The following is a 144179-nucleotide window of genomic DNA, read 5'->3' as shown; positions in this document are numbered from 1 at the left end:
TCTCTCTCTCTCTCTCTCTGCCCCTTGTGGGATTCTCTCTCCCTCTCTCTGCCCTCACTCACTTGCACCCTCTCTCTCTCTCTCAAAAAAAAAAAATACAATTACATTTCTTCATAATATATTCAGCCAGCCTCTTATTATTGGATATTTAAATCACTTCTAATTTAGAAACAATATTATAAGGAACATATCATTAGTTAAAATTTTCCTCATATCCGTGGTTATTTCCTTAAGGTGCAATCATAAAAGGAAAGTCAGTTCAAAGGATATATAATGATATATAAAACTTCAGTTTTAAAGAAAGTTAATAAATTAAATGATAATGTAAAATATATATATAGCGCCTAATCATCCTACCAAAAAAAAACTGTTGACAGAAGGATCAATGACATAAATAGTTGATTTCTCTATTTAATATAAATATTCTATCTATCTTTAAAAGGTGAAAATGGTACCCTATGGTTTTTAATTACAATTCTATGAGTTAAATGCTTTTTCATAATTGTGTGGGTTATTTGTATTTCGTCTTTTGTGATTTGTCTTTTCATCATTTTCTGATCTCTTAAGATCCCTCCATTTGCTAAGTGTATAATTATTGACAATAGTAAAACAATCATACATTCATTAAAATTAACCTTTGTCATATGCACTGTGAATATTTTTCCAACTACTAATTTGATTGGCAATATTCCATTGCTATTTATATTTTTTAATGTACAGATGTGTTGATAGTTTTGTTTCTCAGGTTATCAAACCTATTAATATTTTCCTTTATAGTTTTTACTTCTAACACCATGTCGTAACTATCTTCATCCCACATAAAAATACATATTTTTCTAGTACTTTATGATTTTGTTTTTATACTTAAATCTCTGATCCATATGGTATATAAGTTGTATATGGCATAAAATTCAGATCTATTTTTTCCCCCAGATGGCCAGTTTTCCTAACAATGCTTACTGAATAATCCTTCCTTTCCATACAAATTTTAAATGCCGTGTGTATCCATATACCAAGTTCTCAAAAATACTTGAGGCTGGACACATATTCTGTCCTACTGACCAATCTGTCTACATCCAAATGGTACCAGGGTGTTTTTGTGTGTTTTTTTTTTTTTTTTTTTACAGAATTTTAGAGTTTGGTTTAATGTGTATTTTGTATTAGAATAGGAGTTCATAGTTTAGAGATAATTTTAGCTTTTTTTCCAGTATGCTTTAAGTATTACATCTTTATACTCTTCAATATCTCATAATGTATATTGCTGTTCTGTTTTGGCATTTTCTTAACAGTTTTTAAGTTTTTATTTTTTAAGGTGAACTTTAAAAAATTTCAATGGGATTTTCATCTTTTCCAGGAAATTTATTCGAGTTGTCTTTAATGTCTTTCCCTTCATTAATTCACTCAAATATTTATTTGGCACGTACTATGAGCCAGGAATCATTCTAGGGATTGGGGATACAACAGAGAACAAATCATTCTTTGCCCTCATGAAGCTTAGATTCTAAGGACAGATGAGAAAGACGATGAGCAAGATAAGTAAGTACAACTGAATGTGTTACATAATAAGAAATAAATAGAAAAAATAAATGAAATATCATTTTTGGTGGTTTTCAATCAAGTTCTCCTTGAAGTAGATACCAAGAGAATCCAATGGGTGAGAGATTCATCAGGAGAGAGACCTGTGAAGGATAAGAGATCAGGAAAAGACAGAAGCACCTTGGATCTAAGAAGACCGATGGAAGTCTGACACCCACAAAAGAGAAAGGAGACATGGAGGGAGGGGTGGGTGAAAGGGACCTCACAGGGGACTTCTGTGCAGCTCTGAGAAAGTCTCGCCAGTCTGATGGGGAGCCTCATGTAAGCAGTGTGTGATAGCCTATTAACACTCTGCAAAAATCGTCTTGCTGTATCACTAGCACCCTACCGGGCACATTCATTTGCTGGCAGCAGTCTGGTGCCTGGCCTTTCCCAGGTGAATTGCACTGGAGCCAAAGGTGTGGCAGATGCAGGCCTCAGCTTCTAAAGAGCTGAGAAAGAGGTGTTGGGCCACCACAATGGGGGAAAGTTATAACAATTTTAATGGGCCGGCTTTAAAGTTCAGTGCATAAATCTTGTCCATTTTTTATTGATCCATAACTATTCTGTACCTTTGGTTGACATTTTGAGCAAGGTGGTGTTCTTTTTCAAGTCATCTGAAAATTAATTATAGCCAATATGCAGGAAAACTAAATTTTGGCTATTTTATAACCTGCCACTAATTGAATTCTTTTTTCTTTTTCTTTCTTTCTTTCTTTTTTCTTTTTTGAGAAAAAGAGTATGAGTGTAGGAGGGAGGGTGAGACAGAGAGAGAAATCGAGAAAGAGAGAGAGAGAGAGAGAGAATCTCAAGCAGGCTCTGCACTCAGCTGAGATGGATGCTGGGTTCGATCTCATGAATGGTGACATCATGACCTAAACTGAAATCAAGAGTCAGATGCACCCCCAATGTTTATAGCAGCATTATCAACAATAGCCAAATTATAGAAAGAGCCCAAATGTCCATCAACTGATGAATGGATAAAGAAGCTGTGGTATATATATATACAAGGGACTATTACTCAGTGATCAAAAAGAATGACATCTTGCCATTTGCAACAAAGTGGATGGAACTAGAGTGTATTATGCTAAGCAAAATAAGTCAGTCAGAGAAAGATAAAAATCACATGATTTCATTCATGTGTGGAATTTAAGAAACAAAACATGAATATAGGGGAAGGGAAGGAAAAATAAGATAAAAACAGAGGGAGGCAAACCGTAAGACTCTTAGATACAGAGAATGAACTGAGGGCTGCTGGAGGGGAGGTGGGTAGGGGGATGAGCTAGGTGGGTGATGGGCATTAAGGAGGGCACTTGTTGGGATGAGCACTAAGTATTATATGTAAGTGATGAATCACTAAATTCTACTCCTACAATCAATACTACACTATATGTTAACTAACTTGAATTTTAAAAAAACGTCATTTAACTGTCAAAGCCATACAGGTGCCCCTTCAATTTTTATTAATTTACTTCTTAGTTTGAGATCCTACATGGTTAAGAACATCATCTCAAATAGTTTTGTCTCCTCAGAAAATTATGTCTCATTTCTTTTCCTTATCCAATTGCCAAATCAAGGTCAAAATATAGTGATGATATGGATACATTCATGTTCAGGAAAATCCCTCTTAAGTTTTACAGCTAAGAATTATGGTGGATGTTCTATGCCAAGACATGTGAAAAAAATACCTAGATCAATTTCCTAAGAATATCTAAATTACCAAAATTAACTTGGGAAATTGATCTAGGAACATTGTCTTCATTTGTCTTGCTATAGCGTTGTAGATAATGTACTCTTATCCACTTTCTGCCCCCTCTCTATCTGTGATCATATCTTTCATCATTCCTGATGTTTGTGGTTGGGCTTTTACTTACTCTTTTTCTTCAACAGACTTCAACAAATATCCTTCTTTTATGGGTCTTTTCAAAGAACCAGCTCCTGAAATATCTATCATCTCTGCATCTTTTTCTTTTCTAATTTATTAATTTCTGCTTTTATCTTCAGCATCCCTTGATTTGTTCTTTGCTTAATTTAATTTTATTTTCACAGGCGTTTAAGAGAGAAAAAAGTGAGGTCTGTTTGTGCCTTTGTGTTCACACCAATCTAGCTCCATCTCTAATCATAATATTAATAATCACATATCACAGGCAGCATGGAGTCATGACCAATGATGTAGACTCTGGTTTTGGTGCCAACTGCCTGCGTTCATAACCCGGTTCCACCTTTGCCAGCTGTGTGCATGGACAAGCAGTTTCCACATCAGTAAGACGATGATTATTATTATAATAAAACTTACCTCATAGCGTTAGTGGGAAGATTATTTGAGTTAATATTTTGGAAGGCTTTTGAAACAGAGCATGGCTCACAGTAACTGCTATGTAATACATGAATACGCTACACTTAGGCAACGTTTTATCTTTTGCAAAGCATTTTCACATTAATTTTCTCCATTAGTTATCACGACAACCCCATGAGGCAAACAATTCTCATCCCTGCTTTATATCTGACAAAACTGTAACTCCAACAAACTGACTCCCATGGCATCACCAGTTAGTGAATGGAAGAGCCAGATCTTATGATTCCATGATCAATGGGTGGCTTAAAGCCCAAATGACATCTTTTGTTTGGGGAGCTTGGGTGGACGCGAAGACGTCCAGGTTTTTGGCACTGGCAACAGCTGCAGATTTTGAGCCCTTCAACTGGGTGGCAGATTATCCAGGACTGGAGCAGTCAAGTGTTCACTGTCAAGAAGTGCCATGGGCTCTGGGCTCTGGGCTCTGGATAAGTGTGGCCAAATGAGACCTGATCCAGGAGCAGAAGATGTGTCTAGTCCTGGTCCTGCCCTGTCTTACTCCATGAGCATGAGCAAGGTACGTTGTTCTGCTTTGTGTCGATTTTCTCAAATATTAGTAAGGAAAATAAGGTCTCTCTGGCTGGCATCACATGTCACTGTAGGGCTCAAAATATGCAGATGGCAGTGAAACATTTGGAAAGCTTGTTAAGTTTTCCACATATGCAAGATTCTGTGCGTGTTAAAGGTATCTACCCTACTACTTTCTTTGCTTACATGCCTGGGAGGGAAATGCAGATGTGGAAGCAGCTTCCAGACAACATGCCTGCTCCCAAATTCTTAAGCCCAGGAAACTTCTTCCAACTCTTACTCACACCAAGAGCATCATTATCTTTGCACTGGATGAAAAGATATCTACACATATTCCAGAACAGAAATCTAATTTCCAATTGGCTTCTCTTGGACTGTGAACGGGTAGGTAACAGAACACAACAGAATTTTCCACAGGAACCGTTTTCCATGGCACACCCAAAACCAAGCAGGAAAGAGAGGGAACCAAAAAATTCCCTTGGCATTTAGTTCTTCATTACGTCGTAAGAGCGTGGGCCACCTGGGGAAAATAATTGTATTAGGACAGAAGGAGACAGATCCAATTCTGGGTTATATTACGAGAACTGTTTCTATAACTATATATTTCTCCAGATTCTAGGAATCATCCACTGAAATCTTTTGACATTTAATTCATTGTATTTAGGTTTCTTTCTTTTTTTTTTTTTTTAACAAGAACTGAATCTGTTAACTATGTAGTCTTTTCTTGATGAATAGCTACTTTTGATTTTCCTAAAGTTTACAGGATGGGAATTGGAAGGAGATGTATAAATCATGACAAGATGGGCAGGTGAGTGTGGGAGGCTGCTAGTCTTCTGTTCCAAATAGAATCCCATTAAGGCTCAACAAGGGGATGTGAGCAGCTAGATTTTAGAGTTCTTCCTCCCTTTGCAAATGAAAGAGAGAGTTGTTTTTTGAGAGCTGACAGGCTTTATCCTTCATGAGTTTCATTTCTCCCTTGGGGGGTGTGTGTGTGTGTGTGTGTGTGTGTGTGTGTGTGTGTTGGGAAAGAGCAGGGGATGAGGAAGGTGGCAGGGGAAGGAGAGGGAGAAACAAAGAAATCAATGTTCAGTGTATGTGTAGGAGAAGACTCGGGCCAGACTCACCATTTGAGGAGAGGGCAGCAATTGTCGATAGCCATCCCTGGATGCCAGTGATGCCCTACTCAAGCCAAGAAGGACTCCCACTGCAAAAGAACTATCTCCTAAAAGCTCTTGTGAACTTAGGCTGCTCTTAACCAAATTTAGTTTATGTCCCTAGTGAACAAGATTATTGTCAGGCCCAGCTGCTCTGTCCTCCTCAGACCACACAGGAGCAGTTCAGAGTTGAGAGCCAGCAAGGGGTGGAAGGGAGCTAGTAATTCTGAGTGTTGCAAGATATCTGACACCTGTTCATGGCAACAGAGTACACACACACACACACACACACACACACACACAAACACACACAATATACCCTTTAACCTACTAAAAGGTTCCAAGAGAGCCAGAGATCTGCCCCTTTTATTCACTGTTCTATCCCCAATGCCTTGTATGTAGTAAATGCACAATAAATACTTGTGACATGAATGAATGAATCTTTACAACTCAAACAGGAGTGTAATAATTATCAATCTTTTTCTAAAATGAAGAGGTTAATGTTCCAAGATGTTAAGGAGCAGACAAGCTAGGATTCAGACCCACATGTGTCCTGACTCCACAGCTGATGCCTTTCAGGATGCAATGCCATCCTTGCGTTACAAACCGGAATGTCTGCGGAGGACAGGATGCACAGGGAACCAAAAATCACATTCTATAAAGACTCACTGAGGAACCGTGGCAATTTATCTGAGAGAAGGAGCACCTCAAGCTGGCAAGCCTGGAGTGCCCCTTGCCTTTTCTGGGTTTCTGTTCTTCACCAGTGAGACGAAGGGGTTAGACTGGACTGGAGTGCAAGGAATCAACACATGTGGCACCGTTCTCCGCTGCAGCTCCTATAGCAGACATTAATCATCGATCACAGCATTCCTCCTCAATGAACTTGGATGCAACTTTATGAAGATTCTTCACAGCGGTCTAGGCAACCACTGATTAAAGTTGGCATGCCTGAGAAAGACTGTTCTACTTCTCTTGATTAGATCATCTCTGATGTCCCTCAAATTTATTTCTGTCCATCAATTCATCATTCTTTCTACCTTGTTGTGTATATTGCTTAGTACACTGAGACACCACGAACAATGAAAGCTTGCAATCTGCCCTGAAAGCAGTAATATAAAAACCAGGTAGGCTCGAGATTCTGGGTTTATCCTTATATAGTCCTCTCTTCAAACAACTTTCCAGATAGAGAAAAAAAATGTCTTAACTACAAATCATCTAAATATTGTGGATAAAAAGATTCCCTTTTCTAAGACTAAGACAACACCTATTACAATACTGTATTGCAAAAGCAAGCTAAAGTTAACACATGGGACAGATTTTAGAGCTAAAGTATTGGCTTCATGGATTGGCTTGTAGTCAACATTTTCTTGAGTTACACATACAGTGAAGATTGCCATGAAATAAGATGACACATTGAAAATAACATTATCTGAGCAGTATCACATCTGGATTTTAGCCAAGCTCAAGGAGTATAAAATAAAGTTGTTTTTTATGGTAGCCTCACACCTGGGTATCTGGCTGTTAGTGGTTTAGGAAGTGTAAAAGAGAGGATTTCATATTGATTTTTTTCCAATAACTTTTTAATAACACAAATAATCTTCAGTACTGCATGAAGTATTCCACCAATACCATAAAAATATAAAACTTAGGGGGACCCTGGAGGGCTCAGTTAAGTGTCTGACTCTTGATTTCAGCTCAGGTCATGATCTCACAGTTCATGAGTTCGAGCCCCATGATGGGCTCTGCACTGTCGGTGCAGAGCCTGCTTGAGATTTCCTCTCTCTCCCTCTCTCTCTCTGCCCCTCCCAACTCACTCTCTAAAAATAAATGAGTAAACTTAAAAAGAAAAAGAATTTATAAAAAATGTATAAAATTTAAATTCATCATTTAGAAATTCTAACATTTGTTGTCCTACCAGGGTCACCTCTAGAAGTCAGCTCTAACTGATGCAGATACGAAGGGAATTTACAACAGGGTATTGAGACATTCAAGGAATGGATCCAAAGGCTGGAGAACTAGGCTCAGGAAGTACAAAATACAGCCAGGATCCTGCCTCATCACCACAGACCATAGCCACCCCCCACCACCACAATGCTGGACTCAGTTGCCCTGGGACCTCACCCCTGTACCAATAAGCTCCTGATTTCAACATAGCTGCTGTAATAATCTTCTAACTCTCCCTGTCTCTTTTATCATTTCCTCATGAATGAAAGTCTTAGATTAGTGACACTCAACATTTTGGTCCAGTATCCAGCCATTAAATACCTGCCCCTCCTTGGTCTTGTGTTCAAATGGGAAAGAGTTCAGGAGGTAGGCAGCAATGACACCCACGACACCTGTTAAAATAAAATGCCCAAATAATTACAAAGTGAATTTCATGTTAGTGAAATACCCCGATAACAAATAAATATAATTTATTTAATGGCTACTTTCTTTCAGCAACACACTGGGCTCTAGACATAATCTCGTTTGTGTCATTTCATTCCTCATACAACCCTAAGGAAACAAATATTATTTTCCCCACATCAGGGGCGAGGAAAGAGTATTCACCCAGGGTCACAGAGCTAGTAAACACCAGAGGCAGAATTCAAAGGAAGGCCTTCTTGAAGCTCACCTACTAGTCCTGACCACTAAACTGCACTGCCTTTCTATGAACATTACCATGGTGGCCTGGATCAGGGCTTGCCTTTACCAAGTATATGATACATGGTTGTTTTGGTGCTTCTTTTCAGCAGACATTCCTTCAGTGAGTGTTTAGTGCATAGAAGCCATCATCATAGGTATTGTGAAGCAGATACTAGTGTGAGTAAAGCATATGTCAGTTTCTAACTACAATATGGAGGATAATGAGACACTTGCAAGAGACAGATACAAGATCAGTCACACCCTGAAAATCCCTTGAGAACAAGGATTGTGTCTTTCTTGTTCACGTGATATCCTCAGCGCCTCAGAGTACTTGGCCCATAGTAGGCTCTCAGTAAATATTTAATGAAGGGATAAGAATAACTAATATTTATTAAGCACTTACCATGAGCCAAGCACTCTGTCAAGCCCTTACCAGATAAGTACTATTATTATCTCTATTGTGAACACTGTGGCTGAGAGGGACCTTGCCTCGGATCACATGCAAGTAGGGGGCACAGTTTGGGTACAAATCCATGCAGCCTGCCTCATAAGGGTGCTCATCTTCTTCAGGAGTAAGGGTTTCATTTTGAGGTTGACTTTGCTCCAGGGAGCATTGCTGCCTATATAGGTCTTCACATCTGCACAGCACAACATCCGCAGGAAGAGAGAGGGGGGGGGGGGGCATCCTTTTCAGCGGCTTTGTCTGAAAAGACAAGAAACATCTCTCCCAGAACTCCCAGACATACCCCCCTCTTTGCAGCTAACTGGTGGGAATTGTCATATGCCCATTCCTAAACTGATCCCTGTGGCCAAAGTAAAGGGTGAGTTAATAGACTTTGACCAAAGTGGCCAGTCAAACCAGATTTAGGGATGTATCAAGGGGGAGTGGAGGACCCTATCTTAACAGGGCCAAGCCCTGCACGTGGAGGTAGATTCAACTTTTCCTGGAGCAGGCAGGTGTTGGGAGATGGGTAAATACCCGAAGGTAAGTTAAGGTAGTTCTCAGGAAGGGGTAATAGACAAGGTGGATGCTCCGTGGGCGACTATGTCCACTACAACCCCTCCTCTTTAGAATTCCACAAGGGCTCCCTACACTTGTCAGAACAAAGTCCAAATGTCTTGGCAAGGCATACAACCTCCTTCATTCGCCATTTACTTTCAACCTGCCTGTCCAGGCTCACCTTCAGCCACTGCATGTTCCATAGCCTCTCCTCCTAGAACTAGTCACACGTCTCTAAAAGCACAGCTCTGCTCACTCCCTTGCCTTTGCCTATGCCATCCGGTGCCTGGAAAGCTTTTCAACACTCGGTGAAGATGGCGGCTCTGGCAGGAACCCTTCTCTCTGCACTACCGCCTACCCCACTCCCCTCAGGCGGGTCCGACCAGAGATGCAATTCCCCAGTATGTCCATCGCGGGGCGCTGTGAGACTGTCTGCGCAGGTCGACCTCCCATCACTCCTCTTCACCTGGGGTCCAGGCCCAGAGCCTGGAAAGTAGGCGGCGTGAGTCTGAAGATAAGGAGTGAATGAATCTTGATGTGATACACTGTCTCAGCTTCCAAACTTTTCCTTTCCAACCCTTATCACAATTGAAATTACAAATGCATTGATGTAATCATTCGCTTGGTGTCTATTTCCCTGTAAAAATGTAAGCTTTGTGGGGGTCAGGACCATGTCTCTTGTTCACCTTGACATCTATCAGAGTCTGACGCATTCCAAGGGTTTAATAAATATCTGTTGAATGAGTAGAACATCCAGGGTTTAAAACTGCCTGAAAACCGCATACGCTATTTTTTTTCCATCATATCTATTTCGTTCGTCAAGGAAATAATATTGCTCATAGGAACAGAGAAGAGATCTAGGCTTTATTCCAGACATATTTTCACAGCTTTGGTTGCTGGAAAGAGGCAAAAACCCCGGGTCACGTGATTTTGTATTTAGAATATTAATTTTCCCTAGGTCATGCAGAAACCAGCGATACTTTCTTTAATGAAATGCTTTTGTACTAATTTCTATTTGTATGCAAAAGACATCATGGGTTTAACACATGGATAGAACCTCCCCCACTGGCACACCCATATCTGCATAGCAGAAGGGGAAAGGCTTCTGATTTATTACACATAAACAAAATGAATAAGATAACATTTTATTAGTTAGAAACCATTATAAAAACAGCAATAAAATGAGGCAGTACAAGTGGAAGATGCCCTTATCAATAAATCCTCAGAAGTTTAGGACCCTGGTGCGTGTTGTAATAATGGTTAAAAAAAAAAAGATAATTAAAAGGATCGGATTGCAGAACTGTATCATTTTATCAAGAGGCAGCCTATAAAAACAGGAAACATCAGGGCAGTGATGGTCTGTGAATCTCTAACTTTTGTGGGAAAGAAAGGTGTTTGAAATTCAAGTTGTTTTAGCTAATGTGAGAAGAATCCATTTCTCGGTTATGTCGTATTGAAACATGCAAATTCAGGCAAGAAATGGCTCTCCTTTAAAGTCAGTGTCTTTTTTAAGTCTTGTTTCTGACGGTGAGCAGTAAATGGCTTTATTAAATTAGCCATGTCCATCCTATCAATTATAGTTGATACTATAACTAAGAGATGTAGGTGAGGAAGACAGTTTGGTTACTTTTTCTACAAGAGACTCGGTTTTTCTTCCCTTGACTGAGAATCTTCATTTCATCCTAGAAAATCCTTGTGACACGTTGCAAATATTTTTTATATAAAAGCATCACAGGGAAGCACAGAGACTTCAGAGGTTTTTCATTTCCCAGAGAGCCACAGTCAGTTTTTAGAAAGTAAATTGTGTCCTCTACCCTTTCCCTCCCTCCAGGTCAATGCTTCCCCTCCCCCACCCTGGGCAGTTTAATATGAGTCACTGCCTGGGCTTTGTTCTATGGAATAACATTTTCTCCTGGGAGTCGCTTCATGCAAAACACTCCCCGCTGAGAGAGTGGAAATTTACCCATAAGACATTCTTCCAGCAGCAAGACCCTGGAGGAAACCTGATCAGAATGTTTAAAGACTCGACTAGCTCCTTCTCCCTAACTCCCCCCAAATGTCTCAGAGAAAAAACATAATAAACCATTTATTTAAGGTCTATAATACCTGGTGACAACAGAAAACTGAAAATAGGTAGATTATTTCCTATTTTTCTGCTGCTACTCCATCTTTCACGACGATTTCTGTTCTCTCTTCTTTCTTGTTTTGGTCTATAAGCCACTCTGCAGTCGTCAGATTGATCAATGCATCAACTTTTTTTAAAACAACTGCCAGATACTCAAGAAGTTATGTAAAGCTAAGTAGCTATTATTTTGCAACATTTTTATAAACTCAGATGTATTTTCTGTAGCGCAAGTGACATCGATTTACCTCTAAAATAGTACATGCATTCATACATGGTATAAATCACAAGTGTTATAAATAAGACAACAGGTCCAAAATGGAGTCACTCATGCTATGCCCTATGTAACCAAACTGACACTTAATTACAGTTTCAGCCTTTCCCAGAAATAGAATCTTAAACCAGTGGATCAGGAATTGCCTAATTGGCATAGATAGTTAGGTAATCTGCCTGATAAACCCCTCCCCTCCCCTAAAGAAAAATGATCTTGTCATAACCAATCTGCTTTTTCATCCAGGGTAACTTCCTTTTTCCCTGCTCCCTTCTGCCTATAAAAATCTTTCATTCGGTACAGCTGCCTGTCTGTACATTGGTTTCTTTCTGTTGGCTACATTGGTTGCTCCCCAATTCATGAATCAAGGAATAAAGTCAATAAAATCTTTAAAATTTACTCAGTTGAATTTTGTTGTATAACACAAGAAAGCTTGGTTGTGATTCCTTTACAAAAAATCTTGAAGCAACTTTATCTTTGTAACAGACAGACACACACACACACACACACACACACACACACACGTACATAATATAATGTAATTAATAATGTAATGTATCGATTACTCATATATAGGTACACATATACGGATACATATCTCTTTTTCTTTTAAGGAGTAAAGCTGATAATCATGGAAGACATGGAAGTAGCCCAGCCCAGCTCACCAACATTTGCCAAACGATGATGCTAAAAGTGGGAAGGACTAAAACATTTAACCCAAAGCAGCCCCCGTTTTAGGGAGGGTGTAGGCAGAACTGGCAAGAACTGGTGGACGAACTGTCACCTGCTGGATGGCCAAGGGGCAAGCGGTGGCTTGATGGCCCTTGGGCTAGGCATTTTGTCATCTTTTCTCTTTATTGAGAACATTGTTATCTAGGATTTCAAAAGTGCACTTAGAACACACTTTCCTAAATAGTATGTGGAGTTGCACAATGTATGCCTGTATAAAAACCCTGTTAAAAATTTCAAAGTTTGCAAACTGGAAGAATAAGTGAGTGGCTCATTTAATTTATTTTAATCAGTTATATCAGGAAAATGCAATTCTATTGAAGGGAAACCTTTGCAGAAGCCGAGAGCAATTATGTTTTGCGCACAGAGTACTCTTTTTAAAAAAAGACCATGTGTGCGGCATAAAAAAAAGCTTAGTAATGTCAATCATCTTGATTTCAAATTCCTTCAGTGCAGTCCTTAAACAGTGCCGAAATTACAGAAAGCAGAAGCTATTTCTCTCAAGATTCTGTGCAGCTGTTTTCTGCAATTCTTGAATATTCTTGATGTAAGTGTTTCTGAATGTACCTGCTTGTAAAAGTAAAAATTAACTGCAGTAATGCTCTTCTTCACTTTGTTTTAAATAGATATTCTCACATCGTATCTTAGAATAACTCACCACAGGCCCCTTGAGTGAGCTAAACTTTGACTAATTTTAAGTAATGGGATTTCCCCCTAATAATTAACATCACATTATGCAAAAGAGTAGCTTAAAAGTTGAGAAATAGATGGCGATGGTACAAAATGGCAGCCTATTTTAAGGGAGTTTGTTAAATTGTTGAAGATATTTGCGGGAGGCAAGTGAGCAAATTTTTCAATGAGTACCACCCTTCCAAAGAGACGTCCAAATGCTGTCCCTAGAGACAGCGGAGATCTCTGATTTCATGGATTTGAGCAGCTTGAAAAGAAAGTCAGCGCATTTCACAAGTAAAAACAATCATGTTTCCTTTCCACCGAATGCAAGTAAATCAACTTTGAGCTCAATATTGAGTTGAAATCTCTTAAGATGTAGTGACTTATAACCTGTCCAGATATGATTAACAAAGACCTTTGATTAAAAATGGGAATATAGATGGTTTGTGACAGGTAAATCCCTCAAGTTCGGTGTGCAAGTTTCCATTGTTTCATATATTCTTAGATTCAGGTCATTTTCTGGTCTGTATGTAACACGGGAACTTGTGTAGATTTCATTATTATTAGAAAGTCAACCACCAGGTAGAAACTTTGAACAAAGACTTCCAGTCTCCTGGAAGAAATGAATCACCTAAAAGTATAGTGTCAGTTTCATAACCCTGGCAGCCCCCAGCTTAGAAATGGGCTGCACTCCAAAAGTTCGCTGGGAAGCCAATGGTTTAGCATTCAGAATACATTTTCCTATAGATCAGTTTCATCTATTGTGGCTGGTTTCCTCAGTTAAAAAAAATTCGATTTAACTCATCAGGAACCAGAAAGAGGTGTTAATACTAAAGTAGCATTGTTTTAAATATATTGTTTGACCGCTTACGATACTGTAATTGGGGAGAAATAAATTTTAATTTTTAGGCCAGATTAGTGAGAGTTGATATCTCTGCTCCCATAAAGCAGTGACAAATTATTGAACATCAGGAAGTTACAACACTCTACCCGGAAGAATTTGTTGACTCTTTGCAATTCTACAATTGCAGGATAGGCATTTTTTTCTGTTATTCATTTCTCGTTTATTTTGAGTCAGATAATAAAATGATTATATAGCTCACTACTCGTTAGCTGTGTGACCTTGGACAATTTACTTACTCTCTCTGTGCCTCAGGGGTTTTTTGTGAAAATGGATGAGATAGTTCTTCGGTAGACATTTACTCATCCAGTTTGTACCTCTCCTCTTCAAGCTGTATCCCTGGTTTTCACTGGAAAATTCTCTCCACCCAATTCTCACCCCAGACGGTGTGAACGGGTCTCTACCTCATCCTTAGAGTGGAACACACGACCGGAGCCTGCCAATGAGAGCTGGCTTTGGGGGTGACTTCCGAGTGACTGCTTCAAGAGTGAGCCAGACATGTGAGCAGGTCCAATAAGAATGAACCTCAAGGTCATGAATTCGAGCCCCATGTTGGGTGTAGAAGTTACTGAAAATATAAATAAATAATATATTTTTAAAAAGGATGAATGTATTTTTCCTGGGGATTCTGGGACAGAAGTACTTCACCTTCTCTGCTAGATTTAAATCTGGAAAGATATGCTTCAGGAACACTCGGCAGTCATCTCCATTTATCCCAGTGGTTCTGACCAAAGGAGAGGGAAGGGGAAGCTTCCCACCCTGCCCCGGGCCCCCTCACAGGGGACATTTGCCAATATCTGGGAACATTTTTCGTTGTCACAACTCTGGGAGCATGTGGGGGTTACTAGTCTCATCTAGTGGATAAAGGCCAGAAATTCCACTCAACATCCTACAGTGCACAGGACGGCTCCCCACAGTGAAAAGTTTTCTGTCCCCAGACGTCAGTAGTGCTGAGGTTGAAAACCCCTGCTCTAACTATATGGCTACATGACAACATCACAAAAGCAGAGTCGAGAAATGGAGAAAAAGTGACTCCTGGAGATACTGTTTAAAATCTGGATTAATTCACAATGGACACGATTTTCCATCACTTACATTCAAAAAACTCTTAATAAAATCGGTAAGTATGGAACATCACGTGTGACTTACAGTAGGCACCCAATAAGTGGTTGGTGTTTTCGTTACAGGTTATCGCTCACGTGAGAACCAGGATTGGGGGAATCCAGAATAACACACCTGTTTATAATCAAATGTTCATGGATCCGATGCTATCTACATAAGGATTATGTGTTTTAGTCCCCATACACGCGCCTATGCCCTCCACTGTGTTCTCTACGCAGGACACATTTCTGATCTGTACTGGGAAAACAAAACCTATAGATCCAACAGATAATGCCATTTTTGTCCAGAATTTGCAATTTTTCTCTGATTAGATCTCGTGTTATCAAGAAGTCCATGTATCTGTTAGGAGACCAAAAAATTAAAAGAAAAAAATGTGTAAGTTTTTTACAAAAATTACTAAGACTTTACAAGTGACTACCAGTCTGTCCATGCAAACCAGGATGACAATTTAAAAATTGCTTCATAAAAATAAATAAATAAATAAATAAATAAATAAATAAATATAAATAAAAATTGCTTCATAAAATAACATTTAGGAGTAAAAAAAAAAATCTCATTAATACTGCATTTTTTTTTTCCCATTACTGTGCTTTTGGAATATATCACAAAAGTGGAGTGGGGGGTACTATACCCTAAACTTGTTGGCAAAAAAAAAAAGTTGAAAATCTTTTTGTTTTTCCCCAAAGGTAGTAGAAATGTATAAATGTATGTATATGTATATGTGTATATATACATATGCGATTTGACCAACTCAAAATACTAATCACATTTCTTGATTTCCCAGTTCTATAGCTTCAAGGGCATACGTTTCACAGTATTTTTGCTCTCTTAACAGTTTGTGCATCTCATTCCTCCGTAAGATATGAATATATTATACTAAGAGATATTATATAAATGAGACCATTATTCAAAATGAGAATCTTCTCTACTAACAGCATCACTATTTGTAGCATATAAGACTAAATAAATGTCTCCCATGAGTGACTAAATGCAAAATAAAAAGTAACCACTCAACTTTAATAGTTTAAAAAATGCCATTAAACATAATGGCTTCTTGACATTCAAAGTAGCACTATGTTTTAAGTGATCTTCATTTTTTAAGAACTACTTTATTTTCATTTTAAATATTGATGGCAGATCAAGTTCTCCAGGGTGAAGAACCAAAGGAGAAAGCTTTCTAAAGAAAATAAATTTCCATGGACTTTGGAGTTCCAAGGTGCTACTTTTTTTTTTTTTTATTTTGTTTCTGTTTGGTTTTGTTTTTGTGTTCTCCCAAGGCTATGTAATAACATCACATAAATGAACAACCTGAAAAACTGATGGAACAATCTTTTTTCTCAAGATTTTCTTCAATTCTTGCTAGTAGATACTTTTGACCACATCCTTGCCTTCCGCACTCTAATCTGAAGGGGGAGCTCTGACCTCTACAGAGGACAAAAGAAGAACAAAATGGCCCCGTGGGACCACCACCATGGAATGAAAGTCGCATGAAGGAAATGACACAAGCAGGGCAGGCAGGAGAGGGATGTAGAGTCTTCAAAGGAAATAGTGACCCCTTTCCTTTCTTATCTTCTTACCAGGCAGAAGACTAACACTAGAGTCAGGCTTGAAGGGAAAAGAAAGCAGGCATACACAAAACTGAGTTCAGTCTCGAATTATGTGAAGGGCACCTTTGACGTCTGGTTCTTATCCCGTTCCAGTTCATCTAGAAGGAAAAAAAACTCTGACTAGGAATAGTGTGTGTGTAGCTGACATGCCCTGTGCTGTGTTGCAAGAATGTGCTGGTACATGACCAAGCGAGGATTCCAGATGAGGAAATGCATGCACATAGCTCCCAAATGAGTAACAGTGTTCAGTTGATTACAGAATGATGCCAGATCAAAGATCCACATCTCTGTCTGCTAGACCCCAAGCTCACTGAGGGCAGGGTCTGGTCTGTCTTATTCCTCATATATGTTCCCAGTCTCTGTGTGCCTGGCAAAAGGCAAAAATGTGACCCATCAACCACTTACCACAGAAGAACAAAACAAAACCATTATTTGCTTAAAGACTTTGAGCAACTCATCCAGCCTTCTTGGATTTTAGTTTTGCCACTACCAAAAATGTAAGGGATGAAGTCAACAATTTCTCTGGTACTACATAGCCCCCTGAAGTTATAAAATACTCCTCACACAATATACAGACATGTGTCCAGAGATATGACAACCAGCCACCTGTTCCTTACATACATCACTTGAAGTCACAGTTGGGAAAAATTAAAAAATGTGAAGACATTTGTCAGATTAAGTATTTCTGTCATATTTAAGGCAATACCAAGGCCCACTCTCTACCACCACTAAAAAGATCTCCATTCTGGCTGCCATCCACCTGGGGATATTTTCATCTTGTTGTGGTCAGCAGCATTATTTGTCTAGAACTCTCAAGGATTTCATTCTTGGCTCACTGATCAGCCATGTTCGATACTGTGCAAAAGGAAAAAGTTGCCAAGCCATAAAAACCCTACAGAGAACGAGTCCCCTTTGAGTGGCACAGCAGCACAGCCGACGTGCTCAGGTTTGGCAGTCAGATCTACCAGACCATGAACTTCAATGGATACTTGCCCTCTTTGAACTATGGTCGCCTCCTCTGAAATATGAAAATAGTTCCTGCCTCACTGAGGTGGGAAGATAAAAGGAAATGATGTATGTGAAATGTATGTCCATAGTTAACATTCAATGAATAGCAGCAATTATTATTGTTTAAGGCTCCCTTGCTTGCTCTGACACATCAAGAAAGAAATGATTTAAGGGATTAAAAAAAAGTAGATGCTGAGTTCTTTTCAGAAGATGGGAAATTGAAAGAATAAAGAAAAAGACAATGTGGAGTCAGAAAATCTGGAATGCCTCCCCTACTTACAAGATATATGATCTTGGGCAAGTCACTTTATCTCTTGAACCCAGCTTCCTCTTCTGTAAAGTAAGATTAATCGTGTGCCCCTAGAAAGCACTCTGTCAATTCTAAAGTGCTATTCAAATGTTCATTGCTAATATCAGTATTACCATAGACAAAGTGATTCAAGGACACACTACTAACAGAAGCTTACAAATCTGTGACATGCCTATGGACGGATGAGAAGCAGTAGCTAAGGATTTGCCATATTGACATTCTGGAACGAAAGAGAGTAATTTTTTTTTTTTTTTAAGTCTCTTGACAGTTGGGAAGCAAAGAAAGCAGAATTAGAATTGCAACCACTTGTGGTCCTTCCAGACTAGTGGCAGCCTCACCACTTAGAGGTAAAGGAAATTAAACCTATTTGCATTATACTGTATTCAGAATTACTTCCTTAGATACAGCCAGAATCACCTTTGATTTCCAAACAAGCTGCTCTGCTTCCGAAGCACTTCATGTCTATACACAGATTTAAGAAAGTTACATAGCAGAAGACAAGAGAAAAACTTCAAAAGCAGTGAAATTCGTCATAAGCTCCTTCAAACCACAACGCTGCGACGTGAAATGAAGAAAAGCAAGTGTATCAAACTTCACCTCCGAGATAGTTAGGAACCTGTCCTCTTCAGAGTTGTCAATATTGTCACAAAGTTCTCAAGAGTCCACAAATCATATTCACGAGCCAATCCCACCAACTTTAACAGGTACGGACGCTTCTTAGCAAACCAGAATGAGACTCCGGGTACTTTTCAGGGTGTGAATGACAAGCTGGGAGGAGTTGTAGTCCACTGGAGGGGCAGTTGAGGGCCATTAAGCCTAGCCAGTCATTAGTCTCCAGGAAGTGCCCAGAGCCAAGGTCGTTATTGCTATTACAAACTAAAAATGAAAAGAAAAAGAGAAGGCACGTAGTTCTTTTTTATGGGTGATACAGTTTCAATTGGCACATATTGAGCATTCCTAGAGATTTAATTAAGCAATCAGATTGCTTGAGTGGTCTCAATATTCAGTGCCTTTTATAGAGTTCTTTAATGACTATGCATAGAATTATTCTGGATACTTTATGGACCATAGCAAGTGAGATTTTATGTCTTCCCAGGAATACAGTGAACCTTTCCACCATTCCTCTGGCTTAAACAAAGGTGTGGTTGTTGGTGGCCGTGGTGGTAGTGGTGGTGTTTTGGGATGGGGGGGGGGTGGGGCCTCAGGTTTGTGTCTGCAAAAATATAGCCAGAAGATCAGAGTGAAGATCCTTTACTTAAACCGAGAAGCGTTTGACTTTGCCGCCTCATGATTCATTCCAGTGAAACGTAGTATCATTTACTGCAGTACCAGTAAAACAAAGAGAGGTAACGCATTTAATACTGTATTCTTTCAGTTATTTTCTAGGTCATTGGGGGCATAAACAGTATTTTGGGGATGAAGGATACAGCAATGAACAGCATCTATGAGATCTGCATCCACACATAAAGCAGCATAAGACAGTGGTTAAGGTGACTGACTCTGGAGCCAACAACCTGGGTTTAAATCTTCACATATTCATGTACTAGCCGTGAGACATCGGGCACTTTACTTAACCTCTCTGTTCCTCAGTCTCTTCAGTTTTAAGATGAGGTTAAAATAGTTCCTTCTTCTTTGGCTCTTAGAAAGATTACGTGGATAAATATAGAGGAAAGCACTCAGAATTGCGTGCAGCATGCGGTAGGAACTACATAGGTGTTAGCTATCGTTATTACGTTCTCACGCACAGAAACAAGACAATATGCCAGGGAACGACTCAATGAACAAGGTGTGTGTAAGTAGTGATGAGTGGTATGTAAAAATAAAGCAGTGTGAAGTGGGGATGAATTTGTTGGGAAATTCTTCTCTAAGAAGTAACACGTGTGGTAGCCCTGAATTACAGGCAATACCTAGTCTGATTGCACTTCACTCTGTTGTGCTCCACAGACACCAGGCTATTACATGTGGAAAGTTTGCGGCAACCCCAAGTCTATCAGTGGGGTTTTTCCAACAGCGTTTTCTCATGTTGTGTCTCTGTTACATCTCGGTAATTCTCACAGTATTTCAAACATTTTCCTCGTCGTTCTGTGTGTCATGGTGATCTGTCGTCAGTGATCTTTGGCGTTACTGTTGGAATTATTTTGGCTTTCCCCAACAGCACCCATATAAGGTGGCAAACTTAATCTTAATCTAAGTTCTGTTCTGACTGCCCCACCGACTGGTTGTCTCCCCATCTCTCTCCCTCCCCCCAGGCTTCCCTATTCCCTGAGACACAACAATATTGAATGTGAGCCAGTTAATAACCCTATGATGGCCTCGAAGTGTTCAAGTATAGGGAAGAGTCACACATCTCTCACTTTAAATCAAAAGCTAGAAATGATTAAGCTCAGTGAGGAAGGCATATCAAAAGCCAAGGCAGGCCAAAAGCTAGCCCTTTTGGGCCAGTTAGCCAAGTCGTCAATGCAAAGGAAAAGTTCTCGAAGGAAATTAAAAGTGCTGCTCTGCTGCACACACAAATGATAAGAAAGCAAAGCAGACATATTGCTGATATGGAGAAAGTTTAGTGGTCTCGATAGAAGATCAAACCAGCTACTGTGAAGCCAAAGCCTAATCCCCAGCAAGGCCCTAACTCACTTCAGTTCTGTGAAGGCGGAAAGAGGCAAGGAAGTTGCAGAAGAAAAGTTGAAAGCCAGCAGAGATTGGCTCATGAGGTTTAAAGAAAGAAACCACCTCCATAACATCAAATGCAAGTTGAAGCAGCAAGTGCTGAAGTAGAAGCTGCAGCAAGTTGCCCAGAGATCTAGTTAATTCATGAAGGTGGCCACACTAAACAACAGATTTTGTTAAACAGCAGATTTTCAACGTCAATGAAACAGCCTTCTATTGGAAGAAGATGCCATCTAGAACCTCCATAGCTAGAGAAGAGAAGTCAATGCCTAGCTTCAAAGCTTTAAAGGGCAGGCTTACTCTCTTGTGAATGGCTAATGCAGCTGGTGACTAAGTTGAAGCCAGTGCTCATTTATCATTCTGAAAATTGTAGGGCCCTTAAGAATTATGCTGTATCTACTCTGCCTGTGCTAAATGAATGGGACAACAAAGCCTGAATGACAGCACATCTGTTTACAACACGGTTTACTGAAATTTTAAGCCCACTGTTGAGACCTACTACTCCAGAAAAAAAAAAAGATTCCTTTCAAAATATTCCTGCTCATTGACAATGCACATTGGTCACCCCAGATCTCTGATGGAGACGTACAACAGGATTAACACTGTTTTCGTGTCTGCTAACACAACATTCTGCAGCTCACGGATGAAAGAGTAATTTCAACGTTCAAGTCTTATTACTGAAGAAATACATTTCGTAAGGCTCCAGATGTCCTAGATAGTGATTCCTCTGGTGAATCTGGGCAAAGTAAATTGGAAAACTTCTAGAAAGGATTCACCATTCTAGATGCCATTATGAACATTTGTCATTCACGAGAAGAAATCAAAATATCAAATGAACAGGAGTTTGGAAGTTGATTCCAGCCCTGATAGATGGCTTTGAGGGACTCAAGACTTCAGTGGAAGCAGCAACGTCAGATGTGGTGGAAATAGCAGAACTAGAATCAGGAGTGAGGCCTGAAGATGGGACTGCATGGCTGCTCTCAAACGATGAAACTTTCAGGGATGAGGAGTCGCTTCTTATGGATGAGCAAAGAAAGTAGATTCTTGAGATGGAAGCTACTCCTGGTGAAGAGGATGTGAAGATTGTTGAAATGACAAGAGAGGATTTAGACTATCACGGAAACTTAGTTGATAAAGCAGCAGCAGGGTCTTAAAGGATTGACTCCAATATTAAAAGACGTTCTCCTGTGGGTAAAATGCCATCAACAGCACTGCGTGCTACAAAGATATTGTTCATGAAAGGAAGAGTCCGTTGATGCAGCAAACTTCATTGTTGTCTTAATCTAAGAAATTGTCACAGCCAAACTGCAGCGTTCACTTTACTGCGGCGGTCTGGAGCCAAATAAACAGTATCTCTGAGCTGTGCCTGTATTATCGTCTCTCATGTGAGAATTGTAGGGAGAACTATTTCCAACAGAGGAAACACCAAATGCAAAAGGCCACGAAATGGAATTAGGTTTGGTGTGCTTGAGATATAAGAGCAGGGCGGTTGCAATGTGGTAAGAGAGTAGAGAGTGGTTGAGATGAAGCTGAAGAAGTGCCGGAGATCAACCTGTACAAGGCTGTGTAGACCAAACTAAAAAGCGAAATCTAGTTACATATAGATTATCATCTGTAATTTCTATAATACCTTCATCAATGTGTCTGGCCATATATGTGGAACTGTTAGGCAAAATTTAGATATAAACATTCCTAACTCATTAAGAGTTTGGATTTTATTTTAAATACAGTGAAAGACATTGGAATAGTCGGAGTAGATGTCTGACAACCAAGTTTTGTGTGTGTTTGAAAGCCAACTCCAGGGAAGATGGAGGGAATAAACTGAGTGTGTGGTACAATGGAAATGGAGAGGATTGGTCTGTTCAGTCCAACCTTGTGCATTGGGTGATCCCGGCCAATTCAATCCATTTTACCTCAATTAATTAACTGGCGTTTACTGAGTGTCTACCATGTGTAAAGTCCCATGCTGGGTAGGAGAAAGAAATAAAAAGTCAATAAAATAGGCCCTTGCACTAAAAGAGCCAATATTCAGTGGGAAAACTCAAATAAAAATAATAAATGGTTTTACAAGCCCTGGTGATATGCTCTCTACAAGACTGCCACTAGCATGTAGAAAAAAAGATAAATATATTTACAGGTCCACATGTAATTAGAAAGCGCTCTAGTCTTCTAAGCAATCAGAGATAGATACCACATCACAAATGAACAATTCTTCGTAGGGCGCCTCCCAAGTGAAGCACTTAGCTCTGTGTCCCACACGGGTAGATGCTCAGCAGACATTTGTTAGTGGTGAAAGAATGACCTACTCTGCCTTCATTGCTTCCACAGGATTTTGCTTGAATCTCTCTTAAATGCTTGTTCCATTCTGCATGGTAATAAAATGAGTTGTCTTCACATGTCTAGTAGAGTGTAAGACTGGGGAACAAGGACTGTGCAGAACTGCTCCTTTACAGCACCTTGCTGCAAAACTGACTATCGAGAAAGTCTTCCTCCTTTACTAAATTAGAAGCAAGTGCTGCTGCGGCCCTAATCCTGCAGCTGGATGCTGCGGGAGAACCGTGCTCCGCACCAATGACTGCATCCCTCCAGGGGACCATTGCTCTGTGCCTGGGAACACTTGCCATATGGGTCTGAGGTCTCAGAAGAGGACTAGAGCTTGGGAATGCTGTTGACCAAACTCCACTCACGGGAAGACAAGGGGAAAAGTGGGTGAGCATAGCTGCCATCGTTACCACTGGGTATCTTTCACCAGATCAGGAACGGCCATTGTTTTATATGAGAAGTTTCAGGGGTTTGCTTTAGGATGAGGAGACTGTGAAGTGCGGCGACAGCATGCCACAGTATTAGAAACCAAAAGACTCTTTTAGTCCCAGCTGTGCCATTAAGTGACCTTGAAAAAGTCACTTCCCCTTCCCGGGCCTTGGTTTGTGCCTCTCTAAAATGAGGAGACTGAGCTAAATCAGAGGCTTCCAGTTTGACCCGGATCCTCAGTCCTCATTGTGTATCAGTGACACACAGGACACAATGTGCATCGTTGGAGTCCCTCAGGTTGAACTGGTGGGGCCCAAATCCTCCCCCTCTTAGGCTACCTCCTCACTCCCAAAACAATGGGGGCTTCAAGAAAGGGACTTTGTGTCCCCAGAACCACAGCCTTCCCTGCACATTGGGGCCCGTCGATGGTAAACCCCTTGCCTGAATAGCTGCACATAATTTGTAAAGTACTTTCGGACCTTCCCTTTCATGTCATCTAGCACCCAGTCATTTTAAATGAGAGATCAAAAGTGACAAGCAGTTATACTTCCAGCTTTTACTGCCACGAGTGTGGACAATCCAGAAGACTCCACAGCCAAGTGCTCTGATAGAGCAAGAGGATGAGTTGTAGAATCCTCAAGCCAGCTTATCTGCTCTTGTTTGTAGTAATGCAAGAAGAAATGCTGTTTTTTGACGTTACCATGCAAATTAGATCAGAGATCAATATGCCGAGATAAATATAGTAGTGGTAGCTGATATGCACAGTCTAGAAAAAGTTAACTCTAGGAGACCACATTTTTCATATTTGAAGATAATTTCCTTTTATCATATAATACATGCTCGTGATAAAAAGAGCCAAGATTTAAATGACCAAAAAAATTACTAATAATTGCCCCAAATGGAGATAATTACTATTCACATGTGAGTCCCTATCTCCCTGTCTTTTTGCGAAGTAGAAACGCTTTAACTAAAACCGGATTATGGTAGACGCACACTTTTTAATATGCTTTTTTCATCCAACAAGGTATGATCATCACTCCAGGTCAAGGAGTACATTTCAACAATACCGTTTTTTAGTAGGAACATGGTTTTTTATCATATGGATAACCATTATGTATTCAAATCATCACCTGTTATTGGAAATATCAGGTTTTTTTCCAATCACAAAGTAAGTGCTTCTGGCTAAATCTTCGCGTTACTTAAGGAACTGCTAGATCAAAGGTCTGTACATTTCTTTTTTTTTTTTAATTTTTTGATGTTTATCTATTTTTGAGAGAAAAAAAGAGAGAGAGTGCAAGCGGGAGAGGTGCAGAGAGAAGGAGGGGAAGACACAGAATCCGAAGCAGGCTGCGGGCTCCGAGCTGGGGGGCTTGACTCACAAACTGCACATTCCTTTACAACTTTTGATACATGGAGCTCAAAATGTACCAAATTCATCCTCTCCCTCTGTGATACATCAAAATGACTGGCCAAGAGATGCCCAGATTAAACATTATTTCTGGGTGTGTTTGTGAGGGTGTTTCCAGATGAGATAATCATGGGAATCAGTGACTCAGTAAAGTAGCTGGTACTCCCTAATGTAGGTGGACATCATCCAATCCACTGAGGGCCTAAACAGAACAAAAGGTAGAGGAAGGAGAATTTGTCCCTTTTTTTCCCTGTCTCATTGCTTGAGTTGGGCATTACGTCTTCTCCCATACCTGATGAGATTTACTCCATCAGCTCCCCTGCTGTGTATTTAGTTTGTGAAAGTGCATTTCCTTCCACCCCCTTAAAAACAAAGTAATATCACTCTCTGTATTTTTTAAACTCAGTTTTAATGTCATGGGAATGAAAATTGCTTCCACTTTGTAGCCTTCCAAACTCCACAATGGGGCTACTTAGTCCTCATATCTTTTCCCCAGGTTCTACCTTCCTGTCCTCGTCTGAAGCAAATTTAAGGAGCCCTGGGTCAGTGGCTCAACAATTTGGCATCAAATCAGGCTGTTCTGTTGATCTTACTTTGCTTCCTGCCACTCTCTGTGACTGAACCACGAGTCTAACCTTTCATGTTACACCCAAGGTCCACCCATGTCTCCTCTAGCTTATTCCCTGGTGAGAAATCTTCTGTTTTCAGGCCTGTGGGGGTTGGATAGTGGTCCCCCAAAAGGTATGTCCACACTGAACCTGTGAACATGACTTTTATTTGAGAAAAGGGTCTCTGCAAGGTAATTAAGGATTCTGGCCTGAGATGGTCCTGGATTGCAGAGGAGGGACCCAAGTCCCATAACAAGTGTCCTTAGGAGAGAAGGGGAGAAGGCAGAAAAGAAAAACACGCAGAGCAGAAGGCCATGTGTGGTCAGAGGCAGACGATGGAGTTGCCGGTAGCTAGAAGAGGAAAGGAAGGATTCATTTAAGGAAAAATATTCTGTTGTTTTACAACACCAGATCTTTGGTAATTTGGTATAACAGCCATAAGAAACTATACAGGACCCTACTCTAAGGAGCCCTGTTCTGAGCCTTCTCTCAGTCACTGAGAAACACTCTTTGCAGGCAAGTGTCACGGAAGCTGGTGGCCTGTCTATTTAGATCCCATCCCATTCATCAGACAAACATTTACTGAGCACCTACAACATAGCAGGTCTTCTTCTAGGTGCTGCATGACAGCAAAAGTAGAGACATAGTCCTTACCTCTGAGGGGCAAACGTTAAGTGAATACCTACCCTGCTATCCACAGGCTGTTGTGGGTGCAGACATTGCAGCTATTTCACAAAGTGCCTCGTGGACCATGTTGAAAGCTCGGGCTTTACGCAGCAGATGGCAGTCCTCTTAGAGATTTTTATGTAACTGTTACCCACACCCCACACCCCGGGCTCCTCGGATACTGGACTTCCTTGACATCTATTCTAGGGCCAGTCTAACATCTGCCTGCGGCCTTCTGTGGCTCTCCCTCATTCTCCATCAGCTTGCCCTGGCTCTCCTTATGGCCCACACTTAAGTTTCATCCATTGTCCATTCTCCAGCTGTCCATGGTCATGGTCACTGGCCCAGAGTAAACAGCTAGTCTTAGCCCTGGACCTCGTCTGATCTCTCAGTTGGGCCCAGGTGTGCTCCATTAATTAATTTGTTCATTCATTCAAGAATTACCTACTCAGCATTTACTATTCGCCAGTCCCTGGTTGTACAAAAATGAATAAAATTCAGTCTTTGTCCTTAAGATGCTTACCATCTGCATTAGTCTGGTTGGGCTGCCATAACAAAATACCACAGACTGGTGGCTTCAACAACAGAAATTTATTTTCTCACAGTCCTGGAGGCTAGAAATCCAAGACTAAGGTGCCAGCATGATTGACGTCTGGCGAGGCTTCTCAGTTTACAGATGGCCACCACCTCGCCGTATCCTCACATGGCCTTTCCTCAGTGTGTGCATGCTCCTGGTGTCTCTTCCTCTTATAAGCACACAAGTCCTATTGGTTTAGGGTCCCTTATGACCTCATTTTACTTTAATTACCTCTTAAAGGCCCTCTTTCCAAATACAGTCACACTGGGTATTAGAATTTCAACATGAATTTTGAAGAGGACACAATTCTGTCCATACCACCATCTGTGTGGAAAAATCATGTATGTACAGGCAGTTGCCATAAGGTATCGTGTATTTCTGGGCTGGAGCTTCTAATCTGTCCAGGAGCACCTTAAAAGAAGAGAGGAAGTTATTCAGGTGGAGGAACAAAGCAGGGAAATCCAGGCAGAGGGACACAGTCTATACTAAACAAAAACATAAAACAGTTACAGTCTGTCAGGTGGATGGCTGAGATCATGGAGATGAAGCTTGGAAGGCACCATCACAACATGCTGTCACCCACCTCCCTCTTCTCCCCTCTGCCACAGTCTTACTTTCCATGTGCCATTGTACCCTCCCTCCTCACTCCACTCAGATTATCACTGCCTTAGGTCTCAGTCCTGGAAACATTTAAAATGGCAGCCTATCCGCTTCTATAAAACAGCTCGTAGTGTACAAAATACCTTCACCACATCATTTGACCCATAGAAACTGCCCAGTGGAGGGAAACAAATATTATTATATTCATATATATAATGAAAGCAAGATTCAAATAATTGTAGTAGTAATAATAATAATAATAATAGTAACTGTCTTGCCCAAGGTCAGAGTGCTATGTTGGAGTTAGTTTAGGGCTAGAGCCCATGCTGGTCTAGTTTCGCTCTTCTACACCACCTGCATTTTTCTCCGCTGTGTGCCTCGTGTGTCATATTTCTCCAGTAATGCATTTACATTTTGACAGAGCTTTCTGGAAATAATGTGTTAACCAGGAGAAAAAAAAATTCAGAGTGGGAATGTTGGGCCTGGCAAGACATTTTTGGCTAGGCAGTCCTGTCAAAGCCCATTGAATCACACATCTGCCTCTCAAAGGGCCAGCCCAGAGCAAAGCCCATGGGTATATTTTGCCGAAAGGAGCAAATTAAAGCACTTCCAAGTCAGGAAATGCCAAGCTAGGCTTTTCTGTGGTGTTAACTTACTGGCTCAAAGACGACCAAATAGTAATTTACCTACAGCCTAGCCTGTTACCCAGAATGCTTCACTGGATCTTGGTCAATGTTGCCAAGGCAACAACAACTCTTACCACTTTGGTAATTTTTAGTTTCAATCACAAACTTCATATTGACTTGGCTGAAGGTCTGATGCAGCAAAACCGTAACTCACTGGAATGCATAAGGAATAAATTCTCTTAGTTTCCAACAAATCTGACACTTTAATCCTTAAAAAATTCTGTCCACTGTGGATGGAAATTTCTCTAGAATTCTTTTCTTGTATCTACATCTTCCCTCACATAATCAATGAAGCCTAATTTAGTTGAAGCATTTCTGGATGATTCAGGTGCTAGAGTGGACTTTCCAAAACACAAATCCAACTGCAAGATAGAAACCTAAACTCTTCTAGTTTGGGAAACTGCCTGCAGTCTTCACCCTAATCTACCTCTCTGATTGCATATTCTCTTTCTCTCCACATGCCCTATACTCCAGGAACATGGCCATCATCACTTTTGGGACGTTCCTGGAACACACCATTTTTTTTCTTATCACTGAGTATTTATAAACAGGGAGGCCCTTGGAAGTCCTCCATTCTCTTCTTTCTTTAGAACATTTTTGCTCTACTTTAACTATGGAGGTAGTGTACATCTCCTACACAAAGCCTACTGAAAGTCTTTCACAACCTTCTCTTCACACAATCCCGGAGTACTTGGCGCCTAACCCTTTATTGCCAGTACTTATGTATCTGACTTTCTCGTGCCATCTTTGCCCTCTATGTCTACTTAGCACAGCCTTGACCTGACATAGGTGCTAAATACATAGTTCTCATTACTACCAAATAAACAAGTACTAAACTCTTCTTCATAAAAACTACTCGGTGTTTACTATGTGCCAGAAACCGTAATGGGAACTTTCCATGTATTTCTCACTTAGTTCTCATAAGAACTCAGTAAGTCCAGAGCCTGAAATCAAACCAGCTCTCCCATCTCCAAAATCCAGGCTTTTCTTCTATGTAATGTTGTACAGCACAAGCTGGACAAGTCCACATACTATGCTAAAAGCTGAGTGGTTGTTAATAAATTGGAGAGTGATTTATAGCCTGGATTCTGTGCTACACTTGGATAGCAAAGGGACTGGGTGGGTTGAAGGAGAGCAGGACCAAGGGTTTGTGTAGATTAGGAGGCTCTGAACAGGAATCAGAGGTCAGAAAGACAACATGCAGGGTAAAAGAAGGGCACAATAGCTGGAAAAAGCAAATAAGTCTTAAAATCTAGAATCTAGAGTAGGAGCCACATATTCAGTTGTTCATAGAGCCAGAGAATTAAAGCAATCCAGACAGCTTCCACTAAGCAATCTTCTCTTTTTCACTTCTACTGCGTCTCATGGTCCTCTGGGTCTAATGTCCGTTTGACTACTTCTGATATGTGTAAGAAGTATTTTACATTCACCTCCCCTACAGGAAAATAGTGTATGCATGATGGAAAAAGGTAGTTCGTACTGAACCTCCACATGAAGACTATCAGAGGGCAGGACCAGTAGAGGCATTGACACGCTGAATTCCAGAAGGGAGGTGGAGCCCAGTATTTCTAGATAATATACTTTTTAAGGGAATCTGGAAAGTTGTATCGGTAAGTAAATCATCTGATTTTTAAAGTGAGAAGATTATGCAAAAATGCTAACAGGATTATGAGGGTTCCAGCTAAATCTTGAATTTTACTGGACTTAACCATCATCTAGAAATCTTGTTAAAACAGGTTCTAGGGGCCCACTCAAGAGTTTCCAGTCTGTAGGTCTCTGTGGAATCTGAAAATGTGTATTTCTTACAATATCCTAAGTGAATTAATTCTGGTGGGGACCATGCATGGAATACCACCTGCTGGACACCAGAAGTACCAGTTCCAGCATTCAGGCAGCCTGTTTGGCACCTCGGATCTAGAAATTTAGAGGAAAGAACTGGAAACAGGAGACATCAGAACAAACTCTGATCCTGGAACTGAGACTGTCATCCCATAAGCCCTTAAGTGCTTCTCTTGGAAAATGCGCTACAAAATAAGGCAAGGGTTAGCTATCAGAGGTCCAGATAAGTTCTTATACCCTGGCCTGAGACTAGGAAAAATTCATGAAGCCAAAAGATGGCCATAGAATTTGTTGGAAATCGCAGAGTTACAAACATAATTAGGAAATGAGACAGAAGAGGAGAAATCTAAGGGCCTGACATAAATTGGCTTAGAGAAGTCAAGTTCAAGCGGTAACTCACTAACAAGTCTTCAAGCACAAGATGGGAGTTTGGGAGAAGATGCTGAACAGCTGTTCTCTGTTTTCCACGGAGGCTTGGCTAATATAACCTGAGCTTCCTGAAGAGCGGGAGGGGTTGAAGTAGAAAAAGAATTCCCGTACCCAGCAGCTGTACAGGACAGGCAGTGATTGTCATTGAGCCCTGCTAGATTCTTACCGTTTGGATCTTTAAAATCAGATAAATGATAGACTCTTAGCATATTGAGAGACCCATCCCCTGCCAGTGTTTCTCAAAGTACAGGACTCCAGCCCGCTGCTGGAAGAGAAGATGTTTTGGTGCCACATAGAGTTATGTGACTTTGGATCGCAAAGGGGTAAAGGTACTCCCTTTTCGATTCTCTTTCATCACTTGGTCATGTCAAGGAGAAAGTCTCCCTGAGGTGCTGTCTTTCTCAACTGTCTAACCCTTGCCAATCTCCCTTTTGAACTGAAGAGAGAAGGCTTCAGCGGCAGAGCATTAAGCAGGCAACAGAGCGTACAAGGATTGATTGTCAACGTTTTGTTTCTTGGTATTCATTTTTTTGGTTTCCTGTATGGTGAGTGATGCTGGTTTTCCATTTTAAGGCCATGATAGAAAGTTTCCTTTTAAATAAACAAATTTAGGAAGGCAAAGTCCGCTGAATTATAGAGAAATATCAGGCAAACGATACTGATGAATGATCGCCATAGCTCAAAATTGCACAGATGGTACATGGAAAAATGATGTTTTGGAAACACTGATCAAGCCTAAGTGGCTCCTTTATGAATGAGAAAAGTGAAGCTCTGAAAATTAAAGGTCATTCTCGGTTTCATGCGGAATTTACAGATGTGAATTTACAGGGACTGGAGACAGGCTCACTTAGGATCAAGGTGTGGGGGACTAGAGATTCCATGGTGTGCATCTGAAGCATCTCTGTCTAGCACAGTGACTGGTGCACCCAGCCTGAAATGAGTCAGTTTCATACCAGCACTGTGGCCATCCCTCTGTGTTAATTGGCAAGTGAGACCTTCTCAGTACATCATCTATAACATGAGCAGCTAATTCAGGATATTACTTGAGTGCAAAAGGAAGTACTACACAGGAACATATCTCATTAAACTCTACAAGGTCTCAAAACGTATGGCACAGAACGTAGAAACCCATAAAATACTGTTATTTTTCATGCTCCCCTAATATTAATATTTTGGTGGCTGAAACCAATGAATTTTTCTCATTGGATTTATCCTATTTTGAATAAAAAAGAAGTAACTAAACATAGTTTGCAAATATTTTATTTTTTTTTTCTGAATTGACCCTGATGCATATGGTATCATTCAGCAGTGATCTAAATGACACAATATTTCTACAGAGCTCTGGGTTTATCTCCTTCAAATATATCAAGGCTTTACTTCATTAAATAGGCAAAAATGTCTCATAATTAGTATACTCAAATATCAGCTTCAGTGAAGATGGCCTTTGCTTATGTTGTTTGGAGGCAAATAGGTGTTCCTAAGGATTTATGAGCAGATTACACTCTTTAGAAGATGCACAATCTCCTTGAAATTGGGTTCAAACCATTTTATGGGTTATTAATCCATCTTTCAGATACGGTAAAGGATAAACTTCAGCTAGGCCTTATCCAAGTAATCACAGATTCCTAATGAATATGGCCAAATTAACAAGTTTTTGCTATAAATATATGCAGTGAGATTTGGTCAATGTAAATGCAGTATGTTTAAAAATAGAGATTATTAACAAACCCCCAAGTTCAATCCAATAAAGAACCAGAGGGGAAAAAAATGCATTTGCAATCAGCCTGCCAGAGATATTACAGAAATGAATGATTTCTAACCTCTGGTAACTCAAACCTGTAACATCCGTTGTATTGCACAAATAGATCATTCAGAAAGGTAAAGGTTACTTCCAAAAATAATAGTTGTATAAAGGTGCTCCATTCCCGGGTAAATTAAAGACGCAGGCTTATTCCTACTTTCCACGCTGAACAGAACACTGGAGGAACCTATTAATAGCATCGTTAGTTTCAAGGAGGCGGCTTACATGGAATTTGGATCTTAATGTACAGAAATAGATACTCATCTACTCTCCCAGCAATGCAACAACCTTAATGGAATAATCTTTTCAAAATGAAAGTTCTGCCCTAATGAAAGTCCTCTTTTTCACTAAAATAAAAAAATGAAGCAACAAAGGCAAGACTCTCCATTTACATGAATGATGTCACAGCTTCACCAGAAATGTATATTTAAGCCTGGGGACTATTTGTTGGAAATTTTAATGTTAAACTACCTACAGAATGTATTTAGCTGTAGATAGTACAAACCAATAGACATTAAAAAAATTCCTTCTGAAAATGGAACTTATAAATATTTATTTTGAAGGATCAACAGGGTAAGTTTTCTGTTGCCTAAGCAAGTTTAATACCACCCTGTAAAATAACTGAAGTTAAAGATAATTGGTACATTTAAACCTGTAATATATGAGGACTGTTGACTGCATTTTAAAATAGCAGATTTTATTTTCATTTCCCAGGAATCTATTTTATAGCAGACTAAGCTGCCCTTGGAAACAAGGTGTGTGTGTGTGTGTGTGTGTGTGTGTGTGTGTGTGTGATGAGGGCACAGATCTCATCTGGTATCTGAAGGGCATCTTAAGAAAGAGTGATGGGATTTGTTCCTTGTAGAACAAAATTACAGTGTGAATCCTGCCTCCTGGAATTCTGTAATCTGCAGACTTGCAACTAATTTTGGTGACCCCTGGCCCAAGAAAGGGACAGGGATTGGGTTTTGATGCTTCCAAAGATGGAAATTGACCACTCCTCTCTGCACCCATGCACCTTTGCAATGAGACTTTGCAGATTTTTCCACCAAAAGGAGGGGTCTGTTTCTTCAGTCTCTGAATCTGGGCTGACCTCAGGACTTGCTTTCACCAACAGAATGTCTCCCAGTGATGTCATGCCAATTCCAAACCTACACCTCAAGAGCCCTTGCACACTTCCCCTCTTGCTCCTAGAACCCTGTCACTATGACATGAACAAGTTCAAACAGCTTTCTGGGCTACCGGGAACACAGACAAGCTATTCCAACAGAGGCCATCCTAGACCAGACAAACCCCATCGGTCTTCCAGCTGACCACGGAGGCATGAGTAGACAGCCACCTATTCAGCGGAACCACCCTGCTCATTGATTTAGGAGCAATAACTAATGGTTGTTGTTTGAAGCCAGTAAGATTTGGGGTGTTTGTTTATGTAGCAAAATCTGTTACTCCCACGATGAATTCTAAGCTATAAAGAGTATTGCCATTTGAGTTTCACATCAGGCAAATGGATAGATTTGGGGCATAAAACTTCCAAAAAGACACGTATATGTCTGAAAGGATAAAGTGTAGCCCTGAGTAGGTAGGGATGCTTTCCTTCAAAGACCACTCGGCTTATGTGTGGTAGCTGGGCCAGTGAGATAGATCAGCAGCCTACGTGAAAGAGACTTTGCTCCAGTTGTGGTCTAGCAGTGTTGCTAGGATGGTGAGGGCCCTGGACTTATTGCACAGTAGTGGGTGATAACTGCAGGGAAGAGGTATGGAAAGCAGGCTCTTCTTGCTTCGGGGTCAAAGCAGAATGGACAACCTCTATAGGCTGTCCCAGTCTCCCAATGTTCTCCCAACCCCCCAAGGGAGCTCACCGGTCTTCTTGTCAACCAGACAGATGGGATTAAAGTAATTTGGATTAATAAGAATGTTTCCACTCTGTGAACTGTAGAGTAGTTCTTAACCTGCTACATCAGAATAAAAGATCTTTCTACATCGCATTTAATACTCTTGATCTTGAAACTACTTTGAGTGGCATTGTTACTCTGCCTCTCTTTTGTTAGCATTGGCCTGATATAAATTTGTTACCTTTGTTTTAAGAAGCATGTAAGGTGATGTATATTTAAAAACACATGATAACCAGGCACGGAGGCCAGATTTCCTTCATCTAGGGTGGGGCCTGAATGTCAGCACCAAATGTACGATGCAGCTTTAATGTACATCCAGGGTTGAGTAGTGCTGGGCAAGAGCTCTCCTGTTTCCTACCCACTGGGCAGAATATTTAGCATAGATTTATGCCTCCTCTGCACCACCATTTCCCCCAGGTTTTGTTGAAAACACCTGGAATTATATTTCTTTCAGATTTTTTTTTTTACATTATGCTTCTTATGTTCTGGGAATCTTTTCCACTTAATTTCAGCCTCATTAATAACAATTATTTAGGCATAATTATGAGCTCAGCTGGTTCCTTTGCTCATCAGTGGGTCTTATATTCATCCTCCTTTCTATGGAGTTTACACGCCAATCAAGATGATTTCAGCCACAAGGAGCAGACCCCCCCCCCCCCCCCCGCCACACACACACACAAGCAGTTGTTTGCAGAGTGGGGGCATTTTGTATCTCACAACCAGGAGCCTGGACATAGCCAGGGTGGGCTAATTTAGCAGCTCTCCCATGTCATCAAGGTGCCAGATGTCCCCCATCTTTCTGCTCTGCTAGTCTCAGCACACTAATGAGGCCTTTTAGGGTTTTCAAGTGGCAATAGCATTTTCCAGTGTCACTTGTAGATAAACAGCATCTAGGACACAAAAGATGTCTTCTCCAATAGGGCTCAAGGAAAACTTTTTCCAGAAGCACACCAGCACGAGTCCCCTCTCCCATTACGGGCAAGGAGCATGAGACCACGATGATTGGCTTAGGCCAACCACAATTCATCCCTTGTGGCTGATGAGGGGCCAGCCTCCTCTGTGTGTGCCTGTCTGGGACTTACAAAAAGTCTGGGTTCTTTTTAGCAAGAAAGAAGGGGAGAATGACTGTTAATGTGTCTGCTATAATACATTCCAATTTTTTGCATTTGTTGTGTTGTATTTCCTCAAAAAAAAGATGCAGAGATGGTGAACTTACTAGGATTTTTTTTTTATTTTAGAAAATATCTTAATCCTTTGGGTGCCTGGATGGCTCAGTCAGTTAGGTGTCCAACTTAGGCTCGGGTCATGATCTCGTGGTTCATGACTTCAAGCCCCTTGTCAGGCACTGTGCTAACAGCTTGGCCTGGAGACTGATTCAAATTCAGTCTCCTTCTCTCTCTGACCCTCCCCCGCTCATGCTCTGTCTCTGTTTCTCTCTTAAAATATAAACATTAAAAAAGTGTTTTTTTAAAAGAAAATATTTTAATCCTCAAAATTGAATGATGCTTTGGATAGGTAGGTCAGTCTTGGCTATCAATACTTTCACGTGGTATATGTTTCATCAGTGATCCAATTTTGAGCCAGCATCTTTAAAATGAGAGGTCTACATGAAAACAAATACATATGGAATAGAAACATCATATGCAATATAAAAGATACATGACAAAATGGAGAAGCAAGTTGCAAATATCAGACACAAGAGAGCTTTTAAAAACACGGGAGGGTGGGGGGAATAACAGTTCATATTGGGGTATCTCAAACCCATTCCCTCTCATAGCAACCAAGGATGCCTGAAGAAATAGCTCACTCCTGGTCTGAAACAGAAACAGAAAGGACAAGCCCAAAACATTTTGTCAAATGAGAAAGCAAAGGGGAAATTAAAGACTATTAGGATCATATTGAAAGGAACTGAAGAGGCTCCTACTGGCCAAGGATGGAATAATTTGAACAAGAATGCACTGTATTGTAACACATTGATATATTAGAATCTGTCAGTTCACAATGATGCTTAAAAACAAAATAAAAATAAACAAGCAAAAACATTTTTGGTTGATCATCATTGGAAGTAGCTAGAGCACAGACCATTTACTCTAAAAATTAGTAATTAAAAAAGAAAAAAAGCATTCATTTTGTCTTTTTGGTACTCAGGCTAACCCAAAGGTTGATGAGGGAAAGCTTGTATTAGAAATATTTCAGCTTGTAGATGAGGAAAGAATGACTGAGTTGGAGGATCACCGTTTTACAAGAGGCGATAATGGACCTGACGTTGACCATCAATGGTTGCCTCACATCACAAAATGAGAACCAGACGTTAGTGCCTCCTGATAGAAAGGTCCGTGAAGTATTCTTGCCAAAAACTTATACTTGAATTTAATCAACCTTCTAAAATTAGTCAAACTACCAATACAGGAAACACAGGGAACAAAGGAACAAGGTAAATGGTACCATGGGACAATAATCAGCAAAATACAGGTAGTGGGAAGCTCCATGAGACAGACAATGCAGTTTCTTCTACAAATAGATGGCAGTGAATGAAAGAAGAGAAAGGAAGAAGTGGTAGATTAAGACTTCAGAAACACTGAGCAAATTGCGGAATACAGACCTTATTTGATTCTTATTCAAATAAACTACAAAATACATTATGAGACAATCAGGGAAATTTGAACATTGATTGGATATTTAATGATATTAAGGAATTGTTGATTTTTAAAGTTAAGGGTGTTTCTTTTAAAGTGAATCTTTATATTTCCAAGATATATGATGAAACATTTATAGCTGAAATGATACCATGCCTGAGATTTGTTTCAAAATAAGTTGGTGAGAAGAAAGTCAGCAGGAGCTAGATGAAATAAGGTTGGCAGTAGTTGTTTAAACTGGGTGATGATGGGTGTTTGATGGGCAGTAACACTCTTCCACCAATGTTATACACACGCTTGAAATTCCCCACAAGAAGGTTTTTGTGTGTTTTCTAAATTTATTTTTATTTAATTATATTTTAATAACAAGTCTAACTCCAGTTGGATTCCAGTTTCTTGGCAAGCAACCATGATGGTTAGTTTTATGTGTCAACTTACTATGCCCAGATATTTGGTCAAACACTATTCTGGATGTTTCTGTGAGGTTGGTTTTTTTGGATGAGACTAACATTTAATATCAGACTTTTAGTAAAGCGAATCACCCTGCCTTACGTGATGGGCTTTATCCAACCCGTTGAAGTCCTGAGTAGAATAAAGACTGACCTCCTGCAAACAAGGAGGAATTCCTTTTTTTAATTCTTATTTATTTTTTTATTCAAATATAATTAATATACAGTGCTATATTGGTTTCAAGGATACATTATAATGATTTAACAATTCTATACATTACCCAGTGCTCACCACAGAAATGTACTCTTGATCTCCTTCACCTATTTTCCCCTCCCCCGACCCACCTCTCCTCTGACGATCACCAGTGTGTTCTCTATATTGAGTCTGTTTTTTTGTTGTCTCTTTTGTCTTTGTGTTGTTTCAACCAAGCAGTGGTTCTGTCAGCGGACTGCTTCTCTGGGTATCCAACCTGCCCACCTACCTTGCAGATTTTGGACCTGCCAATCCTTAAAATCAACCAACCAACTGACTGACAACCAACCGACCAACCAACCAACCAGCCAACCAACCAACAAATAAACAAAGAAACAAACACATCCTGTTAGTTCTATCTCTCTGGAAAACCCTGATTAATACAGCAAACTTTTTTTTTCTTTCAAGAAGGTCATAACCCTTTTTCCTCCTGTTTGGTACTCCAAAATTTCACCATGTCTATGACAAATGACTTTCTCAGAGGAAGTTCTTTCTGTCACAAATAACTGTCTATCTCTGGCCCAGGGAAACTGTTTGGTGAGTGCCTTGGTCTTCTTCCCTATTCTTTCCTGTTGAATCACTCTTGGCTGGTCGGCTCCACTCCCTCTGTTTCCTTACTTCAATCTTAAAATTTTTATACCACTGTCCTTTTCCATTCATTCTGGAAGAATCCCTTCACTCAGTCTTTCATGATTTTCAGCCATATACGTGATTATTTTATTATTAGGTGTGTCTATGGAGTCTTTTATTTCAGCAATCCTATTTTGAAATTCTAAAAAACGACTTCAAATTCAGTCTTCTGCCACTTATAGCCTCTGTGACCTAGGGCAAGTTATTTAGCCTCTCTGTGCCTTCGTTTCCTTTTCGATAAAATACACCTCTTAATAGTACCTAGCCCATAGGATTTTTAGAGAATTAAATAAGGTCAGGCATAAAAAAGGCAGTACATGGAAAAGGCTTAAAATGAAATGCTCAATAGTAATTAGCTTCCAGAGAGTCTTCTTTTTATTTTTTCATCTGTGAAGTGCTCTCAACCCTCTTTGAAAATAGTGATTAGAATTTTCAAAATTTTATATGCCTTTTCTCCATTAACTCTATTTCCTTGGAATTTTCCCTCTATTTTTTCAGATTGGTTTGCTATTTTATTTGTGCATTTTTTCAAATATTTGGTGACTCTTGACTTCCTGTTTATGCTACGAAAGAGGATACATAATGATTAATATTAGTACTGAGCACAGCAACATTATAACTTTCATGGGCCACTTCCTCTGTAAAAAAATATTTTAAATTATAGTTTATTTCTTCATTGCTCTAAAATAAACATAATCCAGGATGGATTATACTCATTTTTATAAATTCTGGTCTTAAAAAATAATTAGAACATTTTCTTGGGCTCCTAACAATGTCATGGGCCCAGGCACACGCCTATTGCACCTAATGGAGAAATTGGTCCTGGTAGGAGGGGAGGTTGTTCTCAGCACAACTGACAGTGGAGTGTAATTGCAAGGGTTCACGTGAAAGAGGCTGAGGCCTCATTCTGCAGTACATGAAGAGTGTGTGTGCCTTTGGGGTGTGGGGGCCCTGCCACTGGCAGCCAGCGGACTTCATATGGGGTATGATCCTGCACTTCTCTCCATCTCTAAGGCACAAGTTAAGGAAACCCAGGCAAATCAACCATTGTATGAGGAATGGTTCTCATAGATTTATGCTGAGGGCAAATTCTAAAGCTAACCACTCTGAAAGGACTGGACAGGCTCAGCTATGGGGCAGCATTTTAATTAGTAACCCTGCCAGTTCTCTCAAGACCTCTTCTCACTTCCAGCCATTGGCAGATATTGTGGTTTTTCCAGGGTTCTTTTAGGGAACTTTACTCTTTCAGAGGTCTTCTTTTTATAACCTGCATTGTGTCATCCATTGCCCCTTAACTGCTTCATCATAGATTTGGTCCTTTTTCTGTATATCTCCCAGAAATTTCTGTGTTGCTGATCTGCTGAAGTCATTGCTCCTGGCTTTCCAGTACTCTTAAAATTCACCTTATTTTTACATTTCTTCTGTTATTTCAGTAAGACTAGGATAGATGGAGAAAAGTTACCAATTGGGCTTAGTAATCATTTTAAGCTGATGTGTAAAATATTAAATGTATGTTTGCTTTAGATAATATTTTAAGTATGAAGAAAGAAACATGATAGTAACTTATAGAGCCCCTGGGTGTCCCCAAGTCTTCTGGCTTACTGAGCCCATCTCCTACAAAGATGTATGATTTTATTATTAAAAATCTAAATGGGAGGTTCCTTTCAGCTCTTTGCGTTGTCAACTTAGGTTTCCTACCCCTTCAGAATTTTCTAACATCTTACTGATGTTCATTTCTCTCTACCCTATGATTCCCATTGACTACTATATAGCTTTATAGTAATTCTTAAAATCAAGTAGTGTGATTCCCACAACATTGTTTTTTTTTTCTTTTCAAAGTTGTTTTGACTATCATAAGTCATTTGCTTTTTCATAGAAAGTTTTCATATAAATTTTAAAACCAGGGGCGCCTGGGTGGCGCAGTCGGTTAAGCGTCCGACTTCAGCCAGGTCACGATCTCGCGGTCCGTGAGTTCGAGCCCCGCGTCAGGCTCTGGGCTGATGGCTCAGAGCCTGGAGCCTGTTTCCGATTCTGTGTCTCCCTCTCTCTCTGCCCCTCCCCCGTTCATGCTCTGTCTCTCTCTGTCCCAAAAATAAATAAACGTTGAAAAAAAAAAATAAATAAATTTTAAAACCAGTTTGTGTATGTGTGTGTGTGTGTGTGTGTGTGTGTGTGTGTGTGGATATATATATATGTATATATGTGTATATATATATATATATATATATGTATATGTATATTGAATATTTTGCTTGGATTTTGATTGGGATTGCATTCATTTTATAGATCACTTTGGGGAGAACTGATATCTTTGTTGAGTCTTCCAGTTCAGGAACATGATATATCCATTTATTTACATAGTTTTTGTTTCTTTCATTAGTGTTTTGTAGTTTTTAGCATACAGATTCTGTACATGTTTTGTTAAGTGTATTACTAAGTATTTCATTTTTTATTGTCTTTGCAATTGTCTTTTGGTTTCCATAGGTTTATTGTTAGTGTATAGATGTGAAACTGGTTTCTTTTGTGTTGATCTTGTATCTTGCAACTTTGCTGAACTCATTTATTAGTCCAAAGAGTGTTTTTGTTTATGCCTTAGGATTTTCAACATAGGCAATCATGTCATCTACAAATAAGAATAGTCTCACCTCTTCCTTCCTAGTTTACATGGTTTTTATGTCTTTTTCTTGCCTTATTGCACTGGATACAATTTTCAATCTGATGTTGAACACAAGTGGTTAGTGCCTGTTCCTCAATTTAGCAAGAAGCGTTCAGTGTTTCACCACTAATAATGTTACCAGTAGGTTTTCTGTAGTTGGTCATTATCAGGAAGTTATTATTATTGAGGAAGTTCTGTCTTTATTGAGAGATTTTGTCCTGAATGAATTCTAAATTTTGTCAAATGATTTTTCTGTATCAATTGATGTTAAATTGTGTTTTTCCTCCTATAGAGGGTTAATATGATGCACTACTGCATTAGTCAGGGGTTTTCAGAGAAATAGAACCAAAAATAATAAATAAATATATTTATTATAAGTAACTGGCTCATGTGATTAGAGAAGCTGGCAAGTCCATCATTTGAAAGCCAATGCCCCAGTTTGAGTCTGAAGGCTGGCAGGCTGCTGAAAAACTAGGAAAAGCTGAAGTTCCAGATCAAAGACTATGAGGCAGAAGAATACTCTCATCCAGGAAAGGGTTAACTGTTTGTTTTTTTCAGGTCTTCAAGTTATTGGATGAGGCCCACTTACATAATGGATGGTAATCTCCTTCCTTATTCTAATGATTCAAATGTTAATCTTATCCAAAACACCTTCACGGAAATACTTAGAATAATGTTAAGCCAAATGTCTGGGCACACTGTGGCCCAGTTAAATTGACACATGAAATTAATCATCACAACTACAATGATTGACTTCAAATATTGAAACAGCTTTACATTCTCAGGATATACTCTATTTGGTCATGGATTCCATTGTCTAATATTTTTGCTGAAGGTTTTTGCTGAAGGTTTTTGCTGAAGGTCTTAGTCTGTAGTTTTCTTTTCTTGTACTGTATTTGTCTGGTTTTAATATTAGGGTAATGGCGGCCTTGTAAAACAAGTTGGAAATTATTCCCTCATCTTTTGTTTTCTGGAAGAGATTATGTAAAATTGGTGTTATTTGTTCTGTAAATGTTTGGTAGAATTGGCCAGTAAAACTATCCACGCCTGGATATTTCATTTCAGAAGATGTTTAACTATGAATTCAATTTCTGTAATAGTTACAAGGCTATTCAGATTAGTTATTTCAATTAGGATGAATTTCAGTAGTTTGTGGTTTTCAAAGAATTGATCCATTTTATTTAAATTATCAAATGTATATGTATAGAGTTGTTTGTGGTTTTAATGTCTACAGAGTCTGTAATGATATCCTATGTTTCATTTTTAATATTGGTAATTTGGGTCTCTCTTCCCCCTCCTCCTCTTTTTTTCTGTCAAACTTGCTAGAGATATCTCAACTTTACTGATGGTTTTAAAGAGTCATTTCTGGCATAATCAATTTTCTCTATGATTTTTACTCCCTTTTTTTTTTGTCTTCATCTTTTGGATTTCACTGATTTCTGCTCTTATCCTTATAATTTCCTTCCTTCTGCTTTGTTTGTATTAATTCTGCTCCTCTTTTTTCTAGTTTCTTAAGGTGGAAACTTATATCATTAACTTAGATTAAAAACTTAAGACTTTTTAACAAAAGCATTGAATGCTATAAATTTCCCTCTCAGCACTGCTTGTCTGACTCCCAGAAATTTTGATATGTTGTGTTTTCATTTTCATTTAGTTCAATATATTTTATAATTTTCTTAAAAACTTCCTCTTTGGCCCATGGTGTTTGGATTTTTTCCCATTACCTTTGGGTTATTCATTTCTATTTTAATTACGTCAAAGTCCAAGAATGTACTATATATGATTTAAATTCTTTTACCTCTTATGATCTATCTTGAGGAATATTCCATGTGAAATTGGAAAGAAGGGTGTGTGCTGCTGTTGTTCAGTGAAGTGTTTCATAAACATCCATTAGATCTAATTGGTTGCTGATAGTGTTTAGTCCTTTATACTTGAAAGTTTTTCTCTCTACTTACTTTATCAGGCACAGACAAAGGGGTTTTTAAGTCTATAATTATAATTATAGAAGTATCTATATCCCCTTTCAGTTCTGATGGTTGTTGCTTTGCAATATTGTAAAGCTCTATTCTTTAGTCACACATATTTAGAATTTGTATATCTTCTTGGAAACTGACACTTTTATCAATATATAGTCCTTTTTCATCCCCAGCAATTTTCTTTGCTCTGAAGTCTACTTTGTCTGATATCAATACAGCCTCTCTAGTTTTCTTTTGATTAGTGTTTTCCATGGTATATATATTTCCAACATTATACTCTTTAGCAAGCCTATATAAGTATGTTAAAGGGAGTTTCTTATAGACCTCATACAGTTAAATGTTGCTTTTGAATCCATTCTGACAATCTCTGCCTTTTAGTTGGTGTGTTTAGACCATTTACAATTGTAATAAGTATTTATATGTTTGGATTTAATATGTCCATTTTAGTATTTGTTTTCTGTTTCTTTCCTCAATTTTTCTTTTTCTCTATTTCCCAGTTCCTACCTTCTTTTAGATTATATAAGCATTTTTAGTACTCTATTTTAATTTATCTAATGTGTTTTCATATACCTCTTTGTATATTTTTAATGGTTTCTCTAAGGATTACAATATCCATACTTAACTTTGAACACTTCACTTAAAATCAATATTTTATCATTTCATGTGGAATGTAGAAACTTCATTACTCTATAAATGCCTTCACCCTCTCCTTTTTATAATGCTGTTGACTTATTTCTACATGTCCTTTCATTGAATATCCCATCAGACAGTTATAATTTTTACTTTAACCAACAAACATTTCAAATAACCCAACAGGAGAAGGATAGTCTATTATATTTACCCAGATAATTCCCATTTCTGTTGTACCTCCTTTATTCTTGAAGTTCCAAATTTCCTTCTGCTATCATTTATCTTTCTGTCTATAGAAATTCCCTTTAGCAATTCTTTTAGAGCAGGTCCACTGGGAATGACTTCTCTCAGATATCCTTTATCCAAGCATGTCTTTATTTCATTTTAATCACTGAAGGATGTTTTCACTGAATACAGAATTTCTTTTTTTTTTCTTCAGCAGTTTAAAAGTGTTGTGTCACTTCCTTCTCAACTTTATGGTTTTCAGTGAGAAAACCATAAAGTTTTGAATCATTGGTCCCTTCTAAGTAATGTATCAATTTTCTCCAACTGCTCTCAAATTTTTTTCTGTTTTTAGTTTTCATCAATTTTATTATAATGTATCTGGGCATCAATTTCTTTGGGTTTATACTGTTCAGGATTCACTATACTTTGTTTCTCTTGTCAACTCTGCCACATTTTCAGTCACATTTCTTCAAGTATTTTATGAGCACTGCACTTTCTCTTCTTGAACTCTTAGAAACACAAATGTTAGACTTCTTGGTATAGTCTGCCTATACTGTTCTTATTGGATGTTTTCTATTGAGCTATCTTCAAGTTCATTGACTTTCTCTTCTGTCATATTCTGCTATGAATCCATCCAGTTAATTTTTTTTTGTACCTCCCCATTCTAAATTTTCATTTGTTCTTCTTTTTACCTTATACTTTGCCAAGACTGCTATTTTATTCATTTTAGTGGTGTCACATTCATTCTTGAAACATTTTTACAATAACTGTGTTAAAATGCTATTAGATAATTCCAACATCTGTATCACCACAGTGTATGGATCTTTTTATTGTTCTTTCCTATGAAAATTAGGATTATGTTTTTTTTTTTTTTTGTATCCTGAGGAATTTCAGGTTGGGTAGATATCCAGGAGTGGAATACAAATTAAAAACACAATTTGAAAACAAACCTTTTTCTTTAAAAATTATAGAAGAAACGTTCTTAAAAACTAATAAACAAAGGGAAAAGAAATCACCTATCACCTAACTAATTAGAGGTGATGATTTTCGTCTGTTTATATATAACCTCTGTCTCTCTCAGAATGCTTCTGAAGTTTAATTTTCATGTAATTTGATTTTCTAAGGTCAAATTTACTCTTTACTTCCTCAAATACAGATTTTAATTCTCTGATTGCAATAATCACTTCCTTTTAATCATCCTTTTCCTCACCCAGATCCCTCCTCACTTTATTTTGTTGCCTTTACATCTTATCCTTTTGACTTTTGAATTTATACTGTCACATTATTTCTTATTCAATTAGCTTTCATGTATTAGTTTTTCTTCTCCCATAGAGGCCATGTTCTTCTGACATTATTGAGGTTACAAAAAAAAATTCGTAAAATGTTCTTTTGGATCCAGTGTAAGTCATTTTCCAACAACCGTATTTCCTCTGAGTTTTGAGTGCTATTTAGTTTACAATAAATTTTCACAGGACCTGTGTTGTTTCCACTTTCCACTTTTCCCCCCCTTATAATGGATTTTCTGGAATTGGTGCTTTTGGATTTCCTGATGGAGCACAGTTAATATTATATAGCTTCTGAGCTATTCCCAGCATCTATTAGATCTTCATAAACATAGATATATACATTAATTATTAGACTTGGGGGGGGGGTGAGTGTTATACCAGTTAGAGTGTTTTGGTTGCAAGGAATACAAAATCTAATTTAAATTACTTTAAACAATAATTGGAAATTTCAAAGATGAGCAGGTTTCAGATGTAGTAGGATCACAGCTCTAGACTCATTTTCTGCCTTTCTCTCCACACTTCCCACTTCTCTGTATCGACTTTATCTTCAGCTGGATTTTGTTTGCGGCTTTGAAAGTTCTATACACTTCACTATACTGAAAAGCTCTGAGAGGTTTTCTTCCCTCAAAATTATAAAACTAAGGTCCCAGACTGCACTTATTTTGGATCAACTTCAGTTACATACTCACGCCCCAGGCTGCTAGGGACTATCATAAGAATCTCCCAGATTTCCTCCTTCACATTGTGTTAAATGGGTTCTGCATCCCACCAAATCTACATACATAATGAGAAATATCCCTTAAGAGGAAGAAGGGATGGATACTGAATATCACCTCTCTTCCCTCCCACAATGCTCACTTCAAGGAAGTTATCCACACCTGAACCTCTGGTACTCTGAGCCAATGAAATACAAGTTCTTCCAGCCTCTGCTCCCAAACTCAGCACCTTATTTGGGGAAACTAATCTCTAAGAATGCAATAGTGGATTTAAATTCATCAGGCAGGCAGAGATTATGTCTCTAATTGTTTTCCTTAATAATCCATGATTATGTCTCTAATTGTTTTCCTTAATCCAACTCAATAAATCTTATTGCTAAGGAAAAATTCACCCCAGATTCTAACAGTACAATATCTGTTAGGGTCCATTTCAATATTGTTCTGAAGTTTTCCAATGATGAACTAAGTACTAGCCACTTAAACAATAGATGTTTAAATTTCACAAAATATTCTTTTATATGCAGGTATTTTATTTACCTGTGTAGTTAATTATTCCATAAGTAACTTGAGAAACACAGTCAATAAAACAATTTTAAAATTTAAAACATGAATGTGAATCGGCTGCTGGATAGTTATATGTATGGGTTAAAAAACAAATCAAGACTATGTAATACAAACCAAAAAGAATGACGAGATCAGTTACTCTTGCTGCTGTTTTTGGTAATTTAATTGCCTCTAATTTAGCCTCAAATTTTGCTCTGAGCTTCCCAACAGCCAAAGGAAAAATGGTAACATAGTCAGTTACATTATTCTCTAATATCAAAATATACCAGTCCTTTAAAAGAATTAAATCTCTTCATGGTACTAAATGTTAAATGAGTATATAGGGAGTTCTGAGCCCTGTGGTAAAATGTCTTCCTTGTCAACATTTTATAGGGAATAGAACTGTAAGATCCTTGTAACTGTTTTGAATAGTTCATACACATTGAAATAATTGAAAAACTATAATTAAAAGGAATTTGATGGAGATTCTATGAGGTGCCAAATAAGATAGTATGTGATCAGTCTTAGGATTTAATTTGATCCTAAGACAAAGTTTTAAGTGTCTTGATAAATGCTTAGACTGTAAATCCTTCAAATAATCTGTTTATTTCTTCACTCGGGCTTTTGATAGTGTTTCATAGTCTTTCTTTCAATTCTTTCAACAACCTGAGATAATGTTCTAATTCCCACAAATTACATTTGAAGAAGTGGAAGCTCAGAGGAGTGAAATGTTTTGCTGAAGGTCAGCCAGTAAATGACTTGGAAGGAATTCAAACACAGGTGTTCTGATTCCAGATTAACAAAATGCATTTGTTAAGTATCTATTGGGTGCTAGGCAGTGCTCTTGGGCCTGAGTATAGTTGAATAAAATGTAATCCCTGTTCTCAAAAAGTTAGTAGGAAAAACAGATAACACGTAATTTTCTCCAACTTAGCCATCACTCTTTGCTTTCATTATACTGGTGCAATACAGTAGGTGTGGAGGAGATAGTTTGGGAATATAAGACTGTTGGATAAGACTAAATATTTCTGATGTCTCTTCCAGATCGTGTTCTATATGACATGATTTTAAATAAAGATGCTGCAAGTGTTGACAGAAACACAGACAAAAAGGACTGGAGAAACAATCACTTCATAGAGCTGCTGTGCCTCTTTTGGAAAAACCAGAAGGAAGAGGGAAAGGTATTCCATTGATTCCCAGGATTACAATAACTATTCTTGGCCATACTGTGAAACAGCATTTGGTGACAAAATGTCATCCTGATGAAGAAAGATTTCAAAAGCAGGTGGGAATATCATGGCCCAAATATTTTCAATCCATACTGGTGCTGGTGATAATTTTATGTAAAATGACGAAGTCATGACTGCTCCGCCCTAGAAATGGTTCAGTGGAAAACAGATGACTGCGAGGAAGTCCAGGATGTTTGATCTATGATCAGTCACTTTCACTCATGGTTTGTAAATAACAAAACCATTTTTCAAATCAAACTTCACATGAAACTCAATATAGGTATTACCTTGAAGATACTGCAGGTTTGGTTCCAGACCACCACAATAAAGCAAGCCAAATGAATTTTTTGTTTTCCCAGTGCATATAAAATTTGTGTTTTATACTACACAGTAGTCTGTTAAGTGTGCAACAGCATTGTGTCTAAAAAAACCAATGTGCATTCCTTAAATTAATAATACTTTTTTGCTGGGGCACCTGGGTGTCTTGGTCAGTTGAGCGACCCACTCTTGATTTTGGCTCAGGTCATGATCTCACAGTTGTGGGATCAAGCCTCGCATGGGGCTCTGTGCTGTCAGGGCAGAGTCTGCTTGGGATTCTCCCTCTCCCTCTCTCTCTGCCTACTCACATGTGCCTCTCTCTCTCTCTCAAAATAAATACGCTTTAAAAAATGAAAAATAAAAACACGTTATTACTAAAAGATGCTAGACATCATTTAAGCTTTCAGTGACTCAGAATCTTTTTGCTGCAGGAGGGTCTTGCCTGGATGTGGATGGCTACTGACTGATCAGGATGGTGGCTGCTGACGGTTGAGGGCAGCTGTGTCTATTCTTAAAATAGACAACAGTGAAGGTTGCCACACCAATGGACTCTTCATTTCATGAACAATTTCTCTGTAGCATGGGATGCTGTCTGATAGAATTTTACCCACAGTAGAACTTCTTTCAAAATCGGAGTCAATTCTTCGAAATCCTTCTGTTGCTTTATCAACTAAGTTGATGTGATCATCTACATTCTTTGGTATCATTTCATCGATCTTCACAGCATCTTCGCTAGGAATATATTCCATATCAAGAGACCACCTCCTTTGTTTGACCATAAGAAGCAACTCCTCATCCATTAAAACTTTATCATGAGATTGTAGCCATTCAAATATAATAATAATGGAAGACTTTGAAATATGCAAGAATTACCAAAATGTGACACAAAGACATGATGGGAGCAAATGATTTTGGAATAAATGGTGTCAGTAGACTTGTTTGATGCAGGGTTGCCATACAACTTTAATTTGCAAAAATGCAGTATCTGCAAAGCACAATAAAGCAAAGCGCCACGACATGAGGCATGCTGGTATATAAAATAGATCAAAGTAGAACAACTTTAGTTGACTAAATCCAGGGTGGGGGACAGGAGGCCCATGCACATTGTGTCCCCATGACCTCTTTACTGACTATGCCTCCAGGTGATTGATCACTGAAGTGAGAGACTAAGAGAAAAATTACCAGGTGTACTCACAACTGCAAAGAAAAGACCCCCCCCTCCCCCCCCCCCCCCCCACCATTCCTGAAACCAGCCAGGGCATGCCCGGTTGTAGTCTGACCTAAAGGCGGGAACCAATCAAGTTCTGCTGAGTGGTTTGAAATAAAGGCAGGAACCAAACAAGTTCTGCTGAGCGTTCAAATTTAAATGTCAACCAATAACAGCTCTGTAACCTCAAAAAAAATCCCTAACTTGTTTGTGCCTGTCTATAAAAGAAGCTGTAAGATCCTTGCTCCGGGCCTCTTAGCGTCACTGGCAACGAGTGCGCGGAGGACTGGGTTCGAACCTGCAATAAACGACCCTTGCCGCTCTGGACTCTGGTGGTTTGTTTTTGGGGGGTCTCTCGAATTGGGGCATATCAGAAGCACGATTTGAAAACTGGTCCTGTCAATTCAAGGGCCACTGCTCCTAGGAGTCTACAAAATAAGAAATACTGGTTGTTTCATCTCGGATGGCTACTGAAGAGCATGCCATTAGTAGCCTTTAGGAAGTACATTTTTGGTTCTTTTCTAGTTGGTCACCCCGGTGGTTCAAGTGCAGACAAAGCAGACAAACTCTGAGAGCTGGGATTAAAAAGAAAATAAAAAACAGATCACAGTAATGACCCCACCCAAGAAAAGACCCAGCAATCTTCCAGCTACAGTAGCAGTAATCCCAAACCCACTACAGCATCTAATTGAAATATTGATTCTTCAGTTTGGTCTCTAACTTAAAATTCCAGAGCAGAGAGCTCCCCACCACACAGACACCCCCTTTGCAGAATCACATCACAGAACACACAGTGTTTCCTTAACATTAAGCTTCCCTGGGCTTTCATTTCAATTAGTCATAAAAAAAGATCAAGAAGGAAAGTATTGTCGGAAAGATTCCAGTCAGTGTTTTATTGCCTGAAACAATTCTCAGGATTAACCATTTCATACCAGAAAGGGAATTCTGCAGAAAGAGAAATGCTTTTTCCTTACAGAGAGGAAGCTGTGGGTAAAACAAAGAATACAAAATCTACTTTCTTCTAAGTGTCTTATTCAACATGTTTTCATTAAACAATCTCATTTACGGCATTAAAATTTTCCTGAACAAACACCAATATATGCCAAAAAATTATCACAAATCCAACTTTTGCTCTCCTTCTATTTCCATGTAGGTTCCAAGAACAACAAAATCCCTTGACATTATTATCTCCTCCGAATACTAATTATGTCACTACCACTGCATGTCTGCTAATCTTCCAGAAATAATGTGAGAATTACCGGGACGCAATAGGAACAGAATGGAATTAGAAACATATTTTGTGGATTTGTCAAAACTACCAGCTTTCTAAGAGTGGTAAAATGCACATCCAAAAAAAATTCTTTCATAAGGACAAATTCCCACAATGAAGATAAATGATGAGTCTTAATACTACGCTTTGAGCATAGACAACTAGCTAGAGCAAGGCCAGTATTCGGCGGGTTCTTTTATTCTTACAGGAAATTTAGTTCACGGCACCCAGGATTTTCATCTCAGAGCACAGCTCTGACTCTATATGAGACCTGTTTTTAATCATGCTTAATGGGCCTGGTTCCCAAGAGAATAACAATGAAGGTGAAAACCTCTTGAGCAGGGAGGAGAATACACTTGCTCTGGGGACCAGGACCTAATCCTTCCCTGTGAAGGAAGGAAACAATGTCTTCCTCCTCTTCAGTCGCAAACATTTCTTGAATGTATGAATGACAGTATCATCATGCTCTGCTCATCCTGGGCTAAAAACAAAAGAATCATAAGCTGTTGTGCCTCAAGATACCTTTGCCGTTATCTCCTTCAGCTCCATTTTGCAGATGTAGAAACTGATGCCTAAAAACTGATGGGTTTCCTGAAGGTACATACTTGGTCACATAAGGCATAGGCATCTGTATTTATTTCCCCAATCTCTGATCAAGGCTCTCTCCTCTACTTCAGATGACAAAATCCTACATCATTCTCAAAATCAAGTCTTAGGGATGTCTCAGGGCATCTCCTTCCCTGACTCTGAGCCACTGCAGGGTCCAGACACGTATCACCTCTTTCTGGACACCAGCTGCAGGATCTGCTGGTCTCGGGGATTCCAGTGTGGTCACTTGGATGTTTCCACACTCCTCTCTGATTTTTCAGCCCTGCTCAAAGGCTTTCTTCTCTATCCCATCACTGGCACCCACCTGACCTCTTTGCTGTACCACTAACAGTCAGGCATGCACATATGTGCACACACCTCATGCTGGTTCACTCAGCAGGACTTTAGTTTTGCGGTCTGCCTCGGCTGGATTCTTCTTCCCATCCATCTGGCTGGTTCCATTCTATGCCATTTTTACCTCCCATGACTACTCCCCTTCCTTCCACACCCCACACCCAGTCTTGGGTTAGGATCCTCTAATCTCAGATCTCATGTTTCCACGTATCTGTTATCTCTGCACTAAACTCGGGCACATTACCTAAAACCCTTGCATGGGTTTCCCAGATTCCGCTGGACCTGGTTTCTCCCAGTCATTGAACCAATGGACATGCAGGTATCATGTGAAAACTATATTAACTTATAAATATTGACACAGACAAGTGACAGGTAGTTAGGGATATTTAGACAACATTTGTACGTTTCTAGGCACCAATTACTCTATTTCTTTTTTAACTTAGTGGATTATTTTGAATACAGTGCACCTGTGATCTTTCTGATCCTCTCACAGCAGAACAGGAACTCTTGACATAATTTTGCTTCTACCTTTGAAAACCTCATGTTAGTTATGGACAACTGTGTGTTTTCTTTAAGGAGTTCGGTCACTGGACTCACAAAATGTTGTATCTGAGAAGAATAAGGTTCTTAATTGTGTTTGCAATGAAATATATGAATAAATAGATGGAACACATTAATACTGTATTAATAGCTACGAGCGTCTTCTAGAATGGTGTGTCCTATGCCAAGTGCAGCTGGTTGTATTATAAGTATCTTTTTATATGTCTGTTTCCCACACTTCATTCCAGGCTAATTGTCTGATTCAGATTGTGTGGCCAGAGCCAGCATAGTATCTGGCACAGTATAAAAACTCAATACTTTTGGAATGAAACATTTATGTAGTCCTAAGCTCTCTGTGAAACCTTGGCTAAGTGGATATTTCCCTGTGAACTACTTTTCCTATATCCCTTACCAAAAAGTCAGTCTACACTTAAATTCAAGACACAATATATTGCCAAAAAAGTTTGTCTCCTATAATTCCCTTCATTGCCTACATCGGCCCTCTAATACCAAGCAGAATAACCCTGGTCTCTCTTCCAGATATTTGAAGACTGCGATTATTTCTCTGGCAAATCTTCATGTCTTTGGGCTAATACTTCCCTGTTCTTCAATCATTTTCAGACTTTCATTAGGGCTTAACTCTTATAAGCACACTCTACAGGTGCTCAATCTCCCACTTAAGCTGTGCCCCCCAAGGAATGCACACAGCATTGCCTGGAATGTCTGCCCAGACCACAGTTCAGGGAGGTTGTCACCTCCTTTGATTTTGATGCCATACCTCTGCTAATGAGGCCAAAGTGTATCAGCTTTTTCAGTAGCTACTCAACTGACATCCCCATACCCACTCTTTCCCAATTTCCTATCTGAAGAAGAGTCATTCCTCACATTTCACATTATTAAAATCAATTCCTCCCCCTTGGACTTTTAACCCTATCTCATTCTGCCTTTCCAAGGATTTTATACCATCACCTACAACCTCACTTACTTTCTATGCAAGTTCTTCCTGCCTAAAGTCCCTTCCCAATAGCTTTAAACATGCTCAGTCTCTTATCACTCTCTCTCTCTCTCTCTGTCTCTCCCTCTCTCTCTCTTTCCAGTATCATGTTCTACCCTCATCATTTCTCCCAAATTCTCTTACCAAGATCACAAATGACTTTCATTTTACTAAATCCAAAGGACAAAAGTAGCCTTCCATTTTGACTTCTTTGCTTCATTTGACTGTTGACTGCTTAACAACTCATTCTTAAAACTCTTGCCATATCCTCCATGATGTTTGTCTTTCTGGTTTTCTTTACATTTCCCTTTGTGGACTCCTGTTCCTCAGATATACCTTCAAATGTCTGGGTCCCCTACGTCTTACCTTCAGACTCTTTTCTTTCACCTCTCAGTAGATAATGGCACTACCTTCCATTATTTCAACCACCATCTAAAATCTAATGTCTCCCAAATTCCATCTCCATTCCAGATCTTTCTCCTAAGCTACAGTCTTATGAAAAAAAAAAAAAAGAGGATACCCTCTACTCATCATTTGCACAGGGGCATTTCTGAAGTCCCTCCAACTCGACAACAGCAAATTCAACTCAAGTGTCTCTACTACTCTCTCCTCCTCTTGTTCTTCTTTGTTCCATAAAAGCCAGGATAGACCACCCAGTGTTCTCCAAGAGGCCTACAGATGAGATGAGGTGTAGACAAATATAACTTGCTGAACAGGGCTAAGTCAGATACAATGAGACCATTGTTTCATTTTTGCTCCATCATTGAAATCAACCACTCCTGCTTACGCCTCCTCTCTTTGCCCTTCCTCAGAGCACATTTCAAGCACCGTGACCATTTTTTGCACCTTTTTCAAATACAAAAGCAATCACACTGAGCTCTCTGTAACTCACTTTCAAGTTCAGTGTTTTTTAAGTCACAACTTCAATTTCTCACCCAATGTAAATCTTCTTTCCCCCACCCCCACCTCTTCTTCCTAACCAGCTTAAGGTCAGGCCTGCCCCATGAACCAGGGACCTATGCCAAGGTTGGGAGACAATATGGTCTTCTCACTCTCTCTACTTGACCCTCACTCTGTGGCTTCTGTGTTTCACTCCCTTCATCTGAGAGAAGTGCCCTTAACCCAGAATGTGTATGGACCATTAACAAAGCTCACTGGGCCTCATTTTCCTCACAAAAAGTGAGACTATTGCAGTAAGTGACCTCCATATCTACTACTGCAAGATCTCAGATTTCCTTTCTCTGAGGCAAACACCAATTCGTTTGTCCACAGGGCCGTGATAATTTTTGAATTCCTAAATGTCTTGTCTATCTACAAGCTCATAAAAGAACTATGGATCCCTTAGTAATGTTTTCAAGTGAGACCAAAACACGATGAGGCACGGCCCTACCCCTGGATCTCCAAACGGTACCATCAGCAAACTGTCTTGTTCACATTCTTACACCATTGCTGAGACCAGGACAGCACCTTCAGTCCACGTCACAAGCAGACCGCATATATTTCTCTTAAATCATGGTCATACTTCAGGAAAGTAGGTTTGCAGCTTTACAGTGTCCTCAACAGTCATTGTTTCAGTTACCCCTGAAATGGTGACCCATGGTCTCATCGAATCATTTCTTTTTTCTTTTCAAATTTCTTGACTGTCATGTAATAGTTTGGCTGTTTTGAAATAATCCGTTAGTCTTATAATATATTTATACTGCGGGATTTCAAATATGAGAGTGATGTCGTTGATCAAGCTTTTGTCGGCAGTGGTACAGTTTCAAATAAGATGCGTGATAACTAAGTGTTTTGTCTAATACCTTAAATTTCAATCTCCTGTGCAAAAACATATTTCATTCAAAGTGACAGCAACCACAAATTACAAATTTGTGTGTGAGAAAGACTTATTTTAAAGTAATTTTAATGGAGGGGCGCCTGGGTGGCGCAGTCGGTTAAGCGTCCGACTTCAGCCAGGTCACGATCTCGCGGTCCGTGAGTTCGAGCCCCGCGTCAGGCTCTGGGCTGATGGCTCAGAGCCTGGAGCCTGTTTCTGATTCTGTGTCTCCCTCTCTCTCTGCTCCTCCCCCGTTCATGCTCTGTCTCTCTCTGTCCCAAAAATAAATAAACGTTGAAAAAAAAATTAAAAAAAAAATAATAAAGTAATTTTAATGGAAATAATGCATGTACACAATTTAAAAGGACAAATAGTGGTCGCCTACTCCATTCCTCTCTAGAAAATCAAGACTCCCAGTGGCAACATTTTTCAAGTCTTTTAGCTATTTCTTCTGGCATATGATTCAATATTTCTAAATAACATCCTTATAGCACTCATTCTCAGTTCAACTTCAGACGTTATCTTTTGATTTCTGAGTTGGGATATAGGTTTGGATACCATGACATAAACTAAAATGGCAGTGCCTTAAAATTAGAAGCTTATTTTCCTCTTATAAATAAGCATCAAGTTAGAAAGACCTTTATTCACCTGATCCAAGATGGCTTGTCACCATGACCACATTTCATCCAATGGAATCATGGAGAAGGGAGTGGGAAGAACAAGATACTTTCCTTTTACGGGCACAACCTAGAAAATGTACATATTAAACACCCCAAATTTGTTCCACAAATGTGTTTAACAAATTTAGCTTATTTTAAATGTTTTCTCTTGTTATTGCAACTAAACAGATTTTTTAAAATACAGTTACATAATAAATGCAAAATCAGAACAGTGGTTCCCTCTGAGGAGGGAATGAAGGGGGATGAAATAGAGGAGAAGCTGAAACTGAGTTATGGTTAATGTTTAAGCCAAACATTTGGTGATGGGGTTGTAGTCTCCATTATATTATTCTGCTTTATAGTTTGCATATATTATTTTATATGTATCAAATATTTAAAATAGATTACAAGAAGACAAAGCGAGATAGATATAAAATACTAGAAAATAATAACAAGTAAGGTTGGAAGTAGGTTACCTGAATTAAGGTACTTCTAGGATCCTTATAATGTACAGAGCAAGTTTGATTACTATGAGACTTTAAGCTAGATAAACATGTTAAAATAGCGTGGGTAACAATTAAGAATAAATGAAACAACAGAAAGACATTCAAACCAGAAGTCAGGAAAGAAAAATAAAACATAAAAATAGTAGAACTGATAAAAAATACCAAGTAAGATGTAGAAATTAAGCCAAATAATCAGCAAGCACAACGAATATAAGTGACTATACTCACTCATTAAAATATAAAGACCATTAGGGGGCACTGTTTGACTCGGTTGAGGGGCCAACTCTTGATTTTAGCTCAGGTCATGATCCCAAAGTCATGGGATCAATCCCCTCATCAGGTTCTACACTGAGTGTGGAGCCTGCTTAAGATTTTGCCTCCCTCTGCTCCCTCCCCTGCTCATACTCTCTCTCTCCCTCCCTCTCTCTCTCTCTCAAAAATAAAAGTAAGTAAAACAAACCTTTAAAAAAAAAAGATAAAGACCATTAGGTAAGAATAAAAACAAAACAAAACAAGGCTCTTCCGCCACAAGGGTAACCAAGTACATGCCTACAGTTTATCTTGTTGCAAATACTCAGAATGGTTCCTGTTTTCATGGTTAGCCTCGTCATTAGTATTCTATTGTTTCCATAGCAAATCGCCACAAATTAAGGGGCTTAAAACCACACGGATTTATTATCTCATGGTCGTATGGGTCAGGAACCCAGTGGGCTTGGTTGGTGCCTCTGCTCTGAGTTTCATAAGGGCTGAAATCCAGGTGTCAGTAGGGCCGCTTCCTTTCTCGTTTTTTCCAGCTTTATGGAGATATAATTGACATATAACACTGTGTAAGTTTAAGGTGCGCAATGTGATGATCTGATACACGTATATACTGTGAAAATGATTACCACAAAAAGGTTAGTTAACACATCCATCACTTCACATAATTACAACTTTCCTGTAGTAAGAAATATATGGTTTACTCTCCTAGCAACTTTCAAGTATACAGTACGGTGGTGTTAATTATAGTCATCACGATGTATATTAGATCCCCAAAACTTATTCATCTTATAACTAGACGTTTGTGGCCTTTGACCAACATCTTCCCGTTTCCCCTACCCCCCAGTCCATCAACATCTTCCCATTTCCCCTACCCCCCAGTCCATCAACATCTTCCCATTTCCCTACCCCCCAGTCCATGGCAAACCACCACTCTATTTGCTGTTTATATGGATTTAGCTTCTTTTTTTTTTTAAGGTTCTACATGTAAGTGCGATCGTGGAGTCATTGTCTTTTCCTTTCTGACTTACATCACTTAGCACAATGCCACCAAGATCCACACATGTGTAATATTCCAGTGTGTGTGTGTGTGTGTGTGTGTGTGTGTGTGTGTTCACCTGTTGATGGATACTTAGGTTGTTTCCATGTACTAACTATTGTGAATAATGCTGAAATAAGCATTGGAGTACAGATATCTCTTTGAGATAGTGATTTCATTTCTTTTGAATATATACCCAGGGGTGGGATTGCTGGATCATACAGTAGCTCTATTTTTAATTTCTTGAGAAATCTCCATACTGTTTTCCACAGTGGCTATAACAATATGCATTCCCACCAAGAACACACAAGGATTCCCTTTGTTCCATATCCTCACCAGCACTTATTATATCTTGTCTTTTTTATAATGCTTATTCTAACAGGTGTGAGGAGATATTTTTCATTTGCATTCCTTAACGATTAGTGATGTTGAGCACCTTTCCATGTACCTATTACTCATTTGTAGTTCTTCTTTGCAAAAATGTCTATTTAGATCCTCTGTCCATAAATTGGATTGTTTGTTTTACGTCAGATTATTTTGTTTTTGCCATTGAATTGGCTCTAGCTTGGATTTCCAGTCTTCTGTTGAACAAGAATGGTGAGAGTGATCACCCCTGTCTTATTCCTGATTCTAAAGGAAAAGCTTCCAGTTTTCTACCATTGGGAGTGATGTTAGCTGTGGGTTGTTCATAGGCTTTATTATGTTGAGGTATGTTACTTTATACCCAATTTATTGAATTATCATAAAGTGGTGTTGAATTTTGTCAAATGCTTTGTCTGCATTTATTGAGAGGATCTTACAATTTTTACCCTTCATCCTATTAATGTGCATATCACGTCTATTGATTTGCATATGTCGGACCATCCCTGCATATGATACAAGGGATAAATCCCACTGTTGTGGTGTATGGTCCTTTTAATGCGTTATTGAATTCAGTTTTCTGGTATCGTGCTGAGAATTTTGGCCTCTGTATTCACCAGGAACATTGGCCTGTAGTTTCCTTTTCTTGTCGTGTCCTTATCTGACTTCATATTAGGGTGAACTGGCCTTGTAAAATGAATTTGGAAGTGTTTCTTCAATTTTTTGGAAGAGTTTAAGAAGGGTTGGCATTAATTCTTCTTTAAGTGGTTGGTGGAATTCACCCATGAAACCATCTGGTCCTGGGCTTTTCTTTGTTGGAAGGGTTTTGATTACTGCTTTCATCTCATCTGGCAGAATGGATGGCCATGTCTCTTGCCAGGTCCCCTGAGTGGACCGGACTTGTCCCTGACCGTGGCAAAAAGGGCTAGAGTCAAGTTTAGGGTCTTTTCAGGGCCTTCAGGACTAGTGCTAGTCCTGCTCATATCCTGCAGCTCCAAGGGGATTGGAGTCAAGTAGAGGGCCTCTTCAGCATCTCTGGGGGTGCAGATAGGAGTGTCACCTGCAGGGTCTCTGTGCCAGCAGGACTATTCATGAACTGTGACTGGGATGGGTGGGAGTTCAGTTATAGGACCCTTTCAGAATCCATATCCTGACCAAGTTTAGCAGGCATACCTTCAGGGATTCCCAGACTGTGACCAAGAGGGGCTACAACTGGTTTATGGGTCACTTGAGAGTCCACAGCTGAGACTGAGGTCTATATGCCTATCACCCAATGCGTGGCATGACTTTTCCCTTGACAAATGGTGCTGATGACAGAACCAAAGCCAAATAGGGCTGTAGCTATGTCCTCAGGGGTATGAAGCTATTTCTGGATCTGCAGCCCAGACCATAATCAGTGAGTTAGCCACCTGGGTGCAGGCCTGCCTTCCCAAAGTGGCTCTTCTCGGTCTTGGACTGCACCAGAGTTTCACCGTCTCTTACCTGAATCCCAAACCTCCCACAAAGGCACTTTTGTCCATAGGTGGTGTCGCGACCGGCGCAACAAACACCGAGGTCAGGGTCCTGAGGGTAGGGGAATGCAAAATGTTCTCCGTCGCCAGGGGCCAACGGAATGGTAAAAAAAAACAATCTTTTAAGTCCAAAACTAGTAATTGATATTGTAAAGGAATGGCCGATGGGGAAGGGAGGCCAGGTTGCAAAGCCCCCATGGGCTTCATGACAGCATTAATTGCTCTCAAATTTTGCAGCAACCTCCCGGATCAAGGACCTTTTTAATACAGGTCCAAGTAGACCACCAGGTCCCTGGAACCGTAGCTCCATGAATCTTCATTTGATTCTTAAGTTCCTGACCAACTCACTGCCAATCTTTTAAATCAACTGTACCCCCATCTGGAAACCATGGGCAATAATCATGCACTATGTCAAAAAATTCCCTAAGGGCTGACTGAGAAACCTTAATTCCCTTCTCCTTCATAAGAGCCTGCAAGGCAGTTACAAAATATCCCTGTTCCATAGACTGTTTCTGTCCCATAGTTTTACTCCCATCGTCTGTGCTGCCGGCACAGTTCCCCTACCTGAATTAGACGCCGCACGGTCCGCTTTCACTTTCCTCCTTGTTGTCTCAGGTCCCTGTTCGGGTGCCACTTGTCGCGACCAGCGCGACAAACACCGAGGTCAGGGTCCTCAGGGTAGGGAAATGCAAGAAAAAAAGAGAGAAGAGAAAGTTTGGGAACAGGAGGGTCCCCTGGGCTGATGGCCCAAATGATGGCTTTATTGTTGCTGTACACAATCTTTTATAATACAAGACTCTTATGGATCAGGTCATTCTAAGAATAAACAGGTTTCACATGATCACTGCCAGCCAAAACATTTAGTTCTGTATACCTTGTGAACCTTGTGAACAGGTCACAAGACCTTGTTGATAGATTGCTAGCAAAACACAGTTCCCATGTTTGTGTCTGACTCGGTGTAGAAAAAGGGAGGCAGCATTACTGCCAACACCTGCAGACCACAGGCTTCAGGAATTAACTTTCTCGGCCTTGACAAGGCTTTCGTATGCCCTTGAAAGTGGGGGAATGGGAGGGGGAACCACCGGGTTGGCTTGAATCAACAGGGAACATTGCTCGACCCGGTCTCAGCCTGGCACCGGGGCTGGCCCCCCACAGGTGGAGGCCAAATTGCTCTTGTTAAGGGTAAGATAGCTGTGAGGGATGTCCCATTTGGTCATCTTGCTGACCTGTATTCCCTTCTGGAGGCCAAGGGAGAATCTGTATCTTAGGATATTCAGTTATTGGCAGAATTTAGTTCTGTGCAGTTGTAGACCTGAGCTTTCCATTTCCCTGCTGGCTACCTTCCAGGAGCTGCTCACAACTTCTAGAGACTGCCTGTATACCTTGGCCCATGGCCCCTTCTTCCATCTTGAAAGCCAGCAACAGTGGGTGTGGTCCTCATCAAGGTGTATCCTTTCTATCTCTTCTGCCTCCTTATCTTTTACAAGTTCTAACTGTTTCATTTTATTCCTCTGACTATAAAGACCCATGGGACTATATCTGGGCCACTTGAATAATCCAGAACAATCTTTCAATTTTAGGATCAGCTGATTAGCAACTTTAACTCCAACTACAAAGTTCGTTTTGCAATGTGCCATAACATATTTGTAGGCCAATTACCAGGGAATAAAGATCATGGTCCCACCTAGTTAAGACCAGCTTGACTCCTAAGGAGTGATTCCTGACAAGACCTGGTGTAAAGGGAATATTACTCTGAAAGAGTGGGCTCAGACCTTGCACTCTTCCCCCAGCACTCTGAAAGCCCCAAGGTGGTGGTTCAAGGCCCTCCCAAAAATTCAGCACAGAAGTTAAGCTGACTGGTTAGGACTTCATGCCTCTTTCTTTTTCTCCCATGCATTTTGCAAGTAGGAAGTAAAGGCTCAGAGAAACCAAGTCATTGCTCAAAGTCACAAACTCAGTTCATGACAGTGCAATAGAAATACCTGATATTCATTCATTTATCCGTTCAATAACACTTGCTAAACCCTACCAGCTAACTGGACCAGGGAAACAAACATGAAATAAACCTTGCCAATCCACCTATCAGAGATTTTTGTTTGTTTTCCTAAGATACAAATGCAGTTAACATGTTTGCATACTTGATGCTAGTTCAGTAAAGTTTCCCACACATTTTTACATAAAAGTTTGATTTTCTCTAAGAACATCTGCTTCAGCTCAAAGGCAGCTGTCAGGGTGATAGGACCTGATTCAAATCCAAGCTGTGTGTCCTTAGGGAATTCACTTAGTGATAGTATTTACCTGAAAGGGCTGTTGTGAGCAGGGTTGAGTGGTATCTGCACGTCACTGGGAACTAGCATATAGCAGGTGCTCAGTAAGTGATAGCCGTGATCGTTGTCATTACCCAACCTCCCTGAGCCTCAGTTTTATTTTTTATTAAGTGGGCACAATAATAAGCATATCATGGGGTGATTACATGAGGAAGTATCAATAACACATGTGGCACACAGTTTGTACAAACACACCTCTCCTTCCTCCCTCCTTAACAACCTTACTAAACTGATTCTTTTTGTGGCTTACACCTTCAATAAAACACGTCAGGAAAGGTCTGTGATAGTGAGGCAATGCAGCAGGGGTCAGGATTTCAGGGTTCTTTAGAGGATCTGAAACTACCCTCCTGTGTGACTTTAGGCAAGGGGTTTGGCTTTTATGATCCTCAGTTTCCTCATCCATGAAGAACAGAATGCTCTAGAAAATAGTCTTCACCCCCTACTTTGGTTTTAAATTAACCAGAGAGTTACGCCAGTCTCTAGGAATGGAATCTTCCAAAATGCACAAGGCTTGCAAATCCCTTCATCATGCAGTTTTAGGGGGTCAGTCTCCCTGCTCACTTCATTTTGTTTTTGCTGATGTGGCTGGCCTCCCCAGGGAGATCTTGGATGGACCAAAGGATGACACAGGAAACTGGAAGCCAGGTGAGACCCAGAGAGAAACCCAAACAAACAAGAGGGCCCCAGACCTGAGACAGATAGGTGGCTTCCAGAGCAGCAGCCCCAGAGGAAGAAACAAACTCAGGCTGTCAGAGGAAGCGTTGTAAAGAGAAAACCATGACGGAGCAGGTAGTAGGAGGTGGCTCTTATTAACATTCTCCACTGTCCAGTGATGCAGCATCCATCCCTGGAGCGTGGTGCCCCCACGTTAGGACCTGGCAGGCCTCCATGCTGAAGGAGGCCATGGAGCTACCTGCCCTACCTTGGGAAGAGGCCAAGAACAGCACAAGGGGATCTGGAAAGAAAATATACCAACCTGACCCAGAACCAAGCACAGAGTCAGGCGAGGCCAAGGTAGGAGCAGTAAATTATGTGTTAGTGAGAAGCCAGCACCCCCAAAACAGAACTGTCTCTTACCCACCTCAGAAAGAGTTCTTTGGGGTTTGTTAGAAACAGAGACTCTTTTAAGCTGTCTCAAAAAATAAACATTTATTGTCAGGACGCACAGTCAACAAAAGAGGCTGGATCACAAAAGAAGCCAGTTTGTTGTCTTCAATTCAAGGCATCACCAACGCTGGGATTTTTCCGTTTGTTCTCTCCTTCTATTTATGTCTTCTTGTTCTCTGACAAACTGGCTTGCTTTCTGTATTTTCTGAGTGACATTCCAAAAGGAGAAAATCTGGCTATTCTAGCTGATTACCATTGCCCTTACTTTTCAGGCCAATCTTCATTATGGCTCAGTGGCCAGCCTACGAATTGGCTGCCTTCAAGTCAAATATTTACTATCAATCTAGTAAGTAGCAACTCTTTATTTAAGGAACTATGTCAGAGTGACCTGTTGTGGGTGGGACTGATAGCCTTCAAAGGTAGTGGTGAATAGCAGGTGTCATGTTGAACATGTCTAGTGAACATCCATGTAAAAAACAGTAATTAAGAGACTATAACGGGCTGGTACCTACTAAGCTCTGGACCCCAGGAAGTTCCCATTTCTGCCCCTCAGGGTCAAATCAGTGGCAGCATCTACAAGGACAGAGACCCCATCTAATGTATCACAGGGACCTGTTATCTTGGCCTTATGCGTGACAGGAAGGGAACCAAGGGAGGAAGTAAATAGAAGGACCCAGACAGACAGAGGGTTCCTAGAAAATGCAGTTCCATAAATTGTTCTGGATGGATTTTTGCCTGGGTTCTGGGTCGTCCCTGATGGAGTCACTAGTATCACAACCTGTGCACCCAAATGCATTCCTTCCCATCCTTTCTGTTCCAGCTGATGATTCCCAAAATAATGCTCATACCTATAGATTCATTAGTTGGGAATCAGACAGACCTGGGATCTATCTCTGGCTCAGCTGTGTGTCCTTGAGCAAGTCAGTTAGCCTCTCTAAGCCTCAGTGTCCTCATCTATAAAATTACACTAAGAAAACCTACTGTATGCATGGACCACTATGTTCGGGATCATTCTTTCCATCGCTATTGGCATGTGACTGAACAGTGTTGGACTCTTGAAAGCAGTTGTCATTCCTTCTGTGACAGGAAACGGATGGAGGCTTGGAAAGAGAGGAGGAAGGACTTCAAGGCATTGCTTCCAAGGCAGAAGTGTGAAGGTAGAAGGGGAATAGTGTCAGGGCCCCTGAGGTCACGGGCTCCAGAACCAGTGTCTTACACAGCCATCCTGGGGATGGGCTGGTGTCAGATTGGAGACAATCGAGAGTTATAATGTCAGAGTCCAGGCCAGTGCTGACTCAGAGAATCCTTGGCTGATGCAACTCTGAGGTGGCTGAAAGGTCCTTTCCCACTCACTGCTGGAGCATCTTGTCCACATTCTGTTACACTGCTGGGAACTCGGGAGCCCAGAGACAGCATTTTGGGGAGAGATTCCCCTTTCCTCCTGGAGATGCCCTATCACCGGATGAAATGGCCTGATGCCCAGAGCGGCACAGGAGATTCAGGAAGAAAAGTATGACCCCTAGAGGGCACATAACTGGGCATAGTCTTCTGTTTTCAAGATCAAGGCTACATGACAGCTACAAAAGCAATGAGAAGAGAAAACAGGGGCTGAGGATGGGTTTATGAGATTGCCAAGTTTCCCCTTCAAAAACCATTTTGGGGCAGGATGGGATCTTTTGAACTATGTTAACCCTAAAATTCTTGGATAATTCAGGGTAGTAAAGGAGGGGGTATTGGCTGTTCTATTAATCTGGATATGTGGGTGCTGTAGAGAGCTTTAATCTTAAAAACCAAAGTGATAGAAGCCTTATGCCAGCTCCCGCACCCCGTAGGGGAAAGACATTGTATTATTGTTCTGAGGAAGCTACAAGGACATAGGCCTGGAAGAAATGATACTATGGGCTTTGTACACAGCTCCCAGGGATTGAAAGTCCACTCAGGGACTTTCACTGTATCAGGCCCACTGAGGCCTTCATTTGGGGCGGGGTTTTGATACCCTCGTGTGGACTAACCCAGATGTCTTTGTACTGTCAAAGAATCTAGACACTGCATGGAGCCATGCGGTCTCTAGCTCCATGGCTGCCTGTTGGAGCTTGAAGTTCACATGCAGCTTTGCCAATAACAGGATACAACAGAGCATGCTCAGAGCAGTGGGGCTGAGCAGGCTGTGAAGGAAAGATGGTCTCCATTCAATCTGGAAGCTGATAACGTTCTCCCACCTGTGCTAATCTTACCTTGGCACCTACTGCACCACTTGCTGTATGTCTGAAGGTTCATCTTCCTCAAATCCTTTGCTCAAATGTAAAATATGTGTGACAATATTCATCTGTAAGAAGGAAAATCATAAAGAAGTTAAAGCTCAGATTCTGCTGTACACACAGCTGTGCTATTAATTTTGGCATTTCGGCTTTATTCATGAACCACTTGACACCCCACATAGCAGGATGTTTAGGGTGACTATAATGAAATTCATACAAAGGAAACAATTTAACTATCTGTCTAATTCATATAGATTAATTTAGTTCAAGTATAATTTAGGGCTTTTTTGAATTTGCATTACCAAGTTATTATTTTCTTGGTAAAATAAATTTTCCTTCTCACTCTTCTCTAACTGTACACAGAAATAGACAAGAGATGGTCATCTGGAACTTCCATTGCCATCCATGGAAAATTCTAGAAGCTATTATTTAATCAACTAGTTCCATGTGAGTGGCTTATTGAATAAAGGAGGAATTGCTTTGGGGGGGAGATATTTTGGAATGTGAAGAGCTTAAATCTGAATGGGAAGCATGAGTGAGGAAAAACATGACCCTAGCATGTTGAGCATATTGGTGTTAGACTGAGGTCAGCATGTCATTTGTGACTCTACTGAACAAAGGATATGAGCAAAAAAGAACTGGCTTTCATTTTATCTATTATGTGCCAGCTATTGCACATATTTTAAATACATTACTTTTTTGAGGTTATGTTTCAAGCTAATATGTATATTGCCTCACTTATCTTATTAAGCATAATAATAGTATTAGCATCATAGAATCGTAAGGTAATGTATGTGGCCAACCTTTGGTCAGATTCATCTTTGGTCTAATAGACTGTGGATCAGAATGGGTATAGATGGTGGAGACGCATTGCTAGAGACACCTCTGTGTGCACAGGGAGTGAAGAGAGGGCATTTCTAGAGGAAAGAGAATATGGTGAACTCTACAAAGACTCCAAAAAGTGCCTTCTAGAGTAAATCTGTACATGGCTGTCTACTCCTTAGTTTCCTCTTCTGTAAAATTGGGGTAATAGTAGGACCTTCTTCTTAGGATCGCCGTGAGGATGAAGTGAGAAATATAAAATATTTTAGATAATGATTATGCATAATCAGCTCTTTCCAGGCACATGTCGACCAGCTCACTCTTTTTTTCAGTGAAGGTTCTGAGACACCACTTCTTTTAAAAAGCTCTCTAGGGGCGCCTGGGTGGCTCAGTCGGTTAAGCGTCCGACTTCGGCTCAGGTCGTGATCTTGCAGTCCCTGAGTTCGAGCCCCTCGTCGGGCTCTGTGCTGACAGCTCAGAGCCTGGAGCCTGTTTCAGATTCTGTGTCTCCCTCTCTCTGACCCTCCCCCGTTCATGCTCTGTCTCTCTCTGTCTCAAAAATAAATAAACGTTAAAAAAAAAAAATTAGAAAAAAAAAAAGCTCTCTATAACTCCCAAACTCTAGATTAGTTTCCTCAATAGGTGTTCCCATTTGAATCTTGTCCTTACCCAACAGGGTGCTTATCACACTCTAATATAATTATATAATTATGTATATAATATAATATAATTATATAATTATATATATATAATATAATTATAGTTGTTGCAATATCTATATTGCAATTATCTGCCCCCAGAGTGAGTATCTGAGCACCTTAAGGTCAAGGAATAAGTTGTACACACTATTTTATCCCCAGAGCCCAGAACAGTACTTAGTTGACACTATGAACTTAACATTCCTTTAATAAATAAAGTTGAACCCTTAGCATCATTATGTCATCAACTTGCTATTATTTTATAGATGAGGAAACTGAGTCCAGAAAAATATTAAGTAACTTACTCTGGTTTACCCCTTGAGTAAATGAGAGGGAGCGGGATTTGCATCCAAGACTCTTGAGTCCAAAGACCACGCTTTCCCACTAGGTATGAGGCCTCATTAGGCCAAGATCTGTTGAGAATTTCTTTCTATGTGCTGGGTGTATCACTATATAGTTCCATTTCATCTGGTTTAGACTTTGGAACAATCTTTTGATGCAAGTGTATACGTTTGCCACGTGAAGAAACTGTGGCTTACATGCCCAAGGTCATGTGGCAGCACTAAGATCCAGTCTTCCACATCCAGAGAAACCATCTGTGATCATAAGTCAGGCATCCAGCGAGCCCCAACAGCCACACCAGCAAACCCCAACAGTCAGATCTAACATGAAAGATCACAAGGCCTAAATGGATCAAACTTCTCCCCCTGAAACATTCTGACGGGCTTTGCTGATTTCTGGATTTTGCCTTCCTGTCCTGTCTCCCAGCAGCAGCACCATGCTGCTCCAGTGGGCTATTTATAGACCACCTGAAATATACTTCAGAATAGCTCATATGTATCCATTGCAAAGTATTGTGGGAGTAATTCCTTTTTCAATGCCCAGGGAAAATTGAGGGGGTAAAAGAGAATAAAATAGTTGGGGAGGTGGGGGGAAAGAAGTATACTGCTTAGAGTGTTTGAAATCTGTTTATAGATTGGTATTTTTCTCTTTCCTCTTTTTAACATCTCCATCAAGTCACTGAATGTTTATTAAAACGCTTGGCAAAAGGGAATATCTTATTTAAATAATGCTCTTTAGGTAATATGCTGTTTTGTAAGCATCACACAAGCTTTCTTCCTACTGTCTTCTTCGCATGGTTAAAGGAAAGGAAGATTCAGGATCATAGTTTGAAAAATAATAAAGAGCTAGGTTGCATTTCCTCGGCGGTCAGTTCCTATTATGCCAGCCATCTTCTCTTCGGCTGGTAAAATGCAATTGGAAGTTGTAAAATAATTAACCCAAAACAACAATAACCATACTATTGTCTATCAAAAACATCTTTGGTTAAGAATGAAATAGTGACTCTAGCTCTTAAATACTGATCCAGTATAAAAGGCTAACCTAGAATCTAAATCATCATTTCTTCGGCATCTTGTCAAGCATTGTAAAGAATAATATAAAAAAGAAACCACCAAATTCTGCCTTCAAATTGTCCCTCAAAAAGAAAAGATAGCCAAGATACACACCAAACTCTTAGAATGCCATAGCCCACCAACAGCAGGGCAGGGGAAAGGATTCCAAAGGAGGGTCCAGGAGACCTGGTGTTTTGGTCAGTTCAGGCTGCTACGATAAATACTGCAGACCACAGGACTTAAACAACAGACATGGATTTATACCAGTTCTAGAAGCTGGAAGTCCGAAATCAGTGTGCCAGCATGGGCAGGTTCTGGTAAGAACTCTTCCTGGTTTGCAAATGGTCATCTTCCTCACAAGGCATAGAGAGTAACCATGTCTCTTCTGACTTTTTTAAGGGCACTAATCTCTTTCATGAGGGCTCCGCCCGCATGACCTAATTAGTTCCCAAAGGCCCTTAGTTCCAAATAATGTCACACTGGGGACTAGGCTTCAATGTGCGGATTGTGGAGGAACACAAGAATTAAATCCATAGCAGCTGGGTTCTAGAACCATCTTGGATGCCAACTTGCTCTTTCACACCCCTCTCTGGGCCATCATTTCCTCACCTGCGGACGACCTCTTCTTTCTCTTAGAGAAAACTAAAGCTCTGAATGCCACAGGCAGATGGCCGGCAGTATGAACAAGAAGTGTGGACACTGAGGAAGAAAGGCAGGGGCTTCTCAATGCACGCAGGGGAAGTCTCTGGGGCAAATGGGACTTAAGATGAATGGAAACTCACTCCCCTGGGAAGGAGGACCAATGTGCCTACAAAGAGAGCAAGGTACAGATCAGGAAGGAGAGCTCCAGATGGTGATAAAAAGAGTAAAAACTGTCAAAAGGAGGTTCAAAGACAGCAATAGGGTCAGGAGGAGGGTTCAGGGAAAATCAAAGAAACTTTTGGCTCCTTCCCCTAATTCACCCTCTACAAAGGTGGCACAAAATTTTTTCTACCACCCAATAAGATGGTATCACTTCCTTGAACAGAATCTCTCAATGACTACCTATTGCCTTCACTATTAAAACAAAATGAAACAAAAAAACTGACTACCCTTCTTACACACAATTTCTTACCCTTGATTTCAAAATTCAATCATCTCTAAAACCCAGTTTCCTCCTATATATTTGGCAGCACAAGTTGATCTAAACTAACATAAGGCTCTTTATGTTCTTTCTTTCTTGGGTATGACTATTGTCAGCAAAGACTGTCCATAGTGATGGCAAGAAAGGAGGGTTATAGTACAATGCATAGAAGGATCTAGAGCTTTGATTCTAAGAAAGAAAAAATGATATAACTGCATTAGAACTGGCATTCACAAAAAAAAAAAAAAAAAAAAAAGCTGGTTGAGGGTTCCATGGCATCACAGAGCTGAAGTTGATGAGACTATGACTTCCTTTAGAGTAAAAGCAATATATGATGATGTTCTATAAAATGTAGGGGCACCTGGGTGGCTCAGTCAGTTAAGTGCCTGACTTCGGCTCAGGTCATGATCTTGCAGTTCATGGGTTCGAGCCCCACATGGGGCTCTGTGCTGACAGCTCAGAGCCTGGAGCCTGCTTCGGATTCTGTGTCTCCCTCTGTCTCTGCCCTTCCCCCACTCATGCTCGCTCCCACACTCTCTCTCTCTTTCTCAAAAAATAAATAAACATTAAAAAAAATTTAAAGTAGGAAAAAAATTGAAAAACAGACATTTTTTAAACCACTCTGAAGTCTCGTCACATAAAGTCAGCCCACCAATTATTTGCAATATAAATTTTTATTTTAAGGGATTTTTTTTAAAGCTAGTTGTTATCTGTTAACTTTCTCTTAATCAATGAATGAAAGTGATTATTTTACTACACCTTATCAACATTAGGGACCATTATTTTGTTTTAAACACCAGCTGTTTGGATGGGGAATTTTTGAAAGGGGAAAATAAGCCCTCACTATTGTTTTCATTTGCATTTATTTGGTTACTCAGGGAAGTTTTAAAAAAACATACTTGATATTTGTGTTTTGCCTATTTATATCCTTTCTCCGTGTATTTCCTGGGGTCCTGGTATTTGTGTTATTGAATTTATATGAGTTTTACATTTATTACAAGAAGTTACCCTTTGTCAAACTTCCTACAGCATCATCTCTAGTTTTGTTGATTGCTTTTTAATCTTGGTGATTTTTTTTTTTGATGTATAAAAGTTTTAAATTTTTATGTAGTCACATCTATCAATCACATCCTTAGTGATTTATTCCATCAATTCTAAGCTTAGAAAACTCTCCCCCTTAGGAGGCTTGATAAATATTCACATCTATTTTCTTCCAGATTTTCTAACAGTTAAGGTTTTTAAATATTTAACTCTTTAATCCATCTGGAATTTATTCTGATGTTCCTAGTGAGGTAAGAAATGTTCAAAATTCTTCTAAAAAATAAAACACTTAACGCCTCACATGTTTAGCTGATATTAGCATAAACCTTGAAGGCCAAGTGGTACCAGCTTCAAAGGCGGCAAATTTCTTAATAGAGTTTAGGATTTCCCCCCTTAATAGCACAGCGTACAAAATACACACACTTGCCAGTCATTGCTCTAAGTGAGTTTATCAGCAAGCTGCACACCCAGCATATGGTCTCTTTTTCATTATTAAGAAAAGTAAGTAATAAATAGGAACTGGGGCTCCCACCAATCATTAGCAAATCCTCCAAAGAAAATTAAGCACATATTGGAATCTTGTCCCCAGTGGACTCCTGCAATCTCTCTGACTGAATCATTTCACCAAAGAAAACTTTTCCCTCCTTCCAATCTCGTTAAAAGTACACGGTGACTCATTCCAAAGAGCACATGCAGAAGAAACCAGAATACATGCGTTTGATTTCTCTCCACGCTGGGGAAACATTCCTGCCTCTCCCTGCCTTCCAGCCCAAAGGCAGCCACGTCTGGAGCTGCACTGAAAAAGATTTGTGGCTTATTGTCCTGATGGACGCCAGAGTAATGGAATCGCTCTGTACTTTGTCCTGGAAAGGCAGGCCAACAAGGCATTGTGCTATTGACGGCTCGCATTATAATGGAGAAATATTAGGGGGATATTTCAATAGCCACCCAGAGGAGAGGCAGTGGCTATAAGCATGCCACAGACTGCTTCCAAGGAGAGTAAAAGGGACATAAAAAAAGGGGGGGCAGGGAAGGGGTGGAAATGTTCAGGGAGGGGAAAAAAAAAAAGTCCGCTCAGAGAATACATGTGAATGCAAAGCCTGTTTGCTAGCCTGGCTCTCTAGAGAGGGCAGTAAGGATCCCTGGTATGTGAACTCCACAATTACAGCGTTATTAATTTATGCAGCTCTGCAGACCACACGTGGGACTTCATGGTAATTAAGTTACAGATAAAGTCAGGTTAGTTTCCCTCTGAAGATAAACAGTTACGTTCTGTTTTTACACACGCACAAGGAAAAATTGGCAGATTTTTAGCCAAAGAAGAGTATCTGGTAAACATATATTTCATGCAGAACCTGTCAGTAACATAGTATCTTTAAAAAAAAAAAAAAAAAAAAAAAAGACCACCTAGCACCTAGAAATAGATTTAACAGAGCAGTAGAATGATGGAGACTTAGCCAGTAAACCACTCCATGAGAGGAGTGAGTAGGGAGGTTGGAGGCAAGAGGCTTGATGAGCCCCTCCTACGTGGCCCACATTAGCAATGTGCAAACGTTCAAGTAGACACTGGAGACAAGGATAAAACCCGTTAGCATGGTCACCTGGAATGATCAGAAACGGATTGAACCAAAACACAACCCTTAAAAAGTGGCATACACTGAACCTAGCAATTTTACTCCTAAGGATTCATTCTAGGTGAATAACCACTGTGATGGCTACATTTGGGGGTGTCAACCTGCCTGAACCACAGAGTGCCCAGATATTAGCTGAAACTTTATTTCGGAGTGTGTCTGTGAGGGTGCTTCTGGATGAGATTAACTTCTGAATTCTTAGACTAAGTAGAGTAGGTTGTTCTCCCCAGTTGGGTGAGCCTTATTCAATCAGTTGAAGACCTGAATAGAATAAAAGGCTGAATAAGAAAGAATTCATTCTTTGGGCGGCTCAGTCGGTTAAACGTCCAACTCTTGATTTCAGCTCAGGTCATGATCTCATGGTTCGGGGGTTTGAGCCCCACATCGGGCTCTCCACTCACAACACAGGGCCTGCTTCAGATCCTCTGTCTCCCTCTCTCTGTCCCTCCCCCACTCGTGCTAGGTCTCTCTCTCTCTCTCTCTCTCTCTCTCTCTCAAATAAACGTTAAAAATTAAAAAAAAAAAAAAAAAAAAGAATTCTTTCTCTCTGTCTGTCTGACTCTGAGCTGGAACATCAGTCTCCACCTGCCTTCAGACTCAGACTCTAGAACACCTTTGGCTGTCCTGGTTCTCAGGCCTTTGGACCTAGACTGGAACTGTATCAGTCTCCTAGTCCTCAGTTTACTACCTGCAGATCTTGGACTTCCCAGCCCCATAACCACATGAGAGAATTGCTTACAGTAAATATATGTGTATTTCCTGTTGGTTCTGTTTCTCTAGAGAACCAAGACTAATAAAATTGTGGATGTGTGCAGAGATTTCCCTATAGAGATGTTCATCACAGTATTGTTTATTAATTTTTTTAATGTTTATTTATTTATTTTCAAGTGTGAGAGAGGGACAGAGCATCAGTGGGGGAGGGACAAAGAGATAGGGAGACACAGAATCCGAAGCAGGCTCCAGGCTCTGAGCTGTTAGCACAGAGCCTGGTGAGGGGTTCAAACCCACGAGCCATGAGATCATGACCTGAGCTAAAGTCGGACACTTAACCAACTGAACCACCCAGGCACCCCCACAGTATTGTTTACAATAGCAAACATTTGCAAGCAACCCACCTTTTTACCTGATGTTTTACTGTGAACAAATCTCCATCCTATTGATATATCTCTGGACCCTTATCTTGAAGGACTAGAGTCTTCCATTGATGAATGCACCATAATTAGTTTAATCAATATACACAGGATTTAAAAATTATGTTACATAAGCTCTGTATTATGTTCACTAAAATGAAAAGAGCAAACTAAACAGACACCATAAATACTGTCTGTTTTACTTTTATTTTCTGCTTACTGAATCTCTCAGGAGTACCCTCTCCAGCAGTTCCAACAAAACGCATAGCTTTATTTGTTTTATTACCAATAAAATGCCTCCTCACAAGACATTTTTATTGTATCTAGACTGTCATTTAAATGACCTATTTTTATGCCAGATTCTCTAATTGTGTCCCTGAGTAACCCACCTACCAGATGTATGTGCAAGGTACATTTCTCAAGGTTGTAAAAATATATATAGGGAAGTAAAGTCATGTAGACTATCTTGGTAAACCTTAAGAAAATGTTAAGACACTGTGTCAGTTAGTTACCTACTGCCACATAACAAATTATCCTAAAATTTAGTGGCTTAATGCAACAAACATTTATTACCGCATAATTTCTGCGGGTCAGGAATCAGCCTTGGCTCAGCAATTTCCTCTGGCTTGGATCTCTTACGAGGCTGTAGTCAAGGTGTGGGCCAGGTTTGAAGTCATCTCAAAACTCAACTGAGAGGCCGATCTGTCTTTGTTTTTTTTTTAATTTACACCCAAATTAGTTAGTGTATAGTACAGCAATGATTTCAGGAGTAGATTCCTTAATGCCTTTTACCATTTAGCCCATCCCCCCTCCCACACCCCCTCCAGGAACCCTCTGTTTGTTCTCCATATTTAAGGGTCTGTTACGTTTTGTCCCCCTCCCTGTTTTTATATTATTTTTGTTTCCCTTCCCTTATGTTCATCTGTTTTGTCTCTTAAAGTCCTCATATGAGTGAAGTCATATGATATTTGTCTTTCTCTGACTGACTAATTTCGCTTAGCTTAATACCCTCCAGTTCCATCCACATAGTTGCAAATGGCAAGATTTCATTCTTTTTGATTACCGAGTAATACTCCATTGTGTATATATATACCACATCTTCTTTATCCATTCATCCATCGATGGACATCTGGGCTCTTTCCATACTTTGGCTATAAACATTGGGTGAATAAATGGGCAAAAGACATGAATAGACACTTCTCCAATGAAAACATCCAGATGGCCAACTGACACATGAAAAAAATGCTCAACATCACTCATCATCAGGGAAATACAAATCAAAACCACAATGAGATACCACCTTACACCTGTCAGAATGGCTAACATTAACAACTCAGGCAACAACAGATGTTGGCGAGGATGCAGAGAAAGAGGATCTCTTTTGCATTGTTGGTGGGAATGCAAGCTGGTGCAGCCACTCTGGAAAACAGTATGGAGGTTCCTCAAAAAACTAAAAATCGAACTACCCTACGACCCACCAATTGCACTACTAGGCATTTATCCAAGGGATACAAGTGTGCTGTTTTGAAGGGACATATGCACCCTGATCTGTTTTTAAGCTCATTCAGGTAGTTGACAAGAGTTGGTTTCTCATTAGTTGTTGCACTGGGACCTCCCTTAGTCCTTGTTTGACTTCTAGAGTGCAGCTCACGGCCAGGCAGCTGATTTTACCAGAGTGAGGAAGTGGGTGTAAGAGGGAGTACACATAAGACAGAAGCCACAGTTCTTTATAGGTAGAGTTGCCATATTTAGCAAATAAAAATACATGACACCCAAAGCAGTGCTAAGAGGGAAATTTATAGCTGCATATGTGTGCATTAAAATAGAGGAATGATCTCAGAACTAGGAAAAGAAGAACTAAACCCAAAACTAGCAGAAGGAAGAAAATAATAAGGGTTAGAGCAGAAATCAGTGGAATAAAAGAATAGAAAAACAAAGGGAAAAGACAACAGAATGAATAGTGGATTCTTCAAAATGATTGACAAAATTACAAAACTGTAGCTAGTTTAAGAAAAATAGAAGACTCAAATCAGAAATGAAGGACAGGACCTTTCAACCAATTTTATAGAAATAAAAAATTATCAGAGAATACCATGAACAATTGTATACCAACAGTTTTGATAACCTAGATGAAATGGACAATGTCCTAGAAACACACAACCTACCAGACTAAATCATGAAGAAATAGAAAATCTGAACAGACTTATAATGAGTAAGGAAATTGAACTAGTAACCAAATACCTTCCAACAAAGAAAAGCTCAGGACCAGATGGCTTCACTGATGAATTCTAGCCAAACATCTAAAGAAAAATTAACACCAATCTTCTTCAAACTCTCCCAAAAAATTAAAGAGGAAGGAATGCTTCCAAACTCTCTTATAAGGCCAGCATTACCCTGTACCAGAGCCAAAGATACTCCCAGAAAGAAAAAAAAAACTATAAACCAATATCCCTGATGAATATTAATGCAAAATTCCTCAACAAAATACTAACAAATAGAAGTTAACAGACATTTAAAAGACTATAGACCATAACCAAATGGGATTTATTCCTGGAATGCAAGAATGGTTCAATGTATGAAAACCAATAAATGTAATACATGACATTAACAGAAAAGGGGGGAGGAAAAAGCATTTGACAAAATTCAACACCTTTTCATGATAAAAAAGAAAAAAAACACTCAGTAAACTAGGCACAGAAAGAAACTACTTCAAAATTATAAAAGCCATGTATGAAAACCCATAGCTAACATCACAGTCGTAAAACCTTTTCCTCCAAGATCAGGAATAAGATACAGAAGAATATTTTGTCCCTGCTATTCAACATACTACGGGAAGTCTCAGCCAGCACCGTTAAGCAAAAAAAAGGAATAAAAGATATGCAAACTGGAAAGGAAGAAGTAAAATAGCCTCTGTTTTCAGATGACATGATCTTATAATTAGAAAACCCCAAAGGTTCCACAAAAAAATTGCTGGATGCAAAGTAAACATACAAAAATCAGTTATGTTTCTATCTACTAACAATGGATAATCTGGAAAGGAAATTGAGAAAACAATTCCATTTATAATAGCATCAAAAAGAATAAAATTCCTAGGAATAAAATTAACCAAGAGATCTTCCAGTTAAAATTAAATTTCAGATAAATACAGAATAGTTTTTAGTTTAAGTGTGTCCCAAATATTGCATGGGGCATACTGACACTAAAAAATTATTCCATGTTTATTTGAAATTCAGATTTCTTCTCTAAGAGGCAAAATTGTTTAAAACCCCATGTTCATGTATAATTAAGAACTAATTATTAGTAACTATGAGTTATTTAAGGATTACAAAAACTTGTTTTTTATAAACCAGAAATGGCAACATTTTTGTACCGAAAACTTGAATTTATTACTCTCTCATGCCATCTGGGTACAAAACTTATAAGTTCTTTCAGAGAAAGAAAGTTCTCTGAAAGAACTTATGTAAATAATTGAAATTCCTGTAATTTGAAAGGACCAACTGTTTTCATCCGTGGCGTATCAGCATTGTCTTAAATTGGTTATGGCTTTCAGTTTCTACTATCTCTGACAGTTAAAATGATAAATTACTGTAAGTTTAGGAATTCTAATAGACTTTGTTAAGGACTCTGGTAAACCTCAGATTGTGTAGCGACATACATATCTTAAATATATTCTAGAACAGATAGGGCTGGGAGAATTAAATGAAGGTGATCAAAAGACACAAACTTCCAGTTACAAGGTAAGTAAGTACTGGAAATGTAATGTCCAGCATGACGACTATAGTTAACCCTGCCGTATGGCATATTTCGTGAAGGTTGCTAACAGAGGAAATCCTAGAAGCTCTCATCACAAGACAAAAAAAACAATGTTTTCCTTTTTTTTTTTTTTTTTTTTGTCCTAACTCCCAAGTCTATGATGCTAAAGACCCAGCTGGTCCTCACCATACACTGTATGTCCTTGTATTCATGAGAACAAATGCTAAAACCAATACCTCTGTAATCCAACACTCACCCTTCTCTCTGTATTTATTCCTAGAGTGTAATCTCTGTTGTCATAGATTTATTTTTTAACTAAAAAGTAGGATTAAGGGCCCCTGGGTGGCTCAGTCAGTTGAGCGTCCAACTTCGGCTCAGGTCATGATCTCATGGTTTGTGGGTTCGAGCCCCACTTTGGGCTCTGAGCTGACAGCTCTGAGCCCGGAGCTGCTTTGAATTCTCTGCGTCTCCCTCTCTCTGCCCCTCCCCTGCTCACACTCTGTCTCTCTCTCTCTCTCAAAATAAATAAATAAATAAATAAATAAATACACATTAAAATAAATATATAAATAAATAAATAACATTAAAAGATAAAAAATAAAGTAAGATTAAATAGGGTAGGAGGGTTTCTTAGCCTCCCTAATAAGAATGACACATAAGAACCGTACATTTAGTGGCCCTAGTGCCCTTGTGTATCTTCGAATCATTTTGCCATTCCATAAGCAGGAATGTGGTAAATATTTGTTATGTGTTGGTATTATGCTAATGGCTAAGAAAGAGGCCCAGAAATGTGACCTTCAACTGGTGGGACCGTACATCTGCAGTTCTGGGGACAGTCTATACTGATTATCCCAGTGTGGTTGTTTACAGCACTGTGCATTCCATTATCTCAAAAGATTTCTGGCTTGGGGCGCCTGGGTGGCGCAGTCGGTTAAGCGTCCGACTTCAGCCAGGTCAGGATCTCACGGTCCGTGAGTTCGAGCCCCGCGTCGGGCTCTGGGCTGATGGCTCAGAGCCTGGAGCCTGTTTCTGATTCTGTGTCTCCCTCTCTCTCTGCCCCTCCCCCGTTCATGCTCTGTCTCTCTCTGTCCCAAAAAAATAAATAAACGTTAAAAAAAAAAAAAATTTAAAAAAAATAAAAAATAAAATAAAAAAAAAAGATTTCTGGCTTGGATGATAACTTATATGGTCACCTCACCTGTAGTAGAACTTTAAGAAACTTTCAAACTCACTGGTAAGAATAGAAATATAAACTTGTAAAACAAATCCATTAATCCCTTTCTGTCTACAGTAGGCAGCTTCTAGAATGACTCCCAATGATCCCTGTCTCTTGGTACTCAGGTGGTTGGTCATTTCCTCCCTTAGAGTGTAGCTGGACCTAGTTCCTTTCTTCTAAAAAATTGAATTTAGCAAAAGTTATAAAAATTGAATAAAATATGTTTTTTTGGGATCAGTTTGCAGCCAATTAGGCGAATCATTCCAACTCACCATAGAGACATCAATGCAAACAATATACTCATGAATATAAACAATTTCCAAGCTTATCTGGGAGCATGTTAAACATGCAGTTTACGACATCAGCAAAATTGCATTAAATTTCTATTGCTGCTATAACAGATTACCACACCCTTAGTGGCTTGAAAGAACACAAATTTATTACCTAATATTTCTGGAGATCAGAAGTCTGGCATAGTTCGGCTATAGACTTGGCTACAATGATGATAACCACTACGTAGTAGCACTACATTTTCATTCTCAAGATTCTAAGGGATAATCCATTCCATGCTTTCCAGCTTCTAAAGGCCACCTGCTTTCCTTGGCTCCTGGTCCCTTTCTGAAACTTCAAAGCCAGCAATGGCTCAGTGACTACTTCCCACAATGCATCACTCTGACCTCCTCTTCTGTCTCCCTCTTCCACTTTTAAGGATCTGATTATGTTGGATCCACCCCAATAACCCAGGATAATTTCCCTGGCTGAAGATCAGTTGATCTGTAAATTTAATTCCATCCAATACCTTAAATTCCCCTTTGTTTTGTAACCTAACATGCCTACAGGTTCTATAACCTTGTAACCTAACATATATATAGGTTCTATAACTTGAACATTTGGGAGGGGGCATTATTCTGCCTACCACAACTGTGTTTTCCAAAGTGCATTTTGGGGAACATCAGTTCAGTGAGACGGTACATGAGGAAAGCGTTCATGAGGAAATATGTTTATGAAACGCTATAAACCATAGCTCAGTCTAGAAACATCACAAGGAAGTTTTACAATGAATAAAGCTGGCCAACTAACTGGAATATACAGCCCATTTTTTTTCTCAAAGTCACTGATAACATCCAAATGTTCCACAGAACGTTATGTCCGTGAACTGATACGGGACTTCTGAATTCTGGCTTCTGCTTGCCTCTAGCTCACTGTGCGATCCTGATCCAGTCCCACGGCTCCCTCTGCTAAATGAGGGGAGGGCATGGCTCAGACGTTATCTGCTCCACTATTCTGTTTCCTAAAATGACCAAAAGGTTTCCTTCCAAACCCAAGACTCTATGAACCCCTCCAGCAAATATTCATTGAACATTATGCTGCAGGTAGGAACTGAGTTCATTTCTGGGGGCAAAATAATAGAAAAATGAGGCCCTCTCCCCAAGGAAATAACTCTTTTTTTTAATGTTTCTTTATTTTTTAGAGGGAGAGAGAGACAGAGTGCAAGTGAGGGAGGGGCAGGGAGAGGGAGACACAGAATCTGAAACAAGGCTCCAGGCTCTGAGCTGTCAGCACAGTCTGACATGGGGCTTGAACCCACGAACCACGAGATCATGATCTGAGCCTGAGTCGGACTCCTAACCAACTGAGCCACCCAGATGTCCCTCAAGGAAATAACTCTTTAGTGAGAGACACAGTCATAAAAACAAAAATCCATGCAGCTCTTCTTTGATTTATGATGGGGTTATATTCTGATAAACCTACTGTAAGTTGAAAATATCCTAAGTCGACAATGCGTTTACTACATCTAACCTACTGAACATCATAGCTTAGCCTAGCCTACCTCAAACATGCTCAGAGCACTTACATTAGCCCATAGTTAGGCAAAATCATCTAACACAAAGCCTATTTGATAACACCGTGTTGAACAGTTCATATAATTTATTGAATACTGTATGAAAGTGAAAAACAGAATGGTTGCGTGGGCACAGAATGGTTGTCAGTGTAGGATCCAGCTGACCCTCGTGATCGTGTGGCTGCCTCTGCCCAGCATCACAAGAGAGCATGCACTGCATGTCACTAGCCCAGGAAAAGATCAAATTCAAAATATGAAGTATGGTTTCCACTGGGCATAGCTTTCACACCATGATAAAGTCAAAAAATTATAAGTCAAGGGGCACCTGGGTGGCTCAGTCATCTGAGCGTCTGACTTTGGCTCAGGTCCTGATCTCTCAGTTCATGAGTTCAAGCCCCACGTGGGGCTTGCTGCTGACAGCCTGTCAGCGCAGAGCCCACTTTGGATCCTCTGTCCCCCTCTGTCTGCCCCTCCCCTGCTTGCACCTGTCTGAAAACAAAAAAATATTTTTAAAAATTACAAGTCGAACCATGGTAAGTTGGGGTGCATCTGTAACATGCCTGACAGATGCCCCAACAGAAGTAAATACAGGGTGCAGAAGCATCATGGAAGATGGGTGGTAAAGTCCACTGGAGATGATGGGAGGTGATGGAATCTGCCTCTAAAGGACAGCAGGGGATGGGAAGAAGGCATGAGAGATTCTAAATAAGAGAGAACTTACTAAAATTCTGAAACTATATTTGTAATGTGCTTTCAGGAGATTCAGTTGGATCATTCAAGCCAAATGACTGGACTCGGATCCATAAGAAATGATCCTTTTCCATAATTAATATTACTGGCCAGTTTCTGCCTGACCATATCACAGAGGGCACTACTTCCTGACATCATCAAGGCCCTTTGGGAAACATATGTAGAAGGAATCGCCCTGTTCCGGGAACAGCCTAGCCTTTCTTTGGCACTAAGGAAATAACAGATGTGATTTATTCAGGCTAAAAAATTTGCTCTAAATTATAGACCTTCCTTTGCATGTCTTAAGGGCTTTTTCATGTTTATTTTCAACAAGGGTGTATTATGTTTTCTCTGAGCCTTTTTGTCAATAGCGTGACAAAGAGAGCATGAGTGTTTCTAAATTACCTTTGCCTCTTGCATGACTAGAAGAAAAAGTTATGCAGGTTGGATATCTGTGCATTAACAAGAATACGGGAATACATTTATCGCTTTAATTTGGACCTATCCTTTTTTTTTTCTTTTTTTACCAGTTCCATTTACAGTTGTGGGATTTTAATGGAAGGCCACCCATGTTTGGTTGTTATTGCCATTGTTTCTAAGAACAGTGGAAAGGAATCAAAAGGGCAAGGAGAAAATGTGTTCTTGTATAGAAAACTCAGCAAAATAAATAAACCAATGAACATAACAATGACAATACTTACCCAGAAGTTAGACCTCAAAAGAAGACCTTATGTATCTCCATGGAGATGGGGATAAAAATAAAACATGAGGGAGCTAACAGTTCTGAAACTGCTGCTTTGTGCCAAGTATTGTGTTACACACTTTCTTTATTTCAGCCCGAAGGCAATTCTTTGCAGTAGGGCTAACTCCTCTAAATCTAGCCCTAGCAAGATTATCACACAAGTCTGTAAATGCAGTAGGTTCAAACCAACATTAACACTTGAAATATAAATCTTGCAGGCTCCCTGCATCCTTTCTACAGGATCTCTAAGATGCAGGAGTGCTTCACCTGACTCACAGCCGCCCTTCTCAAGCTCTGGACACTTACTCCATGAGGCCTGTTGCCCATGAAAACCCTTGAAGTTGGGAACTCACCTCAGTTCCCGTCTACTGGCTCTCTCCACAAGAAAACTGGTAATCCTAACAAGCATCTCACCCTATGAGGCTCCCAAAGTCATCAGACCTTAAATTGCAAAAAAGAAAAGAAAAGAAAAGAAAAGAAAAGAAAAGAAAGGAAAGGAAAGGAAAGGAAAAGAAAAGAAAGGGAAAGGAAAGGAAAGGAAAAGAAAAGAAAGAAAAGAAAAGAAAAGAAAAGAAAAGAAAAGAAAAAAAAGGAAAGAAAAGAAAAGAAAAGGACTTGTTTTCTGTTGTCCTCATTATATTGTGAGCATGCTGAGCTCCATGCAGAGTGTGGGTAAGGACCACGGAGGTCCACCCCTTGTGTGTCTCACTTTGACTCCTGGGCACCAAAATTAACCTTCAGAGCCACAGTGCAAGCATCCCCTTCAATTTGTGACCACTGCCACCTTGAGATTAGACACAGCCTCGAGGCTAAGCTTAAAGACTCATCTGACCCAGACTCCTTGTAAGCCTCACTCTCCCTTCTCCAAACTCAAGCATCTGTAAAACCCTCTGCTCTCATTTCCCTTGGGCCAAAATGCCTCATGCCAAGTGATTCCTAGCATGACAGGCCCATGATTGCATCAGATACACAAAGACATCTCTGAGTTCCAACTTTCGCTCACATGGGGCTCCAGCTACAGACAAATGAAGCAACTCACTTTTTAAAGGCTAATAAATTGACCCAGCTGGTAAAGGTTGGAAATTGGAACCTCAGGTCTGCCTAACTTCAAGCCACACCATCTCAGAGAATGCACTGAACAGTTTATGCGGCACCCCTTCAAAGATTCTTTGGTTGTATCAAAGTTCTATTTTCCTTCTGACCTTCAGAGTATATCTCAGAGTTCAGTCTAGGCTCTCCATTCAAGATTTGGAGGTCTGAAGCCCAGATAATTCAGGAATACATGTTCTCACTGATTTCTTGCTTGCACATCATCAATCAAGTGGAGGCATCCACTGAATTGATGTCCTACATATGTATCACTTTACGGAAGTTTTTGTCTTTCCCACTGGTTGTTTCATGGAAGCTCCGAAAGGTTGGAATTCATATCATCATGGGCCACAGACTCAAGCCCTGGTTGCCTATAAATTCTCACATCTTTTGGAGCTTTGGGGCAGAGTGAGGCAAGATGCCTATAACTCACAAGGAAAAGACAAGAAGACAGCCTCCAGCTAACATCAAAGATGGCAGAGACAAGCTGATTTAGTCTGTGTCTCCTAAGAATATGGCTAACACATCTGCATGTGGTATGTCAGAAGTTAACAGTTCAACTTGAAGAAGAAAGTTGTTCTGGGGAAGACAATTTTTTACAATTCTATGTGAACTTCGTTGACAATGTATACTTTCAAAATATTCTGCAGGCACTGCATTGCCTGTTTCCTAGTGTTTCTTTGGTTTTCAAGAGAAAAAGGAAATTCTTCCAATTATATGAGCCAGGCTTGCCTTTGTTTCCTTGGAAGCCAAGCTTATTGAGACAGGGATCCTGAATCCAGCAATCCTGAGAAACATTCTTCTCAAATCCAAATTAAGGCCAATTAAGTTAAAACCCGGCTTAAGACTTAATGCAAGAAGCCAAGGAGCCCAGCCTTGGGGTTCTAGACCATGCTTTCGTCAAGATGAGTTTCCAGAAAACACTTTTGTGTGGAAGAATGTCAGCTAATAAATCAAAAGGAAATACAGAATTGGATAATCACCATTGGTCAGCTGATAAGGGCAAGGATTATCAATGATGCTAAGACGTGTAGCCGAAAGATTGATGGGGAACTAGATATTGGCCTGATGGCAAAGTATCACTCACAGGTTACAAGCTGGTGACAAAGGGAATGTAACTTTCCAGAGGTGGGGCCAAGCTACCACTGCCTCACTTGTCTCCTGAAGTGATTAAATATGCAGGACACAGCATCGTCCATGACATGTTCTCGACAAAATGTTGATCTTGGATCCACTCAGTGTTTAGTTCTAATTTTCAGCTTAGGCAGGACTTAGAGCAGAACAAGAAAGCTAACACCATGAGGAAGCAATCAGACAATTCAGAAAGAGAAACTTTCAACCGGACAATGAGCCCCAGTTTCCTGAAACTCCTCCACAAGTCAATGTCCTGGGGAAAAAAAAATAGAGGGAGACTATAGGAGATTAAAAACGATTTAAGAAACACAAGAAACAATGTAATGTAGGGGCATTGATGGGATCCTCCTTGAAACAAACCAGCTGTAATATCTGGGGGCAATTAGAGAAATCTGAGAGTGAACTGGCTATTTGATGATCTGAAGAAATTATTATTAATTATATTAGGTGTGAAAATTCTGTGACTATTATGTAGAAAAATGACCTTTGCTTTTTAGAGATGTATGCTGAAGTTATTTGTGGTTGAAATGATACTGTGTCTGTAATTTCCTTTAGATTTCAGCACAACCCACCAATGTGGTGGGTATATGTGGAAAATGTAAACACTTGTTAAATCCACATAATGGGTAAATGAGGGTTCATTAAACTTCTTCCTCTCTACTGCTTCACACTTTCATAAATATTTTTTTTAAGTAAGCTCTATGCCCAAAGTGAGGCTTGAACTCAGGACCCTGAGATCAGGAATTGCATGCTCTACAGACTGAGCCAGCCTATTTTTAGAAATAAGAGCACTCCGCAGGGCTTTGGGCTCTGGAGGAGAGGCATTCGAGTTTCAGCAAGATTCTGCCTGCGGTTGCTTTGAAAGTTCAACGGACACATATTAGAAGGTGGAGGAGGGACCATAAAGTATCTTCCAAACTGAGAAGTCACTTTGAGACCTGAAAACGAAGGAGGCAACGCCATTCCATTTACAGAGTTTTACTTAAGATAACTTACTGGGGGGGCGCCTGGGTGGCGCAGTCGGTTAAGCGTCCGACTTCAGCCAGGTCACGATCTTGCGGTCCGTGAGTTCGAGCCCCGCGTCGGGCTCTGGGCTGATGGCTCAGAGCCTGGAGCCTGTTTCCGATTCTGTGTCTCCCTCTCTCTCTGCCCCTCCCCCATTCATGCTCTGTCTCTCTCTGTCCCAAAAATAAATAAACGTTGGAAAAAAAAAAAAAAAAGATAACTTACTGGGGCACCTGGTGGCTCAGTCGGTTGAGTGTCCGACTTCGGCTCAGGTCACGATCTCAAGGTTAGTGAATTTGAGCCCCGCATCCAGCTTGCTGCTGTCGGCACAGAGCCCACTTCAGATCTTCCGTCCCTCTCTCTCTACTCTCTTCCTCCCCCACTTGCACCCCACTTACACCCTTTCTCTTAAAAATAAATAAAACATTCAAAAAGTTTTTCAAGTTAACTTACGGACCGAGGGGGTGGGGCAGGTGACAATCCAGCTATTCGCCACAAAGTCAGGAACTTAGTCCACAGATTTTGTAGAACAAGGGCAGGTGCAGAAGTCACTGTAGTGAGGTCAAAGAGTTCACTATTTAACAGACCTCATGGTGCCATCCGTGTGCCAGAGCGGGGGAGGGGCAGAAACTATGTCATCTCTACTAGATATCTGAATAACTGTAGGAAAGATGAGAACAAGCCTCCCTGCATTCCGGTCAAGGCACACATTTACCTCCAAGGGGTCTGGAACGTGTAGCCCCAAGGGAGGTCACTGCTCTGGCACGAACAAGATGGAAGGCCAAAGATGGAGTCAGTGTTGCCAACACTCCTACATCAGGGAATCCTGGAATCTCGCTGCCCTGAGGGCCTCCCATACCAAGCAAGCATTTTACAGAGGAGAAATGGAACTCCAGACAGACAAAGTGACTTTCCCAAATCACGTGGGCAATCTTCCCGCTGCCTCCTCCACCCCATTTCCACTCTACCCAGCACAGCCCTGCAGCCTCTGAGGTTTGGGCCAAAGTGAGGAGTGGGGCTGGGCCTGTAGAAGTGCTGCCCTCAGCCTCACCCGGACTCACGGCTCAAAGCAGGGCTGGCGTGCAAGCACTTGCTAAGATAGCGGGTGACGGCGGGAAGGGTAACACAGCGTGTGAGAGCGGGCACCGAATGAGGAAGAGAAATGCTGAAATGCAGCTCCCTTTCTAGGACACTCACTTCACCTCCCCTTCACCAGTTTCTCCGTCTGTGAAATGGAACAACGATCCAAAGCGGGGACCTGGGAAAAGAATCTGCCGGTCACAGAGGATGGCACATAGTAAATGTCAAATAAATGCTATTTCTGTCTCCTTGCCTTTCCCTTAACCAAATGACGAGGATCGAGGCGTATAATGAAAAAAAGATGCAGGGTGTAGTGTTGCGTATCTTATTTAGCCGGGGACCATGTTGGAATTTCGGCTGTCCTGCTGTGGAAATTTTCTCACATTTTCTTTGCCTAGAGAAACATTTGGATATCAAAATATGGACCTCATATTAGCTCAGGAAACCAAAAAAAAAAAAAAAAAAAAAAAGTGTGGGGGGGGAAGGTCTTCATTCTGTGGCTGCAATAAAGGTTTCCTTCTCTAGTGATAATCAACTCTGCATAATTAAAATCGCTCAGACTGCTGAACTAATTTTCAGACGGAGGTTTCTTCCTGTAGCAACACTTACAAGCAAAGTTTCTACTGTGAATGAATTTAATTGTGAGTCTAATTACAATTTTAATGAATATCTCCAGCCCTGCATGTAAACTTGCTCTCCAAGGCTTTGCTATCTGTTAGGGTATTTTAAGGTCTTTTCATTTTTAATATAAAGGAATGTGTTGGCAAAACGAACGTGTAGTAAAGAAATATTCTTTCTGGTTTAGTTTGGTTTTGTTTTGATGATCAAGTGAGAAAATGTAGAATGTCTGCTACTTTAAAGAGCCTTTTCAGTTTGGGTATTTCATCTTTAGTTTCTGTGTTAAGTGTTCTCTTTTCTTAAGGATGGAGAGAGCACCTTGCAACACTTATGCTCCGTTTGCAATTTGGCATGTATTATCTCGTTTCATGAATGTCCAGAAAATTAGAGTTCCAGTTTACCTTGGAGCTTCATCTATTCTGGAAATTCAAGGACATTTTATAAAGAAGCAGGAGAAAGGGAATGTAAAAAAAAAAAAAAAAAAAAAAATTCCTTCCTTCAAAATATATTGAAAAAGATATAGAACAGCCAAACCAAGTCACTTCAGTAATCAAAGATACCTTTCTTTTTTTTGTTGTTTATTTATTTTTGAGAGAAAGAGAGTGAGAGACAGAGTGTGAGTGGGGAGAGGCAGAGAGAGAGAGGGAGACCCAGAATCCGAAGCAGGCTCCAGGCGCTGAGCTGTCAGCACCGAGCCCAATTCAGGGCTCGAACCCACGAACCGTGAGATCATGACCTGAGCCAAAGCCGGACACTTAAGCGACTGAGACACTCAGGGGCCCCTCAAAGATACTTCCAAAAAAAAAGAGAGAGAATAAACCAACAAAATGCCACTTGATTAAAGCCAACATTTTTTAGAATAGGGAAAAATGAACACCACCCAATATCCAACAACAGACCTCAGTGAAATAAAGTGTCATGTGTTTGAGGACAACTTAGGAACATGATATTTTTCTCTCTTTTAACTTTTATTTGTATTACACAAATAATCTAGATTCATTTAAGGCAAATCATCAACTCTAGGTAATTAAAAAGATTCTTTTTAAATGTCGCCTGTGATACAACAACCTAATATTAAGTATTTTTATGTGTGTATATACCATAACTATCCATACATACACATAATACACACATTTATGCATGCATGTGTATGTACATCTATACTACACAAAAAGCATTTCATATTGCATTTACTGCTCTGTAACCTGCTTTTTTCATTTAAGAACATACTGTAAACAACTTTCCATGTCAGTAATTATGCAACACCACAACAGACCGCAAGAGCACAGCCCGAAGCCCATGTGAGGCCCTCTAGGCCACCAGCTTGCATTCCTGGTTCTCACCTTTCTCCTGGCCAGATGGTTTGGAGCTTACTCTTCACTCTTGTGGCCGCCCCCCCACCTCCACCTAGAAGCCTCTTTCCCTGCCCTTTTGTCTTTACCCCTTTGGCTGCTAGAATGCCCCTCCTTTGTGTTGTCATAGAACTGGGGACTTACATCTGGCAGAATCTTGTCTGATCAGCTCAGGACTTATATTCATGGGACAACTAGCTACTGATTCTAGGAGTTTCCATGAGCAGCTCTGTTCTTATCACTGTGGAAACCAAGTAAAGGTGACACCCCCAGGAATAAACCCAAATCACTTTGTAACCCCACTGCAGCTGGAAACCCACAGAAAGAGCACTATAATTTGCAATACTGGCCCCCAGCCTCTAACACCACCAGAAACTCCGCCCCTGCGGCCCCTGTGGTCCCTGGATCCTGGATACATCTGTGCCATCCTCACAGCACGGATTCTTTGGGACCCCACATTTTGGGGTACACTGGCTTCTAATTGACAGGCTGTCTGCAGATAGATTTTATGAATTTTTTTTGAAGTTTATTTATTTATTTTGAGAGACAAAGAGACCAAGCAGGGGAGGGACAGAGAAAGAGGGAGAGGGAGAACCACAAGCAGGCTCTGCACCGATGTGGGGCTTGAACTCACGAACCATGAAATCATGACCTGAGCCAAAACCAAGAGTCAGAAACTTAACTGACAGAGCCATCCAGGCACCCCTGCAGAGAGATTTTTTCTAACGTGAATGTACCAAAGCTATAAGGGAGTCTGGGGAAGAGACTCCTGGTTTCTACCTTAGGAGGAATAAACTCTACAGAGTGGAATCTTCCAAATAGATGAAGGGTGTTCAAAGGCTCTATATATACAAAAAGAGTCACTAATGTCTACCACTGCAGAAAAATTCCTAAACATCTCATCCTCCAGAAAAGCCTGCGTTGTGCATTTTCAAGACAAATGTTAATTCTAAGTTACAAGTGAAGATAGGTGGACCCCAAATGGTTTGGGTCCTTAAGATCTGGGAGAGTCTTTATTCTGGAAAACCACGGCTTGTAACTTTAAGCTCTAACCACCTCTCTTGTGGACTTGAGGTGCACCCAAATCCTCCCCACTTGCCTCTGTGTCTAACCTGATTGTGTGCTGTTGAGGGAAACAGTCTTTCCTAAATGCTCCTACTCCATCCTCCTTGTGTTTATCTTGACCCTGACTTTCCCTCACCACTCCCTAAATGGCCATATGCAAGGGATCATTCTAGAACATGAGTGAAGAGAGCAGGCCACCCTAAACAATGGAGAGGACATGGGAAATTCCTTCCTAGAAACATTCCTTCCAGGCCCCTAAAAACACACAAGAATGGAAAAGGAGCTGGGGACTCAAACCCAGGTCTAGCTGGGTTCATGCTGCAGTGTGACGGGGTGAAAACACCAGAACAGAAATGAACACAGACAATGGCAAAAACACTTTCATAAAAGAACTTCCGTTTTATTAAATCACTTTGCTGCTCTCCTAAAACCATATAAATTCTAGGAGGGAGCCAGCAAGTTGTTTCTGGATGAGATTTTGATTCTTTTAAGGGTGAAAGTGAGCATAATAAAAACAGAGAAAAGAATAAATTAAGCTTTCCAAATCTAGGAAGGCCTGGGAAAGCAAACAAAGCAGCAAAAATGCAGGATGATTTGACCCCAGCCAACAATGTAGAAAATTTAGATGGGATTAAAAAATATATATCAAGATAAAAAGTAGCAAACATCACTAACGTCACAAATTTCCAAGCAACCGAAATCCGAAATAATAAACCGAAATAATAATAATAATAAAAGTCAGCAACTGTTGTATATGTGGACAATAAGAGAAGCCCAGCTGTGGGCTTTATTTCCACTATGGCTAAAAGGAGTAAGGGGCTTCATGGAGAAACTGAACAGAGACCAATCAAGAGGTCCAGATGGCATAAATCCTTAGGTCTTAAAAACAAAAAATTAGATAATAAACTTACTGAATCATTGTCATTCTCTTTGTAGGTCAAATAGCAGTACAGTCCCTAAATGCCTTTTATTCAAAGGGGTTTTGTTTTGTTTTTCTTTTCCAGTCTTTTAATATAGGTTGAGGGAAATTTTTCCCGAATGAGACACAGTACGTGCCAATCACCAGCGTCCCAACCGAGATCCAAATCCAGAAAAATTATACAACTTAACATGCCGTCAGGGTAAAGCTTCAAAAAGTGATAATGAGATTTCTCCAAGTTGGACCAGTTTCCAGGTTCTCAGGGAAGGCTGCTTTTTCCATGCGGCGCATCGTTGGCTCACACACGGGACTATACACAGGACAACATTGGTTGGAAGGAACCAGCCTTGGTGTCAGGGGATCTGGGGTCAGTCCTCTCTCCCCATCCACGAGCTGGGTGACCTTGGGTGAGTAAATTAACCTCTCTGAGTCTTGTCATCCTGAACTATGAAACCCGGAAAATCAGGCCTATTGTGTCACTCATGTGGAATTTAAAAGTTATAAAATGCCATGAAAACATAAGCTAATGTTATCATTTTTGACTGTTACTATTCTGAGAAAAATCCTGAGATTCTGGGAGCAATGAGAATGATGTTTAGCCCATGCCAGGCACTCTAAAACTTATGCTGGAAAAAATGTTTTGAAATTATAAAAGATAATACTGATTACATTTATGGTAAATTTAAGACATCATAGTGGGGAAAACTATCATTGATTATCTACTGTGTACCTGACCCTATGCTTAGAGCTTTACATACATACATTACCTGGGCTTTAATCCAATGAAGTTGAAAGATATCCCAGCCCCATCCTTCCAAAAGGAGAACTCGGGCTCAGAGAGACTGAGTTGCGTGTCCAAGGTCTCATCAGTGGGTGGTTTGGGGAGGTAGGGTCCCACCAGGAGGTCTGAATCCAGAATCTGCCCATTTCAGTGACATCAGGCCCTAGCATGAAAGGCAGAAAGATCAACAAGGCCAATGGAAAACCTTGTATTGATCATATCAATGGAAAGTCAATTAAAATGGAGAATCATCAAAATGATACATGTAAACTGTACATATTTTTACTTTCATTTAATATACATAATATTAATTCATTTAATAAAATCAATGTTTGAAAGTTGATTAGAAAAAGAAACACAGGTTTTGGAGCATATTTTTGAAGCATGTACATTTTTTGTATGTCATAACATAGTTGACTAGCAATTCAATATAACAAACTCCTCCCAGGGCCGCTTTGGCTTCTGAATGATGAGATTTGGCCTCTAGATTTGATATCACACGTCCTTTTCCCTGTATTCTTCGTTTTTTGACTTGTCTGTTTCTGTCATAGCCTGAAGGACTTCTTCCTTGATGCTAAGTTTATACTGCAATAAAGAGGAATCATTAGTTCATTGTTATATATCATCTGTCTGTAAATCATTGGAACCGCCAATTTGTCTGGGATAGGTTACTAAACCATGTTCTTAATTATTGTCTTGTAGTTCAGAGTTTTTCCAATACTGTCAACCTCAGGCAACATTTTTCCCCTCTCTGAGATTTAGTAAATGTCGAATTGGGAGTTTCACTCCCCACTAACTGCTACTTTGGGGGGAAAAAAGAAAAAAAATCTCCTTTAACGTTAACAATTTTTAATGATTGTATGTAACCTCTATTCTTGTCTTTTGTTTCTCCTAAAATGAAACTCCAATATTATTTTTTTTTTCAACATTTATTTATTTTTTGGGACAGAGAGAGACAGAGCATGAACGGGGGAGGGGCAGAGAGAGAGGGAGACACAGAATCGGAAACAGGCTCCAGGCTCTGAGCCATCAGCCCAGAGCCCGACGCGGGGCTCGAACTCACGGACCGCGAGATCGTGACCTGGCTGAAGTCGGACGCTTAACCGACTGCGCCACCCAGGCGCCCTCCAATATTATTTTTAAAAACATTTCATAGCCCCTTGATCCCTACCTTGGAACAAAGAAATGCATTCTGTTATAAAAACCTGGCGCTTATTTAAATCACTTTCTTTATTCATAACCAAAACATTCTATAACACAGGCTTTCAAAGTTTTTGCCAGTAATACGAGGCAAAAGAAATTTTACAACAGTTAGAAATTTCCTATCACGTATAACATACATGCCACACTCACACATACATACATAGAAGAACAATTCTCGTGAAATGCCTTCACAGCACACAATGCACACTGATATTTTCCATTCTGCTTTATTCTATTTCATTTTTTAAAATCTTTCTCCCAGTAAATTTTATGATCCTCCCCCACTAGAATCAAGACCACAATTTGAAAAACATTGATAAAGAATTAGATTTCCAGATATCTATTGTCTCTTTTTTTTAACTCTTTTTAATGTTTATTTATTTTTGAAAGAGAGAGAGAGAGAGAGCACAAGCAGGGGAGGGGCATAGAGAGAGGGAGACACAGAATCCGAAGTGGGCCTTATACTGACAGCCTGGTACAGGGCTCGAACTCACGAACCGTGAGATTATGATCTGAGCTGATGTCGGACGCCACCCAGGCACCCCCAGATGTCTATTTTCTTCAAGTGTTTCCTCACAGAATGAATAAATTCATGGGGCAAAAAAATATCAATTTATAGAATAATTCAGGGTCTGTCAACACTGATTTTTGTGAAGAGTTCCTATCTCGAAAAAAACAATTTATATCTCTTAAATCTTGGAGACTTTTACTTTTGCCACTAATAAAAAGTCAGAATTTGGAATTCCAGAAGCATTGCCATGGGCAGCTGCTGAGAATCTTTGCTGGGACTTCATACATACTGGCACTCGCTTCACCTTTTCTACCATGGTTTCTGGAAAACACCTTATAATTTAGAACTGTTTCAACTCTATTGGAGAGTTTTTCCCTAAGAAAATTTTCCCTATTGATAAGTGACTTTAGCTCCTCTGTAAATTTTCAAGCAGCAGATTGATCCACAGGTAATTTGTGCACTCCAGGGCCCAATGCCTGGGTAGCACGGCTTTTTCCTACGTAAAAGTCATCCATCAACTGCTGTAAAGCTTTCAGAGAGGCCAATCTTTTGGTGCAGGGCCAAGGCCTTTTCTGTAACTATTGGTCCACAAATCGGCATTCTGTGTATTTTTTCTTGCATGAGAAAACACCAATAATCTATCAGCTCTGATAATTAGTTTTAGGATTTGTTTTTAAAGTAGAATAATAATTTAAACATACTTGGAAAGCCATATGATTAGAGTCCTTCTAGATGCTACAGAGTTCCCCTAAACTTTTACAATTATCTTACCACATGTCATTTGATTCTAGTTCCTTCTTAAGCAGCATTCCCTAAAATCTAAATTATTCAACTGGATTTTCATAGAAACAACCCTTTTTATTATTTTCACACCCATAAATGTATTGGCTTATGTAACATTTAATTACATCATACGATGATAATAATAAGTGGACATCGTGTACACAAAATTAGAGAAAGTATAACTGACTCCTTTTTTCAATGTTTACTTATTTATTTTTGAGACAGAGGGTGTGAGGTGGGGGAGGGGTAGAAGGAGAGGGTGACAGAGAATCCCAAGCAGGCTCCCCGCTGTCAGCACAGAGCTCAATGCAGGGCTCAAACTCAGGAGTCATGAGATCATGACCTGAGCCAAAACTAAGAGTTGGACATGTAACCAACTGAGCCACCCAAGTGCTCCCAACTGACTCTTGATAAGCATACAACTCAGGTGGGAGAATTAGTGCATCTAGACTCCAGCAAGAGGTCTACTGGCAATGAGCATTCAGAATGTGGTTTGCAGAAGAAATGGAAAGCATTGGGCAATCCAAGAGTAGGTTAAGAAGATATGGGTTAAGAGAGCTCCTCTGTCCCACAGTAAAGGAACAAAGCCATGTGGGAAGAGGTCAAGAAGATCCTAAGACAAGGGGCACCTGTGTGGTTCAGTCGGTTGAGCAACCAACTTCGGCTCAGGTCCTGATCTCACAACTCGTGAGTTCAAGCCCTGTAATGAGCTCACTGCTATCAGCACGGAACCTGCTTTGGATCCTCATCGTCCTCTCTCTGCCCCTTCCCTTCTCTCTCTCTCTCTCTTTCTCTCTCTCTCAAATAAATAAACATGAAAAAAAAAATCCTTAAGATTCTTTCGAAGAAGAAGAAGAAGAAGAAGAAGAAGAAGAAGAAGAAGAAGGATGTCCCAAAAGAATTAAAGTCTTGCCACTTAGGAGGTGCAGGCCCAGGGTATTAAGGGTTAGGGGAGAAAGGGGGTGTGAAATAAAGAAAGATACTGAACATCACAGTACAGTGCAGCACATAGCTGGCAACTCAAGAGGCAGGTTTACTCACCTTGCAAGATTTCTCTGGAAAGTTCGCGAAGACAAACTACATCTCTGGGCAACCCAAAAAAGGGCAAAAAGAGTTGAAATTTATTGACCCTGCTCCTCTCTCTAATCTGCTGGCTTCCACTAGTGCAGGGTCACCCCACATTGAGTTGATTCCTCTATACCTCAAGTGCATCTTCCAGCCCCTCAGCATCCAATCAAGAAACCAGATCCCATATCCAAGCAGTAGGACTTTTCAGCCTCAGCCTCAGAAGTTTGAAAGGGGAGGGGCTTAGCATGTGATGCATAAAGGTAATGCAAGTCCGGGGCTTCAGTTCAGACTCCAACCAGCTCAGGGATCTCATAAGGATGCCAGCGAAGGAGGGGATGACATTATCCAGAAAGTGTGCAACCACATGGGAAAGAAGGGGGTGCTCAAGAGAATCTGAGAAGGCACAGAAGGTTTATGCCCAACACAGGAAGCTTGACAGAGAAAGCTTTGCATTTTAAAGGACAGAGAATCGGAGTAAGGATGTTCCAGGTAGAAGGAATGGTGCATTTTAAAAGACCCAATGGGAGGAGGAGGGAGCTAAACATGATAAACTGGGTGGCTCAGTCAGTTAAGCAACCGACTTTGGCTCAGGTCATGCTCTCACAGTTCCTGAGTTGGAGCTCCACATGGGGCGCTCTGCTGTCAGCGTGGAGCCTGCTTGGAATTCTCTGTCCCCCTCTCTCTCTGATTCTCTCTCTCTCTTTTTCTCTTCTCTCTCTCTCTCTCTCAAAAATAAATAATTAAAAAAAATTTTAAGACCCAATGGGAGGAAATAGTATGACTTTTTTAATGGAGTGCAAACAGTAACATGCGGCTGGCATATGGGGAAGTATCAGAGAATGAGAGCAGAGGAAAAACTCAGCAGGTCAGATGATTGCAGCCCCATCACACTACTGATTTCCAGAGAGCACACTGTCAGCTGAAACCCCCTGTCTCGTTATCTTTTCCCCACATCCAGACCCAACTAGCACCCAGCCATCCTGATTCCTAGTTCTCATCCACTACTCTACGTGCCCACTAGTGAATACCCTCCCCAAGACAGGGGCGCTTGGGGAAAAGATGGAATACAGATAAGGCTTAGAGAAAATAAAAACTGTTCATTTCTCCCAAATAGTGCAGCCTACATATTTCACAGAATTAATGTTGACAGAATCCACAGAGTTTAGGGAAAAGCAAGAGCCAGAGCTCATATGATTTCTTCCAGCCATTTCAGAGCTCGCAATTTCTCTGCCATTGGTAACCTACCGTGGAGAATTCATTTCATGCCTGTCTACTCTGGTAAAACCTTGGAATGAATTGAATTGTTACAAAAAGGTGAAAATTAGGAATGCCAAGAGTCATTTGATGCAGCTAATTAGCAGTCATCATATCTGCAGTTTTGCACGTGCTCCTGACTTTCTTTACCTGTAAACTTAGTTTCTGAAGTTGTGTCTGATCAAAGAATTGTGAGAAACCCCTTTGCCTGTTGTCAAGGAAAAGGTCTTATCTCTTTACACTGGAGCATTAGAGAAAAATATTCACTTTCAAGTGATCTTTCTGTTATTGGAATTATTTTGATCAAACTAAAAACCTGTAAGCTAGAATTTAGTTCAACTATGTGCTGGGTGCAGAGGATAGAGAAATGAAAGAAATGGAACTGCCCTTCCAGTGGCTTCCACTGCATGTAGATTAATGCTCCTCTATTTTACTACAATAAGAAAAGTTTGGGGGGAGAGGGGGAAGACCAAGCTCCTTGTGTGGATGGGCGATGTCCTACCTCTCTGACCTTATTTCCATGTATGTTCCCATCACTCAACATACCGCCTTAGTGGTCAGCTCTCATTGTTTCGAACCCATCATGCCTGCTTCCAACTCTAGGACTCTGCATTTGCTGTTCCCACTGCCTAGAATGCTCTCTTCCCCCCTCCCCTACCCCAAGGTCTTCACAAAACTTCATTCCTTCATGAACTCATATATCAGATTGAAATTCACCTTCTTGGGGCGCCTGGGTGGCGCAGTCGGTTAAGCGTCCGACTTCAGCCAGGTCACGATCTCGCGGTCCGTGGGTTCGAGCCCCGCGTCAGGCTCTGGGCTGATGGCTCGGAGCCTGGAGCCTGTTTCCGATTCTGTGTCTCCCTCTCTCTCTGCCCCTCCCCCGTTCATGCTCTGTCTCTCTCTGTCCCAAAAATAAATAAACGTTGAAAAAAAAATTAAAAAAAAAAAAAAAAAAGAAATTCACCTTCTCAACAAGTCCTTCCTTGACCCACATGTATCATTTAAGATATTTTCAGCAACAAGTAACAAAGAAGACCCAGCCAGAAATAGTGAAAACAAAGCTTCACACAACATATAGCACAAGGGAAGGATAGTTCTGTGGTTGGATAAGTCATTGGCATTGGGACTTCATCAAAGACCTAGGTCCTTTCCAACTTTCCACTCTGAGACTTCAAGATGCCAAAAACGCTCCCTTCGGGGTCACAAGTTCTATACATCATGAGGACACAATTGTGTTCACTGAAGAAGATAGACATTTTTCTCTATGCAGTTCTGATGAGCAAGAAAAATCTATGTTGGAGGCCTCCCAGCTGCCAACTCTCTGACCACACTGGCCAGGACTTAGTTTTACTCAAACTAATCACTGGCAAGAAGGAAAAGACAACCATGACGGACATTGGGAGGGCTCTGGGGCAAGGTCATATTCTTATGATGACCAGAGGGTAAGCACCCAGAGAAAATCAAAGTTGTGCCAGCAAGAACAAGGAGGAAGGCTGGGGTTGGAGCAGGAATGGCTATTAAAAGACAATCAGAGGGGATGAATCACTGGAATCTACTCCTGAAATCATTGTTGCACTATATACTAACTTGGATGTAGATTTAAAAATTAATTAATTAATTAATTTAAAAAGATAAATAAATAAATAAATAAATAAATAAGTAAAGGACATTCAGTAGTGACTACAACATCCAATGTTACATAGCCCCAGGCACTCACTCTTTAGCACAAGGAAGCTTTTCATTTCTATATGGAACTGAGTTCAATCTCATATTTCTCTTGTCCACTTATTCATTTATTATCTGATACACCCATGCAAATGTAAGCTGCAGGAGGACAAAGGTGTTGACCATTGCCTCACAAGGCTATTCCTGGCACCAGAAAAATGCCTGACACATAGTGGCACACAAAGAATATTATTGAATGAACGCATGCATGAATGTACCCATGTACGTACCTGTTCTGCCTTTGTACCCTTTGTGGTAGTTTGGTATTCAACTTGACAATCAGAAAAACCCACCAAAACTAAAGCACTTTGATAACCATGACCTTGGCAGACGGTCACTGAGCTCATAGAACCCGTCTTTCCTGATTTCAACAAACCTTCACAGGAACTCAAAACAGAGTGCAACATATTTCTCCTACATTTTTCACTTTCTCCAGGATTTTCTGATTCCATGATGATACCATTCCCCATCCAGAAGCCCAAGGAAGAATCTGTGATATCTTCCCCATTTCTCCTTCTCCCTTATCCACCCCCACATCCAACAATCAAGCCCTGAAGAACTTGAAAATCCATCCCTCCTCTCAATTCTCACTGTCACTCTCTCAGTTAGGTCATGTGAAATAAACTCTAATATCCTTGCCAACTCAACTTTATATGATGCTTTGACTCCTATTTCCTTATTTTCCAGGACTCAGCATTAAAACACAGCTATCAGAAAGGGATTGAGTTCATTATCATTTTGAATTACCATAATATCAAGAACATACTTCATTTCTGCTTTTTCTATCCTCACTAAGGTTACATTTGAGAGGACAAGGAGGAAGAGAAGACAGTTTAAGCTGTTACTTTAATTGGCCATTTCTTAGCAGTGGAAGAAAAGGTAGAACATAGCTCAGGGTTTTTTAGCTTGATACTCAGCCAATTGTGCAGAGTCCAATCCTGTAAAAAATCCATCAATATATAAAATAAATGAAACAAAGAGAGTCCAACATCTTTTATGATTTGGGGATGTTAGCCATGGAGAACTTTTTGCTTTCAAACATATATCATAATTATTGAGATGATGTTAAAAGAAAATTTATGGACAACATGTGATACCTCCTTTGGTCTCCCAATCAGAAAATTCCATCTATCCTCTGAATTCCCAGAACACTTGATATGGTACATTCATTCTCATCCTCTCTAGTACGTGTTAAATTATTTCTAACTTTATTAAATCTCCCCTACTCACCTGTGAGCTCACTGAAGGCAAAGCCTAAGTGTATTAGGGAGTCTTAACTCATTGGGGTCACATACATGAAATGATCATTCTCTTTTCCAATCACTGCTTTCAGCCATACTCTGTTGAAGCCCTGTCTTCCATCCCTTGATGATGATTGGGTAGAATACACACTTCGTGGTTACTTTCAGTAATTAAAAGTCCTTTCTATTTTAAAATTTCAATTTCATCTCGGATACAAAACTACCCTCCTCCGTCCTATGGGATGGACACACGGTTTGAAAGAAATTGAGGGAGAGGGTGTTTGATCTAACTTTTCACTTCCTCCCTCTTCTCCCTCAAGACAGACCCTTAGCTCTTCAATAGTTGGGACTAGAGAAGAGATGGGGGGAACAGGAAAGGGGTAAAGGTTTCCTTACTCAACTAACATGGTTGAATCCTCTCATTTGATTTGCTGCTTTTAACCAGAAAACCACCCTTTATGTGGTGGGTGTTTATGTGCTGACTCTCCTAAGTGGCTCCCTCCAGGGCCCTGTGAAGTCTCCCCTTCTGTGAAGCACAGATCTCTTCCATGGGAAACATGGATTGCCTCTCTGGCCCCCCACTCAGCTCCCACTGGTGTTGCAGTCTCCCTATCAGTAAACAGCCTGAGTTGATCCATCCCAGCTTGCTGTGCAGCATCTTCTCAATCTCCAGGAAAACTACAACATGGGGCATGCCAATGATGAGAGTGCTGATTGCCCGGTTGTCAGCCTTTCCTAAGCCTTGCCAACTCATTCCCATTCCTTTTTCTTCTACTCAAGAGGCAGACCCACTACCAAAGAACAGATCTAACTAAGGACCAAGATGACCATTACCACTTCTTATGGCTAGCCCCAATCCTACAAGGGACTCTGGTGATTCCTATCATTTGACTTTGAGGGGGAAGGTGGGGATAGTCACTTCTCACCTGAACACTCTCCATCAGCACAACCCATAGGCTCTCTCCCTTCTACCTCCCATCCTCTCCTTTATAGTCTGGGTGAGGAACCAGGGAGGGGTTTTGGTGAGGTCTGTCTTGTCCCCTGTGAGGAGTGCTAGCAGCTCTTTTTAGGTTGATGGAACCGCTGCCTCTTTGCCTTCCACTCTGGACTTGAGGTAGTTCTTCTACAGCCACAGGATGAAGTCCTGCTCAATATCCTCTCCCACAGTATAAATCTTCTACTACTGCATAACAGATTGTTACAAATCCTAGGCTTGAAATAACATACATCCACCATCTCACAGTTTCCATGGGTCAGGAGTCCGGACACAGTTTATCTTGGACCTCCACTCAGGCTTTCAGAAGGCTACAATAAAGCCATCAGCTCAGCTCTATTTGTATCTGGAGGCTTGACTGGGGAAGAATCTCCTTGCAAACCTACTCAAGTTTTCACAAAAATTCATTTCCTTGCAGGTGTATGATTCAGGTCCGTGTTTTCTTGCTTTCTGTCATCCAGGGGCCGGGACTGGTCCTCAGCCACCCTCAGTTCCTTGCCACATGGGTCCTCTATAGGCCCTCCCACAAACTGCAGATCGCTTCTTCAAAACCAGCAGAAGTATCTCTCACTCCAATCTGCTCAGAGTTTTATATAATTTAATACAATGGTGGAAATGATTACCATATTCTGCATATACCAGCTTTACCATATTCTGTTGTCTGAAGAAGTCACAGGTGCCACCCACACTCCAGGGGAGGGGATATACAAAGGTGTATTCATTGGGGGCCCCCTTTGGGCATGTCCACTGTACGTAGGCTTCCCTCCTTCCTTCAATATGTAGATCGCCTGATATGTATAAATCACACCATGATGAGTGAAACAAAAATGATTAAGGCAAGCCCCTATCCTCAAGAAGGTCATATACAAGTGGAAAACACAGTCCTGTGAATGGCTAAATTGTAGCTTGTAATAAATGCCTGCATGTAGTTATATACAAAGCACCATCCAGAGCCAGGAACACTAATTTTACAGACTGAAGATGGGAAAAGTTCACAGAGGAGGTGCTGTCTGCATAGGCTTTTGAAAGAGGAAGGGAACCCACAACGTTTAGCACAGTGCTTTACCTATATCGGGCACTAGCAAATGTGTGTTGAATAAAAAGCTAACACACGTGAACAAAGAACTAATTTTCCAAATGAGCAGAGTGAAGACTTAGGGAAACACCTGACATCACAGCAATTCCAACACAAAAAATTGTGTAGGGTTGGTGTCGAAGGTCAAACTGGCCACATACTGCACAGGCCTTAAGAACTTCAAAGCCTTGAAAAGTCAGCCTCCTCATTCTATACCTGTGAAGCAGCATGGGTGCCCAGAGAGTACAGAGCAGAGGGACATGGTCTTGGGTTGAAGGACAGGTGAGTACAAGGATGGAGCTCAGGGCAAGGGCTCACCCATCAGAGGAGAGAAGAGGGCAGAGCTGTCCAGGACTACAGCTAGACGGGTGGTTCTAGACCAGTGAAATGCAGACAGTCGTCCACTTCTAAAAGTTGTATTTTCAGACAACCTTCCTGTTCATACAGCATACACCAACACCATAACTGCCTTTGATCTACCCAGGAAAGACTTTCCTCCATGAGCTGACAAATGAACACTTTGAACTATTTAATACTAGCACTTGCCAAGGTCCATTCTAACAATGTCACCACCTTGGGCTGTACAGTAGTGTTTAATGCATAAATATGAGTGCAATATTGCAAAGATCTTCAAACGGGTTCTGGAGAGCCCCCAGGGGGGCCTCTGAGACCCTGTGTTCCTCTCCCCTTTCCAATCGAGATCACTCCATTTCTGTATGTTTTGCAGACTGGGATCCTGGGAAGACTTTATTTGAAGAAAATTCCATTGTTTGTTTGCTTGTGTTTTTCCACCAAACCACTGTGTTATTACATTTTGTCCTTTTCTTAATAAAAATGGGAAATTGGAAAACGGTCTTGACACAAGTGAGAGAAAACATAAGCCTCATAAACATATTACAATCAAAATTAAGATGGAAATCTTTAAGATCACCCAGAGCAGCCGAGCTTCATTTCAATTCAATGTTTAATGAACGCATCATGGGCCAACCAGACATGTGATTAATTGTGAAGGGAAAGAAGTGAAAGATTAACGTACAAAATATCATCAATAATGTATTGTTGAAGATTATGACTAAAACTAAAGATGTAATTAGGGATTTTATGATATTTCAAGCTCTCTGGAATGGGGCTCTCACCACGACACGAATGTCTGTATCTTTCACACATTTAAGGTTAACACATACATGTTTTTTAGCAATGCGTATGTGTGTACAAACCAGAAGACCATTTGCAAAACCAAAAGTGTTTTCATTAAACTCATGAGTTAATGTCTGCCTCCAGCAATGCATCTTGAATATTCTCATCATCTACAACATACAACATATCTTTTCTTTTGGTTGTAGTTTTACTTTCAATATCCATCTCATAAGGTTGGTTTCGATCCAAATCTGCTTTCTTTAATTCTTAATTCTGGCCTTTGTTTTAGCTAAGAATTTTAATCACTCTAACAAATCAAGAAAAAAAGCTTCAGAAATTCATGGCAAATATCTCTAACACTGGTCCTATTCTCCTTTCCTTCTTGTTTCATTTCAAATTATTCAAGTATAGAGAATTTCTGATCACCACAATAAGAAGCCAATAACAGTGTAGGAGCTTGTTATGAGGAAATACATCTAATGGAGATCTACTTTGCCTTGGCAGTGAGAAAAACAAATATTAAGACAAATAGAATCATTGTGCAGAAGCATGATCTCCCCTTCAAACATTACGAGAATGAGAAATCTAAGAAGCCTTAATGGGCAAATATTTGGATGGGAAGCATCATAAAACCTACTTTTCCAGAATTCCACTGCCTTCCTATGTCTTGCATTTCTTTGCTTCCTGAGTCCTTTCAACAAATAGCCTGTCTCTCTGGAAATATTCAGCAATACAACAAACAAGCATAAAACACCTATCATGGACATTACACTGTCCTAGGTGCTATGTAAGATCCAGAGCTGAGCTTATCTGAGAGTTTATAGTGTATCAGGGGAGCTAATTCATGTAATCTAACAAAATGTAAAAATATACAAGTACTTAAAGAGAGAAAAAGATAAGTTTTTTTTTTTTTTGAGAAGGTAGCATTTGAGCTGGTTTTGAAATATTGGTAAGATTTAGACTTGCAAAGATGAAGGCATCCCTAGAAAGGGAACTCATGAATAAACATGCCAAAATGATAAAGCACAAAATAGTTTAGAAAATGAAACCCAGAACTTGGGCTTTGCAAACTGAAAGACTCAGTTTCAAACCCTAGCTGATTAAGCCAATTCAAACATCTTCTTAGAAGTCACAAAGGACTCTTTCCTCCGGGATGTTGAAACATGACGTTGGGATGCAGACATGACTTCTGCATGTTGAGGCAGCATGTTTTATCCCACACTGCCTCATTCTTTCCCTCCCACCCTGTGCTATGTTTATGCTTAGTTACTGACACATACAAAGCCACCTGCCCAAGGGCATCCATGTTTCAGAGCCTGGATTCAAACTGAAATCTCTATCATTTCAAAGCCTCTGCTCAGCCAAGATCAAGCTGCCCACATCCCCTTGCCTCCCCCACTAGAATCTGTCTTCTTGACTTTTAACTATCCTGGGAGCCCAGCATCCACGCATCCCACCCACACCTTGCTAGGCAACCAGCAGCTCTGGGAAAAAAGAAGAAGCTCAAGCTTCATTCTGCCAATTGGCCTTTGTTCTTTCTACTTCTTGGTGCAATTTTAAGTCACAAACAAATAAGTAGCCACCCCATGCATTGCCTCCACCTAAACTTCTCATCTGTGTCAATTTATAATAACATATGGAAAATGCCAACTGAACCGAACATTCAACATCTTGAACCCAGTAAAACAAGAAAAAAAATTTAATATCACAATGACCTACGTTACTATGATACATCAAGATATATTCAACCACCATTTGGGAAATATTTCCTCCCATGGCACGGAAGAGAAAGTGAACACCCCCCTTGCCAATGAGTGATGGGCTACTGCATAGTGAGAGAAGTCACCTTCTGTGACTATGTGTGAAGCCATGAAGTCAGCCCTTTCCAGGTTTCATTAACATGGTATCTTAGCTCAGGCTGCTGTAACAAATTACCACAGAGTGGCTGGCTTAAACAACAACGTTTATTTCTCACAGTTGTGGAGATTGGTAAGTCCAAGATCAGGGTGCTGGCAGGTCCCGTGTCTGATGACAGCCCTCTCCCTGGTTTGCAGATAGTCATATTCTGGGGTAGCCTCACAAAGCAGAGAGCAGAGAGAAAGAGACCAAATTCTCATCCATGAGAACACCACTCACAGATCTAGCACCTCCCAAAGACCCCGCTTCTTAATACTATCCCATCCAGTTAGGATTTTAACATGTGAATTTGGAGCAGACACATATACTCAGTCCATAACATGTGGTCTTTGCAATCACTCTATAAGGAAGGTTGTTTTCATCTTGTTTACATGTGAGGACTCTTCAGCTCAAAGCAGTTAAGTGATATGCCTAGAGTCATATCACAAATTAGTTACCAAGCAAGAAGCAGAAATTCAAACTTGGCTTTGTTAAAGCCTAACTCCTAACCTCTTGTTCCTGTATAGAGATATGTCCCAGTGCGGGTCCTTCAGAATCCACTCCACAGTGTCTCCCCATCTGACCTCTCCTTTCCAAACTCTGCTCTTTCTACCCTAAGCTCTCTAACTTGCCAAGATTTGAGTGCTCACAATGTGCTAAGTACTGTTCCCAATTATTTAAAATCACTTAATTTTCACAACAGCCTGATGAAGTGGGCGGAGCTGGTGCTCATATATGAATTGTATCCATCCTGATGGGCCAGTGCCATTCATGCCAACCAGTTCCTATATACTTTTAGTATCACTCCTGGAATGCACACTATAATTATGCCTGCCTACGAGATGGGAAAGGTGAGGCTGAGAGAGGTAAGGTGACACAGCCAAGGCCACATAGTTGGGAAGTGGCATCAGCAAGATTGAAACCCAGGTCACTTTGGTGGCAAAGCCCATCCCCACACCTCACTCCACATATCTCTGAGGCCTCTGCCTATTCCAACGGGGCCTGCATTCAAATAGCTCATCTGTTTGTCATTTACCAACCCCATGAACTCAGAGGAACAGGGAGCTTCTGTGAGCTTATATTTCCTCATCTGTACAATGGGGCTACAACATACAACGCAAGTATTTGCCATGAGGTATACATCTAAATACAGTCACGAGCATGGCTGCCTTTGGCAGTCACTGAATTATTATTGGTGGTGGTGGTGGTGTTACTTGTTATTGTCATTTCAAAAAAAACTTCAAAAGGCGTTTCAGATTCCTTATGACCTATTTACCTCATTGTTCCTCAAACTTAATGTCTTCCTGGGCCCCTATCAACAGTCACATAAATAGGAAATGTGTTTCCATTTTCATGCTCCTGATCACATTGTTCTCAGTCTGCCTTTCCCATCTCTCTACCTATGGAAAAAGTTCCTAATAAATGTCCAACTCAGTGTCAATGCCACCTTTCAAAAGAAGCTTTCTCCAATCCCACCACCAGAATTAATCATCTTAAATTACCAGTGCACATCACTTTTATCTCCAGTGAACAATTTTTTCATTTACTTTTCATTCATTCATCTCCCAAAAGGCTACAACCTCATTCATTCACGTCTGCATCTCCCACAATATCCAACTGAATACACAGAAGAGAGAAAAGGAAGAGAGGGAGTGAGCAGAGAAGAGATGGTCCAGAGATGAGCCCAATGGGGGATAAGATAGGACAGATGCTGGGCAGAGCCCAGAGAGGATGTCTGGCTGGCCAGAGCTGTTGTGTCACCAATATCCTGGGTGTCATGCATTAAAATAAACCTTGTGGGCTCTAGTCAGCCATGTGGATACTAATTAGCTGGGTGATTTTAATCAAGTCAGTTTACCTCTCTGGGCCTTGGTATCTTTAATTGTAAAATGAAAGAAATGCACTAAGTCTCAAGGGACTCTTCCAAGACTGAATTCCATGCATCCATGCCCCACCTCCAGACACACTGCCATCACACATAAGCTTGCAATGATCATAGTGTGGTGTCACTGCCTGGCTCCTCCATGAAACTCTGAGCTCCTGCAAGAGATGTATCGTGCAGTGGATCTTGTTGGCTACTGCCTCCTTTTCACTCAGCATTATTTTGCTGAATGTATGAATGAATGATCTGAAGGAATGAAGAGTTCCAACAACCCCAGAGCAGAAATCTGGACCCAGGAAGAATTGGTATAGCAGTGATTTTATGGCTCCTGGTGACAGAGTTGGATGTGAACAGGCTGCCCATATTTCCCAGTTTGCTGGGACAGTTCCGTTTTTGTCTATTGTCCTAGTGAAATTATTATAGCATCCCCTTTTTTCCTCACAAGGGTCCCCATTGGATGATAAGTTAAACGGTCACCCAGGAATGAGGGAACTTAGTGTTTTCAGTACTGACCATGCACCAGATGCCTGGATCAGCCATTCTCCATGCATGTTCTTTTTCAATCTACCTCAGAACCCTTAATATGAATGTTATTATCCCCATTGTCCAGATAAAGAAATTGAAGCTCTGTAAGTTGATACAAATGGCTGAAAACCTCAGAGCCACTAATAAGTAAAACAGACTCATATCCCAGACTGCCTGAATCCAAAGCCCTGCACTTTCTATGCTGCCATGTGGTTGGATCGTGGGGAAGATTAGGAAATGAGAAAGATCATGGTTCTCTAGACTCAGGGTGAGATTTCTCCCACTCTTAGCTCTTTTGTTACATTCCCTCTATTTCTAATTTCTTTCTCCACTCCCAAACCCCAGGATGGCCACAGTTTCAATTTTGGTGAAGTGGTCACATCTCTCCTCTTTCCATCACTCTTTTTCTGCTACCTTAGGAGACTAAAGCTGTAAGAGAGTACTGTGCTCTATAACTCAGAAGGAGCCACAATGTTGTTGAGTATAACACATGGCAGGAGTTAATATTCATGGTGCAAGAGAGGATGTGTGCAGAGAAAGCAGACTCAGAGGCAGAGCAGCACTGGGCTTTCTCCCCAGACGCAGCTACAATGGAGAAGGACGTGGGCTTTGTGAGTCCACCTGTGTGGGTTTGAGTCCCGATCAACCACTTCTGCCTATTTGATGTTAGGCTAATTAGGTAGCCGTTCACAGCCTCGGTTTCCTCATCAATAACCACCTATTGCCACTTGGTCAGAAGACTTGTTCTCACCAGCCACTGGTTGACAGGGACAGTGCAGTTAAAGCTTAGGGTCTTAGGGCTCCCCTGCCCATGAACGAGATTCCCCGGGGCAAATCCTCTGTCCTCTCCCTGGTTTCCAATGCATCTTCTGGCTAGAACCCAAAGACTCTTGAACCTCCCTCCCTCCAATCTCTCCACCATCTTTCCTAGTCACCTTCTCATTCTGAGTTCGTGGCAATGGCCTTCTGCTTTGCCCTTCTCCCTTCCCTCCACCAATTTATTCTCCACTCGGATTCCAGATGGATTTCTTTTAAAGTGCAAATCTATTCATATCACTTGCCTACTTAAAATTCTCCAGTCGTTTCCTCTTGCCCTCAGAATCAGTTCAAACTCCTTGGAGAGAATTACACAGCCAGGGTGCCCTCACCCCATCATTTCCTGCTCTCCAGCCAGAGTGAACGTCTCTTGGTTCCATTAAGGGGCCACACTCACCCTTGCCTCAGGGTTCTCATGATATTTTTCTCTGTTCCTGGAATGTTCTTCTCTCCTGCCCATCCTCCACCCCACTCACTCACTCATTCTTCATCTGGTTAACTCTTTCAGGCCATTTAAATCTTAGCCTGAATCTCGCCTTGAGGATGAGTCTGTCCTTACCTTATATGCCAACCAAGGTCACCCAATTATGGGTGTCAAATCCCCTTGTAAAATTCAGGACACTCTGAATGACTCATTCAGGGCTCTCTTCACCTCCAGACTGAACCCCCATGGGAGAGGGGACCACCTCTCACTTGCATACTGCTATATCCCTACACAATGAGGAATCAGAGGCAAGGCAGGAATCCCATTTGTTCATCCACTCACTCACTCATTCATTCATCAGTTCTTTCCATTGTGGTAGAGTGGGCATTTCTCTCCTCTTTCCACTGCTCTCTGCTACTCTGCTACTGCCTGCTCTCTGCTCTCTGCTACTGCCTACAAGAAAGGACTGTGCCTTGAACTCAGAGAGGAGAAAGACTCACAGACTCTTTGAGAGTATCACCTACCAGAAGTCGACCCTTAAAGTGTAAGAGGTTAAATGTCTTTAAGGTCTTGAAGCCAGACCTTGGTGAGGACTTCTCTACCTTTTCCCTTCCTTTTAATGGCAACATGTGAAATCCTCAGTCTGTCCCATGCCCCTTCCCAGCAGTGGGACCATGTGGAGAAGGGAATGACACGAGTTTAAGGTAAGACACTGGAAGCAGGCAGATTTAAGAAAAGAGTAATGGATGAAAACGGGCAAAGGCTCGTGTGGGAAGAGAGGGAAAGGAAGAAGTTCTGGGTGTGTCCTGAGAGACTCCAACTAAATCCCCCATCTAGAATTGGACTAGAGAAGCCATCAGAACATCTACCCCCCTGTGGATTCTGGATGGTTTAGAATATTTGTATTGCTTAGGCCTGCAATAAAAGACTGATCTAAATGTTTGCCCAAATTCCCTGTATATGCTCATAAAGGGCTGATCATTTTGTTTGTAGTTCTCCTTTGGCAAACACTAGTGGCTATCCACCAGAATCCATGTATTCCTTCTTCCATAGGAATAAAATTTAAGCATGGGCATTTCTAGGTTATGCCCACATTTCCCAGACCTCCTTACAGCTAGCTATGCATGCTAAGTGCACGACTAAGTTTAGACCAATGGGATGTGAATGGCAGTGACATGTGGACCTTCTGCACCATCGCCAAGTCACTGGTCCTAGAGAGTTTCTAATTCCTTTACCATGAACAGCATCACAGGGGGACCATGCAAATGAGGACAAAGCCTTAAGGAATGCACACCAATAACATGAAAGAAAGGAAACTGGGTCCATGAATGGCCACATGAAGTAGAGCAGCACATCAACCCTTATTATTCACCTCAGGGATGTTTCATGAGAGTACAATAAACTCCTCTTCCTTAAGTCATGGTATTGAGGGTATCTTTGTTACAGAAGGTTGGCCATTATCCCAATTAACAGATTTCGGGCTTGTTTCTTTGTTTTCCACATCAAATATGTAGAGCTGGGTTTCCAAATCATTGGATGTGTAAAGCAACAAGGAACTTCCAGAATGTGTGTTTTCTCTTAATACCATATAGTAATCCTAACAGTGCTCCCTTGGGACTCACTTAACCAGGCAAAGGCACACATGTTGAATTTCATGCACATTGAATTTAGATGCATTTTGAGGCTCTTATGAAAATATATACAAATTATATCTATATATCTATCTGTTATAGCACAGTTGATATGCAAATGACATTCATGTTTTAGCCCAAAATCTGCCTTCCCCAAGAAGTCTTCCCTGAACTCTTCCTACAACACTAACCAGTCTCTCTTTGTGCAGCCCTGTTATGCAATCGGTCTCCCTAAGTGTCCTCCACTTTCCTGGATAGGCATCTGTGTACAACTTCTCTCTTCTGCCAGTTTATACACTGATGTCTCTTCACTCATTGGCTTATTTTTTTAGAGAGAGAGGGAGAGAGAGAGAGAGAGAGGGTGAGAGCAGGGGAGAGGAGCAGAAGGAGAGAGAGAGAGAATCTTAAGCAGATTCCACACTCAGTGTGGGGTCCGATGTGGGGCTCAAACCCATGACTCTGGGATCACGACCTGAACTGAAATCAAGAGTCAGATGCTCAACTGACTGAGCCACCAGGTGCCCATACTCATGGACTTATTGAGGACCTTTATGTGCCAGGTACTGTGCTAGGTGCTAAGGTCAGAATAATAAATGACACAGATGTCTATCCTCAGAGTCTGGTGGAGGGAGAGAAAGACACGGATCAGATATGACAATACAGTGGCAAGTACTACTACAGTGACATGAACAAAGTAGTTTGAGGACAAAGACAAGGAACAACTAACCACTGGGGGGATTTGAAAGTCTTCATGGAAAGGGGCGTTATTTGAATAGTCTGTAATATCTCATCCAAATACCATCACATTTTTTTGGTATATCAACCAGGAATAGTCATAAAATAACACCAACACATTACTAGTATGTATACTATTCCATTTGATCCACACAACCAGCTCTGAAATATGGGTGTTAACATTGCTCTATTTTTACAGTTGGAAAAATTGAGCTCCATAATCTTTGGCTCTCTCAGGGTCACTATGTGAGTGAATGGATTTAAGCGAAAGTCTTTGGGTTCAAAAGTATGTGAGTTTTCCACCCCTACCCCCTCTTGGCCTAGCTTCTTGGGGACTGGCCTTTCATGCCAGCAGTTTATCTGGTTTTGATTTGCCATCTCCCTCAAATGCTGTCTTTCACCTCTATCCCTAAGCTCTGTATAGTGCAGCTTCAGGAGGGAGATGCCTCATATCCCCCCAATGGCTGAGATAAATTCCCACAATATCAGAACCCTGGAGCCTGGTTATCTGAGAGAAGGCATCAGATGGCATATTTTAAAAACTATTGACTCCACCAATTAAACTGTTAGGGATTTAAATTTCCCATTATAATTCTCCCAAAGTCTATCCTATTAGAATGATGAAGACATTACTAAAAGTGGTGTTAAATATGCAAGATCCAAAAACACATATAAACCAAGAATAGATTGATCCAAAGGAGGCCAAATACATTCCGAGGACAGCATACCTACCTACTTTCAAAAAGCAAAGAAGAGTCATCTATAACTCAGAAAAAATAAGCAACAATATAATCCTTAACCTTGTTAACAGGGCGGGGGTGTAGGGGGCAAGCACAAACTAAAATGACACAGGGTATTTCACTAGTTTTTTTTTTAAATAGATGAAGCATATTGCAAAATTGGGATTAACCATTTAATTACAAATACGTTAAAAAAATAAATATTTCTCAGAATTTACCAAGATGTTGACAGTGAATATAGTTAGGTAATGGTCATTTTTCTCTATTCCCTGAAACTTTAAAGTGCATGTATTATTTCCACCAAGAAAGAGAAGGTGGGGGTAATCAGGAAGAAGAAGGAGGTATTTAAGTATCCTAAGCAACATTAAAGAGGAAGGGATGGAACAAGAAACATATAAGCCATATAAAGACCAAGAGAATATCGTAAGAAAACAAGTCCTTGATCTTTGTGCCAAGATTAAGGCCATCTGGTGAGTCCTATGGAGCCCTTCTCAGAATAAAGTTCTGAGTATACAAAATAAATGCATATGCTTACAAAAGAAACAAATTATATTGAAATAAAGCTAACAAAATGTTAAAGCACACAAATTCGAGACTAAGTGATATGTGTGCTTCCTTATTGATGCCTGAAATAGTAAGTGGTGGGCCTAATAATAAATAAGTCATAATAAATAGTATAATAATAATAAATAAGCACAAAGGATATTTCAGCATATCTTCCACAACTGTAGTAGAATATGAAAGCTGATACTACTATGGTTTGTTATTCACATTCATCACCAAAAGACATCCCGAATTTCAGTTAGCAATAAGTGAAAATAATAGTGCTGTTGTTTTTCATCCACACTCATGAACAAAGGTTGGAACCTCGGTTTCAGAAACTCTATAGAAAGACCGTATTTCAGGATAATGCCATTTTAGCTAGACAAGAGAACTAACATTTGTTAAGTGCCTACTATGTACCATGAACTGTAATATAAAACATCATATTCATTATAAACCCACTTTTCCGTTTACCCTCCCTAGAGGACATTGAGAGTGATAATAAGATAAGGTTGGGAAAAGAGGCTCCTCTGTTGAATTGGGGCCATATTAATAACATTAAATAACAGCCCAAACAGCTATCCTCTGTCAAGGTTAAATTCTACTAAACAATTCACTCCTAAATTCCTATGGTTGACTACCATCAGAATCCAAAAGTCGCAATCAAGAATTCCAAGTTTATTGGGGCGCCTGGGTGGCGCAGTCGGTTAAGCGTCCGACTTCAGCCAGGTCACGATCTCGCGGTCCGGGAGTTCGAGCCCCGCATCAGGCTCTGGGCTGATGGCTCAGAGCCTGGAGCCTGTTTCCGATTCTGTGTCTCCCTCTCTCTCTGCCCCTCCCCCGTTCATGCTCTGTCTCTCTCTGTCCCAAAAATAAATAAACGTTGAAAAAAAAAAAAAATTAAAAAAAAAAAAAAAAAGAATTCCAAGTTTATGATCTTTCTTCAAGCCCTAATTGTCTATGTTTTAAAAGCTAGAGACATTGAACAGGTGCTTGGCACACAAAACAGAGGGCCGATAACAAGGGCAGTTGCCCCACCAAACCCACAGTGGAAAGGACAGCAAGGCTGCTGTATAGGATGGGGAGGGAGGGAGGGAGGGAGGAACCTGGTGCTCTGAGAAGTGAGGTGGGGGAACACCTCACCCCTCAGTGTTATATTCTCCAAGAGATGCTCTGGGTGGAAAAGAAAGACCCTAAATTCAACAGACTTTACAGAGCATTGACCTTCTGCCCAGCAATGATCCATCAAAGACTACAGGATCTCCTTTCTTCCCCAGGGAGCCCTACTGTGCTGCAGAAAGTCCTGCATACAACTGGCTTTACAATGGACTTGAGCTGAGGCTCTGCGGGTAGAGTCTGGATTTTCTGTTATTTGGGCCTCTTCCCTAGGTCATATCAAGATACTTAAATAAGAGACCATCTTGTGAAATGTCTTCAATCTAAAAGCAAATGTTTAAATTGCGAGATCAGAGGAAACCAAAGGCTCAAGAAACTAAATAAAACATGCAAATTCAACTTAAATACAGCAAAGAAAGCAACTGGTTACAGATGGTCACGTGGACAAATGGAGTCTAGTTGTCTATCTGGTCACTTTACTTATTTACTTATTTACAGGGCCATCTTGATGCACGACAGGCCTTCCTGAAGACTCTGTGTATCTGCAGGTAAATCTAGCACAGGAAATGGCATAAGAGTAGGAAGCTCAACAAATATTTGCTGAATCCAAATTGATTTTCCTAAGAGCTGACTCCTCTCCCTCTTACCCAGCAGTAATGTATCCTGAGGTTTTTTCAGCTCTCTTGCAGGCAGGCTTAGCCTGAGGCTACAGAGAGAACAAGGTCAAGGTTAATTAGGAACAGCCAAAATTCCCATAATGACAGGATTCAGGACTTCTAAGGACAAATCCTCAGAGTTCATGTACTCTAAAGTTCTTATTCCATGGAAGAGGGAGCAGGAGCCTCAGGGGACACCCAAGGACTTGTCCACTGGCTTACAGTGGGGGTGGGTTTTAATCAGTGACCACATGCAGGCTTCGGAAATTTGAATTCCATTCGAAAGTGTGGAATATTTACCTGAATATTCAGATAAGAGCAAGTCAGGAAACAATTCTGCAACTGCAGTTTCTTTGAATGCACCGTGAGTTCTTTCTCACAGTTCTGCACTCCCTTCTCCTACTGGTTTGGCAGGAAAAAAAGCACACAGTGACAGTAATAATTATTTGGGCAACTAGCAGGAAGTGTCCCCCTAGAAGGCACCGGGACACAAGCTGCAGGGACGAGAGACACAGATCCTGTCTAGCCAAGATTACTGTTGGATCAACAGCATTGTTAGTGGGAGTCCATGAAAGAAGCTGCCCAGTATGACACTGGTGTTTCATGTCTCAGATGGCCCCATGCACTTCTAAAGAAGCTAGATCCAGAGGGAAAGAGAGAGGCTGGCCCAGCCTGGGCAAGAGGGAGGGTGAGACCAAGGAGCAAGCTCTGTTTGTGGGAGGGACTCGCAGCAGCCAGGCCCTGCACAGGCTCTCGAGGCTGTAACCTAAAGAAAAGTCAGACCTTGCCCCCAAGAGGACCCCTGCAGACATCAGTGCTGACCCTACAATAACAATGCTACCACATACAGCTGTCCCCCACTAATCTGAAGGGGACACGTTCCAGGATCCCCAGGGATGCTTGAAATCGCGAATAGTACCAAATTCTATGCATACTATGTTTTTTCCTATGCATACACACCTATGGTAATGCTTAATTTATAATAAGGAACAGTAAGAGATGAATAACAATAACCAATAATAAATAGAACAATTATAACAATATTCTGTAACATAACTTAGATGAATGAGGTCTCTGTCTCCCTCAAAATACCACATTGTACCTTACTCACCATTCCGATGATGCTGATGCTGATGATTTGAGATAACAAATGCCCATGTGATGAGATGAAGTGAGGTAAGTGACGCAGGCACTGTGACGTGGCATTAGGCACGTTCCCAGTCCCTGCTCCAGGCCCAGTGAGTCAGAATCTGGGCAGGGGCCCAGCAGTCTGTGTTTTATCCAGCGTGGGTTAGATACTGCTCTAGTTGATGGAGACACCCAAAGGACACTGCCTCAGTGGGCCCAGAAAGTGAGGAAGGGACCAGAAATTTGGGCAGTGGTCGTCCCTGCTGGAGGAGGACATGAACAGCATTAAGAAGCCAGAGGAGCAGGGTACCTGGGTGGCTCAGTCAGTTGAGCATCCGACTCTTGATTTCGGCTGAGGTCATGATCTCAGGGTGGTGAGTTCAAGCCCCGCGTTGGGCTCCATGCTGAGTGTGGAGCCTAATTGAGATTGAGGAACAAGTCATGGTAACAGAGGAAGTGAGAGCACAGGAGACAGAAGCACAAGGAAATTCATAGGGTCTTTGGGTCCCAGGTTGTTTGGAATGAAGTGCTGTTGGGGGAGGTGGGAAGGAGAAGAAATAGGCTCATGTGTGGGGCCTCCCCATTCCTTCTTTCCCTCCTGCGGGTTCACCAGGCCCTTCTTCAATTTCCTCCCTGGGCAGTTCTAGATGACCATGGGGAGCACAGAGATAGGACCAAGTGTCCAGGTCTACAGTCATCCCAGGAAGGCTGCAGTCAGTGGACCCTCAGGAGACAAGCCGGTTCTGGAGATGAACACTTGGGAATCACTAGAGGTTTGATGGTTACCAAGACTGAGCTCTGGAGCACCTGCCTGGACTCATGATTTCCATCCTACATGCGCCAACCATGTGACCGCGGGCAAACTTCTCAGTCTCTGTTGCCTCGTGTACAGTGGAGATGGCAAGAACAGAACATACATTTTAGGATTGTGATGAGGACAAAAAGAAGTAAATGTAAAGCCTTTAGAACAGGCCCTGCATGGTGGTATTAGCATCAATTATGAGCGACTATTAATAGTATTATTTCCTTTTCATTATCCCTGAATGTGGTGAGATTTGAAGGAATGGATCAGGTCCTCTGAGATGAGAGGACCAATGGGCTCTTTTACTCTTTCTGCTTCAGCAGCGTTAACTCAGGCCCTGACCTCTGGGGCCCTGCATTGCTCTCCTCCTTCTAGCCTGCACCTCTTCTTCCCTCCCTGCCCCCCCATCATTGTCTTCTCAGCTGGACTCAGTTGCAACCACCCAGGATATCAGGACATATTCGATGGGTGGCTGGGCTTGAAGACAAATCTCCAGGAGGAGAAAAATTTCTTTAATCCATATTGGGGCTGATCACCTACTGGGCACAAAAGCCTGGGAGACAGAGTCCCTGGCCTCCAGGACCCCCCTGGCTGGAGGTAGAAGGTGGTGTATACATGCACCATATGAGTACTAAGTGAAAAAAGCCAGGAACGGGAGTCAGAGCACAGGAAGAGGCCCAAAGGAGAAAACTTTATCTCTGACTAGAACCCTCCCCCCACAGCCCACTTACCAATTTGTGTTCTCACTCTGGAATTATCAAAGCATAAGAAATCTGCTATTGAAAAAGAAAATGCCAAGATCGGGCAGAATCCTTTTTTTTTTTTTTTTAATGTCCCATCTTTTCTAATCTGGGTTTCAGAGGCAGGGCCCACTGGCAGGAGGAGAAAAAAGCACAACCCTGCTCTGACAGGCAGTTCTCCTAGAGCATGACGGGAAACAGAAAATAGCCCACAAACAAGGCAACATGGGGCAGAACCGCAGCCGGTGCCTCCAGCGGCTTGACTGATTGCACTTCTGGTTTCAACCCTGATCAGTTGGATGGATGGATGGACTAAAATAGAATCCCAGAATGGGTTCTGAGAACTAAATAGAAAGAGAAAGGCCCAGAGGCACAGACAGGACTCCCCCCCCAGAGATACAGAGGTTGTGGGGAGAGGAGGAGAAACAGTGAGAAGAAGAGAAAAAAGACCCCAAATGGGAAAACAGCCAAGGAGGAAGGGCCTGGGAGAGTGGCAAATGATGGAGAGAGCTCATAACTTCCTTCTCAGCCTGTCTGAAGGAGCAGAGAAATTGGATCACGAAAACTGGTGCAAGAAGCTAGAAGACGGGCCGGGAGAAGACAGTGTGTCTGATGACCCAGCCTTAGGCTTGGAATTAGATGATGATTCTCCCCAACACAGCACCGAGGTGAGTGCCCCTCTGATTAGGAAAGAGTGTTCTAACATCCCCGCAGGGCAAAGGCTGTACTTTTTTGTTCTCTTTCCAACCCTGAGAAAGGATCCTGTCTCCCCAGAGGTCCCATTCACTGAGACGCGTCTGGGCAAACCAGCATGTCCTAACAGCACCGGCTTTTGGGTAGGAGGAATAATGAAACACCTTATTGGCAAAACAAATATCAAAGTGCAAAAGGACTGCTCAGGCAGAAAATGGAGGGAAATCTCTTCCTTCTGTACCCGACCCACACGCAAAGTCTTTTCCATATTGGGTGCTCTTTTGGTGTTGAGCTTTTTGGTGTTTTGTTTTGTTTCGTTTTTGTCTTTTTGTTTCTGTTTAGAGTTTAATATAAGTTGGTTGTTGCATTTTATGTGAGACGTATGGTCCTATTATGAATATAGAGTAGCTAGTGATTGTGTCCTCAGACCATCAAAAGGGACTCCCCTTCTTCATTCCATTTATCTCAAAAAATGAAGTTTCTTTTTTATTTAAAAAGTAATAAGGGGTGCCTGGGTGGCTCAGTCAGTTAAGCGACTGACCTTTGAATTCGGCTCAGGTCATGATTTCAGTTTGTGAGTTTAAGCCCCACGTCAGGCTCCACACTATGACAGTGTGGAGTCTGCCTGGGATTTTCCCTCTCTTTCCCTCTCCCTCTCTCTCTGCCCCTCCCATGTGCTTTCCTCTCTCAAAATAAATAAATAAACTTAAAAAAAATTAAGTAATAAATACACACTGTACTGGAACAAAAAACAAAAGAGGAACTAACCCTAGTCCCACAACTCACAGAAAATTATTTATATCTTTTTATAATTCTTCCCAGTCCTTTTGTCCCTACATACGTACTCTTCCATTTTTAAATTTCTTTCCTGAAAAACTATCAGAGTACAGCTACTTGCAATTCTTTTTAAAAGGATGTAGTAGATGGATGCTATTTTTGGCTGCCGAACATCTGTTTTGCCTTCCTTTGATAACTGTGCCCATATCTTTTGGGTATTACTTTTCCACTGACTATACCTGCTGGGAATGTCACTTGGAATGTCCTGTGTGCCCCTAACCATGAGGAGGGAATCTGACCCAAGTTAGGCCAATCAGATGCTGCCTTGCTGAAATTTGAACCTTGACTAAAGTGGGGGGGAAAAAAATGAAAAAGGTTGAAACTCACGCATCACAGTGCAATTTCCAAATAAGACTTTTTCTGTTGTTCTTGCCACTTCTATACCTCAACCCCCTTCTCCAAACTTCTAGTCAGTGCTAGGACTAGAAGGGCATGACCCCATGCCCTTTCAGCAAATTTACTTTTTGCTTCAAGCAAGAAGAATCCATTTCTGCTGTTTGCAACCAAAGAACCCCCTGTGAAAATGTGGCCAAAAAGAGCATAGGAACCAGGATACAAGGAAAAATCTGCCAACTGCCCTGCTATCACTTAGCGAGCATTGCTATCCTCCCAGGATACCACATCCTTGTTCACCAAGTTCCTTTAATTTAGTCACAGAACCAGTCTCTTATGCCAGGACGCTGATACAGTAAATTGGTTGTCCTAAAGGCCTTGATTTTTCACACCTCCATGTAAGCATGCCACTGGCAATGTGACATTTTAGCACCTCCTCTAAGAGGAGAGAGTCTATTTCCCCATGCTTGAATTAGGCTGGCCTTGAGACTTGCTTTGGCCAATAAAATGCAGCAGAAATGAAGATGGGGACATCTGGGTGGCTCAGTCAGTTAAGTGTCCAACTCCTGATTTGGGCTCAGGTCATGACCTCATGTTGGTGAGTCTGAACCCTGTGTCAGGCTCTGTGCTGACAATGTGGAGCCTGCTTGGGTTTCTCTCTCTCCCTCTCTCTCTCTCTGTCTTTGTCCCTCCACCCACTCATGCTCTATCTGTCTCTCAAAATAAATAAATACACATTTAAAAAAACAAATTAATATGTGCCCATTCTGAGCCTGGGCCCCAAGGCCTTGGGTGCTTCTACTCAACTCTCTTGAATCCCAGTCTGCTCTACAAGAACACATCTAGGGTTGTCTGTTCGATTGGAGAACTACATGAATCAGACAAGACATATCCTGACGCCATGCTAGACCAAACAACCCCTGGCTAAACTTCCTGTGACTGCAGATCCAAGGAGTGAGTCCAGCCAAGATCAACTAGGTCCCTCCCATAGCAGCAGGACGACCCAGGTGGCCTGTAGACTTCTGAGAAAAATACATGCAATATTACTGTGTTTAAAAAAAAATAGAGATGGTGAGAGGTGTCATATTATCTGAACAAAATAACAAGGGAATTATGTTATGAAAAATACCATTTAATTACTTATGGGACAAAATACCATCAGTTGAAACTCTCCCAGAAATGCCATAAAATACAGGATAGTCCTAACTAACATCTCAATTGATTTAGCAGCATTGATAAGAACATGAGTCCAGAGAGCCTGATTTAAATCCTCATTCTGCCACATACTGGCCATGTGACACTGAGCAAATGTGCCACGGTTTCCTCTACTATAAAAAGATGAAAATAATAGAACCGACCCCAAGGGTTACATGACATGTAAAGCGTTTAAACAGAAATTACTCCGTATGATGTTAGCCATTATAAATATTATTCTTCCATGACAATTTGCTGTTCAGAGTCAGGAAGCTTGAAAAACATCACAGTCTTTTATTTCCTTTACTCCGTTTGATTATCTTTACATTCTACTGGGAATAGTAGATATTACTTAATATACTACTGATACAGTTGGGCTTGATCCTACCTATTGTTACTTTTTTTCTATTTCTTTTGAATTCCTGCCTCTTTTTTGGATATTGTAAGTACTCAATTTCCTTCTTTATTAAATGTATTTTTACATTTAATGTACATTGTAAAATGTACATTTTACATTTACATGATTTATAATATATCTTTTAAATATATCTAATTTGTATACATAATTTATAATCTATATCATACGCATAAAATTTCCAGCATACATAGCACCATTCTTTCAGGGGTTACTCTAAAGACTACTGCACACATCCTTAACTTGTTGAAGCCTAACTAAATGAACATGTCACCAGTGGACAATACCAGGAACGTAAACCCCTTTTACCTTGGCTCCTGTCCCCCCCACCTCCCCACACACACCTTATGTTCAGTTATTGGTGTGTATTTGCAGCTCTGGGTAGCGTTGTCCTCCTCCAGGGAGGATTCATATTGGCTTCCATCAGGAACCTAGGCTGAAAATCCAACCAGAGATTCTCAGAGGTCCAGCTGTGCTCAGTCTTCAGTCTTTATGAGGACTGGTTTGTTTCTAGTTCTTCTTTACTTCTAGCAAGGGCTTCTTCCTGGGGCTTCCCCACCTCAGCAGTATTTTAGACCAGATCTTTCTTTGTTGTGGGATTCTACTCACTAGAAGCAAGTAGCATTCTTTCAGTCGTGACAACCAAAAACGTCTCCAAACATAGTCTAATGCCCCCTGAAGGAGCAAAAGTGCCCCCATTGAGAGCCATTGTCCTAGGATGTAACCCTACAGGATCCCCACCAAAAGTCCCAGCCCCTGAGACTTTCAAAGTCCACTCACTTCTCTGCCCGTTTGTTGCCTCTCTGGGATGAGGAAGAAAGCTGCTCTCAACAGGTCTCTTACCTCTCCTGGCCCTCCTCTCACAAACCCTGGACCCACACTTTCTCCCTCCCTGAGAGTTCCTCCAGGACCTTTTTACAGGTATTTGTTTGCTTTTCTAGTTCTCAGCCCAAACAGCGTGTCTAAAATGACTTATTTCATCACTGTAGATCTGAAGAATTATAATCAGTTGGAAGCAAAATCTTAAATAATTTCAGTTGAATATAGATACATAGAACTGAATGTTCTCTTCAAAGTTCTCTAGTACAGGCTCACAAAGAAGGAACATGATACAAATGATAAGAGACCTGTTTTTCGAGGAGTTTGGGGCTGGATAACTCTTTGCTTTGGGGCTCAGCCCTGTGCATTATGGGATGGTCAGCAGCACCCCCAGCCTCTGGTATGAACAGTAGAAGTACCTGTCCTTAGACAAATTTACTCTCCAATTGGTTTAACAGCACATGCACATTTCAAAAGCTAAAATAAAAAGATTTCAGTTGAGCTGCAAAGTACATGTATATCTTCTCCCTCAAAAAAGCAGGTAGTAGAAAACTGGGGAAGAACATGTTTATTACAAACTCAGTTCAATCCCCTACTTTTTACCAGCTGTGTGACCTTAGCCAAGTCGAAGTTCAGGGCATTCTACAAAATGAGGCTGTGGGATTAGACAATCCATCATCGCACTCACTTCCAGCCCTGACAGATGAAAAGTCTATTAGATATCAGGTTTGTGATCATTTAGAACACCAAATACAGCCAAAGGGACGTAACATGTTGACGAGAAATCGGTCATATCTGATTGATCTATTTCATTTCAAATGAGGTTCCTAATTAAGAAAGTAGAGGAAACTCATCAGACCTGGACTTTCTGGCTTCCAGATACAACTGAAAAAAGACATCAAAATGTCCCTCTGGGGAAACTGGACAAGTGTGGCCTGGTGAAGGCACAGCTCGGGCAGTTTGTAGCTAGGTGATTGCCAAGACCCTAAGAGTTCTGATTGGCATATGGCTGGAGGTCTCCCAAGGCTGCCTTTGATGTCGTAACCCCAGGCAACACCAGCCTCTTCAGGCCTGTTGCTGCTCTGTATCAATGATTTGGATGACAATCAAGAAAGCATCTCATCAAGTGTATGGGTGTTTTGAAGATGGACTTCACAGGTAAGGTGAACTCAAAATCAGGTTCGTCTTACTCCTTTGAATGCCACCTTCCTCCTAAAGATGAAGCATCACTGTGGTTTTCTTCTCCATTCGCATCTGCCTCTGAGTCTCTTCACCCAAAGCCTGAATCGTCGCCTGCACCCCCCGGACCCTCTGGCTCACAGAACTCTGCTCTGCATTTTATAGAGCAGAAAACAACTTCAAATTATAAATCAGGCACTAAACCCTAGAAATAAATTTTCCTTTCCCTGCCACAGAGAATGCCTCCTGACTTTGGGGCTCCTCCCTGTGGTTCGGCAGTCTACAGAGTCACTCAGGCTTCTCCCTGCCCCCGCACGAGTTTCTTGGGTTCCTGACAACTTCTTGTCTTGTCTGCAATTGGATAATCAAAATGCTGTCTTATTTTACTATACAAGTATGTTCCCGTGTCTACTGACCTCATCCTTAGCCATCCAGTGCCTGCTTAGGGTGGGGGTGGGGTGGGGTGGAGGGAGCTGTAGGAGGGGGCTTGCCTTCTTCAACTGAAAGGCCCACAAAGGCATCATCCTTTCTACCCAAGAGATAAATTTTGCCTTTAACATGTGGTAGACTTTAAAGGTTCTTTGCAGCCAGGATTCTATAATTCTGTGGCTTTACTTGATTTCTTTTCAAATGGCTAAATGCTTAAGAAACAAGGAGCACTAACCACCTCCACAGTCAAGGACAGGAGGGCTAGAGTTCATAGGTTGTGTGGATCAAAGTTTCCTAGAACACAATGATGACTGTCACGCATTTGCAAATCTCCTTTCTTTGTGCATTTGTACAAACCCAAATATATGCTCATCCCCATTCAATAAACACAAGCTTAAAATCCAGTAGAAGCATGAAGCAGTGACAGAGGATGAAAGAGAGTAAAAATGATTTAAAGGGGGAAAAAAATATACAAGCACTGATCTACAGCCCAAGGAAATGAAATGTCCACGCCAGAAAAAGGAGTGGACTAAATGAGATTCAGGATTTGGGTCCCGAAATACCACCCTCCCGCTTCCCTCCCTGTTTGGTGCTGGTGGGGAGCAGTGTGCTGCCAGCAGATATTTGCATGCTCTAAGTGTTCCGCTGGGGAAGTGGGAGATATCGAGACAGATGGCTCTAGTAAGTGTGGGCGAGTCTGACGTCAAGTTTATGAGCCAAATGGCGTTTTCCGAGTTCCCCCTCTCCAAATCCCATCCATAACAGACCCAGTAACTCAAGCCATGTCCCACCTTTGAAGCCCCCCCCCCCCCCCGCCAACCCCCATCACTGCCATCTTCCTTTCCTCTAATAATAATCAATGACTCTTGGAGGTTAAGAATGGGCTGCCCGGTGAGGCAATGTGACTTTGACAGGTGTCACTCCCAGAAGGCCACCAGGGGTCTTCTCTCTGTAGGCCACAGACCCTTCATTCCTCCACTCACTCATCCGGCACTTATCAATACCTACCGTGTGCCAGGCACTGTGTTTTGCACTAGGGAAACCAGCATCGTTCTAGAGAAAAAAGATAATAACTATATAAATAAAATTGAGGAGTCTGGCTCCTGGCTTAAAAAGTGTCTGTGGTTTTTCAGAACCAACCACAGGCAATTACAACAGCCCTACCTGGCAGGCCTCATGGAGGAAAGCTGTCCTCCCCACACCTGCCTGGGTACAGCCAACGCCACCGGGCAGCCTCTGAAAGGAGACATAGTCAAGGACTCTGGCTGCTCTGGCCATACTCTGTATATTTGCTTTCCTAGCTATGCATCTTCATTCCTAGGTCTCTTTATCCAAGGTCTTCAGGTACTTCTGCCACGCCTTCCTCATGGGGGGGAGAAAAGGGAAAAGCCTGAAAACAAGTTTTTCTACTCTGACGGAGTACCCAGGAGTTTTCTACTCCTCCCCCTCCCCCTCAGCATCCCTCTTCTTCCACCAGCATTCATAAAATTGCAAGAACCTGTTGTTAAGGGCTCCCTCCAGGACCAGACCACCTCCCCATCAGTGCCGATTCAGCCGACCCTCCACCAGGACGCCATTCCATGGGGGGAGTGGATTAAGGGGGGCAGTACCTGCTCTGGCTTAGCCTCTTGCAGATGTCATCTCTAAGGCTTCACTGTTGCTTTCATTTTGGTTCTTTGATGCTTTAATCAGCTGCTCCTATATGTGGCAGTTTAGCACTCCCTCCTTAGGCTGAGCTCCTGACAAAAATAAATAAATAAAATAATTACATAGAATATAATAAAATATCAGATAGAATTTTGGGTGTTTTCTCAGGATTTCGGCCAAAGTGCCAAACTGTGAACAATGGATGATAAAGAAAACCCACTCCACTCCCCCAGCAAATTCTAATGAATGGTATAAAGGTATAGACCAGCCATTCAGGATTTTCTAAGAGGAAGCTAAAACCAGTCTTTGGTCCTGTGACCCACAGTCCACTTGTTTTCCCCAAACTGGGTGTATGAAGGAAACCTAGAGATTAAGGAATAGAGCTGCAGGTAGGTAGTGAGGGAGCTCTCTGGTCCCCAGAGCTGCTGTGGCACCAGAACAGAGCATGATAACAGAGTGTGGGGGGAGCTCTCAAGTATCCCAGTGCCCAAAGACCAGGGAAAAAGTGCAAAAGGAGAGGCTGGCTGCTTTGGGGGTGGCCTGGACTTCTGGAGTGCCACAGGGCAAGGTGCTTAATGCTTCTGGTGGGCAGAGTGGACACCATGGAAAGCCTCCTGGTCCAAGTTGTCTCGAGAGGACGGCCCAGAGGAGTGCCCACCCCAGCAGACAGAGGTGGTGTGAGGTAAATCGCTGAGAAGGGACTGAAGGGATGGGAATTCCTGAAAGGGGAACGGGAGAACATCCTCTGGGGTAAGAATGGCAGGAGGGAGGCCACCAGTGGAGTCTTGTCCCAAGAAAGAAACAACAGCTGCTTATCCACCTTGACATCAGACCCTTGACCATCAAGGAAGAACTACAAGTGGTACCGGCTACCTAAAAAGGTCTTCTTGTGCCTGTCATTCCTCTCTCGGTCTGACTCTGAAAATGGTAGTGGGAGTCCAGTGTGGAGTAGAAGAAGGTGAAAAATGGAAGATTAAGACCCTGACCACTTTTTCTTCTGGCCTCTGTACACTGGGACACTGGTCAACAGGGCCTTAAGTCAAACTTCAGCCTCAAAGAACGGAAGACACCTTAAACTGGACAAGGAACTGAAGTTTTGACATTAAATTGGACTGGACTATTTCATATCTAAAAACAAGATGATCTTAATACTCAAAATTCACCATAAAAGCCATGGGATTTGCTTGTAATATCATCCTTGGCAAATCCTTCCCAAGCAGGTTTGAAACTGTGGTAGGTGAAAAATAAAGTTATTTCCTCATCTTATCTTACCAAATATAGCTTGTTCCCATGCCAGTTAGAGAAGCAAAAAAAGAAACTGAGAGAGAGACAAACAGGGATGAAATCTGCTTTAGAAATTGCCACCTGGGAAGGCTGAGGAAGCAACGGGTAGTGAGAGAAGGAGCCATCTCTGGAAAGAGGGGGAGAGATCAACCCAGGCCAAGGGAAGGTCATGTGCAAAAGGCAGAAAAGAGGAAGCAGCTGAACTAAGACAGCAGAAGCAGGGCGGAGCCTGGAGTTGATGTTGGAATCAGACTGTTCGAGGTAGTCCACCGTAGAGTTTGGTTCAACTCCCAAAGCGTTCCAACGTACATGTTAAGATCACTGTTGCTGCTGTTTGGAGAAAGAATGAGAGCAGAAGTCAAAGTCCAGTCCTGTTAGAAGGGCATGATGCACTTCTTAGAAAAGGCACAATACATTCCCAGTGGTTGATTTTCTCAAGTTTACAGACTTTGGAAAATCAGAAAGACTGACGGCCATGGGTACTTCATGTGGCAATCTATTGGAATTTAGCAACAAAAACAGCAACAACAGCAGAACAGAGAGGACAGCATTCTCATAAGGAGCTGCCATGTGCGGTGAGGGCTATGTAACACGTTCCATCCATATATGTCCACATATTTCCTTCTTACCCACTGGGAAGCATGTGTTCCAGGAACAATAATTCTCTCACCTCTTCTGCCTCTCTATACATAGAGCTCCCGATCTCTTCTTTGACAGGATTCCAATGTGAGAATGCACTCTTGGGTTCTTTGTGAGCCAAAATCCAATGTAAGGATTTTGTGCACAACCTGCCACAAAGAGAAGAATGAGATTTTTCTTTCAGCGGTTTAGAAAACAGGCACAAAAAAATAAATTAATTAAAATACACACACACACCACCACTACCACCACCACCACCACCACCACCACCAATTATCAAAGAGGCTTTTGGGGAGTGTGGATGGCTCAGTCAGACTTTGGCTCCAACTCCATCCAACTTCAGCTCAGGTCATGATCTCACAGTTTGTGAGCTCAGTCTCTGCATTGGGCTTTATGCTGACAGCTCGGAGCCTCGAGCTTTCTTCAAATTCTGTGTCTCCCTTTCTCTCTGCCCTTCCCCCACTTGTGTTCTGTCTCTCTCGCTCTCAAAAATAAACAGTAAAAAAAAAAATTTTAAGAGGGTTTTGATTCTTTGTCTCACCAACAGTTAGGCTGAGCAACCCACCTCCGGCCTGACCCTATAGGACAGCTAACCTACGCAGACCTACCGCCAGCCCATGAAGATAAGCAGCAAACACCTCCTCGCGTTTAAGGTTCCTTAAAGGTTCCTCCTCGTGTTCCATTTCTCTGGAAGCCCCACCTGCTCACATGCATGCCCGCCTACCTGTAGTAGCAACTATGCATTGAGCCCTTGTTCTGCACCAGGCACCATGCTAAGCACTTTACATCTATTATAATAATCCGTCATCCAGCAAAAACTCTTTAAGATGAGAACTATTATTATATATCCCTATTTTATAGCTAAAGAAACTGAAGCGTGGAGACTTTCAGCAACATAATCAAGGTCAACCAGATGTCACTGATGTCATCAATGTTTCCACTCTAAATTTATCAGCCTCTGGTGCTAAACTTTTGGGTTTGATACCCTCACCTTGACTCTCTCTACACCCTCACCCCTGCCCACCAGATGGGATGTTTGCCTGTGTCCTCTCTAGCTCATGGGCCTTGTCTGTCAGCTTCAAGCACCAGCTTGGCCCTTTGCTCACCACCCATCATTGTCTCCCATGGTGGGCTCAGGCCCTAAACCACCATTCTGTTTCCAAGTAGGAGCTAATGGGATTAAGACAGACAGGGGTGTGCTAGATCTACTTAGAGCACTATATGCGAACAGGTCATGTACAGTACCTCTCTATTATACATTTAATGACATCATGTTACTAGTTTGAAATAGCCACAAAGGGACTATTTACACTATAGAAATTGGCAAACACCACACGTCAGGGCTTTGCTGAAGGGAAAGCCACGTTTACCAGTACACCACTTAGGACACACAATAGGGATAATAACAAAACCATCTTTCAGACAGTCATTTCTTCATAACCCTTGATGAACAAATCATTCGTGATTCCCAGGATCCCATCAAAAGAAGTTCAGCTGAAATTTACATGTTGGAGCCAGTTCTCCTTGTCCAGAATGCAAATATCCTTCCTCAACCTGTGCTGCTTTCCTTGCTACATTAAGAGAAACAGGCTAGGAAACTTTTTCATGCTTTCCTACATTCTGTTGAGCTTGCAGTCTTGCTTAAAAGAGGGAGCCAATCTCAGGTGCCGAACCTCAAATTGCTTATTGGAACAGCTGCTGCTTTCAGCTGAGCAAGCAAGACATTCAAGGGTGGCGCTTTCTGGCTCTGATGCTTCAGCCAGTTAAAAATTAGTGTTAGGGATAGCAAATAAGAAACAAAAGAGGAATCGGCTGGTGGTTTGATAGGACACACAGCCAGAAGCCTCCTTTCCACTTTTAAATGTGGTATAAGGTGAAGGAAATAAAAAGACCCACATCTGGGCCTTGGCTGCTCCACTTGGTACATATTCTGATGAGACAAAAAGGTAAAAGAGAAGGAAAAGTTGTAACGAATATAAGGGAGCAATCTCAGGTCCGAAGGAGAAAAGACTCCGCTGTGATGATTTTAGTACAACACTCACTCACTTGTATTTTCAATATTCTCTGGGCACCCATCATGTGCCATGAGATATGCTAGATATAGTTGTGACCAACAGAGACTCGGTTCCTGCCCTCATGGAGCTTACAATCTAGTGGCGAATAGAAACATTAAATGTGTAGTAGAAAAAGGTGTGCTGTTTCTTTGTTATGATAAAGAAAATAAATGGGCCATGGGAACATAACAGGGAAGAACCATGGCTGACCTAGTCCGGGGACCAGAAAATAAAGTTCTGCTCACAGAGCAAAAAGGCAAACTAGCAGGAACCCAGAACAGATAGGTTGAGAGCATGACCGGAACTCATCATTCCTGCAAGCATCTCATAAGTGCACTAGAGAGGGCCAGCCAGACACTATGAGTTTGGAAGTCAGATTCCTGGGTTCAAATCTGGTTCTATTAACTGACAAGCTGAGCAAGGTACTTAACCTTGGGGAGCTCAGCACCTTAGACGTGTATAGGGACAGTAATGCTTACCTTCCAGGCCTACTATTTGAATTAAATTAGTGTGGGGAATAGGACTCAGCATGGTACATGGCCTATGGCAGGTGCTCAAGAAATGATAGCTATATAAAGATTAATCAATGAGAATTGTATTTAAAAAAATAAGGATCTCTTAAACTGCACACACACAGGCCACTTGGTGAGTAAGTGCCAAAATATCTATCAGCAAAAAGATTTAATGAGGCTTAGCAGTCCTGTCCTGTGCAGTAACTTGAGAGTTTGCACAGCAAGAGCCTTCAAAAGTGCTTGCATTAAACACACCCAGAGTAGTCAGCATCTGTTTGCACCAGCAGCGGGAAGAGGAACCATCCTTTCCAACCTACCTTGTCTTGTTTTACCCAAAATGTAGTTTCCACCTGCAGTGACTCTATTCCCAGATTTTCCCAGATGAGTTTCCATTTCATTCTTTTCAATAAATAGCATTTGGATAAATGGGATTGCATGCATTTACCTTTGCAAACCTTCCTTTTAAACAAATTCATGAATCAGAAAAATAAAATCCATTGTCTAATGATATGTTGCCAACTTGATATTAGCGAAAATATGGTCATTACAGAGACTTCTACAAACCTGAAAGTCTGGGTTGCAACAGATCAATTTGATCACTACCAGTAGCTTCCTTGATATATGCTGTCTTGTTTTTCATTTCTCTGGTGATGTATGTACATTTTTAAAGTCTGCAATACTTTTATTTGCTGTATATGTGATGGGGACGATAGGCTGCAATGTGTTGTCTCCTTTGAAACTTCACTTACCTTTAACATAAATTATCAAAGAAAGCAACAAAATTTAAGTTGATTGGTCTCCCCACTTTAATTTAGTAAGACAGGTCATAATGGTTTTGTTCCTTGGCCAGACATGCCAGGGAGCTGTTTTCACATATTAATGTGACATGACTTGGAAGATCATAATTATGACAAGATAAAGGAAATTAGTTAAAACTTAATTAAAACCACATGGATAACAAAAAGAGCACTGTATGTTTAGTAATGTGAATTCTTTGTTGCTGGATTGGCAAAAAAAGGAAGACGATGCTTTGCAGTGGACACAAGGGCTCCGAGTCAATAAAGAGCGTTTCACTCTGGTCTGAAATGATCAGATCAAAATCAGAATCAAAAGGAAATGAGATGGGTGATTCTGCTACCTGTCATCACCCTTCAAGCCACCAGGACGGAGTAAGAGGAAAAGAGTGGAATTTCCATCAATGCAGAGATTGGAAGTCCTTAGTCAGTGGTGACAACATTTAAATGGGCTTATTAAAAAGCTGGTTCTCTAGGGTGCCTAGGTGGCTCAGTTAGTTACGTGTCCAACTCTTGATCTCAGCGCAGGTCCTGATCTCAGGGTCCTGAGTTCAGGCCCCAGGCTGGGCTCTGTGCTGTGTGTGAAGCCCACTTAAAAAAAAAAAAAAAAAAAAAGCTGATTCTCAGGATCTAATCCCAGCAGACATTCTGATTTGATGAGTCTGAGTCTGGCATGGCAGTCTTGAAATATTCGTTTTTAGCTAGCACATTTTAGTCTTAAAGTCATTTCTAATAAAAAACATATTTGGTTACAATAAACAATGTGGGGAGATACTTTGAGATTATGTAAATACCTGTTCCTCATTAAACTTTTTATCATCCATGTGGGTGATTTCGCATCCATGTGGATGAGCCTTGTCTGAAACAGTGATCATACTCATGGTTTCAAAATGGTGGTTTTCTAACTTCTACATTTTTATTAGTTGGCATTTATTTCCTTCTTCTATATCTATAAGTTGTGATATGTAATTTCTTCCTTGTTCCTTTCTCTATATATTTATGGGGATTTTACTGTAAGCATTCTCCCATTGATAATTGATATTGATGTCATTCAACAGGTGACCAGTTGATCACTATCCTTGACTTTTAATGATCACCTTGTCCCATGTTTGACCAGAGGTAGCTTTCAGAGCTGGATCCTGAAACCTTGTAAGCATTTCCTTGTTTTCTGGGCAACAACATGCTCCAGGATCATCTGAATCTTCCTTAGAATCAGACTTTCTCTAAGGAGGCCTCACTCCTCTTCATGAGGGTCGGTATTTGAAAAGAAACTGCTGCATTGAGAAGGACCCAGAATCACTGCTATGGCGTTCCTGCCAAAAATGCATATCCTAAATCAAACCGTGAGGTAACATCAGACAAACCAAAATTGATGTGTGTTCCACCAAATAAGGAACCTGTGCTCTTCAAACATATCAATGCCCAGAGAAGCAGAAAAAGGCTGAGGAAATGTTGCATGTGAATGCAGATAAAAGAGACACAGAAACCTAATGTAATGCATGCATTGTATAGATCTTGATTGGAATCTTTAAAAATTCCACATGAATAATTTGGGGGACAATAGGTGAAATTAGAATTTAGACTGTAGATTAATAATAAATAATATTGTCATAATACTAAATTTTCCCTTCTCTCCATCACAATTCTCTCCAGGGCACTCACCAGCTGGCCAGCCAGCATGGGAATGTCTCTCTTCCTGGCCTCCTCCCCCTTCCCATTCAGTCCTTTCCATCCTCTTTATCACCTCCTACAATTGGAAGGGCAGAACATGAAGTTCAAAGCTCTAAACAGAGCTGTTTTGACAATCACGGTCATAATTAGGTCTTGTCCACCTAACTGACATGCTTCATCCCAGTCCAGTTTCTGGAATAATCCTGAGCCCTCTGGACCTTTGAGCACATGAGATATGGTGCTTTAAGGCAATCATTAGGATATAAATACTTATCTTTACTATTTGAGTTTAATAAGCTCTTTGTTATGTCTGGGGGTGTACAAAACTTATAAAAAGGTAAAGATAATAATATATCATTTGCTGTTCATCGACACTAGGGGACACAGAAGAATCAGTGTAGAAAGACATAATGTGGGTCCAAAAAAACTAGAATATGAATCCTGCCTCATCTACTTTTCAACCTTGTATGTTAAACAAGTCACTTAACCTTTCCAAGCATCTGTTTCCTCAGCCCAAAACTGGAATAGCAAAATCTCCATCATCAGGTAGCTGTTCAAATTAAACATAATAATGATGTAGGGTTGTGATTTTCAAACTTAAATGTGTATGTGAATTTCCTTGGGATTCTTGTTCCAATGCAGCTTCTGACTCGGTTAAGTCCAGGGCAGGGCCTGAGATGCAGCATTTCGACAAAGCTCCCAGGCAATGCTGAAGCTGCTGGTCCCTGGACCACACTTGAGAGTAGCAAGAATTTAGGACACTGAGGAGAATGGCTAATGCAAAGCACATTCCATGCAAGTTTGTTTTTCTCTTTCTCCTCTACCCTACCACTTACGCATTTTTGAAAGAAGTTGCTAAGAAAAACCAATCAAAAGAGGACCAAAAAATAGTCTAAGAAATTCACAGCTCTCCACTAGAGGTTGATTAGGGTCAAAAGAAGATATATTTAAACCTAATTAAGATAAAGGATTCCTCGTTAGGCTGAGAGAAACTCTAAGAGTAAAAGCTCTGAGGACACATTGACTTCTGTCAGATTCCTGTCAGAAAAATGTTCCTTCAAGGAAGCGCACTGACAGCCTTCAAGAGTGATAGTCCTGACTGTAAAATTCTGAAGACATTTTTAATATTATAAAACTCAGGAAATCATAATAATACCTTATACCAATCAATTGTTTTAGACTTCACAAGCCCTTTTGGTTATATGAATGCATCCCAGCCCTCACTTCTTAAACTTTCATCAAATTGGAGTTTATGCTCTCCTTCGGCATAGGAGCTATGCCTTCTTCATGTATGTATCCCCAACATTTAGCAAAAGCCTGGCATCTAGCAGGTATTTGACAAATACTTATTAGAAAAGAGATTTTTCCCCTGGTCTCCTAATACATAATATTGCATTTCATTGAATCTAAGTGTCCATCAATTATACAGTACTAGTTTATGTATCTCTAAGGGGGAAAATGCTACCATTTAAACCTTGTGTGCCATTGATTGGAAGATACCACTCAATTTCAGAGATATTAAAATGGGGGGGGGACGTGCACTTCAGAATCGAGAAATTGTAGTAACTTTGCTCTCCTATGGAGTCACCCACACAGTGCAGACAGAAAATGGTTAATAGCAAAACTTTAGGGTTGCTGAAGATAACTTGAGGGAGGAAAAGAAACAAATAAGGACAGGGAGATGTTTCTTTATAACAGAGAATATCATAGATTCAGCAACTTGGGGGCAGGTGGCAATCTTTCTCAGATTGTAATCAAGTTGGCAGCCATCTTCCCTCAGGAAAAGCATTGGTGGACTCCTGGCTTCACAGCAAAAAGCATGGACCAAGGGCAAAATCCGTAAGACACTGCTCAGAGGCTGCGACATTGTGATTTAAAAGAAAAATATACATGTGGTCATTCAGATGACCAAAACACATTTGTCATATATATTTAGTCTTTGTCTACAGTTTCACAGACTCACAGTTCCAAAACCCTTGGAATTTCCTTGGTGTGGACAGTGATAAAGGTGTCTCTTGTTGTGTTAATAAGATGACTTTTGGACCCCACCCTGGTTGCCAAGGGAGCCAACCATGTGACTAGAGGGTTAACTTTCAGTCCCACCTCCCCATCCCTCACACCTCACCTCTGTTGGAGAAGACCCAGACTTTGAATCAATCGCCAATGGCCATTGATTTAATCACCAATGAGTATGTAGTAGAGCCTCCATAAACACCCAAGAGGACAGATTCAGAGAACTTCCAGGTTGGTGAACACATGGAGATGTGGAAAGAGTGGCATACTCAGAGAGGTCATGGGAACTCCTTGCCCCATACCCTGCCTTATGCATCCTTTCCATCTAGCTATTCCTGCATTACATTCTTCTATAATAAACCAGTGATTTAGTAAGTAAAATGTTTCTTTGAGTTCTGTGAGCCACTGTGGCAAATTAACTGAACCTGAGGAGTGGGTCATAGGAACCTCTGATTTCTAGCCAGTCGGCAGAAGTACAGGTAACAACTTGGGCTTGCAACTAGTGTCTGAAGTCCAAAAAAGGAGGTCATGGGAAACTCCAAATTGTAGCAGTCGGTCAGAAGCACAGGTAAGAACCTGGGCTTGCAATTGGCATCTGAAGTTGGCAGGGGGCTAGGGGCAGTCTTGTAGGACTGAACCCTTAACCTGTGGAATCTGATGCTGTCTCTGGGTAGATAATTGAGTTACATTGTAGGACACCAGCTGGCATCCAAGAAGTGCTTGGTGTTGTATGGAAATGCCCCCTACACACGTACACATGTGGAAATTCGGTCCAAGAACCTAATTCAGAAGTGACTTGTCCTTTAACACAAAGCATCCTGAAGGAGAAGAAAGGGGAGGAGGAGAAGGGCAGGAGGGGAAGGGGCAGGGAAGGGATCTCATTGCTGTCTCACCACACGGACCCACGTAATAGCTATCAGAGGAACCCAGAGCTATAGAATTCAGCAAGTAAGGATGTTTGGAGCCATTGCAGAGAAAGAGATGAAGAACTCAACCACTGGTATGAAAACCTCAATTCAGAGCATACTCCTTTCTTCTCTGGGTCGGGGAACCATTTCTTGTACAGTCAAATGAGGCTCTCTCAACAGGTGATCATGTTGAATCCCAGACTCTAGGGCCCAGTAAGACAAACAAAGAAATCCAAGTGATCCCTGAATGAGGTTATCCCTACCTGGGTGAGTGCCACATCACCACAACTCAAAGTGACGCCAACACACCATGCCGCTCTGCAGCTGCCTTTATTTGAGTTGAAAGGACACCTGTTGAGGTTCTGTCTCTAGTAATGACCTTGGGCAAGTGACTCTGGGCTTCCATTTCCTCCTCTATAAAATGGCAAGAGTACCAGTCCTCTCCTCACCCTGAGGTGAGGATGATATAAGTTAATTCATGAGAAGCTTTGGAACAGTGCCTGGCATAAGACAATCACTCAACGAATGGCAGTTATTCTTACTATTATTGTCTGACATACAATTGCTCATTAACTGACACAATGACATGACTTAATGCTGGGTTAGTGAACATGCAACAGGTAGCACAGGCCACCAGTGCTCCCAAATTCCTAGCAGAGAAAAAAAAAAAAAAAAGTTGAACTTGCATAAACAACAGAGAAATGGGAAAAAATCACAACAGTTAGAAAGAATCAACTGCAGGAAACCGGGAGCCTGGCCTTCCAAGAACCATGACCAGGCCACTTCTCACGAAGGAACCTTGCAGCTACAACAGCTCAGGGACCAAAGGGATGGTGGCCCAACCCATGGGCTGCAGCTCTGTATCTCTCTTTGGGATGCAGATCGTGCACTGTGTAATCTGTCTTGTGCACAAAAACATTAACCTCTGGAATCAAATGTGTCTGTTAATAAACCAACATGCCGCTCACACTCGTCAGCCCCCCGCCCAGCGCCCCCACCCCCAACCCCCGGAGCCTCACTGCAGGCACATCTCATTTGTCAGCTGGTTCAACTGCTTAGGCACGACATGATTTGGAAATGTGAAAGATCCCAAATTATCTTATCCTGAGGTGACAAATCAAGTACAGTGCCCACAAGCCCAGACAGTTTACATGCCAAGTAAACAAAACGCCACCGAAGCGAGAGTATCAATCTCCTAACAGTTTAGGAAAAACAAGTTTATTTCTTATCTGAAAGATTAATGAACCAGGTTGGAACCTCACCTCTAATTGTGGCTGAACAGAAATTAGGTGCTGTTTTTAATCTATTCTGCAGTAACATAATAATGTCATGTCACAAAAGTTCATAAAGAAAGGGTCTACACTTATCTTTGGAATTATTTAAAGTACCGAGAGACTAGCCATTAATGTAAAAATTTTACATTTTCCTCAGCTATACTGCTGGTTGTTTTTTTTTAAATTAGGTCTAGAGAAACTGATAAAATATCTTCTTACTAAATAAGACTTTGTTTTCCTACTATAGACATAACTATAAAGAATATATATTTATATAGCATATTACTGGTATATTTTTAACAGCTATTGATACTGTATTTCTTGCTGACACTTTGCTGAGCGTGTTTGTCCCTAGGTTTATATCCTCCACTCAATCCACCTTGCTTCTGGAGCTGAGCTGAGACACAGACCCAGGAAAATCTGGACAAGCGAGGAGGAAATGGAAGAAGGGGAAGAAGGACAGAGGACTCGGCTGCCTTTAGGAGAGATAACCACCAGAGCCAACTGAATGCTTTTGGAGGCTCAATCGCAAAGGACAACACCTTTTCTATCTTAAAATTCTATCAAAAACAGTTGTATATTTTTTAATGAAACTTCACCTGGTTAGAGCTTTTTTCCACATGAAATGCATAATGTATTTTTCCTCCATGTTCCATCAACAAGATCCTGAGTAAGTACCAGGGAAAGATTCATCCTGAGGAAAAATCAATTTGATTAGAGAAGCAACAGACAGTAATGTATACAGAAGAAGCAACACCAACATTTCCTAGTAAATCCCCAACTGGGGAGGTAGGCTGGAGTCTTGGGCCATGACTACACTTCTGATTTGAGCAATGGAATTTGGATACAAGATCAAATTGGATTGTCTGTGTTATATTCATGTGTAAACTGATTTGAAAGGAAAATCATCATGTACCAACACAGAAGTTCAGCCATTAGTCTAGGTGATGAACTGTTCTCACTTAATAGCCCAAGAAATTCTAAACTAGGCTCATCTAAGTGAAATAATCTTCTAGCCTGTGTGCCTGTGTGTGTGTGTGTGTGTGTGTTTATTTTTCAATTGAGATATCATTCCATGTCTGAATTATCCAAGCCATGCATAGTCAACACTTGGCAAACGTTGAGATATATTAATATGTAAAATAGACTTTTTTACTAAGGGGTGGATGATCAAATAACTGCAGGAAACCCTAATTTTAGAAGGAATTAAAAAACTATGGCGGAAGGAAGAAGCCCAGAATATATAATTTCCTTTGTGACCACCTTACTTCTTGTACCAAAGAAAGTTACAACAGGTGCATGGAAACTGCACATCAAAGATTTCTGACTGCCGCCTGAAGCTTCTGTCATTCTGGGGGTGTAGCTATCTGGAACACTCTAGTCAAGCCTTTCTCAGTCTTGTGCTTGTTGGTAGGGGACACAAGTCTGATTCTGCTTCTGAGAGCAGAGGAAAGCATTGAAGAACTGAACTGTCTTTGTCCATGGCTCTGAAATATGCCCAGCAACTAGAAAGCCTTAAGAGAAATCCACAGAGTGAGCATCTTTCTTTCTTCTCACCAATAATATCAAACCAAAAGAATGTATTCATCCCTCACCAATAAGGACAATAAAGAATTGTATGTAAGATCTATATAAAGGCACTAGAATAAGTGCCTCCCTAAAAGAATAAGAAGACAGCACACAGCTTAATGGGGAAGGAAGATCTGGAAGCAAGTAATTAGGTATACTGAGTGTTCCTCTCAGATAAATGAAAAGTGCTATGTGACATGAAAAAGAGATCCAAACCTCTATACAGAAGTCATGGAAGTCTTCATGAAAAGGTGTCATTCAACTTGGATTGTAAATGACAAGCAGGAACTGGTCATTTGGAGAAGCAAGGAAAGAGCATTCTAGCATAAAGAAACAGCATCACAAAGGCACTGAGACATTCAAGTGCAGAATGTGCACTCCATATCTCTGAACAGCAAGCAGTATGGGAGCACAAATAGAAGATGAAACCAGAAAAGTAGAAGACAGGTTCCCAAAATCTTATTTACCATGGTAAAGAGTATGGAGCTATCCTAGGGATGAAGTGGAAAGCCAATGGAAATTTTAAATAAGGGGAGTAATAAAATGAGATTGCATTGCTGGGGGCTATGTAGAGGATGCAAGAAAGGGGAAAACACTTATTGAAGCTTTTGTAATTTTCTAAGTAGGAGATGATGCTGGCCTGATTTGAAGTATTAACAGCAGGAAGAAACAGAAGCAAATCAGAAAGACATTTCTGATTTAGAATTGTAGGACACATTGTCCAATTAAATAGGAGAAATAAAGAAGGAGAGGAGAAATGGATGATGTCAAGATTTTAATCTTGAATGGTTGGATGGAAATTGACATCATTAATCAAGAGGAATCAGGTTTGCACAGACTGAGTTTGAGATGCCAAAGGTAAGTCAAACACCTATGCCCAACAGAGAGTGGGAAATATCAGTCTGGTTAGTAAATATTGTCAGTAGTGGGTCCTTACGACTTACTTAATTCCTGAAATGTTTATGAAGTTTGACAAGTCTGCAGAGAGAGTGAAAAACATAAACTATGTGCTCTTGGAACTTCTATTTCTAGAACAAGTGTAACAAAGAAAAACCAGTGTCAAACATGGTAGGTATCAACACATCTATATCAATATTCAGTTTAAATATGAATGGTCTAAATACACCAATTGAACGGCAGAGATTACAAGAGTGGATTTAAAAACCCAACTACATGTTGTTTATAAGAAATCCACTTTAAGTATAAAGACATAGGTTAAAAGCAAAGGGGTACAGAAAGATATACCATGCTAACATTAATCGAAAGAAAACTACCATAGTTAATTTCAGACGAAAATGTACCCATTCATTGCCAAAAGTATCCTAAGAGGGAAAATCCCCTTTGGCTTAAACCACCATCATCTCTTAGCAGAACACCTTCAATAACTCCTTAATGGGTCCCTTTATATTTACTCCCGGCCTCTAACAATCCATTCTACACTGCAGTCAGTATCTTTAAAAACCCAAATCTCATGTCATCCTGCTGGTTAACATGTTCAATGGCTTCCCCTTATTTTTAAGGCAAAATTCCAAATTTGTTAACACAGCCCCTAAGGTTCTACATGTTCTGACCCCAGCATTCATTCCAGGTGCATTTCACATCATCCTGGCTTTGTTCTCTATACTTCAGCCTCATTAACCCTTCCTGTTCTTCAAACTCAGCCTGTTTCCTTCCACTCCAGGACCTTTACACATGTTGTTCCCTCTGCTTGTAACTCTCCCACCATCACTCCCTCTCCACCTGCCTAGTTAACAGGTCTTCACGTATGACCTCCAAAATTTACCTCTTCCAAATCAGTTCTGGTTCCCCTTTTGCAATTTCCCAGGACCCAGTGCTGCTGTTTTATAGCACTTGCCACAAGTGTACTTCATTAGTGAATGTGAAAATATTTGTTTCATATCTGTCCCTCCTGTTAGATTGTAACAGAGATTTTGTGTCTTCTGTTTACCTCACTATATCCCCAATGCCTGGCACAGCTCCCAAGTCATAACAGGCCCTCAGTAAATACTTAGTGAATGAATTAATGAATAAATGAATGAATGAACAATACCTTTGTAAACATAATTTTAGGACAGTATAAAAGTCAGTATAGGTCATGATTATAATTCATCCAGCCATTCTCTTATTTTTTTCATTTAGATTGTTTTCAAATGTTTACTATTACAGTAAAGATAGAGAGGAAGGTGTAAAAATGAAATAAATTATTATTCAAACATCTGAAATTTCTCTTAGGGGGAAGCTTTCTTCGGGGAAAATCTTTGATTAAGAGTTTGGGGGTCTGTAACTGTGTATGGTGATGGATGTTAACTAGACTTACTATGGTGATCATTTCACAAAATATTGAATCATTATGTTGTATGCCTAAAAGTAACATAATATTGGGTGTCAATTATATCCCAAAAAAATAAATAATTTTTTTAAAGTTTGGGGTAGATTGATATTTTAGGAAGTATATGGCAACTGGTTCCCAAAACTTCAAAGAAGGGGAATTAACTGCTCGTCTAAAACGGAGAGATGAATTTTCTTGTTGTTCTAGAGGGAAAAAGTAAAAGTGAGAAAAGAGGAGAGCCATGATTTAATGGTGGGTACTGACTGGGGACAGGCCATGAGAGGGTCCCTGATCATAAGGCGGCCAAACAAACCCTAGAGAACAGAACATAGTTTGCAGTCTACCTGTCCCCATGAATCTTAACTTTTAAACAATGTTTTTGTTGAGGATTTTTCCCCAGAACTAACAAAGGGCTTGGATTTCATGTCTGGATTGACATGTAATAAAAGAAGCTGTGTGAAAGAAGCAGGAAGCAGGAGGCAGACAGTCGGAACATCTCCCAATTTCACCCTGCTCTCCAAAGGGCAAGGTCAAGAAGGCTGCTCACATCTGGGTTGAAAAAAAAAAAAAAAAAAACCTCTGAAAACAAACCTTTGGCATTCTCTCGATAGATAGATAGATAGATAGATAGATGACAGATAGTTGATAGATAGATAGATAGAGATAGAGATGATTGTCTCTTTTAGAATACATTTCCAAAACCGGAATGACTGGATAAAAGGTTAAACACACATTTAAGGTGAAATTATTTCTAGCAATTTATGTTCCCACTTTTTTTCAGTAGAAAATTCTAAAGAATAAAGCAGCAGCATTCTTAGAAATGGTTGTCTTGGATTACAAATTCCAGTTCCTTCTGGGTAAAAGTCATCTCCCTTCTATTCTTTGAAACTACACACACCATAAGTCCTTAATAAATGACTGTGGAATTAAATTCTTAGCACTCTGGTGCTTAAAACTAGCTATTTTTATATGGACTTTTTCCCCCTGAATTTCTAAGAAGACTGCAATATGTCTTGATTTTTTAGATCATAAGTCCCCCCATTCCCTGACTTATAAATATCTCAAGTCTTCAAAATCACGTTGTGTATTTTACAAGAATCTTGGTTGTGTGAAATTTCCAATTCTGTTAAAAACTTGTTTTTTAAAGGATCTTAACATACCTACTCGTAACTAGCATAATAAATTCACAATGATTACCTAAATCTTTCTGACATTCAAGTAAGATTTTGTTTGTGTTTAGTTTTTTTAAATGTACAATTATTTTTAGCCCGTACTCCTTTTTTCAACCTACTTTGATTTTCCTTTTTACTATATGTTATTAAAAATATAGCCTATATGGTAATTAGCCATATGGCTGACAACACAAAAAAAAAATTAGAACAATAATTTCAGAATTGTTCAAGGAGTCATTTTTTTTTTGGACTCTGTTGACCTAAATTAGAAAAAGAAAATGCATCTTTAAGAAAAAAAAATTAACCTGGAATAACCTTCTCAATAGCCATTTCGTCTTCTATCTATATCTTATCAAAACTTTAAAGGGTTTTTTTTTTTAATTTTTTTTTTCAACGTTTATTTATTTTTTTGGACAGAGAGAGACAGAGCCTGAACGGGGGAGGGGCAGAGAGAGAGGGAGACACAGAATCGGAAACAGGCTCCAGGCTCTGAGCCATCAGCCCAGAGCCTGATGCGGGGCTCGAACTCACGGACCGCGAGATCGTGACCTGGCTGAAGTCGGATGCTTAACCGACTGCGCCACCCAGGCGCCCCTTTAAAGGGTTTTTTAAATCAAAATTATTCTCTTTCTCCAATTGATCCCTTGGCCTAATGTATTTGTGGTTGGCTTAGGGCACAACAATGCCACCTTTAGAAATATATCCTACCGTTATAACCTCACCAAGATTTGTGTACAAGAAGGTTTATTGTATAATCTGTAATATCAAAAATCAGGAAACCATGTAAATCTTCAACATTAGGAGGACAGTTAAATAAATTGCAACCAATAAAAAAAAGAATGAGATATAACTATATGTGCCAATACAAAATTCATTGTAAGACATATTTTAAGTGAATAAACAGCAAAACATTGTGCATATTGTGTGTTTTGTATGTTTGGATTATTTCTACTGGATTATTCATAATAATAAGAAACTCATAATAATTGCTGTTTCTAGGGAAAGCAGGTAGGATGTGGTTTTGAGATGGAAGAAAAGCTTATGTTTCATTGAAATGTTTTCATTTTTTACCATGAACATATATTAGTTTTTAGTTAAAAGTAGACAATCAGATGGAGGGGAGGAGGAACTTTGGGCCTATATTTCATGAAAATAATCAAAATCCTATAAATTTGGACCAATGGTAATCAATCCAAATTGTAGATTAGCTGCTAATTTATCTCTGATCAGCAGCATTTCTACCTCTCACCAGATCTTAGTAAGATTTTAACCGCATGCCAAACAATCATGTACTCAGTCATTCATTCACTGAATCATTCCATCTGTGCTGATTGGGCCTGTGCTCTCCCAGGCCCCATCCCAGGATGCAGAAACCCAGAGGTGAGCAAGAACAGAGACAGGTCCTGACCTCACTGAGCTTATGGTCTGCCATCAAAATAACTGGAGAAATGAGGATGAGTGCTGGGGGAGCACTTGAAAGGGCTTCCACCATTCTAGGCATCTGGGAAGACCCCTAAGGAAGGATGTTTAAGGCGATACTTTTAAGATAAGTGGGAGTTAACTAGGTGACCGGGGAGAGAAAGGCTGTTCTAAGAAGAGATGGGCGGATGGTCTCTAGGAGGACATGGCTCTGGGGCACAGGAGAGCGCTGCATTGAGAGACTGAAAGACATCTAGAGTAGATGAGACATCAGAAGAAAGGACAGGAGCAGTAAGGCTGCAGACACCATCAGGGAGCAGGTCGTGGGACCTCGGACCTCACTCAGATGATGAGAACCACAGCAAGGTTTGAAGCGGGTGTGTTAGTTTCCCAGGGCTGCTGTAACCAATTACCACAAGTCAAGCGGCTCAAGAAAACACTTCTCTCATAGTTCTGGAAATGTACTCTCTCATAGTACTGGAGGCCAAAAGTCTGAACCCCGGGTGTCCACAGGGCCATGCTCCCTCTGCATGCTCCAAAGAAGGACCCTTCCAGACCTCTTCCTAATGTCAGGTGGTTGCCAGCAGCCTTTGGTGTTTCTCAGCTTATAGACGCATCACTCCAATCTCTGCTTCTGTCGTCCCATGGCATTCTCCTCTTTGTGTCTCTGTGTGTCTGTATCCCTGTGTCCCTGTGTCCCAATGTCACTCTTCTGATAAGGACACTGTTCATATTAAATTTAGGGTCCACCTCGATCCAGATTGACTTTATCTTAACTTGATCACAACTGCCAAGACTATTTCCAAATAAGGCCACGTTCACAGACTCCACGTGGACATGAATTTGGGGAGGACACTATCCAACACAGTGCAGCAAGGAAATGATATAATCTGATTTGAATTTTAGGAAAACTATCCTGAAGGTATTAGGGGACAGGGAGGGGGCAAGACTGGGAAGACAGATTAATTTCATATGCATCTTTATTATTTTGGAAATGTGAGGTTTATTTTGAATGTGAGACATTGAGGTAAGTGCTGTTTCCATGATATCTCATTCAGTCCTCATAGAGCCATGTGAAGAAATTCAGAGTGGCGACTTTACCTGTCCACGATCACGCAGCAGATCTTCAAACCCATATCCTGCAGACTCTGGAATCCAGAAGCTTTCCATCACCCCAGGCTCAAAACTGAAAACAAAATGATGAGAATGAGAATCCTTTGACATGGGTTTCCAGGAGGAAGAAACTATTGCCCACTAACAAGGTTCTGTTTGCAAGCACACTTCATATTCCTTATGCAAAGCCAGGGCAAAAGGTGAACAGCCAACATGTCCTGAAGAGCAGTCGTGTTGTAACGCGAAGGAATCTGATGGTTCCAATCACACGGCACGATGTCCAGTGATTCACGCTGGGTCAGAAATGTTCTTTTAAGAAAAGACCTAAGTAAAATCCGTGCTTCACAAACACGAACCCATATTAAAATAAGCCTGCTTTTTATAAGATGAAGAAACTTGAAGCCATTATCTGAAAACTCAGAGGACAGAAATGAATTTGGAGGAAAAAGAGGTTAATTGGTGGGAATTGTTCGGACTGATAGCTGATATTGATCAGAAGCACTGACTGCTGGATCTTCTCCCTCTTAGTTGCTTTACCTCCATAGTCCACAATTTTAAAGGTGGATTGAAATTTTAGGAGACAATGAAGACCAAGGTTTTCTCACTTGAGCTCAGCATTTTTCTGAAGAAGGGAGGCATGAATATTCTGGCTGTAGGTTACAGTTTTCAGCACCTATTACAATTTTGTAATCTCAAAATCTGACCAGAACACCTAACTTTCAATTTTTTCATTTTGTTCCATGTCTTTTCCCTGCAATATTAAAAGAGAAAGGGAAAGAGGGAGGTGGGGGGGGGGGGCAGGGGTCATGCAGAGAAAGGAAAAAAACTGAAAGAAGAAAGTAAATACGAGTTCCCAAAGGGAGGGGAAAACAATAGTCCAATCGACTATTGTGAGATTCATTATCAGTTAAATAAAAATAAAAAATACAAACTTTTAAATCAAGCTTATTTTTTTTTAAAACTGATTCCTAAAAATAAAGAATAAATGTGTTTAAAAGCAATTAATAAGGAATTTTTATCTAGGAAGTGAGCGATTTTTGTGCAGAGGGGGGAAAAAAGGCTCCAGGCTTTGCCTCATCTCCTAGAAGCATCCCATATTCTTAGATGTGACGTTGCCTTGGTAACCACAACTTGGTGACCTCGTTATTTCAACCTAATCCTGCTTTGAAATTATAGTCGCTCCACCCTTTTGCCTGGCTAGCCTGATAACATAATCATTGTAAATGAGGATGGGAAAAAACAGCAGGATACAGTCCCTCCGGTGACACAGGACCAGTCTCACCTTATCATGGAAATAGACGAACAATTAAACGGCATGAATCTAAAACCCTAAAAGTGGATTTTCTTATTTTTTATATGGCTTGTTATGCTTATTTTCAAAACCTACTGGTTGATTCAATAGAGCAGGATATCTTGATGCTACTATATGAAAATGGAAATTTCCTATTGGTGTTAAAAGAAAAAATTAAGGAGAGCTAAACAGTCAAAGGTGAAGTTCTTAATTATGCATTTGTTTTGCCCAACAGCCAAATAGAAACAGGAATCAGAATATAATTTTTTAACAAATAGTGCAGCAGCACCCAGGTTTGCTTGCCCAGCCTGACTTCCTCTGGCTAAAGCCCCACAAATCAGCTGTCCTCTTGAATTCAGATTCCTTCCAGAACAAAGGAGTCTTAGGAGACTGCAATGCCCAAATTCGGAAGGCAGCAAGTGTAAATAAACATAGTTTAAAGGACATGTAATTAACTCATTTGTTTCAATTTGGGTGCTTTGAGATGTCTGTCCTGCTGGGAAACGGAGGCAAATTCCATCCTTTTTCTCGCTCATTTCCTTCTTTTTATTTGTTTCCCCTTTGAGTTCCAAAATGGTTAGGCACAAAAGCACTGGGTTCAGATCTCAATAAAATGTTTACGCTGCGCCCCAGTTCATATGTTGAGGAGTCTAGGGAGCTGTGGGACCCTGTGTCTTAGGCTCCAGGGTGCCCCTAGGCTTCCCCTCCAGGAGAACCTCCCTATTTCTGAGTGCCCCAGCCCAGCTTGACCACTGTCTTTCCAAGGGATCCCAATGATGGTACTTGGGGGAGGGGAAGAGTTGTGTGACTTGGGTATTACAACCCCCCTAAATTCTCTTGGTGGCAAAGATCCCACTTCCTCTGCCTCTCCACTTTGTTCTTCCCAAAGAATAACACTTTGATACGGGTGGATGTGGCATTGGTCTCACAGTTGGGTGTCAGTGATGGCTCACAGGTGAGGGGCCAGTTCCCAGTCAGGGCCAGTATCCAGATGGAAGCCTGGACTATATCTGGATATGCCCAGGGCATAATGCTCTAGGCTGGTATCCCTTCCTCTCTGCAAAAAATACAACTATTACCACTTATTTCTTAGAACTTTCAACAGTGTGAGGAAAGTTGTAACTTCTTAAAGGAACTATGCCACATAAATTAAAGTTTTACTGTCAGAATGACACTATCAAATCTCTTTAGAGAAATAAGTTGGAGGAGTGTGCATTTGACTTAAAAGCATATCTTTCCTTTTTCTGAGAGATGAGTCAAAAGTGGCATTTTATAAAGTGTGAGTTCAAATTACACTTCACGGGGCCACTGGAAGCCCACTCTTCTCTTGCTCACTCTAACCACAAAGAGTAAAAATATAATAACAGCTAACATTTAGGAAGTTCTCACACTATCATTAGCCCCATTTTGCAGAGGAGAAACACAGGCACAGACAGCGAGGTAACCTGCACAGGGTCCCAAAGCCAGCAATGTGCGCAGCACAGCCGAGGTTCAGACGCCCTTAGCTACTCTGCTATTCGGCCCCCATGGAACCTAACTGTAGAGCCAGAACCAATGGATGGACTCGGTGCGTAGGCACATCAAAACTCCCTGAGAAGAAATTTCCAAATAATTCAAGCTGTCCAAAGACAGAATAGATGGTCCCAACAACAAAGGAAACACAAAGTATAAAGTCTAAGACCAAATACCCTTGGCCTCTCAGTACAGATCTGAGTATAAATATTACATCCTACTGCCCTTTAAGTATTCATCAGACGGGATACTTTTGGCCTGGGGGGGGGGGGTTCTTAAATGAATGACAGAGAGAGAGAGATAGAAATTCATTGGCAGATCAAGCACCTGTGTAGGGATGAGCAAAGAAGAGGAAATACACGTGGTAAGATGAAGGTAAGGGACTGATAATTGATAGGTTTTGGTCTAGACCGAGAACCGAGAGAACTCAGACAGTTACCATGAGGGTCCAAGATGACGACTCCTCCAGAAATAGATACAAAGGCACAGATCATGAGATAAACATAAAGAGCTATGATCGCATAATTCGCTGGGAGTGTGGCAGTCTCCCAACCAAGGGACAAAATGCTGGTAGATGAAAGGACTTTACGTACTATTTGAGCCAGAAAGAAACAAGGATGAAAAGGAGGACAAGAGTAGCTGGAGGGCGGAGACGGGAATTTGCGAAGAGAAGGTACAGCAACGGCAGAGCTCAGACAACAAGTGTCCTGGCACATTTCTCAGAGATCTTCCTTCCACTCTGCACCCAGTGGGCTCACAAATCACCAGATCACCTTACCTGTTCCACACCTCCTTCCCTCTGCCTAGAGTCACCTCCATCTCCCCCATCACTCCTCTCGACTCTCCTTCAGCTTTGTGCTTTGAGTTTCTTCCTGCAAAAACCCTTTCTGGACTCCCCCCCATCCCACACACTGAGTCTCTTTCCTTTTCTTCTCCAAACATCCTATCCTTTCCCTACCTCTGTATTGCCATTGTCCTTGCCCTGTGTTCCCTGTCACCACCATCACACCATAAACTTAGAAACCCTGTGAAGGTAAGAACCATGACATA

General features: G+C 40.9%; 1 long non-coding RNA gene across 1 annotated transcript; it reads right to left on the bottom strand.

Annotated features, from left to right (window-relative positions):
- Positions 1-49516: 49516 nt before the first annotated feature.
- LOC147582088 (uncharacterized) lies at positions 49517-113192 on the bottom strand. Its single transcript, XR_015250562.1, has 4 exons — positions 112471-113192; positions 89391-89567; positions 64216-64307; positions 49517-50403 (listed from the first exon to the last, which is right to left on the bottom strand). It is a non-coding gene; the product is annotated as an uncharacterized LOC147582088 (long non-coding RNA).
- Between the last annotated feature and the right edge of the window lie 30987 nt (positions 113193-144179).

Source organism: Puma concolor, chromosome B1 (genome assembly GCF_028749965.1).
Source record: "Puma concolor isolate L17-30 chromosome B1, mPumCon1.1.hap2, whole genome shotgun sequence".
In the NCBI taxonomy this organism is placed as follows: domain Eukaryota; kingdom Metazoa; phylum Chordata; class Mammalia; order Carnivora; family Felidae; genus Puma; species Puma concolor.
This window is presented reverse-complemented; position numbering and strand designations above follow the sequence as displayed.